The following is a 122043-nucleotide window of genomic DNA, read 5'->3' on the forward strand; positions in this document are numbered from 1 at the left end:
GAATTCCAATTTAGGGCCCAACAGGCAAGGAAATCTTGGGTTTTCTTACTTCCCATCTACATATATTTTAACTTCCAAATTTGGGTTGCCTGCTCATGGAAGAGCAACCACGGCATTTGTCTTGGGTTTGCAGTCACTTGTTCTGGAATAATGTCAAGGACTGAATAACCAAAGTACATGGGCGCATGTTTATTTATATAAGTGCAGATCAGACCACTTAAAAATTAATTTCACAGTTTACATGCAGAGAAGTCTTAAGTCAGAGAGTCTCTGGCTAAAGATTTCAGAAACTTTTGAGCTAAGGTAGCTCCAATTCTCAGCCTTGTTCCACTACCCAGGTAAGTTTGTTGAATATTTTGACACTGACCAGCCTATTGTCAAAAAGAAGACCTTTGATTCACATCAAAATTGAGCCATGTCAAGTCAACTTTTCTTTAGAATAAAGAAAAATTACAATATTGAAACCTGTTAGGTTCTCTTAGAGAAAAGACACTGCTTATATTGGAATAAGGTAGCCATACTAGTAGGACTATAAATCTTAAAGGGAGTATAAATCTTAAATACTATCTTTTAAAATACTAATATTTTTCTCCGGGAATGGATAAATTCTGTGAATTTTCAGAGATCTTCAGAGAAAATAATTTTCAGTAAGTGATGTTTTTACTCCCACTATTATACAGCTTAAAAAATATGGGTTTTTTTCCTCTGGTGATTTCATACCTAATGTCTTCCCACAGTTATCTATCAATGATAAATTCACTAAGAATGAAATAAGAAATGAAAATATATTTATTCTTATTTTGTTTCCTGAATGTGCAGAACATTAGACTAAGTTTGCTTGTTTAAATCTCTGCCTGACAAGCCTTAGAGACAATGGGTCTATTTAAAAGTTGTAAAGGAAACAATTGACGCCAGAGAGTTTCCTGTACTAGAAGAGAGGCTTCTCCCCAGCCACATTCAGCTAAGGGTTTGATCCAATAGTATAGGTTAGCCCTCTTATCTTAAGCTTCCCAGGTAAATTAGAGATAGATTTGGTTACACTGCATTTGGCTGCACTCCCCTGAATTTTTTTTTTTTTCTATTAGTCTGCTCTTCTTGAAGTTGTCAGGGTACATCTCTATGGACTTTTGGTTCATGAGGGTCAGAAAATATGTTCTGGACAAACATATGCCTATATTTTTCCCTGTAAATAATGGCAGTTTCCCAATTCTGACCTCAGGTAGACCGACTACGATACATGTCACGGGGGACTAAGTGTTATTTGTAGTTGTGCAATAGTTTAATCTGAGTAATAATAAAAGCACTCTGTTAAATGACAACTCCTGGGGTTTTTTTGTCCATCTTAAATTGGTAATGTCGTTATGATTTGCTGTCATGGCATGTTGTATAATTTGAACATATCCCTTCAACATATTTTGCATTCATGCTAAGTGTGCCTTCCCTAAAGCACTATTATTTTCTCTTTCCATGCAATGGGATAAATTACATTGAGATGTGGACAATACGTTCAAACCCTAGCTCAAGAAACAGAAAAAAATAAATCCATGTTTCCCACTTAAATGGAAATTTAACACTTCTTAAAGCTTCTTTTATTTTAGAGTTAGATTATTCTTAACACCAGGGGTGATAAAAGACAGAGAATGTCTCACAGGTGGCTGGTTTTCCTCATCACTCAGATACCACATCACAGATTGTCCTGTCCAGACACAGAACAAGCACAGGAATTAGCAGACTTTCCTCATTTCTGTCCCTGTTCACCAATGACATGGAGTGCTGGGACTGGCTTTGAAAAGAAGGTGTTTGAAGTGCTTGTGGGTTTAATGATGCTATGAAGAGACAGGTACCACATGCTGTTGCTTCAGTTCACTCTGCATTTCTCCTTTTAATGGATTCAGCCAAAGTTGTGTGGATCTGATGATGCCTGATTGTAATTGACATAATAAGATGCATTCCCTGAGTAAAGTAGCTGGGCTGTAATGTGATAAGTAAGGATACATGGTACAATTTCTGCTTGGGCTCTTAAAAGTACAGGCTGCCAAGCAAAAAATGAATGAGATACAGTTTCTTTGATTTTTAGGTGGCTCCTGTAGGTTAGGTAGTGTCAAGCCCAAGAGTGGCAACCTCAAACAGCGGAAGTTACTCAAAAGATCACAACATTCTTATGCTCTGACTGCATTTGTACACACTAAATTTGCTTGCAAATGTAGCCTGAAATGCTCCTTGTGTGCAATGCCCTGTAATTTTTAAACATGCTGAGTAAAGATTTTATTTAAAAGCATAAACTAGTGCTTCCACCATAAGGAAGTATTTTACAGAGAAGTCCTTTGAAATTTAAATAAGATAGTCTTCTACTGAACAATCTCCAAAGTTGCAGGGAGGAAAGATCATGTTTTAAATTAAAAAAAAAAAAAGGCAGGAGTCACTATGGACAGTAATACAGAGAAAATAGATTATTAACTACTGCTATATTTAGAGGAAAACCTTCCAGAAGAGCAGGAGTCCGATTCCTTCGGACTATCAGCTCTTCTGGAGGAAGAGTGTGGCACTGGGACTCAAAATTTTACACCAAGTCAGTACTTTTCACCAAGTTTCCTGCATAACCCTGAATATATCCAGCCATGCCTCAGCTTTTCCTTCTTTGACATGTGGATAATTTTACCCTTTCATGTGTTGTGAGATTTAGCAAATCCCATATAGCCACCTGCTTTGAATGCTTCAAGGGGCAGGAGTTACAGATGCCAAAATATTATCAGACATACATAAAAATATATAATTAGGATTATAAAGACAGAATTGAAAATTAAGCAATTCATTAACATTTCACCTCAATTGTTAAGCGTTTCCTTCACAGGGATTAAAGGATGACCTGTCTCTGAGAAACAAGAAACTTTTCCAAGGGTGTGTTTCTATTACAAATTGTTTCCTGTCTCTGCTTGTTCTAAAAGTAATTTATGGCCAGGGGATACCAAAGAAATTTCTCTTTCGGGATAATAACTTTCAGAAAATCTTTTTATGTTTCAAGTTGTGGAAATACATAGTACAAAAGCAGCATGAGGAAGACTGTCCATCACACTGCTCCATCTGCTTCATACTTCAAAAATACTTCCTAGTTAACAAAGCAGTAAAACACTACTAAGAGAAGCAGTGTGATACAATTAAATGGAAGGTGGAAAGCATTGTGCAAAAATATTGATATTAATCAATATAATTTTTTAATCACCAAAGTGTGAAACTTTCACAAGATGGTCACATGAAATTCTCACAGAAGTCAGCTAGAGTGGATGGCCTATGTATTAATGGAGATAAAATTTACCAGGATGAAGGGATGCCACTCACTCTGTGGGAGGAGTTCTCTTCTTCAAAAGTAAGTATCTCCTTCTTTTTAAAAGGCATTTGATTTAAAATCCATGAGAGCAAAACTAATTGATATTGCACAGCAAAAAAAAAAAAAAAAAAAAAAAAGGTAAAATTAACATTAAAGCTTGGTGTTAATAAGCAATTAAGAAAGCAAGGTAAAATCCTGCAAAAATATTTGCAACAAATGCAAAAACACATACTTACTATCACTTATTATTCCAATAAAATTAAAAGCAACTCACTTCAGTGGGTGCAACTGCTTGAAAAGGTTAATTTCTAGGGTGGAATTCAGTCCCTTCAATATGACAAAATAGTTTTTTACCTAGTCAAACCAAACTTATAATTAGATATCCCACCACATAGCTTTTAAAAGCAGAGTTTTTTATAATAACATTAAAGAAGTACATTAAAATAATCGTTATGATTATTACATAGGACACAAGACAGCTTTTTGGTCAAATTAGTTCACAGCTTTTTATGCCAAACATGAATAGAAATGTAAATTACAATGGTTTATAGAGTAAGTGTCACAGTAATTGTCACCTACAGTCAGATGATGGTCACTGTAACTTCAATGTAAAACTGGACTAATTCTACAGATTTCAGTATAATTACTTTGGAATAGTTCTGCTGGAACTCTTGTGTAGAATGATACACTTGAGTGATTTACAGACAGGCAGAAGAGATTTTTATGAGTATGAAAATAAATTCAAGCACCGTGACAGTTAGTACAATATTTCTGTCTCATTAGATATATTTTCTTATTTTCATTTTCTTCTGACTCTCTGATAGCTCCTTTAGTAGTTTATACAGGGATTCTACTTCTTTAATTCTATGTTTCTTCTCTTGCTATGTTCTTTTGGAGTCTATAATCAAACTATTTTTTTTTTTGCTGGTTTTCCAAAGCATTTAATGACTTAAAAGACATGTTTGCATCAGTGTATCTTATTATTATCTCTTCATCCATAGATATATTAACCTTTACCGGAATATTTCATCACCTGTAATGTCAGACATTTGTTTATGTACCTTTGACTGCTACTGGGAAATGCAAGGACCCTGGTATTGCCTCTGTAAAGATGGCACTGAGAACATAAAAAAAAGCATAAAGAAAATACTGAGCACAATTTTCAGGACCCAAGAGTTTGTTACACTGTTGCTACAATCAGTGTCCCTGAGTGAATGCTATCCATGAGATAAACTGGAAAAAAAAATCTTACAGATGTCAACAATCAGTGGTAAAAAAAGTTAGGAAAAACAAATTTGGGTTATGTTAATTTGGTTTGCTAACTTTTACTGGGTTTACTACCTTTTAATGAAAGGCACTGCAATTACTACATTCAGTTCCCATCCCTTTCAGTTTGGTTTAAGATGACCCACCTGAATATGAACATATGTGCTAGTCAAAAATAGCAAAATCATGCATTCCTTAAAGATGAATATGAACAACTTCGTTTCCAGTTATTTCTATCACCTTAGTAAAGTGGGATTTGATCAAGTGGAAAAAATTCTTGTGAGTAGCCTGAGGAATTTCAACAGCTTGGGAAGTGTAATAAAGCAACACACACGCTGTAAATGCTGGAACTACGTGTTGGATTGTTTGCCTGCAGACACCCACCTACTGAAACTTTCCTTGTGCAACTTCCCTTGCATGAAACCAAAACCAAAAATAACACATGACCCCCAAATCACAGAATTCACCACTAGATAAGCAGCATTTCTTGTTGACTTGTGAGTGCTGAAGATCACAGCCAAATATACAGCTGTCATTGGTACAAGCCAGCTCCTTCTCTGAGGGAACTATGAAGCCCTTGCTGTGTTCAGCAGAAGTTGTGCTATCACGTGCACACAGGATGATGCTAAGTTGCATTGCAGCAAGAGGAATGAATTGATTGAAGACAAATATAATGCTTGTAGATGCTGGAGAGCTGCAACAAAAGAATATTCAAAATCCTCAATGCCTGGCCTTTATAATTTGGTCAGCAGAGAGACATCAATTATAGTATTATAGAAATTATAGAAACAGTACAATTTTGGGGAAAAAAAAAATCTTTTTTTTCTCTGTGGCCCCCTGTCCCCCTGGCAACTTGTCTAGACTTTAGTCTGTCCCTCCATACAATCTAGCTACTGTTGATGTGAGAGCCTTTTCTTCCAAACAGGCTGCAGTCTGGGACAGCCTTTGTGTGTTTCTCAGCCTTGGTGACCCTTCATCTCATTTCAAATCTCAAATAAAAACAAGTCCTTTTCTCCTACTCTCCCTATACATTTTAATGTCTCTCTTCCGCTGCTCTGATTTAACTCTTCACTGTAATATTCCTAAACCAAACCTTCATTAAGATAGACGCCAAAGTTAAATGCAGAAAGGACCAGTTTGAACAAGTAGTTTCTGTCCGGGCAAGATTGTTCTCTACTGTATATTTACTACTATTTCAACCAGTCTGGTTTTAAGTATCTAGAGCTAATTAGCTCTCCTGTGAATTAGATTTTCTTGAAGATTATCCTCCAGAGCTGAAAGTTTTGATGTAAGGACTACTTTCCTAGTAAACTTTTTTTTTTTTTTTAAACAGGGTATCAATACTTCCAAATATATCTCAGGCCTCCTTTTTGCTGTACTGTATGATATGGGGCCAACAAGACCACTACAGACTTCACTGGCATTGGCCTAAAAAATTGATTTCTTTGCAGATGGGGACTGGAAATAGTTTCTCCCACTGGCATTGAGCCTCATCAAATGTTTGTAGGCACTGTTTTCCCTATCCCTTGATCGATATTTAGCCAAAAAAAACATAAAATGGCCAGTAGTTCTAAAGGGATCTGTGAGTCAATCTGACAAAGTTCAGATACCACTTGTTCTGTACTTTTTGAAAATAAGGTCCCCATTTGTGCACCAAAACTGGGAAACACCCAAAGTTAATTATCGCTCTTGAAAATCCCAGACAGTCACTGTACTGTCTTAATATTTCCCAGAGATTTAATCTTTGTGGTGGCTATTTCCCTTTGCTGCTTCTTTCTGAGCCACTCATGTAATTTTCTTAGGATCTTTTAGATAATATAAGGACAACACCTAATACAGACAAACAGAAGGTGCTTTGCAGGCAAAGTGTGTGAATTACTGTAAGATGCAACTATGCTGGGCTTTTTTTCTTTTTTTTTATGGTTTTCCTTAGTAAAAAAGTGTGAATTATCAGTCAGTCTCCTTTTAAACTGACCTTTACATACACACTGCAACAGGCCACACAATTTTTGGTTTTCAGTTGCCAACACTCTCGAGCTTAAGGGATGGTTCTGTCAAGTTTATGTACAGGTTTTGTCCTACATGCATCCCAGACCAGGAACTTGGAGGTGCTCTTGAATCTCCCAGTTTAGGCATAGATAGAGACCCAACTTTTTTTTTATTAAGGAAGTTTCAACATGAACTGTAGATAATATTAATTGGCTTTTTTTTTTCCTTAAGCAAAGTTGCACTGCATTAAACATAAGCTGTAAGTAAATGATGCAAGATTTTGATGGTGGATGAATTGGAGGACATTTATTTGCCAGATATTAATTTGCTTCATATGAAATTTTAATGTTTGTAGGTCTGGTTAGCATGGAAACTTTCTCTGAACAGCTAAGGAAAAGTCACACTCAGGAATCTTTAAATGCTGGAACAGCAATCTTTGCAGTAAATGTATTGTGTTCACAACAAATCCAGAAGCACTGGACTGACAAAAACCATTTCGTTTTTCCACAGTGAAGGCATTCCAAGGCATCAGTCTTTGTGCACAACATACTATGTCTTGCTTTTAGTGATGTAAGAAGTTTCTAAAGTTATGGCAATGTTTTCCATGTATTTGCATCCCTGTAAAAGGCACAGTAGATGAAGGTGGTAATTATATTTTTCATTGATCCTAAGCTCCAGGTTTCCTTGTTGAAGATGTTTAATTAAAAATATAATCAAATAGTCTAATGAGATAATTGTTAAGGCATTCACATACTTTTACAAGGCCAAGGAAAATGCTGTCCCAAACAGATGCTCATTAGGAGAATGAAGAACGAGGAACTAAATCTTCTTTTGAGGAAAGTAAATTACAATCAAATTTATAGTCTTTTAAGAGAGGTGATTCTCTGGGGAGGGGACTTCTATATTCAGTGGCATATTCTAGTACAAGTATATAATATTTCCTGGTTGTGCAAGTTGGGTTTTAACACATCCCCAAGTCCTGCTTCACTCATTGTTTCCTTGAAGTAATAATGTACCTTTGCAAAAAAATCATATTCCTACAAAGAATTCTTTATGTGAAGACAGAATATGTAGTGGCATATATTAGGGCCACCATGAATTGAAGTGTGGAAACAGGGTTTTAGGATAAAATCTATTACAGATCATTAACATCTAAAAAAAATCTCTTTCAGTGAGACAGTGACCTGTAGAAAGAGGATGTGCCATAGAATGTATAAATGTACAGGGACCAAAATTAGCTCCTTTTGGAAATGTGGATACCAATATAGTTAGTTCACCTTAAAATGTAAGTAGATAGTTATCAACTTAAAGAACTTGTATTACAAGAAAATTATATTTAAATTACATAACTAACAACCTCTCAGATTACTGTAGCATCTTACTATGTAAATTAGTTTTAACTACTCATCTTTATTTTTGTTATGACTTACACAAGGTCCTTGACACTATTAGTTATGGCAGACTGACTTTTATGCTGAGTCCTCAATACTTTAGTTAATGCAAAGCAATTGGTATTTCACTAGGAAACAGTTACAGTCAAACATTTTTATTTACTCTAAAGCAACTGCTTTCACAATTTCTTATATTGATTTTTTTTTTTTCAAACAGAAATTACTCTTTCAGACTATCATTCTGAAAGCTCATTTTTGCGCAGCCCGAATTTGGGGGCACACCTCTGGTGGCATTACTGCTTTCGACTAGAATTGCTCCTTTGTGACTATTTTCTTTCACAGCCTGTCTCCACAAAGGAGGGAGCAACCACAAAAAACTCCAGAGGAACCCACCGGGGAAGCTCCGACCCCACTGCACAAGTGGGCAGTGGGTTCCTACAGTGGAAAAGAAGCCTTCATAACGAAAAAAAAAAAAAAAAAAGGCAAGCACCCCAACTTTTCACCTCATCAAGTGGACCTTTCCCTCAGCAAAGTTCTGACACTACGAACAATCGGCCGTGTTTGAAAGCTTTGCTATCAAGGCTTTTGCTCAAGTTTGCGAACCAAGGCTTCCAGCTAAAGAGCCAAGGTCTGGGAGCAGCCAGATCACCCCCGAGAAAAAAAAAAAAAAAAAAAAAACAAAAACAAAAAAAAAAAAAACCGAATGCCTTTGGGGCCAAGAACAGGGCTGAAGTTCGCCCCCAGGAGAGCCAGCTCCCGAGTCAATCCTCAAATCGCTGTGGAGCTCGGGCCGACCCTGAGGGCGGGAAGGGGCCGGGGCCGGGGCCGGTCGGGGCGCGGAGGGAGCGGGCGGGGCCGGGCGTGTGTCAGCATCTTCCCGGCCGCCCCGGGGGCGGGAGGGAAAGAAAGAAGAGAGAGAGAGGAGAAGGGAGAGACAGGGAGGGAGGGAGAGAGGGCAGGAAGGCGCGGCGGTCGGGGGTGGTGGGCGGTGCGGCCCGGCCCGGCCCGGCCCGCCTCCCCGCGCTGCTGGCGGCCCCGGCGGCAGCGGCCGGCGGAGCGGAGCGGAGAGGGCAGCGGGAGCGCCGGGCCGGAGGGGCCGGGCGGCCGCGGTGCGTCACCCGCAGGTACCGGGGCACTCGCGGGGCCGGCTGCAGGCCGGCCGTGAGCAGCGGGAGGGAAGGAAGGAGGGAGGGAGGGAATGCGGAGGGAAGGAGGGAGCCGCGGGGCGGGGAGCGCCGCCGCTCCCGCCCTCTCCGTGCTGGGTCTGGCGGCCGGCCGGGAGGAGATGCTGCTCCGCGCTCCCAGCGCGGTCGCTCGGGGCGAAGCTCCGCGCTGCTCGGCTCCATCTCCGCCCTGCGAGCGCGGGCGGCGGCTCTAGAGCGGCGGTAGGTGCGGGGCAGCGATCCCGGCGGCGGCGTCCGCCGAGCGGGGCTTTTCCGGAGGGATGGGGGCTCTCCTGCAGGGATGGCCGCCGGTGGGCGTGTGAGCGCCTGGCTTTTTCTTCCCGGCGGGGTGTGGGAGAGGTGAAGAAAGGCCGCACGCAGTGGTGGGGGATGTTGGAGCTCCCCCCGGGACTTCCATCCCGGGTCCCGCTGGGTCGGGCTGGGCGCTCGGCAGCGGCGGGACACGCCGAGAAGGGCTTGGGTTTGCCTGCGCCAGCCAAACAAAGCAGCCCCCGCAGCCCTCGGACTTGTTAACAGAGAGGAAACTTCTTCCTCATTAACGTTTCTGGAGGAGCAGAAATGAAGGATAAATCTGTTGGCCGGTGATGAGAAATAGCGTAGGTTTCATTGGCTTTTTATCTCCTAGCAATCGACACCTCCGCAGACCGCAGGATAATCTCTCTCATATTCTAGATTGTGTCATTCTCTTTAAATTGCATGTTTAAAACAACAAAGGCAGTGACTTCATAGGGAACCGCCAGGAGCTGTTCTGTACCCCTCCTGTTTACTGGAGAAACATTTGGGAACCGGTTTGGTTTTGTAGGTAGGATCAGAAGTAAATGTAGGACATGGAAACTGTAAGGTTGGTTCGCAGGTAATCTGTGTCTAGCCATCTTATTAAGGTGTGAGTTTTGGAGAAGGGAATATGAAAGTCTTTGCATGTGGAACTAGCTGGGGCAGTAACTGTGATCAGTTCCCGAAACCTTTTCAGGGGAGAGGACATGTTCTGTGAAACTGCAGCGAAAATGGGTCAGAATACACAGATGTTTTCCTGAGGGTTGAACCTCATGTGATAAAGTTGTCATTGAATATATATATTCCGAGGTGTCATGACTCCCAGGTCATTTGTTTGGGCTCAGGTTGGTGAAATGATGACATTTAGTACCCATTCCAGAGCAGGACTGCTGTTGGTGTTCACGTTAAGCATCAGGCCTCTGACTGAATGTCACCCTTGCAAGTCTGTCTTTGGATGGTCAGAAACAGGTTCTAAAGACATTTCAGCAGGAGTTAGAATCAGCCACGATAGAGGTACAAATGAGAAAACAAACAATTTGGGTCTTGTGCAAGAAATGCTGATGAGGAAAGAGTAAATCTAGTCAGAGGATCTTTTGGTAGAGCAGTTACAACAGAGTTTTTTACCACTCCTAGTGCTATCAATTGGACATATCTGTTCAGCTTTCACATGCAGCAGATGTATTTCACTTGGAGTGTCTTTTTTATCTGCCAACAAGCATGTCTTTCCATGAACAGTTCTAGAATTTAAGCAGTAATTTAAGGAGAGAATGACAGCAAGAGAGAGGGGAAAAAAAACAGTGTAACTTTTAAAGATACTTTATTCCTCATTATTAACCTAACGGCCCTGTTTGGTGCATAGAAAGGCACATAATGTATTCCTTTCCATAATGGGGCTTTTTTTCTTTTGCTCTGCATGATAAAAAATTGACCTTCTTTAGATTAGGGTTTTCATATTGACTTTTTTCCTAATCAGAATGTGGTTGGTTGTTGTTTTTTAAGTTGAAGGTGCAGTAAAAGTAAATACTTTTGAATATACCAGATGTAAAAGGAGACAGGCTGTATCACAGGGTGTTGTTCTAACAGCTTAATTTAAAAAAAAAAATAAATTTCTTAATACCAAGACTGTTGTTGAGTGGAATTGAAGGCTGTGAGAACCACAGGCTCAAGGATATTTGAGTGGATGGAAGAGCAAGGAAATATCTGTGTGAAAAGGTCGGCTAGAATGTTAAAGCATGAGTGAGTACACTGCGTGTATTTTCACCAGGATAACAGAGACTGGTGAAAGGATGTGACCCAGTAGTCTATTTACAGGCCTTTGAAAGTAGAAATGGACTGTGTGAATGAGTGGCAAATAACCACTGTGACTGGTCATCATGAGCCTGTGATAACTTGTGAATAGCACTGTAACTTGTGCACTGCATTGTAATTTTCAGTGCCTTGTAGGGAGGTAGTAAAGAAGCCTAGGAAAGGGAGGAGACTGCATTCCTGAGAGTAGGAAGCTACCAGAGTGCAAATGTTACCTGTTCTGGTGGCAGGAAATTGTAGTGTCTTTGCCTTTTTTTTTTTTTTTTTTTTTTTTTTTCCCTTAATGGTGGGACTTTTTCAGCCACATGGTTTGTACAGACTGACTCTCACAGAAAAAGCCTGAAAGTAAAAATGCAGTCTTTTAGCTGTTCACTTTTTAAAGAGCACAGCAGGGCAAATATTTTTATTTTTACGTGTGGAACAGAAATTATTTGGCACATAGCTATTTTTCTCCCAACCAAATGCAGGTATGAACAATAATAATTAGTGGTTGTATGGTACAATAAATCTTCAAAGTGCCTTCAAATCTTAATCAGCAAACCTTAATAGCATGCTATTCCTGCAAGGGAGGTAAGTAATTAGATAAAATGAGACTGGGCAGACTCTTAAATGGAGTTTATTGTTGAAGTGCCTGTCAGTTTCACAAAGCTCTTCTTTATCACTGAGGTCTCTGAATGTTGCCTACTTAAATGGCTTCAAATATTTGTGTGTTGAAATACACAACATTATGGCCCAGAGGGCCTTGTTAATATTGACATTGTCTTGTTCAAAGTTCTTCACAGTGAAGGAGATCTTGCACTCAAGAGCCTCTGTAGTGGCTGTTCCAGGGCACCTGTGAAGACTTATTAACCTGAACAAGAGTAAGGTCAGCTCTTTAAGGGGAATGATTTCCTTCGGAAGAGCTTTCCAATTTAGTTGTGTGACAAGTCTAGAACCTTCAGTGCACTGATGGTAAAATTCAAAGTGATTTTGCCAATAGTTTGTTAAAGCTAGAAATTGCAGTATTAAGTATTGCTGCATTTTTGGAAAGAGTGTTGTTTATCAGCTCAGTGGTCTGTCACTTTTTTTTCCTCTGCTTACAGAAAAAATTAACTGGAATTCTACTGTTTCAAAGTGAGCTAGTCAGTGAGACTAAAAGACTGAAAAGCAAGTCTTGTTGTAGGGTGTCATGGTGCAGAAAATATTTGTAAGCAGTTGCCCCAAGCTGTTGCTTACCATGGGACAATCATGGATGGAAGCAAGGCTGTGCATACCAGGGTAAGTTAATGTTGCATGTCTCCAGTTAACTATTAAAGAAATCTGTGCATCGGTAAAGAAGGGTGGAACTTCTGAAAGCAGTGTTTCCCAGCCCCACCTCCTCCTGAAGTACAGAGAAGGAAGCTGGGATTTACAGATGGGAAGGGCGCAAGACGACTCTTCGGTGCCATTTTTATTTCATCTGGGCTTCTCCTTCTCCTGTGCCACTTAAAATATCTGGTGAGGAACCAGGCATATTCTTTGTGCATCATTATCTATTAAAATGCTTTCATAAAAGGCAATTAATTGAGTAGGTTGCCTTGGGACAACGATAGGGCCTGTGAATTTGAAATCCAATTGGTTAGGATAGAGATCTGCTCCAGTTGTGACACTGTGTAGAAAGAATAACAGACGTGGGAAGGCTTTGTTCTCAGGGTTTCATCTGTCCTTTATCTTTTATGTGTAAATTTAATATACCACAGAAATGTCTGCAAGTCATATGTCCAGAATTAAAGGAGACCTGCTATTGAAACTGCTGATTTTTGATTGCTGGTATTTGTAGGGAATATTGTTGAGTACTATTAAGGATTTGCAGGTGGTAGGGCAATTAATGTCAGATTTGGACAAAGTGCTGTGTTAGCTCCCAGTTCCTGCTCCAAACAACTGGTCATTAAATTAGATGAGATGGGGCACTTGGAAAAGTGAGGAAAGCTTTATCTCCTGTTTTGCAGCTAAAATTAAAGCTCACAGAGAAGAACTGACTGACCTAAAAATGGTGAAAATTTAAGTGTACAAGTTTATAATGGAACACAAGCCTTTTCATGAACTAATCTGATGCTATCAAAAACATCATGCTTTTTCAGTAGACTTTGAGACTTTTAAATTTCTGTATGCTTCTGCTTGTCAGAGGAAGGACATGGTTTTCTGGGGTTCTGTGGTTTCTTTATCCAACACTGACTAAATTTTTTTTGGTGTGTGTTTCTTGGAGGCTGTCTTCCTAAAGAGCATTTGTCTGTATCTGTGGGAGAAATATGGGTGGGAACATTCTATAGAGCTGGCTGAAATTTTTGAAAGTGAATCTGAAAATGGCTTTCATGTGGTACTGACACCTTCTCTGAGTATTTGTGTGTAATGTGGGTACTTGGCTTCAGGCATGTGCAGAGAGGTACATTGATGTATCTCAAGTCTGGTTTATTTAGAAAAGTAGATCTGGAAGTCTTTATGGGTGACTTTTCTTGAGCAATGCTGTTGCAGGTGACTTATATTCGTTCTGTAAGCTTGAAATTGATGCTGAGCTTGTTAGGAAACACTCCTGTTTATTTATTTCTCAAGTAAAAACTTAAGAAGAGGCTTTTTCCTATCAAACTTCCTTGAAAGCCAGTTTTGTTTGTTGAGGGGGAAAAGGCTATTAGAGCATACAAATTCCTAATTTTTTGATGTGCTTTTCATCATAATGACAGCTGGATAAATCAGTGGAAATACCAGGTTATCATGTGTTTCATATCCAGTTTCACAACAGCTGTTAAAGCTCTTTTGGCTACATCTGTATGTGTATATAGGTGAAGCTGATGTTCTCTAGCAGACAGATGTCAGTAATGTTCCAGGCACACTCCAGGATATCCTTGTGTGTTGGAATCTTAGCACTGCTCTGTGCTGTATGAAACTGAGAATATATGCTAGTTCATTGCAGTAGTTATGCCAGTGTTGTTGGAATTGTTGAATATTTTGTTGACTTAAATGCTGTTTCAGAATTGGCATTGAAAGGCACAGAGATTTGTTAATGGAAATAATTTTTTGCTAAAACTGCATGCTTGGAGATGGAAACTTCTCTGAGTCTCATGTCCATTCTATAGTCTGTCTTTGCTTTCATTCATGTAACAGCCAGTGTTCTGCTCATGTAGTGGGCAGGCCCTCAAAACCTGTAAGAGAAAAAACCCAAGGAAATGAGTGCAAAGGTTTTCTAAGTTATTGCTGAGTACAGACAGAACATGTTTTATCTCATAATCTCTAGGGGTATGGACACTCTCGTTTGCAGCTCCTTGTTTGCACAGGAGAATTGGTTCCCAGTTATTAATTTTATGTTTCAGATGAGGATTTTTGCCTTTTTAATATTAATTCCTTCAGCATCTCAATAGCATGTGCATATTGTACTGTGTTTTTTCCAGTATTCTGATAGACATGAATGGCTGCATGGAGGGCATAAAAACCCACACCAATAAACCTGTGACACACGTGGATCCAGGGCTTTCTTAGGGTCACCAGGGAAAGGTAATGGGACTTGACTCATAAAACTGTGTCTGTTTTACCCTGTAGAACATTGCTGTTGAAATATTAACTACAGAATTTCAAACTTGCAAGCAACCTTATTTGATGTTGAATATGTTCCATCTTTGTTGATGGGACTGTTCACTTTTCTTGCTAACCACTTCTATATATTGTTATTTTAAAAGATGAAATGGACTAGAGAGAGAGCTAAATTAAAGTCTGGAACTTCAGCTATTCGAAGTAGTTGTGCTTCCTGGCAAAGTCACGCGTGGTTTAAATGATGATAAATTTGGATTTGGATATAGCCTTAAGCAATAGAGGGGTGAAAAAATGAAGCATGTGGCTATTAATCCGTGTCATACATAGATAGTCTAACTTTTCTACCTAGTTTGCTCATCAGGGTATCAGTGCTGTAAAATATCTTGCTGGTTTTTCTACTCTTACCACAGTTCATCAAGGGTTGGCATTATGTTATTACTCATTTTACCCATTTCTCTCTTCATAGAATGTAGTGTTTCAACAGAGAAAAGTTAAGAGGAGGGAAATGGAGCAGAAATTTTGCCTTTTAGTACATTTACTGTAAAATCAGTAGGTGGAAAAAACCCCTCCTAGTGCTTGGGATTATGACCAGTGGAATAATAGCTTTCTTTCCTCAAGCCAGTGCAAAAACTGTGTTTGCCTTCAATGGATTAACTTGGAAATTTGAATCTCAGGCAAGCAAATAGTTGATACGATGGCTGCTTTTATGCTTTGCTTTCTAATGTCAGTGAGGAACTGCACACGTGCTGCTTCAAGAGACATCTCTGTAGTATGTGTCACTGACTGGACAATTGTGTGGTTAGGTTTATGTGGAGCTATCCTTCCAGCAGCCTAATTAAAGACTGTGTGTAACTTCCTTAAATGGGGTGCTTCAACAGGTGATAAGTACTGGTTTCTCCTTCAGAGGATTTGTTATGGTATGTCTTTCAAGTGTCTTAGCATGTTTTAAATGTTTTTCAGTGATTGAGGTGCATTTTCTGTTTGTTCTTCTGAAGCTAGTTTGCTTTCAACTTCTGTAAGTCTTGAAATTTAACTTCTTCACATTAATTTGACATTTAGGAAATAAGAGATGCCTGTATGCATTCACTATGCAGAGATTCATTTGTTAATAAGCTCCCTGTGCACTTTTTGGTAAAAGATTTTACTTGGGTTAGTTTCTAGGAGAAAAGAGATGGGCTAGCCTTCACAGACTCTGTATTTTAGCATTTTCATGTATCTTCAGTCATCTTTTCTGTTCTTAGACCAGTGCAGTGCCTTGCACCTGAGGGGCTTTCCTCTTAACCATCAGAGACAGACCTTCAGAAACACTTGCACAAACATTCAGCTTGTTAATTAGTGTTAGAAAACTGTACAGAAAGTGGCAGCAAAAAATAACAGCACATCTAATGAATCCACTGAAAAAATTTTTAAAAATGCTGCAGTCGAGGGAAAACTTACATTTTGATTATATTTTTCCATAAAAATAACTGACCTTTACGTTTGGTGTCTGAATTGATACACCCTGAAGAACAATGAGGATCCCCCTACTAACTTCACTGGACATTTGAGTGGGATGAAAATGGAATGCAAATGCTATTGGCATCCTTATTGATACATTACATTGCAGTAGACAGTGCAGTATGTGTCTGTATGTCTGTAAATTAACAGTGTTCTGTGCAAGAATAGTAGTTGTGGGCTGTTAAATGGCTTGTATCTGAAAAAGGAAGAAATTATTTTACAAGGTAGCAAGAATACCTGTACAGCACCTAGAAGGTCTAGCTTGTGAAAACTTTTAGTAAACCATTATTTTTGAGAGGAGCACACAGTCTGGAACAAAACTAATGTGGGGTGAAGAAGTGGGGGGAGAAAGAAAGGGTTGGGCTCATTCAAGATGTGCTGGGACACCTTCAGTTCCCTGTAGTTCGTGTTTATGGGCTTTGCAAGAAAGTCCTTATCTAATGTGCTGGTGGTGGAGGCTTCTGTGAGCTGAGGTTTCTTCCTCATAAAGACTGTGGATGAGTTTTCAGAACATCACAGCTGCAAGTACTTTTGGTGTTCCCAGCTTAGTGGTTATGTTTAAGGTCTTCAGGGGTTAATAATTATCTGATTTCTGTCTTGTGGCTTTTTATTGGTTTGTTTTCTTGGTTTTTTTTTGTAATTTTTTAGAACTATTTAACCTCTTACCCTTTCTTATTTGCAAGGTTGTTCAGACTCTGAAAATCAGAAGTTTGTCTGGTAAGTCTCATTATAGTGATCTATTTAATAAGATTTGCCATAAATAGACACTGTAAGTTTTTGAGGAACCCCAAAACTTTAGACTTTGACTTCCTGAAAGAGGTTTCTTCTGATGCTATAATCTGACAACGCTTAGCAAAACAAGCTAATATTCAAGAACTTTAGATTTTGAACGGCTTCTTTTTTCAGGGTGCCCTGTCATTGAATCCCTTGAATGACCTGAATAAAGAGTTTAAAGATTATCTGCTTATAAAAGATTTGCTAGCTGGCAATGCTGAAAGTTTGTTTCATTAGAAATATAGACTCATTTATTGAGTGGCTTTGCAGTTAGGGTATCACATGTGTGGAGCAGCCAAATCAGCCTGGAGCTTGAAGCACATGGGATAACACGTAGAACAAAATTACTGAAATAGCTGTGTAAAGCTCCTTTATGTCAATTTAAAATGTGTGTGCTCACCGTGATTGGCACAAGACTTGGATCTTTCAGAAGTGCCACGTATTATCCAAATTGTCTTTTTGTAACATTACTCTTGTTTTTAGAGGTTTTCTGATACCATTGTATCATGTTAGTTTGTTTCAATCTGTTGGCAAACGGTTTTGGTGAGAAGAAGTTTTCTGTTTTTCCTTGATCTCTGATCCAGTTCTATCCTTTGTATATTTGAGAAATACGGTGTGTAAAGGAAAAAACTGTAAGCTGAGTTTTTGTCATTTTGTCACAAAATACTAAGGAAAATATCCTAAAATTGTTTTATAATAATTTTGGAATGTTATATTCGTGCATTGCATTAAGAAGAGAAAATATTTAGTATGCTGGAAAATTGATTGCTTTTGTTGGAAGAAACCATTTTCTGTTATTTTCGGTAGCTGCAAACATTTACTGGTGTTTAGTAAAAGTCAGGCAACTTTGAGGTGTGACTGGGTTTTTCAAGACCCGTAGCATGTTCTTTTCTAATGAAATTTGAGAAGTTGCTGTCTTACAGCAAACAAAAGAAAATGCTCTTTGGGAACTGCTTAATTGCAGCTGTGTTACTGGAACAAAATGTCATGTGGAGTGAAAGTGTAAATGTGCTCAGAAGGGGATTAGAGAAGTTAACAGAACAGAGACCGTTAGTGACTATTAGATTTGACTGTGCAGCTTGAGCTCAGGAACTCAGTAAACTGGTGTTGCCAGGAAAGGGGATGGGAGAGCTGGCCTGATCTAGTTTACTACTTCTTGTATGAAAGATTGCTTATAAATTTCTGAACCCACAGAAATGGGAAGCTCTTCCAAACTGAGAACTTCTTTAAACCCTTAAAAAAAAAAAAGCCCAAAAGCTTAATAAGAAAACTTTTGTGATCTGCCTCTGAAGCTTGTGTGTGTCCACATGGGCTTGGCTTGACTTGATGTTCAGAGAAGAACAGCTGTCTGGTTCCAGCTGCAATTCCTTCCTGGTTTTTTCATCCTTTGTGTCATGGAATCTGTATTCCCTTTTGTTAAGATTGCTTAAGGAGGGATTCAATGATGGATGGTCAAGTTATCAGGGGAATTAATTTTCATGCATATGAGTCTAGAGTAAAAAGAGCTATTCAGGAAAAGAGGAGAAACTGATATCTGTGCTGATATCACAGTTTTGGTTGTAGTTCTAGTTGTTGAATAGGAAAGTGAAAATATACTACTAGGTAAAATGGTAAAACATGTAAACTGTCTGTATTTAAAACTGTCATTTTAAATAGCATCACATGAAAAGTACATCAAAAACCAACATGTGGAGACATAAATAATTGGATTCCTTTTACAGATGAGAAGCATACTACTTAAGAAGGGAAGGACATTCTGTATAATAGGCATTCTCTTTGTTTTTGCTTCCCTCAACATCAGATTCTTGTGCTCTGTTGATACAATCATATGTGCTGTGTGTGCTCTTTGGCCTTGCACAGAATAGTTGAAAAACACATTTTTCAATACAAAGCCCTTAGTTTTGTGATATTGTCAGACACTGAAGGAATTTGGATCTTCAACTACTCAGTATTAGTGAGCAGAATAGAATCAGCAAATTGAATTTGATGTGGTATGTGGAAATTTCCCTGGTGCTTGCAGTGTGCAGAATGTAACTTACCATGCTACAGAAAATATTTTTGTGCTTGACATTAACTGAACTCTTTTATATACACATTAATTATCACTGATTCTGTCCCACCCATTGCCTTTGCTTTGAGAATATTAAAGAGCTGAAGATCACAGAATTTAACTTTTCACAGTAATATGAACTGCTAGTTGGGAAGTCTGCTACTGATGCAAAATCTGGTTGTTCTGCTTCCCTTTTCAGTGGTTTTGGAGAAAAGGAAGAGAAACTATTGCCTGTCTAGACTTTAATAGGTTTTATATATATATATATATATATATATATATATATTTACTTTTTATGTAGATAACATTCATTTCAAGGCTTATGATGTATTTTCAGTGATAGGCTATAAATGCCAGTTAAAAAATACTAGCAACAAACAACACAAAGTTTGTACCAAGAAGTAATAGGCATCTAGAAAGAGTGATTGTTTTTTACAATAGTTTTGGAACCTCAAGGTATAAAGTCTTCCAACTCTTTTTCAAAGAACTTGTGGAATTCAGATTTTGTTGTGTGAAAAAAAGCTCTACTGAGTCACCAGCTGGCGCCTGGGTATATAGAGCAACTGTAAATTGTGTGTGACTTGTGGGTCAGGAAAGTTTGGGTTCTCTTCACCTTCCTTTTTTCACACTCCCATCTGCCAATAGGAGAAATTGGGAGGTTTTATTACCTGTTTGTAGACTGATGATGTAAAATCAAGGGTGAAGTCTTACAGCAACTTCTGTGCAAGTAATTATTGTAAAAGATCCCTAGACAATGGGAGAAGTCACTCATCAGCATGGTAGGAAGCAAAATCTAGGTTAATGCCAGCTGTTTTCAGTTAAAATTTTTTCCAAAGCTCAAGATTTTAATCTATACCTTTAAAAATGCAGGCTGTGAATGGTTCTATACATTTATTTCCTCCTGAATAACTGGGTTAATATTCAGCATCTAGGTACGTGGATGAAAAAGGGCCAGTAGTGTAAAACCAAGTGGTAAAGCAATTTGAGGAAAAAGTACTTTTCTTCTGGAATTGATTAATAATGGTCCACTGAATCCCTTAATTTTGCCAACAAGGCTTGTTATCTATAGTGATTTTTTAATTTATTTTTCTAGTGTGAAAGTTTCTAATGTTCCTGACTGCTCCTTTGTCTGTAAGCTGGGTATTTCATCCTTGGCTAAAACAGCCTGTGCGTGCTTTAGTGCAGGCACCACTCTCTGTACTTCTCTCTCAACTCTCTGATGAAGTCTTGGTTCCAGGTTTTGTGCACAGTGAGGAATCTATGCATAACTTCCCACTGTGGACTAAGAAGATAATGTTTTCCTGTCTCTGAGATTTCCATCTGAAGACTGTAAAATTTTGTTCTTCCCCTCCTTTTTTTTTCCCCCTCCTTGCCTCTTTACATTAATACCAGATTGGATATTTCTGTAAGTGGTGAACACTTAATGCTTCTCAATGATTGCTGCTGCTACTTTTTCTCAGCTTAAGTGTGTATGCAACTTGAGGTAAACTAGTACAACTGGTCCAGTTTGATAAACACTCATTCAAATTCAGCATTTTGCAAGCAAAATTTATGGGACGATGTTTTAAAACTATTGGCAAAACATTTGAAAGTTTTGAAATCTATTTCAGACTACTCTCCAAGTGGTGTTTTTTAAGTGTTGCATTTATGAATTTTCTATGTGATGTATCAATGAATAATCTTTAAAGTGTTTAGTTAGCAAAGAAATATAAAATGGGAGTTGAAGAGGTTCAGCCCATGTTTTTTTCACACATTTGTGAAAACTTTTTTGTAAAAGCTGGATTTTCTCCTAGGAGTTAATGCCATTTGTATACTGAAAATGTAACTAATACTTTTTGAATAACATATCCATTTTCTTAACATTTGCAAGAACAAAAATGCAATACTAAATTCAGGACTGGAAGAAAATACGGAGTGTTGTCAACATTCTAGACATACTCAGAAAGGATTAAAGCTGGTATATTGTATGCAGACTAGATTATATAAAACTTGAGCTCTAATGTTTTGAAAGGAGGATTTTTTTTTTTCTAGTGTCAGTTAGGTGTTTCTATTTATTTTAGGTGATTGTAGTTACTGTCTCCTTGGGTCTCCATGCAGTAACAGTTCCAGAGTTAAGCTGTCATACACAGTATCATCAAACTGATTGTGAAGGCGACAAAATTTGATGCATTCTTTAACTGGTCTAACTCCCTTTGGTCCAGTTGTATGAAAAAGAAATTCAAGGGCTGTTATATTATGCTTTATTCTCCTTTCACTTAATCCCTCAATGGGCAGTGGTTCAGAGATTAATGTGACCTTCTGCTTGGTTCTGTTCCAATACAGCAAATATAATTTGTATATAGGCAGTACCTGTGTAAGTCCTCAGTCTGACTAGCTTTCCATTACTATTCATAGGAATGTTCTTCAAAGAAAAGGAAAGAAGGACAATGGTGTGAATCACTTCCCTCTCAGTTTCCAGGCCTGTAGAGGAAAAGTTTCTGCTGGTTTGCCTTTGTTATGCAGCCCAAGGGTGTAATATGGCTTTTTGTCCTTCTAATATGAATTTTTATCATCCAGACAAAGCAAAACTTCCCAGAACTCTGGTTTTTTTTTGGTGATAGCAGGCTTGGTATTATGTCATGGGAGGAGGTGCTGCTGTCTTGTTTTTCCTGGTTTTTTGGCAATGCCATCTTCTGTAGCTTGTTCTGTCCTGTAACCTCTCCAAGTACCAAAACGTTATGGAGTGCAGATAGTGATCAGAGGGAGTTCTTTGTCCATTCTGGTGTGTGAAGCTAAATCAAATCTGTTACATCACTGACTATCTATTTGCCTTTGCTATAGATCAGGCAGCCTGTTTTGTGTGGAAGGTCTGCTGACGAGTTGTAGAAATCACTCTAGCAGCTTTTTCATGCTGCTGTCAAGTGATACTGAAGCTTATGTTCTTTGTGGTGAGGGTCTTTCTTTACACTCCAAATCCCATTCACTTTCTTGGCTCAGAAACCATAAGCTTGGTAAACATTTGAAGCTGGGCAGAAATAACAAGTAGAGGAATCTCTTGAGAAAGAGAAATGCCAAATTTTCCCACCTAACACAAAAAGAACTAATAATCACAGCACCTTTGAGGGCAGTTAAGCCATGGAGAATATCGTGGCTGTAGGACTGAATAAATCATGCGTAACCGCTGAATTTAAGATGAGTCATAAATTGGGTGTGTGTTAGAAACTTGTTCAAGGGGCAGTATAGTCAATTTAACAATTGTTCAGTTGCAAACACATACTGAATCATGCAATATATAATTATATATTTTTTCTGAAGTGTGGGGAGCAGAGTGGCAGGCTGAGGGACTCAAGTTAACTGGTCAGGTTCTGATTAACTTGTATGATTTTGGCACAAAGCCGTATGTGCTGTGTCAACTCATATTTTGAAGGAAGATCATGATTTCCTAACCATAGGCATTCCAAGTCTTCAAGTGGCTATGTCTACTAATTAATCTGGAGCTAAAACCTCGTAATTGCAGGATTTAAACTAGACAGTATAAGCTGCTCAGGAAGGTTTTGGCCTCCATAAAGAGCTGATTTAAAAAGCAAGCTTCCATGACCAAAAATCTTAATGTTTTATGTGGAATCTTTTGAATTGATGGCTGACTCTAGACATGCTGCTAAATAGCTGTCACACAGACCATACCCTTCTCAATGCTTTGTGTATACCATCTAAGAGTTGAGTGGGCAAAAAATAGGTAAATTTTGATGTACACAATCAGTTGCAGGAAATGGATCAGCTATGGATGGTTGGATAAAGAAAATCAGCCTTTAAAATTCAGGGTTTTTTTCAAGTATTTGCAGGATGGTGGGGGGTAATGTGCTTAAAGATCCTGCGAGTAATAGATTTATCAGACAAGTCGAAAAACTTGGAAAATACTGAAATATGAAAACACCTGCAGCAGATAATTTAGAATTTAGGGAAATCCAACAATAAGCCCAAAGGGAATAATATCCTTCATGTAAAGCTTGTCTTCCATTTTCTGGGCAGTTGGTCTGTTTCCCAGCATGGAAGAGTACACAGCATATTTTCTGCTCACTCTCAGATTTCTAAGTGCCCTGCAAATTGGTTATTGGTTGGGAGTGTCTATGCAGGGAATAAGCACAGCTTTAGTCTCAAATTCATTTCTGTATGCTTGAGTATGGAAGGAAGTGAAGAAAGAAGGGATCTTCAGTCTTGAGAGGAGAAATGATCACCTTGTGATGTGGAAACAGTTTGTGGGACAAGCAGGTGTTAGGCAGAAGGAATCTCCACATTTGCACTGTGTGCATTTAACTCAGAGGTCTTGTATCTTCTATATTATGGTTTAGCCAAATACTGTTTGGTTATAATATAATAATACTATACTATATATACACTATAATATATTATTATATATACTATAATATATATACTATATATATTATAATACTGTACACTATACACATGTAGGGCGTGTTGGACCTTATTGGTAGGTCACCTACATTACATTACATATACAGATTCTCAGTTAATGGGGGAAAAACTGAGAGGCATTCTGTTCGAGGACAATTTCCAACAGTCTGCTTTTCAGCTCAGAATCACTTCAGGAAAGGGAAATATCTTTCCTATCACTTGAACAGCAATTAAGTGCTTCCAAGAAATAGCAATCGAATAGGTTATTTTTTTCTCTGGAAGATTAGTTGCTTATGGAGCAAAGGAAGTGCTGTGAGGTCTCTTATGAACATAGGGGTTTTTAAAGATGATGGATACTTTTGAAGTTCTTTATAGGAAATGTTTCTTCCCTGTAAGACTTGCTGGTTCTACACTTGCAATACCCTGTGTGTGTGTGTAGAGTGAAGAGCTGGTTTCTGGACAGATGGAGATCTCTTATTAGAGTTGCAGCCCATCTGCTGGCATCAAATCTGTTTTCCCAAATGCTTACAGAATCTTATGTAAATCTGCCTTGGCCAGAACCTTTAATAGGCTTTGTGAACCCTCTAACAAGGTTTTCAGGTAGTTCATGTTGACTTCTCAAAACAGATCAGTGTTCCTGCCCAATTGTAACTCTCTTTGTCCTTCAGGGCTTTTCTCTTGTCCTTCAGCAGAAACTTTAAAAAAAGTGGAATGTTTGGTCTATATAGAGTATATGCATGTACCCACACATTTTATATAGTTAGTGGGCAACACATGCATATGTGGCAACACGCACACTCTTTCTCAGCATGAGTGGGCACTGTAAAAAGCACATCTTTCCTGAAGGCTGACAGACATAAAGTGCTGAGAGACAGGTATGTAATGGCACTTGCCAGTGCTCCTCATTTCCCTAGGATCAGCTTGCCTTCATTTGAGGCAGCATGGGCAAGTCAAATCCAGCCAGCTGCCTGTTCACATCTCTGCCATTCCCTTGTAGTGTTCGTGTTTCCTGATGAGGCATCTGAGTATTGTCAGTTATGCTTCTTAATTGGAGGTGTATGAAGTTGCTTTATAAGATTAGTCACTGATTCTCCCTGCTTAAGTCTTTGTAAAGGTTTTCACACCTAATAGGGGGATAATACATCACAGACACCTTAAGTGGTATTTTTGTGCATATAAAGAGTATAAATCTTGTGCCTTGTACTGCCATGTCTGAGTATAGAGGCTCTCTGTCTGAGAGCAAATTTACTTTTTTTTTCTTCTGTTACAGAAGAGTGAAGAAAATGCAGTACTCTTGGAATAAAACTTGATATTTGTTTTTGTGCTTGAATTAGCATTTTTTCAACTTACAGGAAAGCAGAGAAAGAATCTCTCATCTTATGCTTTGTTCCTAGAGACATAGATTTTCTTGTGTGTACAGTTCTTGACAGCTGAAATGTAGGCCTCTGTTCCATCTTGTCTGTTTTTCAGACTAGAAATTCAGACTTTCACAATAATAATTAGTCATCACTTTTGTGAATAATAGCTTTACTCCCAGACAGGTGAGTTCACAGATAAGATATCCATGGTGTCATCTATCTGCAGACCTTGTAATATTCTGTTCTTTATGCTGTATCTCCTTTTTTTTTTTTTTTTTTTTTTTTTTTTTTTTTTTTTTTTTTTTTCCCCACAACTCCTGGGTGTCTGTGTTGTTGCCTGTGTTGTAGAGCATGTAGAGCTTAAGGAAATCAAAATTTTCCAGGAGCTGGGAATATTACTTTTCTGAGAATCAAAGACTGAAGACTTGGTGCATAATAGACGCTCCAGATGACCTTTCTGCATCAGTAATGATTTGGACTCATCAACTATTTTCACTAAGTCACAGCCAGAAAAAAAGTATGTGAAGATGTAGTTCTGCTTAGGGCATTAGGTAAGAAAGCCATTGGAGTATTTTTAAGAACTGAGCAGCTGCAGAAGATGCTGGCTGGGTAGTAACTTTTAAATTGGTTGGATTTTTTTAATTTTTTTTTTAAATTTTCATAGCAAAACCCACACAAACATGCAAGTGCAGTTTAGCAGAAATATGGTAAGTGGAGTGATCCATGTGGGAGTTTGTTAGCTCTCAAAGTAAATGTTTGCTTACAGAAAAAAACCCTGGTGTTATAGCAGTGCAGCTTCTTTACCTGTATACACCTGAGGTAAAGCACTGCTGGAGGAATCAGATGCAGGTAGATGTTATTTAAGCTTGATTCTGTTATTTAGCCAGTTTTATCTCCATTACCAAATATTATTTCCTTTCCAGGCAGAACATGAGGTAGCTGTTAGTATGAACTGTCCTCTGAATACCAGGATTTTTTTCTGGTTGAGTACACAAGTCAGCAACTCTCTTCTCATGAGTAAGGTTACTGCTTTCAAATGAAAAACACAAACCTTATTTCTGAATCCAGTGCATTTCTCACAAGTACCGTACATGAGGTCATTTAGAACTATGGAAAAACTGCTTTGATATGCCATAGTGATACATCTTTTATGCTAATTCCTTTTTCCAAAATGTCTGATAGTCAAATATATGATGTTGACAAAGATTGTTTTGCTCAGACCCACCTTTCTCCCATGAAAGGCAGAAGTCTTGAAACCTAAGTGAACCATGCAGTTTACTCACCTTAACAGCCTAAAAAGCCATTTGTGGAAGGATTGGATGTAAATATATAGGATTAAAGTCAGGCTTTGAAATAACATATGGTAGGGTCAGTCTTTATACTTCTTAAGAGTGTGTTGACTTCTACATTATTTACAAATATACTGCAAACCTAGCACTTTTCTTTATGACTAAGGTTAGCGGGTGCTAAAGACTCCTTCTCCCCCCAGTATTGTAGCACATTAACTTTTTATTTTTTATTATCAATACCTATCTGAAGGACTTTCAAGTGCCACATCCAAGAAAACAGAGAACTCTTAGTCACTTGGCTTAATTTTTTGCTGATCCAGTTGTGCTGCCTTAGTGACACTGATTATTGCATTACTGCAAGGGGACAGCCTTACCAAGAAGAGGCATTTTTGAATTTGAAGGAAGGTACCATTCTCTGTTACTGAGACTGAAAGGATTCTGACAGAATCTGAACCCCTTGGTACTGAGAATTGTCTGATGTAGTAAAAGTTATCACTTCATTAGCATGGAGAGGCCGTAAGCTAAGCTTTTAAAAATCTACTCTAATGTAAGTTGATCCATTAGTGGAACTTACTGGTAGAGCCACCGAATTTCTAGTCTGTGGCACTTTATATCTTGGTGTTAAATATTTGAGCATTACTCTTCTCAAACATTGGGAACTGATTATGAATAATATTATAATATTATTATGAAATAAAGTACTGAATGAAAAAGCAGTTACTGTACTAAGTCATTCTCACTGCTTCCTTCACTTGCTCACTAGAGCCCCGGTGTTTTATTTGTAGATAGCTTTAGAATGTCACAGATAGTGGGAAGCAGTACTTACTGACTTGGAATAATGCTTTCCAGTGGCTCCATGATATTTAAACCAGGTGCCGGCTACTATTTCTGCTCCCCTGACAAAAGCTTTCATTCCCTCTTCAGCTGTGCTGAGAGCTGTGGGTGAGTAAGGACAGACTTCAGTCATGACCTTTTCACAGTATGTGAGGAATGCACGGCTCTGGCATGCAACAATGGAATAACTGCTGGACTAAAGCTGGAGGTGCCATTCTTAGTGCCTTTTGTCTGATAGACAGCACATCATCACTCCAGCCTGTACTAAGATGTCTTCTTGCTTCTGGTTATTTCAGGTCATTAGAAGGGTTTAATTTATTATGTGTGAATGAGGGTGTTACTGGCTCATGTGCTGTTTAAAAAGTGTCACTATTGCAAAGCTGCTTTGTAGTCCTGAAATTTCCTTTTTTTTTTTTTTTTTTCCTGAAGCTTGCCTTAATCACTGCTTAGGTCTTCTGCTCCTACTTAGCAATTAAAATGGAAGTTGCAAGTATGAGAAACGCATCAAGGAGACGTGCCCTCTCCGAGGTGGAGCAGATCAACAGCAAAATAAGGGAGTTGCCCAAGAATCTTACACTGACAATTAAAGAAAGAGGGATTCAAGAGTCATGCTACGATTTATGTGGATTAAGCTTACTTTGTAGTGATAATTATATACTCTTCTGAATAAAATTTTAATATCAAATGTGAAACATCAGCTACCCTCATGTATGAAAAAGCATTCTGGAGTTGCCTAGAAAACATGACTTTCATGATCATTATATACAATTTGGACTGGCTTTACTAGTTTGCCTAATACGAAGCTTCAGATAAACAAGTTTATCTGGTTCTGGTGATGTAGACAGAAAAGCAAAGGAGGGAGTCAACACTAACCCTTGCTTGTCTTCCATTGTGTGTTCAGGCCAATGCCAAAAGCTGTTTTATTTCCACCTTCCAGGAAAAAAAAGCAAGCACTTTTTGAGTAAAATAAACACTGCTTGTCCTGGAGGCGTGAGCCAAGTTTCTCAGTATGTCACATTCTTCTTTCTTCCAGATATCGGAATAAAATACTGATTTAAGGCTTTGGGAGGAGAAATGCTAACATCTCATCTGTTCGCCTGTGTATGCTCAAATAAAAGGCCAAGATTTATACTTCTAGGAGTGTTTTCATGTTGTGTTTTCTCACAAATTTGAGCTAGTTTCTGTTCCTTACTTAGGAGGTCTGGGCTCAAGCAGCAGGTTACCAGTTTGAAGAGGAAATGCAGTTTCAAAGAAATTATCGTGGTACAGGTTGAGGATTTGCCCAGGAGCATGAGATTTTTGTTTTGCTGACATTTCATCATGTTTTGCCTGTGGGGGAGAAAGAGAACATGGAAAGAAAACATGTGAGTGGAAGAAGCTAATCTATTATTCCTTAACAGGAGGAGGGGAGAAGTACTTGGGTGGTAATACTAATCTCTGCTGACCTCTAAAATGAAAGAGAAGGAATAAGGTAATAATATTATCAGGCGCAGGTTGAATGAAAAGCACCATGAGAGTGTGGGGTTTTTTCACAAAAATTTTGGTTCATCTGATTTCTGGCAGCTCTTTAAATGCTTTTAAAAAGAAGGGGGAGATGGAATTTAGATCTTGTTGGGATGTGTCCTCCCTCTTTGTATCTATAAGAGAAATGAAAAAAGTGGATGTGACCCAAGGGTTTTTGTTGTCCTTCAAGACAGTAATTGAGAATAATGTGCAGTAATTAACTTGAGAGCGGACTCTAAAAGAAAAAAATTCTTTAAGCACAGTTGACTTGATCAGCTTGTGTACTTGACTTGATTGCATGCTTGGCTTGACTATTTGCAAATAACTATTTTCTGATAGTCTATGCAAATTGGACCTGCAGCTATAGGAAAACCACATTTTATGTGTGGATTTGAAAATAAGGTTTCATAAACTACTGAAGTACAAGCTTTCTAACTTGGCTCCAGGGTTCTGCACTTCAGCCTGGTTTCAGCAACAGTATTATTTGGGATAAACTAATTGGTATATGTAGTCCAGATCTTGTTTGGGGGTTTAAGATGTGGGCCAATGTAAACAAATAGGATAGATGCCAGGATTCTGAAATTACAGGAAATGGTAATAGCTTAAGGTGCTTGGGTTCTGAAATGGGGAGAGACCAGACTTTGAAAACTGTCCAGGTCTAGCCCCAGTTCAGTGTCACTGAGACTTGGGCCTGTCGAGTGCTTTTAGAAAGCACTTCATGCTGAGTGAGTGCTGAATGAAAGTGTCAGTGTTTTATTTTCAGGCAGCTAATCATGGCATAAGAATGGTGAATTTTAAGAGGTTCTCTTGGATAGAATTGCCTTGTTAAATGTACTTCTGCCTCCAGGCATTTGTATCTCCGGAGGAGTGGCCAAGAAGGGGCTCTTGGCTCTTCTGCTAAGAGAAAAGTCTCCTCAGAGCCTGCCACCTTTTGCCTAAGTGTCCTTGTGGAGCAAGGGGACAATACTGCTCATATTCAGGACAGTTAGGGTCAGCTAACAGTGTTTTGTATAGGACAAATAAAATGGGTTTTTTCTCCCTGGAAAGTATTTTGTATGTGTATAGAGCCTTCCTGCTCTCTTCTTTGTTTTAAATTTTGTCAAAGGATAAAAATTAATACCAGAGTATTCTATGTGATTATTGAGAAATTCTAATAGTGTTTGATGTTCTAGATTGTGTTTCTTGCACATCTAAAAACACTTGCAGAGTGTATGCCTAGAGCAGCTGCTTTTCATGTTTCTTGGCATCATGTTCCTATGAAATATCAAGTGTGAGGTAGTGCAGGCATTTCAGTTAGCTGATGTTACAGCACAGCTTTTGACTAAACATTTTTGTTCTGAAGTTAAAACATTGGGGAAAAATGTTGATGCACAAGGTAAGGAAAAAAGCAAGGGATATATTATAAAAACCAAAACACCAAGTTGTCAAGCATCAGTTAAGTTGAAGCAATTTAGCCTTTTAACTTTTAGTCTCTTTCTAGGAACTTTTTGACAAAAATTACTGTATTACAGTCTTTAATAATCACAGTTATAGCAATAACTTCTTGATATTTTGGCTGGCGACAGTTCAGTAAAATTTGGAAAGCATAGGCCTTTAAAATTTTCCAAATTCTTTGTTGCTGTTGGCAACCTTCAATTTCAAATTTAAAATGTGTGAGGAAAAATGGTGGTGGTTGAGGGAAATGAGAATTCTGAGTATTTAACTTCTGCATACATGAGCAGTTAAAAAGTGAGGTGGTGTGAAGACTTTGTAAGTGTATATACAGCTATATACCTTGCAAACAGTCGTGTTGACAGAATTACTCAGTGTGAAGGGCTGCTCCTGTTGTGCTTTCCATCTTACTTGGGACAGAGCAAGTGGAAGGCTGCAAGGGGTTGGTACTGTCTGAGTGTTCCATAGGTGGTGTGCTTTTAACATGTGTTGCTGGGACTTCAAAATGAGACTTTTTAAAGCCAGGAGGTCACTGAGCTTGTTTTCAGGCAAGAGGCAGAGCCCCATCCCACTCACTGGGGAGTTTGTGAGCTGTCTGTCTAGAGGGAGCAGCTGGCAGGTTGTCCTCATGAAGTAAACAGGCTCTTTTCAAAAGTGTCTGAAATATGGGAGAGGCCTCTGGCTTAGGCAACATTTTCCTCTGTGACTGTGCTGCCTGCATGGCTTAGGGCTGAATGGTGCTGAGAAATTGCACTCAGCTTGTTAACACAAATGATTTACACCTGAATTTACTCTCTTGTCCTGGAGGATAAAAGCTGCCTCCATAGGATGCAACTCCCTTCCTGTGAAAATAGTATTCCTGTGTGGTCTGATAGTAAATTCTGCCCCAGAACAAGCAGTCTGTCAGGTTCATCTCTGTGCACCTTCAGTGCTAACTATTTTAATTTGTTCTGCCTTCCTACACTGTGTTGTGCTCTCTGCTGTGCAAATCTCCCTGTTTGGATGTGCTGTGGCTGTGATCTCATGTGAGTTTTGGGTGTACAGGCGTTCCATGCCCTAGCAGTTCCTGTGGAGTTCATACCCCCTGAGACTTGCCTACTCCTATCCCATCTCCACGTGGCCTCATATTAAGATGCCATCATAACTCTGTCCCAAGGAAAGGGGAAGCGAACTCGTCCTTGGAAGGTGCACCTTTCAATGCTCTTTAATCTGTCCATCCTTATTACAAGGAGTAAAAGAAACAGGGCACAGGATTCCAGATCTTGCTTTCCTTAGATAAAGAGGACACAGGGAGAGGACTTGTTGCAAGAAAAATGGCTTGACGTGAACTAAGAGTCCATAGGTAACTTTACCAGTACGTCTAGATTTCTTTGCTGGTCAGCCTGGAACACTAAAAAAACACAGAGACTGCCAAGAGCATGGTTTTGATATGGTATTCTACAAAAACTTTAAATGTTTTTCTCTTAGAAAAATTACTCAATATAGTCCTTACATTGCAGTTTATCATAATATTCTGATATTGCACAGAACCAAATGCTTTTTTATGTATTGAGCATTTAGGCTTCTGTATTGACAAAGGACCACACACTGAGGGCTCCAGATTCTAAGGAAGCAGAGAATTTGGAGGAATTGTGCATTGCAAACGTCAGCATTCCTACAGATACCTTCTTGTGAAAAACACCTGAGACAAACTAACTGGTGGGGGAGAAATAGGTATTAAGGCTGGCATTTCCACTGTCAACTCTGAATCGGTGCCTGGCTGATGACAGGTGGGCTGTACAGGTGGAGAAACCTGGCATTGCCTTTTCCTGCCAACAGCTCCTGCCCACCTTCCCTCAGTCAGTTTCTTGGTGCTGGAGAACCATTTTCTTGGAGGTTCTTTAATCCTCATAACCAGTGTGTTGGTCTGCCCATTGCTGAAACAGACAAGCCCTGCAGCTTAAAGATAATTTTGAGGAAAAAAGTTATGGAGAAAGGTACCAAAAAGTTACTGAAACAGATCTGCTTCAGTGAGAATCCCAATCAAATCCCAGCTTTTGGCATTTTGCATGTGGCTGTGCTTGTAATGACTGGTTTTGTGATGAATTTTGCTTGGGCTTTCAAAGTCAGTTTGAAATAGTTTGCTTTTGTTGTGTTGTGTGTTTGATTTTAATTTGTCAAGCTCCTGCTATCTGTAAAATGCAAGCAGGTCTTGTTGCTTGCACTGCTACAGCTGAGAGCTGGGTGTGTATATTCATACTGCTGCTTACTGTGATCAAGAAATTGTTTGCTGTAGGATTCTTTTACTGTGGATGTAATGTGTTTGGGAGTTTCAGCAGACCCGCTCATGGTCTCTGTTGTGTTGTTAAATAAGGAATTGGCTTATTTCTGCTACAGAACAGTCCACACTATTTAATCACAGCTGAAAGGATGCAGCATTTTGCAGAAAGGGGGAAAGAGGAGTGGCAGAGAAGGATTTGGGGTGGGGGAGAGGGGATTGTTGTTCTTATGCTTGGCATTCTCCTTTAAAATATTTATCACTGAAAGTTTTCATTTGCAGTTCATGTCTTTTTAGTCACTCAGAGAAGATGAGGTCTTTTAATCTGAATAATCCAAATAGCTTGATTCTAGGTTTACCTACTGAAATTTGAGACAGCAACATGAAATCACAGAATTTCCTGGAACAGTGAGACCAGACACTCACTCTTTGCCTATTGTATGTGAATCTCATGCTGACTAGAAGCACAATTTTCTCTGGTTTTCCATCCATTTATTGCAAATCTGTATTGGTCCCTACTTTTCCATGGTTTATTTATTTTTCTCTTTGGGAATTTAGATTTCATCTTTTAAATGTGATCTGAGTCTGCTTTCCCTTCCATTGTCTTTTGATGATGACTTTTGAGCATTAATTGTTGAAAATATATTTGGCTTAGTAAATATGCACAATGATTGAATGCTACAAACTGGCAAGTTGTGAAATAAAGAAAAAATAAGCTGTGCTGAAAAGCAGACAGCAATATGTGATTTTTCAGTATGAGTATGGAATTCGAGGTGCAAAGGCTGGTATTTTAGCAAGTATTGTCGAAACCCAAGTTTTCAGTTAGAAACTGCAGGATATTCAGCCTTTTATGTTGCCATTATACATTCATAAGCCTGGTTATCTGTAATTAAAAACACACGGAAGGCATAAAGCTGCCTAGACAGTTGGGAAAGTAAATAATATAGTCTGTAAGCTTGTCCCTCTTTAAATTTGTTAGGTTAGTATCCACACACCTGAGCCAGGATTGTATGGTGTGATGGAGAAGCTCTGGGTAGGTGATTTAAAGGAAGGGGGAGGAGCTTCCAGCAGTGCCATTGGACCATCTGAAAGTGTTGGTATCAGTTACTGGTCTCCGGACCATAAGCATTGCTTGAGGAACTGTATTTTCCATTTCCAGCAGCAGCTTTGGAGCCTTTAAGACATAACAAACTTACCAGTGATGACTGACAGTACACCTTAGCCTCTTAGTACAGCTCACTGCCTCAAGATTTTATTCTCTGTGCTTTGGAGAGAAGCAGAGAGAGAAGCCACTGCAGCTGCATCCTAGTCAGAAATATGAATTGACATGAGTGCTTAATCTGAAAACATCCCATAGAAAGCTGGAGTAATTAAGCAGACACATGGTTTATTTACTCCTGAGCTTATCAAACAGTTGAAGCTTTGCTTTTCTACAATATTTAGGGATGCATTCTTCAGTTTTCTAATGGTTTTGGACAACAGAATATTATATTGTAGTCTGGTGAAAATGGTTTAGCTCTTTCAAAAAATACTGAAGCATAACCTCGTTTATCTGGAGAAAGAAATCTTTGTTTTCTGGGGATGTAATAAGTAGAGTGCTGCTAACAGTTTTGTTTTTTAACTGCAAGGAGAAGCTGTTCCATAGCTATCAGCTCCATAGCTATTTTGCTTGTGTGCATATTTGCTGGTAGTGCCTCTCATAATATGGTCATGAGATGCTACCAACAACCATGTGAAAGGAGGAAGAGCTTCCTTTCTTAACAACAGCTTCACTGACTTAAACCTGTCAAAATCGTCTTAATAGCTGATTTATTTTAATAAACCTGTAACTACTGATTGATCTGTCATCTTTGTAAACAGAGCAAGCTCTTGCCCATAGCATGTGGATTAATGCCAGCTTGTTGAATTTATGGATGTAGAGCCTACAATATTTATATGAATAATTATTTTCTTAACCTGAGTCTTTTTTGGAGGAGGTGCTCAAAAATGTTTATTGCCATAGGGAACATTTTGTATTATTTATATTTGATGGGCTCTGTTAATGCTGGAAAATTTTTGTGACCGAGGGTTGAACATGGGTTATTACCACTGGAATACTGCATGCATGGAGAAGAAAATATGCTATTTAGCCTCACATCAGTCTGTTTATTTCCCAGGTAACATGCATGTGTCACTAGCAGAGGCTCTGGAGGTTCGGGGGGGACCATTGCAAGAAGAAGAAATATGGGCTATTTTAAATCAAAGTGCAGAGAGCCTTCAAGAGCTATTCAGAAAAGGTAAGCATTTTTTAAGACTCATAAATACAGAAGTGGAAACATCTTGGTTATATTAACATGCCATATAAATAAACTGTCCTTCCTAGGCTCTAAACCCAAACAATACCTTGCTCCTAGGTTGTCTCTGGGTAAATGCCTTTCTGCACCCCAGCCCAAGGGTTGCTTTCAACCATCACTTCATGTTCTGCCAGAAGCTGTGGCACATCCCTTGTGATGGTAACTTAATTATTTTAGACCCATTGATGTGAGAGGGAAACTTAGGAAAAAAGTGATAACCAAGTCTGAGACCATTAGAACACTTTGGTACTGAAGGGGACATAGAAGTGGGTACAGTAATGGCTGCAGTCATGACCAGTGTGCTCCAAAGAGATTTTGTCTCAAAGGTGAAAAACAGAAAACTTCACCAGAGGGCTAGATATGATTCCCCAGAATGTAAGTGGCAGCACCTGCATAGCCACTGAGAGGAATGTGGTGTTGTCTTGTTCTTCAAAGAAGTATTCCTTCTCCCTCCCCCCTCCACCTCAGTAGGCTCCAAGCTCAGCATCTGTGATACTGCTGATAATACACATTTTTGCACTAGGTCTGAATATGGAACTTTTCTCCTTCCTTATGTTTTCCTTTCTTTAAAATCTGCAAATCCTTAAGACCCTTCCCTCCCTTTCTTGCTTTTTTTAAATAGCAATAAATGCTTAACCCACATATTGAACTTCAGTAACATCTTTAATTTGTTCTCAGATAAAGTTTATGTTCCCATGATGCATCCTAGTATCCCAGCACGTTTATGGGGGATCATCCCCTTATATCTAAGCATGCATATGCAAACTTACTCAGTTTCATTGATGAAAAATCAAAGCCTCACATTTTGAAAATAGTCATTGTTTTGCCACATTATTATGCAAGGGGCACATTTTTGTTATTTGTGGCAAAATAATTTGTATTTTTTGTAAGTATTTGATTTAGAATTTTATCGAGATTCAACATTTAGGTTGTTTTGGGCTGGTTTTTTTAAGATTTGGTTTAGACAATCTATTGATACAGACACTGTCTCTGTCTTATGCATTGCACACCCTCTGAGAGTGGTCTCTGTTGGATGCTTCACGGCCTTCAGAGAAGGCAGATGTGGGCAGAAACTGCTATATGGTGCCTGATTTCTGATCACATTTGACTTAGCTTTTAATATGACTTTTATCAACTCCAATAACATATTTTTTTGCCAAGTGAATTATAGTTTTAACATCCCATTCAAATTTATCTTCTCTTTACCAGTGCTCTCACAATCCATGTGTGCTTTCCCTATTAGGAATGCTGAGTTTATTGTTGCAGTTTGACCAACTGACCTGTCCTGCTGCTTCTCATATTGCAAAAAAAAAGGAAAGCTGGCATCTGCTTTCCTCTTTCACTCTTTGTTGTCTCTTGTAGACAGTCAGGAGATTAAGACCTTGACTTAAGAGGAATCTTGAATGATTAGAGGTTTACTCTTGTAAACTTTACAGGGATTGACACATGGAGCTCCATCTTCTAATCCACCTGCAAGATCACAATTGTCTGAGCACATAATAGTGAAACCACTTAAAACTTTATCCTGGGTCTGAATTTTTTTTCTAAAGGGAGTCTCCACTGAAAGTAAGAGCTCACCCTTTCTTGTCTGAGAGTAGTGCAGAAAAGTTATTACAATCTCTTTATGAAGACTGCATGCAAGCATCACCAATGAGAGCACAGTCAGCCCTCCTTCAGAAGAACATGTACTGAAAGATGAGAGCACAAAACAGAAATCTGCCCCAGGACTTCTGATATGTGTTTTTAAGGCAGGGGAATGTTTGCCAGCCAAGACTGGCTAAGGTGGCAGAAGCTTCTGATCTTACTTCCTATCTATGAAGACCAAAACACAAATTCAGATAAAATCAGTGCCAGAGGAATCTGTCTCTTTTTTGGAGATGAAACTGTTTTATTGAGTTGTTTTTCTGCTAGTTCAGCAAACTATTTTCAGTTGCATGCTATTAATTAACCTGGGATATAGCCTTTGGTAAAACACACTTCAAGAGACACTCAAATGAAAGAGCTTTTCTGTGTAACTAAGGTCGATAAAGGTAATCTAATTCCTCCCAGCAAGTTGGATAACCAGACAGTCTTTAATGAAGCTTGTCTTTACTAAGGAACCAATCTAGGAACCTTTTTTGTCATCTTGAATATCAGCTTCTGTGCTGGCTTATGAAGGTGGTGTTGATGTGCAGGAACAGAAAATGTGGAGGTTCCTGTAGGCTTGTCTGACTTAATTTTGTTCTTTATGTGTGGAGGACTTGTAGCAACCTGGGGATACTAAAGAAATCTTGTTTTTCTTGGTCAAATTTCAGGCCCATTCCTTCCATGCTTATGGTGTGGAAGAACTATTTTATGGCAGAGGGTGAGTTTCCAAAATTTTTCTGAACTGACTGATTGCTCCTGGGCAGAGGGAGATAGGATAAGCTTTTAGCTTCTGTGAGATCACAGCATGTTCAGCTTTGACCAGCTCTCAAAAGTGCTCTTCCTCCCTGTACAAAATCCTGAAGTCCCTGAACATGCATGCTCTTCTGTAACAAAATATAAGCTTTGCTGAGTGTTTTGCGCATTGTTTCTTCAAGAACATTAAATTAGGCATATTGTTCAACTGTCTGTGCTCCAGCTGTTTTGAAATGAGGGGGATTAAAAAGGCCTTGGAAATAGCCAGCTCTTAAATTGCCATCTGTTGGCAGCCTTCCCACACCAGCCGAGGAACCACAGACTCTTAAAGGAATTGCCATCCCAAGTAATTGTTTATGTATGTGATCCTGGTAGAGTTTTGGTAGTTTGTTTCAAGTTGGGAATCTTGCTATCACTCTGTCAACTGAGAACCTGTTCTTCAATTAATTTCTTACTTAAGCTAGTTTCTGGAATTTAGAGAAAATGCCCAAAACAAGCTTTTGTTACAGATTTGATGACTTCTTGATATATAAAAGTTGTGCATATCTTTTAGTGAGTCTATCTTCTTATCCATCAAAGCACTGAATAGAAGAAGCACAGGATGAGAATCCATTGCCTTTATGGTTAGTTGCATATTACATCACACCTGATTCAGCAACAGATACAGAAATGTGCATGTTTTTATCCCTCTTTGTATTTACATTTCTAACAGATGTTGAACTCCTTAAAAATCCTTCCCAAATTTATTTCTATCATTATAAAAAATGAAAGCTTAGATTGAAATGCCCAGTTACTAATCAGTAATTTAGAAGATCAGACTCTGGTAGCTGTCTTGTCAGCAGATTATAAACTGTTAAATGAAGCAGAAAGACAATCTAGGACTCAGTTGCAGATCTGACTTCAGTTGGACTGGTGATGTTGAGATTAATCTGGAGATTTGAAAAGGCCGATACCAGACCTGCCCTTCTCTTACATCTGTTTAATTATCTGCAATAACTATTTTGTTGTTGAAAGGGTGTATCAGCTGTTTCAGACGTGCTGTATCTTGCACTCAGAACTCCATGAGGTCAAAGGAACAAGTCTTTGAAGTAATCTCAAATGTGAGTGTATAAGCATAAGGAGAATGCTGTGCTCACTGCTGTTGAGAATTATAAAACAGGCGTCCCTCTAATTTGCTAGGTTTAACTGGAAAAGATTTATCTAAACGTGAAAATGGGAAAGCCTTCATCTGTCACTTAGGCCACTCCTGCTCTAAAGTGTGTGTTGAAAATAATTGGTCCTTAAGCTTGGAGACATGTATCTAAAGGGAGAGGGGTGGGAGAGAAGGGGGACAGCGAGTCTGATATTAAAAAGACAGGTTGAGTAAAGGAGAGTCTTTGCAAGTTCTATGTCTTGCAAATTTTGCATATGGGAAATGATTTATGTAAAGAAAAGTCATATCATCTGAAAGTGGATGTGAAGAGGAAGATTATGGTTTTCAGGGACCTGTAAATCTTGTTGACAGTTAAACTACTGTAGCTGCTTTGCTTGAGTAAGTGTAATGAAAAGAAGGAAGGCAAAGTGTGAAACGTGTTGATGGGGACTAGTGTGAGTCCTAAGTAGTCATAGACCTAGTTGGGATGGAGCAGGAAATGGATTGGTTTGGTTGAAAAGAGGAAAGATGCAATAGGAAGGGATAAACCCCCAAATCCTCATTTCCTGAGCTTATTGGCAGGCAATAAATGATTGCTTTTTCCCTTTGACAGTAACTATTGGGGAATAATTTTTCTTTTTTCACTGTCTGGTGGCATTTGATCTTTTGGTTGCTGAGAAGGAGAGAGATTGGGCTTTTGTAATTTTATTGGGGTTTTAAATTCTTTTAGTTTCTATTCTTCATCCTTTCCTCCACCTCCACCCACCCTACTCACACCAAAGAGGCTCAGTGACTACATGCACTCTTTGCAGAGCTCTGCTGGATGTAGTCAGCAGACAGTGTAGTGTGGTGTTTGATTGTGGGGCAGCTCAGGAACAGAAACTGATCTCAGAAACTAATTGTTCACCCTGTTTCTTGCTCTAGTATCCTCAGGAAAGAGTAAGTTTCAGTTTTCCAAGGGGTTCAGTATCCCATCACTGCTCGCCTATCCGTTTGTGCCGAAGGGAGAGGGAGCAGAGATGCTGCAGTGCTGCTTGTCCTGCACACCAGGCGTGCAGGGACATGCTGCACCAGCCCAAGGAGGAGAGGACCTACAGCAGAAGTGGTCCCATGTGCTGGAATTTTCCTGGCCAGGCTCCAGGTGAGACAGTGGTCTGCCTGCCTCCAGCCTGGCCTGAGCATACAAATTTTCAGGTTCCTTTGTTCTAGGAGAAATCTTACTTGTATCAGTGAGGGCTATGGAGGGAAGCAAAGATGTGTGTTGAAAGTCTTGTGTATATTTTTGGGTTGTTCTGTGCTTTTTAGAGATTTGTGTACTCGGTGCTAATGGCTGTGGCCTAAGAGAGAAGTGGGAGGAAAAGATCCTGAAGGACTGACTTGAATTGTGACTATAGCTTGGGAATTCAAAATACCTGCCATCAATATTGTAAAGTAGCTCCATTTCAAATATTTGTCTGCATGTCTCTTAGAATGTGTTGGTTCTTTTTTATCTTTGGCTATTTGTATGCTGTTAAAGCACATAAAGGATTTTTTTCCTCTCTCATTTGTTTGGCAGATGCTCTGTAGCTGAATATTATTTCAGTTTTTATTGTGTTTAAAGCCAGTTCACTCTCTCACTTTAAGGAAGGCCACGCTATTTATCTCTGTCTTGGCACTGCTTGAAATGCTGTGCTCTCACAAGTGTTTTGTTACCAAGTTGCATAGTTCTGGAGTTAACACAGAAGGCTGGCAGCTCTAGCACAGTTGAAAGCCCATTGGATAGAAAATTGACCAGCAGCCATATCCTGAATTCCAGTGCATTTAGAAAAAGGGGGTTGAAACTTTTTTTTTTCTCTTAATTTTCTTCAGTATTTTCAAGACTGTGTTACACTTAGTGCTCTTGTAAATTATTCTGAAAGCCTAAACAGAAGATGAAAATACTGGAAAATAGTTTCTTTGGTTTTACTGTAGTTTCTGGCTATTTGATGCATTGCATCTTTGCTACTTTTTCATTCATGGTGCAAACATGTTAGTGTTACTAAAAAGTATTTCCTTAGGTATATCTACCTGGTTGGAGTTTTGAGATTAGTTATTTGGGTTTATGATGCATGCCTTAAGGAAGGAACTGGAGAATTAATTGTTTTATCCTTATCCTTCATAACAATAGATTAGATTGCCTGGAGTTGTGATGTAGGCACTGTGATCTGCTCTATTAGTTATGAGCTACTGAAAGAGGAAGCTGAGAAAATGTCAGTAAAAGGAGCCTGGCAACATCAGTCCTTTTGCTAAATTTACTGTTTATCACATTAATTTTACATTGCTTCGGGTCATGAAGATTCTCGTGTGGGGGTGGATCAATGAATGCAGACTCTACACCAGTAGGAGACAAATACTCTAAAGTTTGTTGAAACTAATATTGGGAAGACTTCAGACTAGTTGGGGGGGGCTTAATTGTTTTAAAAACCAAGTTAATTTTTTGTCTTAGTATGTTTCAGAATATGAGGAATTTTTATGTATTTTAAATATTTGTTCTACAAAATGTTAATTTAAGATTAAAGCCTCTACATTTCTTAAGGTTCCTGAGTTGGGACTCATAAGGTGAAATCTTAAAATATTATAAGATGTTGCTTGTTTAGGGTTTTTATATCAGTGGTGAATACACACAGAAGTGGTGCAGAATCTAGCAGTTACCCACAGGATAATTCTTGAAAGTCAAAGGCCAATTAAGGTAGTCTTCCTAGAGATGTTTTTGGAAGCTTTGCTATATAATGTAGTATTTTCTTGCTACATATAATAGGAATGCCCTGTCCATCTTTATGGTGTTTTTTCCTAACATCTGAACTTGCTGCCACAACAGCGAACAGCACTTGTTCCATTTGTTTCAGAGGAAGTGGGGTTACAGAATTGAAGGACTTACTTGGGAGATCCTTTTACACCTGATACCTGCAAGCAGTAATTTAATACATTTCCTAGGAGATTAGAAATATTCTAGATTACAAGATAGTTCAGCAGTCTAGGATCCAGCACTGTAGCAATATCCTGAGCTGGAGAGTAGAAAATGTTAGTGCTGGTGCTAATGGAGAAAATTATTATTATTCTGCTGTTTTTGCTTGCTACATCAAGGGAAAAGGACATATTTGAATGTGTGTTTCCTCAGAATTTTGATGTATTGATATATTGTGTAGCAGAAGACAGAGACATTACCTTTTTGCCTATGAAAAAATAAAAGTTAACTTTTATTTTTACTTAGTAAAACCTCATGCCTCCTTCAGTGAAACTGAGTTGATTCATGTTTGAGGGGTAGAATCAATATTTTGACTTAAGAAAATGGTCTTTTAAAAGTTAATTAGACAGCAGTATTATCAGACATCAAAAACCTAGCTGGCAAATTGTGTATCTTGGTTACTTTTGATTCTGCAATTTCAGTGCTTGTTTTGAAATCTTCAGGTACTTGTAATATTTTGTTTACTTTAGACTAAAAAGGACTTCCGTGCCCCAAAACTGTTCTGTTTTGTCCCCTTCTCTTAGCCACTGTAATGAGTCCTTCCCCACTAACTTTGTCTATCTTCCAAATATTGCTGCTGAATTAGTGCTGTGTTAGGATAGAAACTCCATTCCTATTGTAGAAATTAGCCATAATGACATGTGCACTGCAGAAAGGGAACATTTTATATGCCAGCTGTAACATAAATGAGATTGAGTATTTTAGCAGGCTCTTCCTGAGCTTCCTGGTATGAACAATAGCAAAGAATAGTCATAAAAGATAGGTGTTACTCCCCAGTGTGATTAAAATTGAGGTTGTTGTTGTGGTTATGAAACACCACAGGTGGAAAAGGAAGCATGAATCTATTCCACTAATAGTATGTAGACTGATAATAAACTTAGCATCCAGCAAGGGCATCAAACAACATTGCTTCATTTTCAGGGTGGCTTATGGGTTTTTTTTCTCCCCTTTTGATTACAGCTGATTCTACTGCTCTGGGATTCATTGTTTCTCCATGGTCTCTCCTGTTGCTTCCATCTGGCAGTGTGTCATTTACTGATGAAAATGTGTCCCAACAAGACCTGCGAGCATTCACAGCACCAGAGGTTCTGCAGAACCAGTCTCTGTCATCCCTGTCAGATGTTGAAAAGGTACAGTGCCTCTTCCTTGGCAGAAAGCTCTGGTGTTTTGCTGTTGATCACTTCACAAAATAGCTTTAAACTGTCTTTTTTGTCTCCCCATGGTTTGTGATTAATGTAATTTCTTTTGTGGGGGGGGGGGAGGATTCCTCCTACTTTGTTTTTGCTGCTTAAAATGAAATAGTGATTGTAGTTGTATGCAGTTGTAAGGAAGAGTTTCTACAAGCCCTGGCTACATATATACATACTTGGCACTTGTCAACTTGTCAACTTGTCATACTTGTCAATGGCTGCACACACTTTTTTTTTTTCCACTTTTCCTTTTTAACTCTTTCACAGGGATAAATGTTCAGACAGGTAAGGTTTGTATGTGTGATCTCCTCCAGGTACAGACAAACTTACTCTCTTCTCAGCTGTATTCTTGACAAGAATTTGTTGCAAATGGTAACACTCCCCAGAAAACCATTCCCTTGGCTTAGTCAAAGATATGTAGATATGGGAGTGAAAAGGGAGCTGAGCTATTTCTATCTCCTTGGCTTCCCTGGATCAATAATCTTTAGAGGGAAGCTAGCCACAGCCAGTGTTGTATTCTGGGAATAATTATGATATTTGGCAGTGTTGCTCCAGGAAGAACAGGTCTTACTCCAGAGGAAAGTGGTATTGGCATCAATTGCTGTTGTGTGCACAAGGGCTCTTAAAACGTTTGTTTCTGTGTTGGATATTTTGTTTTAGCTGTTTTTTGTATATAGTCAGTTTTCTTCAGGGCTATATCATCAAATACCTACTGAAAATCCACAGTTACTCCCAAGCCCTTTAGACATCCTTCTTGCCCTGCATATTGTCAAAATTAATGGTATAATAAAATATGTTTAGAGTTTTGTCTATGGCAAAACTATAAACAATTAGAATGCTAGGCTGAAAGTTTTAATAGAGAAGTAAAAATAACACTGACATCAATGAAGACTCAGGTTCAGTTATGTAGGATGCAGCTGCCAAGTCCTGTAGTCATATTGTTGGAATTGTTTATTTTCTTTCAAGAGGGACAACACTTTTGAAGACAGTAACATTACCTCTGGTGCCAACTCTGAAGTGCACAAGACCAGCCTTTAAAACTGGCAGAAAAAAATAGTTCTGAAGTGACAAATTTGTGACCTTTGTCAGAGCTGATTGCATTCTTTGTTCTGTGCCAGTATTCAATATGCTACTTTTGTTCTTTTTGAAATAAATGGGCGTCTGTTACTATGAAAAGCCATGCTGTGATATTTCTTAATCATTAGGAAGGAAACACTCAGAGGGACCTTTGTGTGTGAATGCCAACACAGAGCATATCAATAGGTGATGACCAAATGCTGGCCCTCTGCACATGTGCAGCTCTGATTAATCCTCCAGTGCTGATTAGGGCTCTGTGAATTTCTTTCCTGGTGTCAGCACAACCTTGCTTGCTGGCTGGAAGGTGATCTACTTAGTGGCTTATGTGGAAGAAGAAGCTTCCTGAAACATGGCTTTGTACCAAAACTGGTGTCCTTTTATGACTTTATTAGTTGAATTTAGTAGGGCTGATAAACAGCTTATATGTGCATCCCTCTTTTTATGACTGCTTCTCTTTGCATTCCTATTAAACTCTGTATTAGGTGGTACACTGGTTCTTTGTTGGGAATATGTTGAGTTTGTGTTTCTTAGATCACAGAATCAGATCTTGCTTTGCTGACTGTGGTAAGTTTGGACACATTTAAACTTTTTTTTTCTTCCATCACAACTGGCTGTAGTTCACTGAATTAATTTACTGGAAATTTTTGGTGTTTTCCTTTTTTGATTGTTCTACTAAAAGCTGCTGAAGCCAGAAAAACACCTTGTTTTTAAGGCTTTGTATCAGACAGTCACAGAGTTGCCTTTGTCTTTTCATTTATGATTGTACTTGCTCATACAAATTTAACACTGTATTCAAGGAGAAATAATAATAAAAACAAGACTGTCAATAAATGAATACCCCTGTGATTCCAAGACACAGTCAGTTTGAATCCAAAATATGTCTGAGGTAACTGCAAGCGTGTTGGAAATAGAGTAACCAAACCATTCAAAATTGGAATGGAGATTGATTTGGGAAATTAACTTCATGTTGATTTATATATTGTGGAACATATTTTAAGTATCACAGTACAAAAATTAATTGGAAGTTTTGAATAAATGCTTTTATTTTGGAAGCTGTTTTTAGGTAGATTAGTCGAATAGCAAGTTTTAGTTAAGAGATCTGATTGTGCATCTCGTTTTGGCAAGTTGATGCTCAGAATCGTGGAATGATAGAATACCCTGAATTGAAAGGGATCCTCAAGGATCATCAAGTCCAGCTCAAGATTCCAAAGAGGACAACCCAGAAATGTATCTGACCATTGTCCAAATCTTTCTTGAACACTGACAGACTTATGACTATGACAATGTCTCTAATTAGCGTTAACTAGTTTTATATAGTCTTTTTAATTGCTGTTCTTGCATTACTGGGGGACTGAAAGAGTTGGAAAAGTTCTGTTTTTGTTTGGTTGGGGCTTTTGCTTGATTGTTTGTGTCTTTTGTGTTTTGTTGGCTTTTTCTGAAAAGTTTTTTTTTTTTTTTGCATTCATTATTGCTGTCAAAGCATCTTCACCTTTTTCTGTGTAGCCACCTTTTTCTGGTATATCTTAATAGGTAAAGAAGACTTTGTAGCTTTTCAGTTGAAAGGGTAATGGATAATAAACCAGAGAGAGAGAGTGATTTTCTCAAGTATTTGAAAAATAATGTTTCTGATTGGATGGGGCAGTGGTTTTAACTTAGAACCCTTGATGCATTTTTCTGACTACTGTCCTGATCTGTTCAGATTTTTGTCAATTTATATATCTAGAATTTATTAAGATGTTTTACTTTTAGTTGAAGAGGCTGACTTGTGTGATTACTTTTAACTTATCACTGTCCTTGTAACTGTTGTTCATGGCCTTCAGAATTATTCAATAAATTTGTTGCTTTAAGTAACAAATATTATTAATAACATGGTATAGTGAGCCATCACTAGTGTATATTACTTTTACAGTCCTGAAAAACTGTGCTTTCGTTCTATACTTATCTGTTTTGAGAGTCACCTAGAGAGCCAGCATGTGCTTTTGTTCTTAATTCTGCAGTGTTTAAAGGTTTTATTCCCTGTACTGATGGGTGTGTAACATTGAAGATGTATTAATCGTTCATTATATGTGTAATGGTTAATGTACCTTAAAATATACGTTATAGGTTAAGGTACTGGTTCAAATGTTTATATTCTTTTTTTCATTCCTTCTATTTCTTTTGATCCCAATCTTTGTGATCTCATTAGGATAGCCCCCTGCTTGAGTTGTGCTAAGGTCTGCCTTGCCTTCAGACACAGGTTTTAAGGATCCTTAGATACAACCATGCAGTCTTTAACCCACACTAGGCTGACTGTATGAATTACATGAGTTTCTGGCTTCAGTGTGAGATGAAAGCTTAAAATTGAACAGAGAAGAGGAGGGCACTGGTTAGATGTTGTATGTTTTGTAGTACTAGGATTTGCTTCTCTGAACCTCATGTAATGGAGAGGTAGGATTTGAAAGACAGCTGAGCTTAAATACTAGAAATGTGTTTCTAAGCAAAATGATGTTAAGTTAGTTGCTCTCCTTTAAAAGTTTGCTTTGCATTTCCAGTCTTGTTCAAAGAGTTGACAGATGTCTTGTGTCTTATGGCAGGTCCATATTTATTCTCTTGGTATGGCACTCTTTTGGGGAGCTGACTACGAAGTTCCTCAAAGTCAGGTAAGTTTAGATTTGGTTTTGTTTAATATTGCAACCTCAGAAGTGATGTCATTTGACTGACTCTACATTTGAATTTGCATGGCAGGGTGTCATACTGAGACACTGAGGAGTGAGAATTGAGAATTTTGCAGAATGGTTCAGGTTGGAAAGGACCACGGTGAATCCAACCTCCCTTCCCAAGCACGGTCATCCCAGAGCATAGGGCACAGGATTGTATCCAAATGGTTCAGTGAGGGAGACTCCACAGCTTCTCTGGGCAATTTATTCCAATTACTGCACAGTACAGAAGTTTTCTTTCCCATACTTGGAGCTTTTTCTTGTGAAGTGTGGTGTTGTCTTGCAGGCAGAAGGTGCTGATAACACATTTCTGTTTGTTTCCATGCAGATATATCTGGGCTAGTCTATCCTGTAATGCCACAAGCTGAAAGACAGCATTTTAAGCTGCTGACAAAGGAGAAAGTAATTTGTTTTGGTTTAGGCTTACATAAAAATAAATATTGAAGTAACATGGTTGTTTTTACACATAATAAAGCAACTTGTTCTCCATGCTGACATAGCTTCTGTGAGTCTGGATTTGGCACATATAGATACTTACCTTTCACAATGGCCAAGAAAGGGTATGAATTTGGAGCAGGGAGTAGACTCTTGCTATTGACTTGTCAGTCAATGCAGACACAGTTGCAGGCTGCTTAGAGCTGAATGTTATTGCTCAATGTAGTTATTTTACACACCCAGCAGAGCTCTTAGGCTGTCCTGCTAAAACTGACTGAAGAAAAATGTGATTCATTATCTTCCTCAGTGTTCTTTCCCTGCCCCCAGTTAAACTTTTAGAAGCAAATATCTAGAAGAGTGAAAATAAGATGAAATGCTTCTGAAAAAGCTTTTAATAATGGTCTTGCAGCTGTGGGAGAAGCAATTTGTGGTGCAGATGTAGGTTTGTTCCTACTAGTCAATGTTATATATAAGACTAAGGAAGAAAATTTTGGAAGACTTCAGCATTTTAGCCATTCAGTTCCTAGTATTTTCTTTAACAGAGTGGCAGTTGCAATCTCAGCTGCCTGAATCCAGCTAAGTGAGGTAAAAAATTCAAAGTTTTGCCTGTTTAGGGGTACCTTTTCATAATTCCTACTGTGCCTATTCCAAAATCCCTAAAGTTCTCTTAGATTCTAGGGCTTTTCTCTTTCGTTGCTCTCTTCTCTTGTAGGAGATGAAAGGAGCAATATTCAACAGTAGTACGAGAGTGACTTAAAGTAGGTGGGTGTTGGGAAGAATGTAGGCATGAATTTTAGTTCCTGTATTCTTTGTTTCTTCCTTTGGTGTTAAGAGTATAGCAACAGTTTGTCAGTAATGTAGTGGGAAGGCATGTTTTACCTGCTATTAAAACAGTATTTCCCCAAAGACAACTGTGGTGAGGTATGCCTGGAAGGAATTTGCCTTTTGGAGGCTGTCATGTGGATCCTCTGTCCTGTGGAATTAGTGTTGACAGAAGGACAGTCTTGTGCATGGCATTACTTTTGTGCATTAATTTGTATATGCAGGTTTTCCTTTTTTTTAATGCATTTTCTGTATTTGTCTGCCTCTGTTCATTAATGAGCTGCTTCTCTGCTGGGAGTGTGGCTGAAGATGAGATTCATATCTTATTCACATGCATGATTTTTATGATTAGTTAGAAGTGATAAACAGATAGATGGAGAAATCCTATATTAATTAAATCAGGGTGGTCCAGAGTGCCTTTTTATGGTTCACCTTAAGAGTGCTCACACAGGGAAGATTGAAAGATTGCAATTGTTTGAAGCACTCTGTGATGCAAAAAGCTTGACAGTGTTTGTACTTTGTGGGTAACCACCCACTTTGGGAGAGTTGCAGATCTGAAAGCTCAGGTCCCAAGTGCCTGCGGTCCCTGAGAACAAGTGTTACCACTGACTGCTGCATACCCTGGGGAGGAATATTCCATTACAGTGCGCTGCATTCACTGAATGGGGAGAGCAGAAAGACATCTAGATTTTTATTTTTTTTTTTAGACTGTATGGTTGTTGTCCTGCAGTTATGAAGCTCTGCTTTGTTAACTAGTGGCTTGGTTGTTTTATTCTTTACTTTTTCTGTTGATACTGTTTTGTGATATCATTGGAATTTGGGAATGCTAACACTGCTGCAAAATATTGGTGAGGTGAGCAACTGCAGAAAATGAGCACAGAGGGTTGTACAAAATTATTGTGATGAGGTTTGAATTTTATACTTATGAGTGGAAGAATGTTCAAAATTAAGGATTAAAACTTCCTCTGATCCTTTTCCCTTTTACTTTATTTTCACTTATTCATTAAACATTTGAGAAAGTCATCGGTGTCCTGACCTTGCAGATCAGGCAGCTTGTTTACACCTGGTCATTGTAGAGTAGGACTTGAAACCAGAGGCTGAATGCCTCTCTCCTGTTCTAAAGCCACTATTTTTTTGCCTCCTAGATGGTGACTTTCAAACTGGCTCTCAGACAATGTAGCAATAGCTCTCATGAGCATATGGTTGAGTGTCTTTTGTTTCTGTGTGTCCCCCAAGTTGCTGTTAAAACTGATTCTCTTCTCTCCTGTTCTTGTTTGTCACTAGCCTATCAAGCTTGGAGACCATCTCAACAGCATACTCCTAGGCATGTGTGAAGATGTCATTTATGCCCGTGTGTCTGTACGGACTGTTCTGGATGCCTGCAGTGCCCACATAAGGAACAGCAACTGTGCCCCTTCTTTCTCCTATGTGAAGCAGTTGGTCAGACTGGTTCTGGGAAGTCTGTCTGGGGTAAGTCTGTGTCAGCATTTGAGGAAATAATAGAGGTGAGCAGGAAGAGAGCAGAAGTGCTAATTCAGAGTCACTCTGCAGTCATTCTTCCTCTTGTTTTGGTATGTTGCAATTTTGACAAGGGTGAGTGTTGAAAGGAAGGAACAGCTTCTCTCCCCATGTAGCAGTTTGTGCACTTGGCAGTTCCCTATGAAACATGCATTCATGAGTTTTTGAGGAGGTCATTTCATGAGCTGACTTCATTGAAAGAAAAGGTAGGGAGAAACAGGAGAACAAGGTGGTGAACTGTAGGGCAAGACTTAGACTTGTTGCTACTTGAAATGCTTCGGAAATGATTGGTGTGAGTTTACTTTAATCTGAAGTTATGCTTTACTTTTGGAGAGTTGATTATTAACAGAAAGAAGGACTGTTTAGGCACTGTGCCAATTTTCTTGCACTTCTGCTCAGCTCTTGAATATGAGAATTATGAAGGGTTTTGCTGCCTAATCATGACCAAATTGTTTTTAGAAGTGAAAGAAATTACATAAACTCATCTTGCAAAGTTACTATTCCTAATGGGCAACTTCTCTCTTCACCATTACAGCATAACTTCACAATAATTAAATAATTTTAAGGAAATAAAGGAAGACCATAAATTGTCATAGAATCATAGAATGGTTTGGGTTAAAAGGGATCTTCAAGACAGATCCAACCTCCCTGACATGGTCAGGGATACCTTGTCCAAGACCAGATTGTTCAGAGCTCCACCCAGCTTGGCCTTGAACACTTCCAGGGAAAAGGCATCCACAACTTTTCTGGGATACTTGTGCCAGTGCCTCAACACCCTCACAGCAAATAACTTCTTAATTGCTACTCTAAATCTCCTCTCAGTTTGAAGCCATTTTCCTTTGTCCTGTTGCTACATGCTCTTGTAAATAGTTCCTCTCTGTCTTTCTTGTAGGCTCCCTTCAGGTACCAGAAGGCCACAATTAGGTCACCCCAAGCCTTTTCTTCTCCAGCCTGAACAACCCCAATTCTCTCCGCCTTTCCTCGTAGGAGAGGTGCTCCACCCCTCTAATCAACTTGGGGTCCTTCCTCTGGACTTGTTCCAGCAGGTCCCTGTGAAAATTGGTGTCTAGAGAGACAGCATGAGAGAAATTGCATGAAGAATGTTTTAAAATCTTTAATTTGGTGATGCTTTTTTTTTTTAATAAAAAGGTATTATCTAATTGTTAGATAGTTTATTCATATATCTGGTTTGGAAATGCTTGCAGAAAACAAGAGGTCCCTGCATTTGTCTAATACTTGACAGCAGCTGATTATGCCAGGCCTTCATTAACAGTGCTGAGCCTGAGCTCCACAAAGCACTGTCTAGTCTGTGAGGTATGTCTGTCAGTCCAGTGCTCCTCACTGTAGTGTCTGAAGTCTTGTGTAGTTGCCAAGTGGAACTAGTCTGTGGTTTAGTGAAATAAAAGGCTACAGGGCCTTCATCAGTGGTGCTAATAAAATAAAGATCCAAATTTTAAATCAGGCCACAAGCTATAGAAGCAGCCACTCTGGACTGTGAGTCATTATTCTCCAAGTTGTTGATGGCCATTTCAGCTTAGCAAGTTTTCTGCTCTCCCTCCTCTTGTACTGATCTAGGCCAGCCTGCCAAAGACAGTAACAGTGCTCCCAAATGCTTGTTCTGAAATCCAGTGGAGAGCTGAATCCACCAAGTGTGGGTTCCAGAGTGGGATCTCCCAATCTCCTGTCCATGTCATTAATGTAGGAGTGGGACAAGCAGTTATCCAGTGCTGAAACTTTGCTCATTTCCTCTGCCAGTAACCTTTCTGATTCTGAATGTGTCACTTTGCAAGAAGACAAGAAAAAAACCCAGGTGAATATAGAACCAAGAATTAACACAGCAATGACAGCATAGCTGTGCTGCTGGGCTTCTGTGCTCCTTAGCCAGCCAGCCCTGCTGGTTTTAATGTTCAGTGCTCTATATGTGTGCTGGAATTTTAAGTTAACAAGAAAAGCGTATAAATTTTGTTTTTTCGGAGGCAGAGTACACATTATTATTCCAAGGTTGGCATGCTGGCATGCCTCTGATCTTGATGAACCTTATCAAAGGTCTTATCTCTGTAACTGGTCATTTGATGGTGTCTGAAGCACAGCCTAGAGGTCCCATTTGAATGTTTTCATTTGCCATGTTAATATCCTTTGTCAAGGGCAATATAGCCCCAGGTTGATTTAGTCTATTTAATGTCAACTGTGTTATATTTTAACTGTGAAGTCTGCTTGATTTCTCCTTCCCTCTGCTGTCCAGATTACACTCCCATTCTATGAAAAGATCTCACTAAGAATGTTTTGCTGTAGCAAATAAACTCTTCTCTGAGTGATTGTATATGCAAATGTTTTTCCTAGGGAAGTAGTGATTTAAAAAAAAAAAAAAAAAACAAAAAAAACCGAGATTAAGTGAAAAGTTAGTGGGAGTAGTTAAGCCTGACACATGAAAAGAATGTGCCTGAGGGTCTGAAGAGACTCCTCACAAATGGGTGCATGTGATTTGACATGTGCAGTAAGTCCTGTGAGGGTTCAAGACAGTTCTTCCTGTAATGCAGAAAACTCTTCAGTAGAACCACGCTGTAATCATGGAAGGTGGTTTTTGAGTGTTACTATCCTTTCAGTTTGCTGTAGGGGTAGAATGTGTTTGAGTTACATCCTTGTGAACTTAATTTATTCTTAGTGAAAAAAAGGTAGACCAAATGTGTAGTTAAATAATGCACACACTATTCAAATATGGATAATTCTAGGGGATATTCTCACTGGTTAATCAGTTTTTTGTTAAAAAGTTTGAACTCCCATTCTGCACTTAACAGTTTGACACTAATATTGTACATTTACATAAATGCAATGCTTCTTTCATACTAATACAAGCTCTTCCAACATTTTGACTTGATGTTACTGCCTTTTTTTGCAGATGGATCAGCTGTCTTGTAATAGAGATAGAAAATTGCAGCCAGACAGGAGCCAGGCAATTCGGGAGAGGCTGAGGGGAAAAGGGCTTCCCACAGGTAAGTGCTTCATTGCAGCCCTGGGGAAGACCAAGTTTGGGTAGGTTTTGCAAGCAAAGAAATCAAATAGAGGAGGACTTGCTTACATTCACAGAACTCTGATGGTTCAGTGTCTAGCTAAATGTTTGTGATAGTAACAGGTGGTGATAGTTTCAAGAAAATATTTGTCTTTTTTCAGTTCAGTCCTTATGGTAGAAACAGTTTTTAAAGGTTCTTGGCCAAAAGTTTTGTTTCTGGAGAAAGGAGATTTTCAGCTGAAGGTTGGTCAGCTAGAGGAACAGGAAGCAGTTTTTCCATGTTCCCTCCTTCCTGTGGACTCTGCTCTCTCATCATAGCTCTAATTGCACAAAACATCCTGAATCCCAGGGAGCCCTGGACTCTTTTCCCTGCACACAAAGCTCTTTTTGTTTGTTGTTTTGTTTTTGTTTGTTTTTTTCTTGAAGAGAAGTGTATGTTCCATCACAGTTTTGCTATGCTTTGACAGTGTGGTGTAGATATGGAGGCCGGTAGGGTTATACTTTACTTCAGTGAAGTGAGGAAACTGGAATACCAGCTGGGAGACAGATGGTTGCCATTTCCACTCTGGAGAAAAAAGGATAAAGTGATGTAGGTTGAATGATGATGTTTGCCATGATTTTTTGTTGTTTAGGATCATGGATGCTGTTGATTATTGGCAGCATCAGCTTTGTGCTAGGCTTTTTAGACAAGAGGATATATTCCTCCTAAAGGCTGGTCTCTATTTTTTCTGGAAGAATTGTGGAGCTGAGCAGGAACATTTTTATAAGGCATCAGCTTGGACCAGTCTAAGTCATTGCAACAAAGATATGTTGCTGATGTTCTTGAGTTGCTCCTCTGTTCTTTGGTTTGTGTCAAGCAACAATGCAGTGAAAAGCAGGAACTGAAATAGGAAATAGCCCATGGAGTTGTCAGTGACAATATGAACTGCAGAAATTAGATACAAGTCTGGCAAGGGATTTGTAGTAATTTTAGATGAGGTTAGATTAGGCTACTGTTTGATATAAAACACTTAGGGCAGTGGTTGTCAGCCCTTCCACTACAGCACTATGTGTTCAGGAGCAGTTTCTGGTACAAGCTGTTTCTTCATTTTTGGCACAAATTCTCCGTTCTGACTGCTTTCTCAGGGGCTTTGTTTTCTTACTGGTTCTTTTTTTTTTTTTTTTCCAGAATATTTCTGTAGCAATAGGGAGATCTTTCAGAAATACAGGGTTTCAGACTGGATCAATCTAGTTGACTGGATTCATAAACTGTGTAATGTCTTTGTTTTCTGATTTTTTTTAAAGAGCTTTCTTAAAATAAATTCTTTCTTTGGTTCCTACTAATTTTAAAGTTTGAACCAGAACCTTATTTTTCTGGTTATTAATTTGTTTATTCTTTAACCTTATGCTTCCCAGTCTCCAGTGTTGTCCAATAAACATTTTCTTTACACGCCTTTGTTCTTTTGCCAGTACTACCCTATTCCATATCTTTTTTTCCAAGAACTTTATTTAAGCACAATGCCTTACTACCTCAAATTTTTAATTTCTGTACCCTCTTTCCATCACCTGTTCTGCTTTTTATTCCATAATCATAATTATCTGTGTTTTGGTAATGGCCAAAGTATCTGTAAAGTTTTGGAGACATAGCAGAATTGTCTTTAAAATCTGTTCTCACTGCATAAGCAAATTCTGATTATTCTTTTCTTTTTTTGTTTCCAGTTTTCTATTCTCTAATACAACTAAACAGTCTTTTGCTGTTTTGTTATTAATTTTCTTAGAAAATCTTTAACTTTTCTTAAAATGTTTGTGGTTTGAGGGGTTTTGTTTCTCTGTCCATTTGTTTTCCTATTCACGACTTCATTTAAACTTTTTACCAGATTTTTCTTTCTCCTGAAGTAATTCTTGTCCCCAGTGTCTTCATTATATCTTAACAAAAAACCTTTTGTTTTAGATTCTACTAGATTTTGGAGATTGCTGTAGTAGCTCCAGCCAATATCTTCATGGCTTTCTGGGTCAACACTAGGGTGAATAACATGTAATGTCTGAAACTTTCTCTGAGGACTCTGTTTTGAACTCAGAGGAAGTAGCCTAGATGATCCAATTGCTTTTTTTACTGTATTCTCTAACTTGAAAAAAATGTCATGGGTAGAATGTTTTTTCCTCTTATTCCTGGACACTGAGTCTACTTGACTCAGCTGCTATCAACCAGTACATTTAACAGACTTTCAAGCAACCTTGGTCAAAATTACTTTCTGAAACGAATGTTCTCTTTTTAGGGGACTTCATACAATCTGAAGAGCTCTAATTTAATAGAACTTTTACTCAAATAATATTTGTGAAGTGAGAGAATCTGATAACCCCCAGACCACAAAGTTGGCCGAATAGTCCTCATCCCTGTTCCTGTGAATTTCATTTGAAGTGTGTACACACACATGTAGAGTGTTGCAGATAATGTGTGGCAGCCCAGGGAATAGATGATTGTGCTTCACTCTTCCAGTGTAAACATTGTCTTGTCTGCATAATTTCAAGCCTGGTCTGAAAGGTACAAGTTATTAATGAGATGCTCTTGAATACTTGATGTTTTCTATTCTTTTCACAATGAGCTGTCAATAAGCAAAACTGCTTTAGAGTTACCTTGTAGGGCTTATGATATTTTGATACTATGGTTCTGTCTTCCCCCCATCCCTAGAAGCAGAAAATATTTTTCATGTTTTCTGGTATTTGAGTCTTTATTTTCCTAATTAAACAGAAAGGATAAATTGAAATCGCTCATTCCTTTGTTTTATGTGTTGCTTGACCTGCTTCCACTAAACAGTTTCCAATTTCTCTGTATCACAGTTTTTACCTGTAGAATTCATTCTTCTTTTCCTTAGAAGCTTTACAACCTTCTTAGCTTCTCCAAAACCTTTCCCAATTCTGCTTTTGTTATCAGTCACTTTTCTTAATATGCCTTAATAGCGCTGTCTGCTCTTTATCTTGATCTTAGATACATTTCTTGATCTCTGTTTTGCTGAGAACTCAGAGGATCGTAAAATACAAAACAGAACCCCTCAAATAACCAAACCAGTTCTAGCTGTTTTCAGTTCTGTTTTTACACTGATGCTAAGTACACTGAGTCATGTATTTGGAAGTTAGTGAGGACCCAGTGAAATGGGTGTCTGATATCAATGGGAGACAGCTTGCATTTGACTCGGGGCAATTCAATGCTTGTTATTTCTTTTTCTGCAGTGGTGTGCTGGTTTGCCAGTGCAAATTCAGTCAATAACAGCACAGATCAGCCACCCTGGGGGCACAGCTGTAGATTTCAGGGAAAGTGAGCTATAGAATGTAGGGCTGATTATATTGGTTGATAATCTCATAGTTTGAGGAGCCACAAATAGAAGGCCAGTTGAAGGTTTAAGAAAGATGTTATGGTTAAAAAAAAAATCCAGCAAAATCAAAACAACTCAGGAAGGCACAAAGTCCTTTTCCCCTGATTTGTCACTGTGCTATTCTGCCGCTCTGTATAACTGAAATAAATGCCTCTTAGACTAGTTGCAAATTGGCAAATATTTAGAAGGTCAGTAAGCTACTAAGAGAGGATTATGATTTTGAGTGCATCTTTCTAATGAGTTAGAAGTTCTGTGAGTCATCTTTTACCCTTTTATTTGGTTTAACTGCCTCTGAGAACACGTTTTGGTTCCAGTTTAGCACTGGGATGATTGGAGAGGACAAGATGGCTGCACATAAGGATGTGTATAACCTGACTAGTCACTTCCCTAGTGTATTACAAGTAAAGTAAGCACAGTGAATAGGAATCCTTGCTGGGAAGGACAGAAGACTCGTCTGATGTGCACTGAGGTGAAGTTCTGTTGAGTTGTTGCGAAAATCTTAGAATTCATAATGAATAGAATAGCTGTCATATGGAGAAAAAGATGCAGCATAAGGGGCAGGGCATTTATTGTGATCTTTAGTGTGTTGGAAAGTTACTTGGAGCATGTAACTTAAAATAAATCATGCTGATAAATCCTGCTAAGTCCAGGAATTTAAGAGATGGTTCTGTTAGAGAGATGTGCTTCTAATTGGAGAGTAGCCAACTAATACCTTAGATATTTGCAGTCTTCGAAAAATGCGATGATTTTTCCCTTATTTGAATTTCATTATTATTAGGATCAGTTTTCCACACCATGTTTATCCACAATTAAAATTGCCAGGGCTTTATCGTTTACTTAGGATAAATGTTTTGAAATTTTTCTACCTCACACATTTAAATCTAATATTTTGCTCACCTTATGGAACCAGCTTTGATGTTTTCAGCTATTCATTTCCGTCTTTATGTCTTGAAGATTATTAACACAAAGCTGTTTATTAATTGATTAATTTTCTCCCCAGTTAAATTTATTTTTCGTCTCTTTCGTGACTCACTTTCTGTGGCTATCTTGGTAAATGAGTTTTACAGCAGGCCTGGCTACAGAAGTAATTTATTGTAAATTAATATTACAGAATGTTTGCTTTTAGTCAAGTCATATTCGGAACACAGGGTTTAGGAACTGACTTAGCCAGCAGAAATAAAAGCAGTAAGACTTGTCATGAGTCATCTGAACCAACGAGTTACTTAATTTTTGTACTTAAAAAACACTTTAGACCTTAAAAAGAGTTCTTACATCAAGAATTATATATGAAAGTTACTTAATTGGTTTCATAGAGTTCTTTTGGTATGACAAAAGATTGTTACTAGTAAACTCTTCCAAATATAAAGCAAGAATTAATTCACTGCGTTACTCTTTGCCACAATTTATCCTTGAAAGGATGTGTAGGCTGTTTAATGCTCAGTTTAAATCTCCCCAACTTGTACTTGCCTGGAAACCTGCTTCCCAGCCATCTAATACCTGAAATCCTGCACCTTGTGTTTATTTGCAAAGTTGCAATTTAAGTTGATGATCCACGAACACCAAGGACGGACCTTTGCCAGAGATGTTTCATCTTCTAAAGAGATGCAGCTAACAGATGCCTTGGCTTTCCTGCCGTGAGGATCCCTGGTTTTAACTTGACTTTTACAATATGGTAGACTGTCACAAGTCCAACTTGTATATTATCATATTACAGTTGTATTCTGACCTTTTTCTCTGCCAGAAATGTGCCGCATTAATGAAGGCTTGAAATGAATTTAAAAGATCATTTAGATTCACCTTAACTGCACACAATAGGAAAAATTTGGAAATAGTGGTCAAAATTGGGGGTGGTGATCAATACCCTGTTTAATTAGATTGTATGCACTATGATATAACAAAAATGGTAGGTGTTGCAAACTGAATGAAAAATGCTAAGTGAAGCTGCTCTTAATTTTAACAATATTCTATGTGTCAACAAAAAAACCTTTCAAATAAGTGAAAACATATCCTGTTTGCTTTTGATCTAGGGAAGTTGACTGTGGATTATTTTATTTTGTGATCTGGGTGAAAACACAACTTTTAGTCTATAAAGAAATGGTTTATAGTGATGACCTCCATATGTGAACTGAAGTCGCTTAAACATTATCTTGATAAATCCAAACAGACAGACTTAAATTATCAAAAACTGCAGCATAAACTTATTTCCATTTACTTGAAAATTTGTCATCTGTAAATATACTAAATATACTTATTTTAAAGTTTCCTGTGGCTCCTCAGTTCCACAAAAAAGGAATTGAGTAGGTGGAGAATAACTTTGAGAATTCAGCAAAACCAAATGAAAACCAGATGAAGACTTCTTGTTGAAATAAAAAAAAAAAAAGGACTTTATCCTTTTTCACTCCAAAAGCCATGCCTGTTTTCGTCCACTAAGTGTTTCTGTTTGCATCTAGCAGTACTGGTGATTGGCATTGGTAGAGATCTTTTAAATTTAGGTATAGTTTCTCCAGGTTTAAGAAGCTTCTAGCCTGGCGCTTTTGGAAACACTGCCAGAGCAGTGCTGAGGACAAACTTGGAACTCTGAAGATAAAACAAGTGCAGACACAAAGATCAGTGAGGAAACCAATCCAGAGATGTCAAAAGCTGTCGCTGTGCAGAAAAGCAGCAGTATCACCGTGCTTCTCCTGGGATACACAACTTTTTGCCTACATGGTTGAGAAATGTACCAAAAAAACCCCTGACCCAATAAAGCTGAATGGAAAAGAGCAATAGTTGCCTTTTCTTGCAGAGATGCTGAGGAAGGGAAGAGGTAAAATGTTGCATTTATGAAAGATGAAGTGCTGCTTGGCAAGGCTCACTACCACTGTTCTGAACAAGATGCCTGGTCTTTGGAGCTGTTTGGTGTTTTTTGATAGAGGAGCTGTCAGTCCAAAGCAGAATGCAAATTGTCACAGAGGGTTTATAACTTGGCCGTTACATATAGTGCTGTCAGCAGTTCTTGTGTCCAGTTCAATTCTTCCTTCACAGAGAATGCATTGTTTAGGAGTATTTCCGTCTGAAACTCGGATTTTTTTCTCAACAATTTAGAAAGGAAAAGAGGGGGTGCCATTCCTAGTAGTCAACCCAAAGGCCACATCTGGCTCTGTTGTCCTCTGTTTGGCTTTTAGCCTGGCCCAAAGGGATTGCAAACCCAACTCCTCCATCAGCTACCCACTCATATTTTAGAAACTAACCACATTGTCTGGGGAGAAAGTTTTTTTTCTGTTGCTTTGTTTCTGCACAAAGATGGCGTGGGAGATGTTTTTTAAACTCCTGTATAATAATTTCCTCTCTTGAGACCATCCAATCTGGCAACAATGATGTGTTCTCATGCACATATGAGCAGTCTTTCCCTGCTCCCCTCAGCCCCTCTCTCTTCCTAACCACCCCCCACTTCCATATGTGTACATCTGCATACATCTGCAAGTCAAAATCCATAAAAGAGTAGAAAAAGGTGTTCTGTTTTGTGCAAACAAAAGGAAGGGGCAGGCAGAAAGACTTTAAAGAAGCGCAAGTTGAGTTTAGGCAGCAAAAACAGATACGGTATGTGACAGTACCAGTTGTGTTTGCACTTACTTAAAAAGTATTGGATTAATTGCCTGTATGATCAAGCTGGTATACAAGTAATCACAGACAGACTGGATTTAGTTAGACTACACCTCTTCCTCGGAGGAAAATCAACCAGATTACTGTCAGTGTGAGTAAAAGATGGTCTGTGAATGACACTGATGTAAAAGAGGGTGTAGTTACATTCATAGCTGAAAACAGCAAAGCAAGAAGGAAGCAGATCTATGGTTATTTAGCAAACGTAACAACTGTCAGTTGAAGGTGTGTGTGGAAAACTAGAATTTCATTTTAGCACCACAAGGGAATTTAATAATGAACTCTGGGTGATTAATTGCTATTTTTATTGTATATATTCCCTCACTACATAGTATACATTGGAATCATACAGTTACTGTAATTGCATTTGAATTATTTACAGTAATTATAAATAATTGCACTAATGTAACATCAAGTAGAGGATAAACACCCAAGGGCCATATGAGGAATCAAGAACCCATAGAGTCTTCAGATGAGCAAGGAGGAGAGTTTAGTGCAACAGAGAAGTAACTGGGGAAGGGGAAAGTATTCCTTTTGAAGTTGCTTACATGCTGCAGCATCTTAATTGCTAATGGCTTGTTCTATCACCTTCACTGACAAACAGGGAGGCACTTCTCTGTCCTGTTACACACCTGGGTAACTGAAGCCTGGAGCAGCTCTGTGTGGTCTCAGGTGTGATATAATTAATGTCTTTAGTCAAGCCAAGATACTTGGGATAGGCCTCCAGAGTTTCCATTACAAACACGAACTTTTTGTTTGTTTGTTTGTTTTTTTGGGTTTTGTTTTTTCTTCTTTTAAAAGAAGGTCATAACACGAGTTCTTGCATTATAAAGATGTACAAGTTCCCTTATTGGTTAGATATTTATTCCTTATATGTAAGTTTTTGCTAGTGGTTCTTTCCTTCACTTTTCCACACGTTTCATTATAAAAGCTGATGAGAGGAGTGGGAAGCTGAAGAATAAACCACATATTGACTTAATGAATTTGCACTTGAGCATGCTATTCAGCTGAAAATCCATGTGTTAAAGGAGTAATATTATCCCAGTCTGTTCTGTTTTGGAGGTGTACTGTTTTCTGGAAGCTGGATACATGAGCCTTGTGCTGAAACGAACTTCCTGCAGTCATTTAAGACTCTTGATCCAGCTAGTACTGAGGTAGTGGAGGAAGTCCAGGATTAAAGAAGTGAAAATACCTTAACAGTTGATGATGTTACTTACAGTCTATAATAGTACTTCAAAAAAAGGAAGAAGGAATGAGGACAGATTTACGTTATTAAAATGAGAAATATTGGCTTGGACTGATTGCTGGTTGCCTGATCCAGTTTCCCTACTGGTATCTGCACTTGAGTTACTTCTGTATTGAGAAGTCTTGCCCTTGATCCTTGGCCTCTGCGCTCTGGTGCTAAAAGCAGCATGCAGTTTTGGCTGGGAAAAAGTACAGGTCTGAAAGTTCTCTATTGCTGCTTTTTTTTTTAGTTTGCCCTCTTAAGATACCCAGGCTGTACACTCCTTGTCCCAAAGTCTCTTCTTTACCCTTCTCTGACAATGATTTTTAAACAGCTCATGTTGGCACTGTCATTCAGTTTGGGCAGAGCTTGTTGAAATAATGTAATGTAGAGAGAGATGGGTTTTGCAGAGGTGGGGAGAATTGACAAGGCTGATGAAAAGCAGAAGTGGGAATGGGGAGAGTAATAAAGGACAGACTAAAAACTTCCAAGAGAATTTTGCAGTCTCAAGCCTGAATACTGAGGCCAGCTGTAGGTTCATTTTGGTACTATGTGAAAATCTCATGCTGACTGCTTAAGTTAATATGTATGTGAGTTACATCTGTAGAGTGGAAGAGCAGCGTGGAAGCGGAACACCTCCTGCACTGCTTCCTGACAGGACAGCTCATCTCCTGTCTCACAGTGCAGTTGGCTGGTTGAGTGGCAAAGCTGTAGCCATGAGTACTTTCCTAGTCAGTGCCCATGAGATAATGCTCATGGCCTTCACTTTTACTTGTGAGGGGAGGCCAGTGGATGGCTGGCGTGGAGAATAGAGAGCATCTCTTGTGTGCTGAGGCAAAGGAGCTTGCGTCTTCAGCACCTCTGTGCAAACTGGAAATATCTTCTGGTATATCCAAGTATATTCTGGTATATCCATGCCCACAGGAGCCATAGCTTTGGAGAGGAGGCTGCTGCTTCACCCCAGCATTCTTTTTCACTGACAGGTTGGCTCTTGTCTGCAGTTCTCACCAGCACGCAGCAAGACAGGGCTGTGTCTCTGGGATGCTGTGGTGCGGATACCCACAGTGCTAAAAGTACCTTGTGACTCTTTTCATTGCATGTGATCGTGCAACAAGATCATGCTTCAGGCTGCAGAGGCCTAAATGATCTTTTGAACCAAGAATGTTCTTCTAAGTCATAGCCAATGCTGTACCAAATGATCCTGTGTGCATAGCTGTGGTAGTGTATTGGAATTGCAGCTATCTGTTTCTCTTGGGTGTTTTACTGCTTTGTTTGCCTTTGTTTTGTTCAGTAAGATCCCTGCATGGAAGTACTTTCAGCATTAAAGAAGTGGGTGTTTGGGGTTTTTTTACAGTGTATAGAGGAGGTTGTTGTGTTGGTTTTTTTACAGCCTGAAATTATCTTGGAACTCTCATTACTGAGGAGGATTCTCAGAGCTCCTTTTGATTTGCATTTCTGCTGGCCATCTTAACAAGCAAACTGCAGTGTTTAGTTTTTTATCTCACAAATGCCTGAGTTAAAATCCTGTTCAGAATGTTTGTCCTTGGTGCGTGTACATGAATGTCAAGTATGTGTTTGCAGAGTGGCTATCATCCTGCTGCTTTAGATGGATACTGGGAACTTCATAATGAACACCTATTTTTAAAAGGCTTTTTTGTGTGTGAATATTATATGTAGTTCACCACCCTTAGGATGATGTATAGTCTGAGAATAAGGTAATAATGTAATATTTCCTTGACCACAAAGATAACGATGTTTAGTGTAGTATTGAAGCTGTCTTTGTAAAATATGAAATGAGGCATCAGATCCTTCTGTTAGATTAGTTCATTCTCATTGGCAAAAGTGTTTTTTATTTTCTCGGCTAGAGTATGTGGGGACTGGGTGTGATTTCTTACAAGATACCTTTTAGACAATTCAAACCCTAATATTTTACCATCATGTATTTGCATGGTGGTAGGAATCAAGACTCTTCTTGGTTGCATTGGGTTTGAGTCTTGCTGGTTTTGATTGTTAGGTAAATATCACAGAAATAAATCTAAAATCACAGCTCCTCTTGAAGAAGAATATCAGAGTTGAAAGGTGTTTACACCTTTAAAAGCCATAAGCTTTTCAAGCATTAGTGACTACCTTTCCAAACATCCCTAAAGCATTCTGTGAAAATCTGTTTGGAAGGATAGCACTCTAGATTAAGATCATCAGGAGCCTGCTGTGCTAGTGGAGCAGTTAATTTCAATCAATGCAGGCAGGACTATGCAGCATTCTTTAAGAGTAGTAGCTACAGCATAGTGATTACTTTGAACTCATGACTGCTTGCTTTTGCAGTGAAATCTTCAAGACTGCTCCTTAATGAATGTACATAGGAATATTACTATAAAGAGGGAGCTAGCTCTAAGGAAGGCATCAGTCACATGCCATACTAACTCCACCTGGGTCAACACTTCTTCGTCACCATGATATGATATTCTTCAGAGACTACATACTTCATTGATATAGTTTCACCTCTGGCAATTGCTTTCACTCTGGAAGTAATTTCATGAGAAGGGAGAGGGAGAAGAGAGACTTCCTAAGTATTGGCAAATCCATGTATTAGTGAAACTCAAAGGGTGCAGACTCATACAATCATTTTTACCTTGGAAGCTTTGTTGGTTTTGTTTCAGATTATTCTTTATCAGGGGAGGCTGTAGTCACCAAAATTAGTCATTAGAGGAAGATCCAGGATTTTTGTAATTCCTAAGTACACAGTCATGCTTTTCTTACTGCTGACTCTATTGCAGGGCATCTGTTAATCTGTAGAACAAACCTGGACTTGTTATTAAAACCTGTAGGCGGTGTATTTGGGTGTGAGTGGAATGGCTGATTTCAGATTGATTATTAAGTAGTATTTTTGGTGATAGTCCAGGCTATTTTGAAAGTGAGACTAATGAGAAAACAACTTTCAGCAATTATGTGATAGTTTGGGGGGGGGGGGTGTTAATTTTAATACTGAATTATAATAGGTCTAATTGTTTTTCTTGAGCATTTTAGAAATAAAAGGAATGAAATAGTAATAATGTATGAAGTAGTTGGATTTCTGTCTTTGTTGACTGATGGAGCCCTTGGAGTAGCCTTCTCAATGCTTTGCCTGGCAAAACCAATGCCCAAGCGTGTGTTCATCATACACTTGAAATAATCTGTGTTGCCCTCCTGTGTATTAGGTAGAAAATTACATGTATGAAATGTCTCCTTATTCCAGGAAAAGCATTGGCGGTTGATGCACCCGATGGACACAGAGCTCACTTCTCTCAACAAACCACCCTTAACAAAGGACTTAGCAAATCTATGGGATTCCTGTCCATTAGAGGAACACGAGATGAGGAAGAGTTTTTCCAGGGTATTTCTGCAGAATACAATTCTGGTCAGGAAGATGTTTTCTGTCCTCATAGATATAAAACCAGTGAGCTTGAGAAAAAAGGTCACCTTAACACAGATGTTCCTCCCAAACGGAAAATATGGGCTTCTTCCACAGATTTGCTTTGCACTACTGACAAGGCAGCTGAGAGGGACCCTACTGGAGGCTCTCAGAGGCACAGCCATCAGTGTGAAACATTTACAGTACGGACTTCTACTACTGCCAGAAACAAAGAAGCAAGATATTCTGATGGGAGCATAGCGCTAGATGTCTTCGGACCACAAAAACTGGACCAAACGCGCCACATCCCTGAGACATCAACTTCTGCAGCAATATCAAGTGCATTTGACAGGATAAGAGAGAGACAGAAGAAATTGCAGCTTCTGAGGGAAGCTATGAATGTAGAAGGTTAGTGAAGATTTTTGGTTTTCTGAGTATTCCAGTCATCAAAGATTTCTCCTTATGATAAATTTGAGTTATTTTGTAGCAGCTCTTGAAACAGCTGAGGTATTTGCTTTATCTTTTTTTCATAAAGTGAAGTAATTAGAGCATCTGTTGCCAATGAAGATAAATGTGGTTGTCCAGATTGCTTACTCAAAATAGTTGATCTTTAACCAGTATCAAGCTCAGCAATTGCAATTGGAAAAAAAAAAAAAAGCTGGTAACAGCCAATTGTCAATTAATTTTCCTCGAAGGAAGATTCTCATCTCCAGCTATTAAGAGATGGATTTATGCCCCCAAGGATAGGCAGAATTTCATCTCCAGATCTCTGGTTTTGTGCTGTATAACTCTGGACTTGAGCCCTTAAATATGAAATTTTTTGGCCTCATGTTCAGCTCTTCACTTCAGTGGGAATACTTCACACAAATTCCATCAGTTGATTAAAAAAAAAAAATGCATAGGGGTAAAACAAATCTTCATAATTGTTGTGGGGAAAGTTATAAAATGACCTTGATGCAGAACCCTCTAAGTGGAGCTGCACGTTTTATTTGCTTTGGTTTTGTGGGGTGATTTTCTGGGGCCGTAAGTTTGAGACAGTTGAATAGAAACTGAGAGCAGAGCTGGATCCTGCTTGTGCTGGGCCAGAAAGCATAACTTGGTCATCCAGGGTGTATGGTACAAGAGCTGTACGTACAGAGCTAGCTCAGGCATTTATTCAGGTGCGCTGAAAGACTCATGAATTAACCTGCCTGCTGTGTGACAGAAATAACTGTGAAAACACAGCCTACCTTGGCCTTCTTCTGCCTGAGGTGTAAACACCTTCATATTAGGGAGAGATGATAAAGCCTTTTGTCAAGGTTGAATTTCTGAAAATGCCCACTCATGCCCTTTGTGGCCATCTTGGGAAGTGCTTGTACTGCAGTTGGCACAGGAAGCCAATCCTTTCCTGTGCATTGAGCTTTTTGTTCCAGAAAGGAGGAGTGTTACTGAAACGGCATAGGCAGGTTAAAAAGATGCTGTGATGTCTTTACAGCTGAAGTTCTCTTGTGCTATCAAATCAGCATCTTCCGATGAGGGTTACGATATCATGTGAAGAAATGAACATAGATGAAAGCAGCACTGTGGAGATACCATCGTTTATAGCAGTTTACTATCTGTTATCTACCAGGATGTCTGATGAGGTACAGGGAAGCTTGGTCGGCTTTTGGTTTAAGAGAGTGAAATCAGCAGGGTCCATCTCAAGTATATGAGTCAACTTGGATCCTTGGAGATAGGCAGCTGACAGTTGAGGAGGAGGCCACTCCCAGCATTGTGAAAGCTCAGTAGCCTTGTTGGTCAGGAGTGCAGCTTTGTGCAGGTTTGTGTTGCACAAGAGCAAAACCAAAAGCATGGCCAAACCCATTGATGAGCAATGGCTTTATCATTCTCATTCAAGCATATTGGGAGAGGGCAGAAAACAAAACTTACCCCTGCCTGAGATAGGTCAGATGTGTGAAACTACTCAATTCAAAAGGGGAAGGGGGTGAAAGTGCAGTCAAATTAAACAGGGAGCTGGGCCTTAATAGTCACAGAGGCTGAGTGACAAACATGTACAGGGAAGAGGGAGGATTGAGGCAATTGCCAATGACTCACTGCTCAAACTTCTGAATTACTTGCTAGGGAAAAAGTAAAGACTTTCTCAACAGTTAGCTGGGTTTCAGAGTTTTCTCTTTTCAAGGAAGGTGTGTTTTGCTCTTCAGTGTGGGAGTGTGTGCTTTACTGTTATATTTTAGCCTCTCAATTGTTCTATTTCTTTGCTCAGTTAACTACTTAAAGAAAAACTTTTGGATCAGAAACTAGTTGTGAATATGACTTTTTAATGAGCCAGTTTAAAGGAGTATTCTAGTAAGATGGATGATGAATGCTTTTTCACATAGGAGTTAGTTGCTGTTTGTCTTACAGGGCTTGAGAAGCCTGACTGGAAGTATCTATTCTGCCTGAGTGAGCAGATTCACAAAAATCTTAATTAATAAAGTTGGCTAGTTTGTTAAGACTTTTTTTCCTTTTCCTTTTTTTTGTTCCATATGTTTTACTGTTCTTCATCTTACTTTTTTTTTTACACCAGACATGTCCCTTGAGACCTTTCATAAAAAGTCTATTGCCAGTTTCATCTGTCAAAGAAATGAAAAATACAGTCTTGAGTATTTTGTGCATTACTGTTGTATGTTATTTTTAAGTACTTAGTGGGTAGACAGGTATTTCCTCATCCGACACGATCAAGTGTCAAGGAATTGTGTGTGAAATTACTCTTCTGACCAGTGTAGCTGAGAGGTATGAGTGAAAAATAGAGGAGGAGAAGAACTTACTTCAGAAGTTCATGCAGTTTGGAATGAGGGTTCAGTTCAGTTTGGAGGGGGAGAAATGGGCAAGCAGTCACAGGAGACAGACTTTCTTGTTGGGTAGCAGAGGAGACACAATCTGCCTTCTCTTTGGTAGGTCTGGGGCTATTTTCAGTTCACTTGAGCCAGGGTCTAGGTTACATCTAAGCCTATGTAAATTTGCATTAAGCCTCTGCTTTTGGCTGTATACATTGTTTTTCCATTTTTGAATTGTGAAGTGATATTGGACTCTCTGTGAGTTGAACTTGGCGAGATAAAACTTCCCTCCTCAAACTACAAAGGAATTGAAGTGACATATAGCTTATTTTTCTTTAACTTACTTTGGGTTAAGCTGGAAAACTTTTCTGTTATTCATAAAACCTTAAAGAGCTGACTGTCTTGGAAAAAGAAAATATTCTTGTGCAGAGGCTCTGGTTTGCCAAGCTTTCACTCAGAACAGATTTTTACAATCTAAATTATAAACTCATGAAAAGCAGAGTTTATAGTGGAAAGAATGAGAGGGCTTTAATTACAGCTGTGCTGTAATACTTAGTAGTGAGCTGCTGAGCATCTAAAGTGCACTATAATATGCTGGTAGAACATCTCAGATTTTGCCTCACAAGGCTTCCAAGGACCATGTCCTTGCAACTGCCTTGTTCTTGAACTTGCTGGCTTATGTTAACCTGCTATACAGTTTCAGGGTTGAGGTTGTTTATCTCTTCTATAATGAAGATGATTGCTCATGATTAGGTGCCATTTAGCCAGATGGGGGCAAGGGCAAGAGTCTGCTATAAGGTGTAGCCAATTCTGATCACTAATAAGAGACCCCCAAAGTATGTGTTAATTTTACCAAGAGAGTAAGGTCTTCATCTTTGTTCTTTTGTTCATTCTTGTTTTGTTATGGAGGTTTTGTGACCTTAGAATTTATTAGAGTTATGAAGTTGATAAGTGTTAAACCCAAACATCTTACCTTGTACCCAGAGAACAGGTTTTGGTTTTGTTGTTCTTTTGAAACTTGGAAATTGTTGCCTGGCACCTGCTGATAGTATCCCATTTCTCTTTCTCTAGAGAGAAAATAATATTATTTTACATTTTGCAGGCTTGCATTGCAGCTCAAGAGCATGGAGGTGTTGTGTGTTCCCCCGTGCTCCAGGCTTTTTTGCCTTCTCTCCCATCAAATTGATTGTATCTCCTGACACTTGTGAAGTGTACATACACACTCAAATTTTCCTGTCCTAAGTCTGCCTTGAAATGGCTCAGTAGCAAGGCACAAAGCTGTGGGATGGTAATGGTAGCCTTGTCTGAACCTCTCCTTTTGCTTAGGCAGCTCCTCCCCTCACTCTTTGTTTTGAGAGTATACATAATTCAAAGTGAAAGGGTTTATGTGTTACTTGAGTGAATGAGTGTCCTTTTTATTTTTTTTTTTAAATGCAGTGTTGTTTATGAGGATGTTGTAAGTGAGATGCATGAAGGAGCATAAAGCTTGTCCATGTCCTTGTGGAATACAGGAGGACAAAATCAGTTAGGAGAGTAGTAATACAGCTGGCTGTGGGTTGAAATAGCAGACAGGGCAAAAAAAAGATGGGAGAATACTGCAAAAGTTGATTTTGCTGAAGCTCTGGAGTTCTGAATCCAGTGGTGGGGAAATGGGGGTGGTTTGAGAGTATCCTCAAGCCTTCGTTAAATGTTTTTGCAGTGAATTCCAGACCCACAAGTTGCGTTTATTCCTCTCTCTTTTTACTTTTTTTTTTTTTTTTTTGCAACAGAAAACCCAGATTATTAAATCCTCCGTTTTGTCTGATTATTGCTCTTGCTTGATAAAGTCAGCAGGAAGAGACAATAATATTCTGTAGTTCTAGAGAAGAATCTTTTCCTTCTAAGTTGTCTTCCATGGGTTTCATCTCATGAAACTATTCTCATTGGTACCTTGAAGACTCATTTGGACCCCATTTATAGAATTTCCTTGTTATGACAGCCTGTGTTTAGCTGGGAAGGTTACAGTTTTATCCAGGAAAACTGTAAATACCTGGATTTAAAACCCGGTCTTAGTTTGAAGTTGTATTTTTGTATAAGAGAAAATTTCTGCAGGTAATCTGGTGGTGATTGTTAGCAAATTTATCCCAGCAGATTATACCCCAGAGGTTTGAATTTGGGGACTTCTGTAGAAGAAAAAAGAAACAGTTGCCTTACATACTTAGCACTATGAATTCATTGAAGTGCACATCCTTTTTCTCTTGAATTGTGTGTTCTGAGTTCACTGTGGGCCATTTGAGTCATGGACAATGGCACATCTGTTTGCGTGTGAAAGCAAAGGAAGGGGTAGTTTTTGTGGTGCTGCAGTGTGATTTTAATTAATTGGTGGCAAAATAGAGTCTTATGTGGTTGGTCTGTCCAGTAGAACAATATTCAGAAATAATTTTAATGAATCTGAGAGGTAGGGTAATGGACTGATACTCTTTTGGTTAGAGAACTCCAGCTGTTGATTTTACTGAGACAAGAGATACTGGCTTTTCAAGGAAGAGGATATTTGTGGGATATCTGTAAAATACAAATACTGTGTCGTCAACAACTATTAGTTTGTGCTGAGTTACACAGCTAGTGAACCAGCTCTTACAACTGCATAATTGCACAGCAGAGTGGCATCTGCTTTCTCTCATCTATCAAGCTTTCAGCAGCTCATGCAATCTGATATTGTCAATTTTTAGTCAATACTTTATGTTCTCAGTTGGATAGAACATTTAAATTAAAACAGGAAAACAACTTTTTTAGACAAACTCTTTGTCTGGGCCTGTGTTAGCTTATATAGCTTATCCCAGATGGCTTGATCCAGATCCAGAAAACAAGGGTGTCTTTCTAAATACAGGACTCTTGAGTTCTTACCAGACCTTGGCACTGTTACTGTTAATCTCTCTGTTTTCCTTTCCAGCCTAGCACTAGAAATGTGTGTTCTCTGCAGTTTTCCGAGGCTATATTTTTCTCTGTAGATTAGATCCTGCCAGGCCCTTTGCATCAGATTGGGCTCCCTAGGGGACTTCCCTGGATGGCTTGTGACTCGGACTGCATGTGCAATGCAACTTTTTCATGTGGAGTGTGAGCGGTGGAAATCTTGTAAATTAGAATGAGCCTGCTCCCCTAGAAGTCAGAATGAATTTGTTGCCTTTGTCAGTTGTTGGATGTGAATATTTACCAGGAATTTGAACTGGATCTTGATGTCCTTCCTGTTAAACCTGTACTGACTTGTGTAAGATAGTTCAAGTTTTCTTAGATGGAAAGAGGAAAAGAAAAGGAAAAGCAAATATGACTCTAATATTTCACTCATGGGAAAGGAGTCCCAGTTTCTCCTGAAGGACAGTTAATGTGTTTTAAGTGCTATTATAGTACCACTCTCCTGTAATAGACACCCACCAGTAAACTTCAAAGGGCAAACAGGAGCTCTCTCCCTGTCATGAAACCGTTGGTTTAATTCTGCTGCCTTCTCTGAGCCACCCGAAATAATTCTGTAATGATGTGTATTTGAAAGCCTGTGTATCTGATGTGACTCGTGTTCAGAATAATGAAATTCCAAGCTGAATGTGGTTCTGTGATTTCTGTTGAAGTTGGCAGAGGTGAGGCTCTCTGTAAGTAACTTGTCTGGGCTTGCACATCTCTCCTTGCGTAAATAGTGTGTTTTGTTATTTTGCGCTCTGTGTGGTGCCTGGGAGGTTGTGCTCTGCTGGTTTTGATAGGGAACTTGAAAAAGCACCACTGCAGCCCTAAGCAGTACAATGACAGACCTTCAACTTGTAATGCATCATTACCTTTGCATCATGGAGCTACCACGCTTATTTCACTTATTAGTACAAGTTTTATATATTCATTTTAGTTGCAAACTCTTAAAACATGCTTAAACTCATGGGTTTTTTTCTATTAAGGTATGAAATGGTTCAGAGTGTTCTGGTAAAAGACTGTAGTCTAAACAGTAAAATGCTAAGGAGGGTAACTGATAGTTATTTTTGCTACAATATGCCTGGTGTTTATAGAAGTTAAATCAGTTCTGAAGTCTCTCTTCAGTCACCAAATTTAAAAAAAAAAAAACAAAAAAAACAGAAAACCCCAAGAATCTAAGACAACAAACCAAGGCCATTCGGAATTCCCAGAGAAAATTGTAAATATGCAAGATAAGTTGTTTTATTGTGGTCTTTAGCATTTGTTGTCATTTTTCAGCTCCTTCCCAGCCAGACAGTCTAGAAGCTAGTGATTACTTTTGGAACTTCTGTATGAAAAGCTAAACTTTAATTTGATCCCAGAACTGGGACTTTGTGACCTTTTTAAGTCAATTCTTAATTAGAAGCTTAGCTTGGACATGATCCAAGTGCCTTCTTTGAAGTGAAATCCTAATATGATATGTTAGAATTGAGGAGAACTTGCTGGAGGAGAGGAGAGAACATAAATTATTTGGATGACTATGCGAGCATTATAGATGGAATATTCTCAATATTTACATTTTAATTGAGTAGTTGCAGGTCTGCAGTGCATATTCTGTCTGTGCCCCAGGGAGGAAGGCACTTGTTCAAGAGGGGTGCAGTGCTGGGGGGATGTGTAGGTGGTATACACAGGCATTTGTGTAGGCCAGCAGAGAGCTGGAAGGAAGATGCCCCAGCAGCAAACAGTTCCACATCTGTATGTATTTTCTTTAAACTGACCAAAATGGATAAAAATCTAGAGGATTTACATGGAATTTCAGGATGTAGCTTCTTAATTGCCTTCAAACTTTGCCTGAGAGTCTTCAGTGCAGCTCACCATGGAAAGGTTGTTGAATGCTTCTAGCAGATGAGAATACCTTTACTTGTGTTCTTGGGTTGAGTGGTCTTGATTAGGGAGAAGGATGTGGCAAGAAAGGAGTGTGGTCCTGTCTCCAGCTCTACTTGTGAATAGGTTTGAGCCTTGTTGGGCCTTATGTGGGGGTCTGTGACAACATTGAGATAAACAGTGTGTGGAAATCTTGTTTTTTGGTTCTTGGCTCATGGGCTTCTTGGCCTACAGCATGGCACCAGCTCCTGCTAACAGGATGAGTCAGGAGAAGTCCAACACCCTGCACAGTCCCGTATCACACCACCACCTACAAACACTTGTCTCATGGTTTAACTGAGTATTTCTGTTTTACCATGGGTTTGGTTTTTTCAAAACTTAATGTCTCAAAGAACCAGTATCAAGCCATAATTTGTGTGCAATTTGAGAAGCCCCGGCTGCTGACTAAGTGGAAAAAAACACGTCTGTTTAAAATCTCACGTCATATTTCATTGTTCCCTCTCCATCATCTTGCTTCAAAGTCAGTTCAGCAGACTTGAAAAACCTACAGCTAATAAAACTACTGGAAAACAAGAGGTCTGGTTTTAGTTAAACATTTCAGTACTCTAGCTCCAGTGTCGTGTTTGGATTGATGCCTCACTTAAGGGCTGGGAGTATTTTAAAAACACATCTCCAAAAGCTACCCACTGAATTTGGTTTTTATTTCCCATGGTAGACAAGTAATTGCTAGACTGGAGGCAGATTTCTTTGTTGTAAAATCCACAGTGTTAAAGTAGCCATTGTGAAAGATTGAAGTAACCTCACTGCTCCCACACTGTCCCAGTGGATTCTTTTCATCTTGCTGTAGGTCCATGTTGCTCCTTTCTGAGAGTAGTGTAAAATGTTCTTTGGATTAATTGGGTTTTATCCTGCTAAACTGCAACTGGAGTGGGCTGGTGAGACCTGTTGGTTTCATGAGCTGACTTGCAGCTTTGCTTACCTTTCCCAGTTTTCTTGAAGATTCCCTACACAGCCCAAGTGATCTGGGTAGAAATGGGGGCAATACTGGCTTTTAAAGAGGAAGGTTTCAGAAACATAGTCCAAAGTGAACATGAACTAGTCTTTAGTTCTTGAAGCACTGCATTAGCTTTCTTCTTTTCATGCTTTTTTCTTATTTGGAATTTTTCCTACTTCTGTAGGAAGTCTATATGAGTAGTGTTGTAGACTAACCTGTCATCTGACCTAATAGAAGTTATGCAGCAAGTTTGTTGTTTCCTCAGAATTTTTCACCAGATGTTCTGTTTTCTGGATGTGGAAAGTTGGAACTTCCAATTTCTTGCTTGCAGCCTCCAGAAATATCTGCTCATGTGTTGCCCATTTTGTATTCCTGTATTGCATATTCCTTGTTGTAGTGACTGGCACTTGCTTTCACAGCAGTTACATGTGGTTTTTTTCTATACCACTGCTTTTGTTTCCAAAAAACATTAACTGTAGTCCCACCAGAAACAGCCTTCTGCAAATAAGGACACCTGAGGTTTTTTGTCTCACTTTGACAGTGAAGCATTGGTATTCCCAAGATGTAGAGGCTCTTTTATTGTGTGTGTGTTCTGCTTTTATGCACATTCTCTGGGTGGTTGTTGGATTGTGTTTATGGAAGTTCTGGGAGATTATTGCAAATCATCACAGGGGGTCACAGAAGGACCCCCTTCTGTGGAGTCCTTTGCTCCAATATGTTATTTATGCAATCCCCTGAGAGTAGGAACTGAGACTCACATATTGATTTCTCATCACATCAGTTTAGCTGTTCTGGTTAATTAAATATCCTCTAGGGGCTTGCTAATTGATTGTTAATCATATTTTGTGGATGTCAAAAACGAGCTGAATTATAATTTTCCAGTGCTTGCTTTATCTCTGTGGATATTTTTCTCTTTACGTCGTAAAGGAACCGGGGACAGAGTTCTGATAATTGCTTTTTACATTCAAGAGGTGCACACCAAATGTTTGCACCTGTTTTGTTTTCAGGAGGGTTCTGTTTTTGTCTTGGGTCTCAGAGGGGTTTTTTTTAATACTAGTTTTAACTTGGAAGTGATGTTGAGGGAAGTTCAGAGGAGGTGTGGCTGTACTGGGATTGCCAAGAAGCGTTAGGCTGACCACAGAACCCTCAGGCTATGGGAACAGAATGGGACAGCACAGCATCCCCTGGGTGTTTGCTTTTAGACTCCATAGCCACAGACAGGCATTTTTAAATGTTTTGAAAAACTTTTTTTAAAATTTCAAATGTTTGTGTTTGATTTTTACATTACGACTGTTGCTTTCTACTTCTGATACCTTGATTTAAACTTTCAGAGCCTTTGAGAAGGTACAAATCTTATCACAGCGATGTTTATAGCACTTCAAGTGAAAGTCCATCTGTTATTTCTTCAGAACCAGATTTCAGACAAGGTAAGATCTATGTTTAAAAAACAACCAACCATACTAAAACCCAAAGAAACAAAAGCCTAAAGAAAAAAATTCAAGATGAAAACCAGACTCCAAAAGCCTTTAATAGGAGACTTGATAATTGTCCTGATAGAAAGTTCTAAGATGATGAAATTGCAACATCATGTACATATCAGCATAATGTGCACTCTGTTCAGAAAAGTATTTGACATTTAGCACTCTGGGAGGGAACTTGGTAGGAAAAGCTGGAAATAGTTAACTTTTCACTAGAAGTGTTCTTTTTTAAATAACATGCTGCAAAAAAATGATGGAGTTGTTAGTGCACAGTAACAGTGAATTACAAAAGCTTTATATGGGACATCCATGATTTAATTATATTGGTGGGTTTTACTACGAGGGTTAAGTGGCTTATAATTTACATGCCAAGGAATTCAGTGTAATGGAAAAGTACTACATAGTACAGGCTGTTTAAGATAATTTTAAGTAGTTTCTATTTGATCAATCACTTGAAAAAGCAGGAGATGATACAAAGGATTGATTGCTGATGTGCGGCAGGAAGAATTGTCTTTGCAAAATCATTATAAAAAATGGAGACAAATCATTGTGGTGAAAATTAGGAAAGAAAACAATACTTAGGAAGCTGGAGTGTAACTGCACTATATGTATTCTGTATGCACAGAATTCCAGCCCAGCCTCCACATTACTCCACTGCTCTCTCAACCTTCTTTGTCATTGTCTGTCCTTGTGCTTACTGAGCCAGAAGCCTGAGGAGCAGTAACATTGAGGTTCCTATAATTTCCCTTTGCTTGCTTGCAATTTGGAACAGACTGTTTGTGTTCCAGTCCAAAGTCAACAAGTCCAAAGTCTGTACAGGCAAGGTAGAGCTGTCTTCTGCCTTCTAGTAGTAGTATATCTGGGCTCAGTGAAATGACTGTAAAAAGAACTGTTTCTAAAGCAATGTGGCTTTAGTGTGTTCTGCAGGAGCTCTCCTGCCAGCTCTGTTTGCTGAGGGTACAGTAAGAGAGGGAAGTGAAGTACTGTGCAAAATCAAGCTCGAAGTATAGCATCTCAGGTGCTGCTACAGGAAGATCTCCCACCAAAAACTGTAATTTTACAAAGAGAATCACAGGTTAATATATTGCCAAAAGGAAAAAAATCCTATAAATTATAATGAGGAGTCAGATTCCAGGGATAATGATTAGAAGCTCAGATACTGCTTTCTTAACTCCTTTTTTTTTGTGTACTGGATGCATAGTTAACTAGCTGCTCTCTTTCTGGTCTGGAGTAGTTTTGTATCATGTCTCTGCCATGTGTTTGTCTCAACTCATGGCTGACAAAGATGATGTGTTACCTTGGGAATGGGTATATGGAATTGTGTGGAGTTGTATCGTGATTCCTTTTAGGCCTTCCTTAGTATTCTTCTTCAAAGGACTATCAGCTATTTTTGTTGGGGTAAAACTGTAAGGTAGCTCTGAAAACTGAAATCAACTTCCTAATGTTAATTTGTTTGATACTGCAGAGCCATTGTGCAGAACATGTAAATTTGATTCCTTCTGAGTGATCTCATATGACTGATAAATCCTTGAGTTTTAGATGGGATTACTCTGTGTGCTTTGTTGCCCAGTCACGTATTAATTTGTCTTTTGGTTTCCTAGTGAGAAGAAATGAAGGATTCAAGAGAGATGATGCCAGTGGTGTGTTATCAGGTGCTGATGATATCTCCACATCAAGTCAAGCTAATTCTCAGAGAACAAGGTAAACCGTTTGAAAACAATATGTCTTGGAGTGCTTTTTCTTTATCAAAGAATGTATTCTAAATCTGCAGGTGAAGGTTTTCACTCCTATCCCTGCTTCTGGTTAAGATTTTAAAAAAGGTGTGTAATACTTGAATGAAAATAACATTTCAGAATTCTATATTGCATCCTGAAGTAAAAGCCTCATGATGCACTGCAGTGTAGAGGTTAGTTGGGCATCCACATTCAGTTCCCATGTTTCATGGAGACTGGGTTGAACTCAGGTTACTGTACCTGTCAGAAGGTAGGGGACTAACTACATTCTGCTTGGAAATATTTAAATATTTTTAAATTGTACTTTTTCAAAATAAAGTTTTTGAAATTACTGATATTAATGCAGATTTATTTGGGGTTTTATCATTTAATAAGGAAATGGCGGCATGCTGATTTCCTTGAAATAAGTCAAAAGCCATATATTTAGTTTGGTTATTTTGTCAATCTTAGTTCATGGTTTTGTGTTTGGATTTTTTTCAATGCCCCAGCATTTATTAAGCAGGCCAATTCAGTAACAGTTTATGCTTTGTGGAAATTACTTTGCTGTGCATTATTCAAATATTGCACTGGTGTGAGTTTCATTTTTTCAAATGCCATTCATCAATACAGCTTTAAAAGGTAGGCTCTGCTTCAAACATCACCTTAATACAGCATCTTTTTACTACAGCAGAAGCATATCTTGCCCTACCTAATACATTTTGAGAATAGTTCCATCCTGAAGGTTTGAACATTTTTATTGACATTGACCTTTTGGATTTGAAGATTTCTTCTGGTCTCTGCCAGATACCTAATCACCTTGGAATATTTTATCAAAATGATGCAGATAATTTTTGTAGCAAGGGATAAAAAAATAAAGGCACATCTCTTTCTTCCCTTCTTCCCTCATCATATCACAGCAACAAAGCCTTCTCTTGGCAGCTTTTTGCTTTGTGTGCTGCAGATCAGGAGAAATATTGCTGCTGTGTTCAATATCCTAGGATATTTATATGGTTTTGGCATGTGTTGGAGGGGAATCCTGCTCTATCATACTAAAGAAACATGGAAGTGTGTGGTGATTGTGCCTGTGTTGGGTGATGTGGGACTGCTGGTGAATGTGTCCTCCACGTTTGCTTAAGGCAAAGGGTAATGTTGGTAAAGAGGCCTTAGAGCCATGCTTTGAACATGGAGATGAAAATGAGTGTCTGCTTCTTGCACTATATTGAGTGCCAAAAATGGATCTGGCTAAGGCAGAGTCTCAAATGAATTGCATCTCAGTGCAGGTGAGCACAAGAAGAGTTCCTTGGAGGTCATACAGCTTTTGATTCCCTGGTTTGATGGATTGGTTTCCTTGCTACCTGCACTTTGCCTGAGAAATGCAGAGTAATCTAAAAACCTATATGTTGGTATTTCTGGCAAGGAAGAAGTATTTATGTGCAGCTTAACTGAGTCCACACAGTTTTGTTGTCAGGAGTGTGATATCTGTGTAATGCTGTATGTGTTAGAGGTGTCCATGCAGTCGTGGGAATCCAGCCTGTCTTCACATAATATATGTGCTTTATATATATGTGCTTTTATAGTATATGGCAGACTTCTAAGGGTTACTGGTTTATATTCTATATAACCCCTCGTTGTAAGAGCTGTACATTTTTACTTTGTGCTTCATGCTGACTTAGCACCACACTAAAATGGCAAATTGGATTATTGTCACTGTATGTACAGAAACAATATGTAGCTTTCTTATTTGCCTTTTTTTTTTTTTTTGTGAAAACTGCTAAGTCAACCTTCATTCTGCTTTGCCTTGAACCCAGGAAATTGCCCATTCAGCACCGTAGTTATGCTTCCAAATAAACCAGCAGTAATTTTCAGATGCTGATAGAGACTTTTGTTTCTATTTACAAAGTATTTCAGAAACAGAAAGTAGTATGTGGTATGTAAATGAGTCACATTGTAAATGAGTCTTTCTTGTAAATGAATCAAGCCTATTATGCAAGTGAAAGTGCTGAGGTAAAGCAGTACATAGTTTCTCATGGTTTGTTTCACATTTTATATTGCTCTGTTAAGACTGGTACCTTTCATGGATGTAATTTGTATATGTGTGAAATCTAGAAGGAAAATGTTTTATAAGCACAGCATAGATTTAGCTGTTGTACTTAGCAACAGAATGAATTTTACGTGTATGTAACTATACAGTATTTTTTAGTATTTTTTTTAATCTCCTGTTTCCTTGACCTACACTCTGATACCACTGCACTTGCACAAAAATGTCATGGTAGGGTACCACAGGTAGTTATTTCCTGATTTTTATAATTGTTCACCCATTTTTATAGATGAACAAGTTTGGGTTTTTTTATTAATCTAGCTACCAGACAGCACATATATCCAAGATGAAAAAATAAGGCTGCCAGTTAGTTTTACAAACTTTTTTTTGCAGACTTGCTGAAAAACAGCAGCCGCAAGCAGAATTCAGTCCTGTAGTAATACTTGGATTGTACTCCATTAATAATATGAGCTGAATAGAAAACAGTGTGCTCTCTCTGTCTTACTGCAGCAGCTCCTAAAATATTCCAATGTTAACAAGTGCAAAAGAAATTGTCTCCAAGATGGTAGTTAGTTAAAAGGGGGATTTCTAAGGAAATAACTTAATATTTTTATCCAGGACATTGTATGTTGCTGCTTTAAAACATCCTGTGTTGCAACACACCATGGCTTTTACAACTTCAGAAACCTCAGGTCTCAAAGTAAAATTGGTGATAACAAGTAGTTCCAAGGAGCAGGATCTCAGAGTTTGCATGCTTTTGGCTGGCCGTTTTGTTCCAGGTTTTGGGAAAGTATATGGAACTTAATCCATTACTTAAATTCCATCAGCACTTGGGGGCATATTTCAGTGTCTCTCTTGTATTCAAGAGATACCATCTGTACTTCAGTACATCTTAATTTTGCTGCTCTTGTGACATATGCTTAGACACAGTCTGTTTAATTTATCCACAGATAAAATTGAGTTGTAAATTAAATAGGAGGATTTGAATTTGAGGGAGTTTTCTTTTAAAAGAAGCAGCAAAGCTGCTCGGAGTTATCAGAAGGGGCAGCTTGTGCTGTTTGGGTGGCTGGCCTGATGTTAAATTAGCAGAAGCCATAGATAATTCAGTATTACCCTTCTCATGGTCTGTGACTGTTGTTATCCTTTATGCTTCTTGGAATGCATTCCTTGTGGCAATGCCTTGTGTCTTGTTTCCTCTCTGCTTCTTGTATTCCTTGTTTTTTTCCATTTTTTTTCTTTTGTTTTCTTTTTCTTCCTTTACTATTTCTTCCTTTTTCTCTCTAGGAGCAGCAGCTGACATGGATCTCTTCCTTCTGTTGCCTTTTCCTTCCAGTAGATTTCATTTTCATATCCTTCCTACCTTACCAAAAGACATCCGTCTTTCTCAGTCTATTCCTGACCTTCCCACTGCACTAATCATTAGGGAATGCCTACCTGCTTCCCTTCTTCCAACTTCCTTCTCTGATCCAATACCTGCTAATTTATTGGTAAGTACACCAGGTGAAGAGAGAATTCACTTCCCCCCTTTTTTTTTTTTTTCAAGCGTCAACCTTCCAGGTTTGTGCTCTTCTACCATCTGCAGGTTAATACGCAGCTGTGGGATTCTGGTTTGCAGTCAGACACTGATGAAAATACAGAGTATTTTCAGCCAAGTACTTGTCTGATGAAGCACCACACAAAACACACTTCTGTGATGCTATCTGTTAGGAATGTAACTTAGATTTTTTTTTTCTTTCCCAGTAATAGCACTTGTATATTGAGAACTTCACAAACGAGCTCTCCTGTGCATTTCAACAGTATTTCCTTTTCTGTAGGGGAGATGCATTCCATGTCTGGGAACCTAAAGACTGAATCATGTTGCTCCCCATAAAAACTGGCAGTCTGACCAAGCCAGAGTTAATTTTACTGACCCAGGGTGCTGAAACATGCAGATTTATGTTTGGTGATAGTGCTTATGTACTAAGACAGGAAAATTTTTAAACCCTTAGGTTTTTGAGCTTCCTCCATGGACACCCCACACTCATCCCAATTTTCAGAGAAATTAATACATGTCAATAGAGGTGATAAAACCAACCTAATAATAAAAACTTGTCATTGCTCCTGTTGCACAGAGCTGTATGTTTTTAAAAAGGCTCAAGACATTTTTCTGCAGTGGGTGTTTTCACAGTAGCAAGCTTTTAGATAGAGCCAGCTGCAACATGTCTTTTTCATATGTCTTTGATAATTCACAGATATTTATGTTCAGAAAGTGTTTGTTTTTGTTTTATTTTAGAGCCCATCCTTAGACCTTGATCTGAAGGGTGCTTGTGGGTGTATTTAACTTAGGGTTTTGTCAATATTCCCATATATGTCAATCCTGACAAGTTTCCTCCTGGTGAAAAGCTAAGCATGTGCACATGTTGGCTTTTTCTCATTTCTTTGTCCTTTTAGGTGCATGTTATTCAGTCTTTCATAGAAAAAAAAAAAAACGGGGGAGGGAGAAGGGAAAAAACTGCTGTGAAAGCCCTGTGCAAGGGAAAGGATAATGGGCTTACATGAATGTATTTGTTCCATAACTACTCTGTATCTTCCCTGAAATTCCCTTTGAGGAACTGTAGCACTGTTCTCTTCTTCTATTTAACTCCTCTTATTTTAAGGCTGGTTTTGTATGCTAACCAATGATACTTGAGTATTAAAAGTGTCAGTATTTGTTAGTAATGTTGTAAAAAGATCAAAATAAAATTTGAACTCACACCCACCAGTTTAGCACAGACAAGTGTACTGTCTTGGACAGGTGCATTTTTCTCTTAGTTTATTAACAGATGTGTAACTCATCAGACATATTTTTGAAGTAGGTATATAAATTTAATGTATATTATTAAGGTCTGTATATTACCTTACTGCAAAGGGCATTATGTCACTCAGTGCAGCATTGCTCCATATTTATTTATATTTCTAAACCTGTCTGCAATGATACACAGGCTTCTAAACATTTTCTTTGCTTTCTCATGGTTTTCATTACTCATTTTGGGTGGTATGCTTAACACTCAGTTTAGAATTCAAAAAAATGGGCTTTATTCATGAAAGCCACCTTATTTTCCCCTGTCAGTTTTGTTGAAGAATTTCCTCTGTATAGTTATAGTAACAAGGGGAGAACATTACTTTTTCTTGGTTTAGGATTTCTACAGAAGGCTAAATTGATTTTTGTTTAGTTCGGGGTTTGAAGGTGTTTTTCTGTCAGCATGGGAAGGGGATTGGTAGTTGGTTTTATTTTTCTTGGATTTCTCAGTTGTTCACATTTCCTAACCAGTTGTGTTATTTTTGAAATAAAAAATGTCCTCCCAAACAGGACATTAATTTCTTTCCTTTTGTAAAGAATAAGAATGTTAGGATGTTTGTGATCAATACTTACAGAAAAGAAATTGCAAATACGTTGCTGTGGTTTTTTTTAAATACTGACACATTTTTTGTTTGTTTTTCCCTTTTTTTTTCCTTCAGATTATAAATTTAGACTCTAATTTAGTCATTGGCATGACTGTATATCAGCCAGGCCATTCTTGGGAATTAAAAAAAAATGAACTATTTTCAGCAAAAAAACATTATGGAATCATTGATGTATGATATTTTGAATACTTTAGTGCATAGGATGTTATTGCATAAACACTTTTATGTAAATATTTCAAGCTGTTCTACTTCTCAGGAGAAATCAGGGAATAAATATCAGGTCCATGTGAACAGAAAGTGTTGAAGCAATATTTACTTAGAGAAAGTACACTATTATTTCAGTTTCTTCTTTAATGACTTGTTTTTGAACATGCCTTTTTCACAGCCCCCACATGAACACAGAAATTAAGATATTTGCAAAGCATTCATATTTTTCTTCTTCTTGCACATCCACTAATTATGCACTGATTCACTGGGTTTGTAGTGTTGAGTATTTTTTCAGAGTGCAGCTGAGCCTCTATTTTCATATGAAGAAGTGAGGCAATTCTGCAGGCAGCTGCAGAAACCTGGTGTGTTTGCTTATTTTCTACAGTGGTTCATTTCTGTTCAGAGGTAACCTCCTGGCTGCTGAATAATTGTGTTCAGTGTCGGATTTGATGATGGGTGTTTGTCCTTGGTGTTTCCACTTGGGGATGTGCTTAAAGCAGCAGAATGTCTTAGGCATACCTGCTAATCTGTCATCCCCTCTGACTGTCCTACAGGCAGCACGAAGCACCATTTGAAGGCAAACTAATAAGTCAAGAAGTGATGCTGAAGCGCCAGGAAGAAGAAATGATGCAACTGCAAGCTAGGATGGCTCTGAGGCAGTCCCGGCCTAACCTCTACCCAGGGGATGCAATTAGATCCTCAATGCTTGACATCACCAGAGACCCACTGAGGGAAATAGCCCTGGAAACAGCCATGACACAAAGAAAACTGAGGGTAATGCCCTGAACTCAGGTGAACTCTTGTTTTCATAGAAACAGAGCTGTGTCTTGACTGAAACTCTTGTATGTGGGATTCATAAACCAGGTCCTGTAATAAACAGTCATCAGCAGATCAAATACCAGGTGTGTGCTGCTGGCCTACTTTCACAGGGTAAAACTTCTGAGATTTTGTGGCATTAGTGGCTACAGAGCCTGAAGTGGCATCAAGCGATGCTAAAACAGACAGCAAGGCTCAACAATTGCATCAATTAAACAGTATAGTATCCTGACAAAGCTGAGGCATAGGTTTTCTCATCTATTCTGTGGTGTTTTCAGCCACTTCATTTGCATTTCTCTTTGTGGAATATGGATGTGCCCCACCAGCATCAGAGGTTATTAAATGAACAAGTTGAGAAGGTAAAGAGAGAGAGGATTCCTTTGGCTCATAAGTTCTCTCGAATCCCTGTACAAATCCCCCTTGCTTTCCCAACTGTCTTGGTATGTGAATGAAATACAGAATTATATACAAAGAGGGAGACAGAGGTATATAGGTAAACAGTGTCTGATGTGTAGAATAGATGATAGTTTGATGCCCTCTGCTGCTACTTTCCATGAACTGGATATTTTTAATTTTTTTTTTTTTTTAAGTAAGGATGGGAAAACTTGAAACAATACTCAGGAACTTGCTGACCTAATACAGGGTAATAATTCCTGTATCTGTCTCCAGTCTGTCACATTAACATGAGTTAGTTCATGTAGGCTTTAACTAACCAGGTTGGTTCCCCTCTCTGTCCCCCAACCCTTAAGAGTTTTTGTGAAGATGTTCTGCATATAGTACAGAGTAGGTAGCAGGCGACTGCCAAATTTTAGCCTTTGGGCCCTCTTTTGCATTTGCAGGGCAGGAGTTAACTGTGCCCCGGCCTGTTGTTCTGGCAACAGTGTTCATTCATACTCTTCTGTAATTTGCAGAATTTCTTTGGCCCAGAGTTTGTGAAAATGACAATTGAGCCATTCATCTCCTTGGATTTACCGAAGTCTATCTTGGTAAGAAAGGGGCTGTTCAGCCATCTGTGGGCAGGGGAAGTATGTTAAACCAACAAATGTGTTTTTATCACAAGTGTGAATATTGAGAGATTTCATTTCACAAAATGCAGACTAAGAAAGGCAAGAGTGATGACACCAGGAGAAAAATAAATGTGATGCTTCTGAGTGGGCAGAAGCTGGAGTTGACCTGTGATACCAAAACAATATGTAAAGATGTCTTTGATATGGTTGTTGCCCATATTGGCTTGGTGGAGCATCACTTCTTTGGATTGGCTACTTTAAGAGGTAAGAATAACTGCTAAAATATTTCTTGCCCTTATTCAGTATTCCCTTTAAGAGATATTGTGCTTATTAAGTCATTGGTAGTCAGTGGAGAACTTCACTGTTCAATGCCCAACTTCAGAGTTATAAATCTGGTCTTTATCCTCCGTCTGGTGCAAATATTTGGTTTTCATGCTTTTACCCTTCTGTTTAATGTTTATGGCAGACAATGAATTTTTCTTTGTGGATCCTGACATAAAGCTAAGCAAAGTAGCTCCAGAAGGATGGAAAGAAGAACCAAAGAAGAAGAACAAGCCTCCTGTCAACTTCATTCTGTTTTTTCGCATAAAATTTTTTGTGGATGATATCAGTCTCATACAGTGAGTGTATGAAATTTTTTATAGCCCCTTAAACCCTAAATTTATGGACAGAATTTGAGTATTAATCAGTACTGGAGTACCAAAGGTGGTGTGGGTTTTTTCATGGTTTGTTTTATATTCCTGTTCTAGGCACACACTGACCTGTCACCAGTATTACCTGCAGTTGCGGAAGGACATCCTAGAAGACAGGATGCACTGTGATGATGAGACAGCCTTGTTATTAGCATCCCTAGCTCTCCAAGCTGAGTATGGAGATTACCAGGCAGAGGTACATCATCAATTTCACCTTTGATCTTGTTGAGCTGTGATCTTGCTGCTTCATTAAAGACTGGACTGTGATCTGCCACACGTGCTCTGCGGCTCTGGTCCACACTGGAAGCTCAGTTGATATGCTCTTGGCAGGTTTTGCTGTGAGCAGGTGTTCCTAATGTCTAACACAGTTAGTTGTGGAATTCAGTGCAAATTCTGGGTGTAAAAACAGCTTTTTCTTTTAGAGGGAGTCAGTCTTGAATATGGAGAAACTGATATGAAATTAATCTGTGGGTCAAGATGGAGATTGTGATTCCCTCCCCTTACGCAGAATCTTCTGATCCTCTGAGTTATAATATACAGTTGTTTGTAAAAATGAATGTTTGTACTTCAGTTGTGCCCATAGGGCAGTATATGGAGGTGCCATCACAAAAGTGTTTTGTGTTGCAGGTGCACGGCTTGTCCTATTTCAGACTAGAACACTATGTCCCAGCAAGAGTGATGGAGAAGCTGGATCTGTCCTACATCAAGGAAGAGCTGCCAAAACTGCACAGCACTTACGTGGGTGCCTCTGAAAAAGAGACAGAGTTAGAATTTCTGAAGGTAAGTGGGCAGCATTTGGCTTCCTTCATCTGTGGCTTAAGAATTCCCTTGTTGGAATATGACTGCATGGACTTCAAGTGAAAGCACAGTAAAACAACTCAGGCTCTGAATAACACTGAAAGGAAGAAACCTGAAAAGATTTTGTCCAAAAGACACATCATAACAAGGCAAAAGAAATCGTAACAGATGGGAAGTTCTCTCACTTTTTTCCAATCAGTAGTCTTAGCTCAAACTAGCTAAAAGCAACTGCTGATCCTGTGTTTGCTCTAAAGGAAGCTGTGTTTATGAGGCAGCACACCCTGTATTTCCCATGTCTTTTGTGCTTTCTGTAGAGGGGAAAAAAGACCATAATTACAAAATAAATTGTTGCAGCTAATGCTGTGTGTGATGCTTGATATGAAACAGGCCAGAAGCATTGCCAAGGAGAATTTTTAGTGCGGGTTCTATGTAAGATGATAGGAAAGCCATTATCCACAGATATATTTGGATTATTCTGAAAGGTCCCCTTGAGAAATCTAATTATAGTGTTTACTTGTGGGTTAATAATCAGGTTCTCCCTTGATCAAAATGAACTTAGGTAGCAAAGAATTGCTGTTGAAACACCAAATAACCATTACACTGTAATGTTCCACAGCCACACTACAGTTCCACCATCTCTGAGTACGTGATCAAAGAGGCACTCAGCTGACTTTGTCTATTCCAAGTCTGTTGCTTGTTTTACAGAAGCGTTCTTGTAACTTAGCCACAGAGAGCAAAGTAGGGGACATGATCCTAGCTAAGAGCTAGCCTGGCTAGGGGTGTGGTGGGGAGAGCAGTTAGATTCCCTTGTTTGATTCGTTCCATCAGTCCCTTACACCAGTACTGGAGAGTCAAGAGGGGTGAATAACTGGGAGTGCAGAGTGAAACTGCATGTGATACCTTAATATGATCACAGAATTGCAGTGTTAATTTAATTCTGCTTTTAGAAAATATGTGAAGAACAAGTGCATGTGTCTAGTTACAGTTCCTTGCTAACAACTGCTTTGTGCAAGTTTGATTTACTCACATGTGTTCTTTGTTTGTGCTTTCACTGTTTGATTTAAATAAACATTGGGTTCATTTATTGTAGTCTGGCAGATCAAGAGGTACTGCCAAGTCTTAAAACCCTCATATGTGAGGGTTAAAAAACCCTGATATGTGTCTGTCATAATAGCTGTAAACTATAAGTAAGTGGAATCACCAGACAGTGAGGATTATTTTTGCTAAAATCCATATATGTATATGCACACATGAAAACATTTATAGAGAGATATATAATATTCATATAGTGGTATGAAAACTTGTAGTGACCTTAATTTCATACTCACAGAAGTTTCATTGCATTGATCTGTGCAGTTGTGTCAGAGGCTCACAGAATATGGGGTTCACCTTCATCACGTGCTGCCTGAGAAGAGATCCCAAACAGGAATCCTTCTAGGAGTGTGCTGCAAAGGAGTCGTCATTTTTGAAGTTCACAATGGTGCCCGTACACCTGTACTGCGTTTCCCATGGAGAGAGACAAAGAAAATATCCTTTAGTGTAAGTTGGTCTCTTTTCCCTCTGTGTCTACACATCTGTATTTATGTCTCCAGGTACTGTGAGTTTTCTGTTGGTTCTTATTGCAAATTAAGCTGCTGTTTTACAGCACAGTCTGACTGTGCTTTGTGTGATTGCTGTATTATGGGATAAAAATGGGAGTTTTCATGTTTTAAAAGTTTTAATTTTTTCCTCAGCTTGTGTGGACAAGCATAGGAAAGAAACACCAGACTGAGAATCCTGCGTTAGAGGACTGGGCTCGGTATAATTAATTAGGAGATACACCTATGTTGCTTTTAAGTTATATTTCCAAGAGTAGTTAAGTTAAATGATAAAAGATAACAGGCTGGCACTTGATCTGGACAGCACCAGTCAAGTTGAGTGAGTACACCATAATCTGGTGATCATGTGTTGGTTTTTAATGAGGCATTGAGCTTCAAATGCTTACCTTTATATAGGTATTGGAAAGAGCACTTATAATTCTGTCTGATAACTTATTGAAAAGCTACAGACTATTTCATCTGTGAGGTGGTTTTAACTAGAAAGGATAAAATGAAGTTTAAAAATTACTAAAAAGATAAATTCAAAACCTAGAACATTAATTGAGAGATTTGGTAATTGGATCAGCATTTAGTTATTTTTCTCTTAAATGGCAGCATCCCTTGTGGCTTCCTCAGGGGCCTTTGAAAACCCTATCCTGCAAAATGTAATAGTTCTGGTTGTCATTACTCAGCACTAACAGTAACAGAGACGGATTAAATAATAATAAAGCACCTTCTCATCTAGCTCAGGAGTAGCTTTAAAGAGCTGCTTTATGAATCTCACATTACCTTTGACTCCTATTTTAATAGAAATCTCTCCCATCAGTACATTTTGCTTCAGGAAAGTCTGAATGCTGTAACTGTGCACAAATACAGAATCCTTTGCTGGCTAAAAGAAATAATTTGTCTTCGACTTTTTTTCTTTCTCCATTGTGTAGAAGAAGAAAATTACTTTGCAGAACACATCAGATGGCATCAAGCATGCCTTTCAGACTGACAATAGTAAGACATGCCAGTACCTTTTGCATCTCTGCTCTTCTCAGCATAAGTTCCAGCTACAGATGAGAACCAGGCAGAGCAACCAAGACACTCAGGACATTGGTAAGGACTGTGATGCTGATAGTTTTTATTAGCAATCTGTATGTATTTTTGTAAATAGAAAAACTGAAATGTAACTTCAGTAGTTCTGCTGAGTGCTATGTATCTGTAGATCTACATGTGGAGGGTTTCTACTATGAAGAGACTCTACTAGCTAAGCTTTAGATTTTGCTTAAGGGTTGGGAAAGGAGTTGGGAGAACAAGAAAAGCTGACACACAGCAGCTCCTCTAAACTACAAGGAATCTAAGAACAGGTCACTAATAGTACTTCCCTCTTTGATTAAAGGCTTTTGCCTTTTCTTTCAGAAATCTTGAAGGTATTTCAATAACGGGACTTTTACCTTTTGCCTAATGTGGAAGGGATTGGTTTGATAATGTGGAATTGATGGTGTGATCATGGAAGTGCAATAAAATAGGGAGCATTCCATGATGCTCCATCTCTAAACTGTGGGTAGAGCTGTCTTTATTCCACTTAAGGTTGGGTAGAATAATCTTAACAGGTTGGGACCTGGTAAAGGACAACATAGATACTAATCTGTTTCCTTCATAATTCCTATTTCCTTCATAATTTGTGTGAATAATAGAAAATGTAAGGACATTATTTTAATATAGAAAATATTAATTGGACAATGTAGTCGTTGAAAAAAAAGCCCATCTGTACTAATTCCTTCTCTGTGTGGAGCAGAGCTCACTTGGCTGGCTGGCCTTCAGTGGGGTCTGGACGTGCTGTTTTGGTCAGTCTGCCTGCGCACGCTTTCTTTGTTCCCTGTTATCTGTCTGCATTCCAGCTGCTGTTAATCCAGACTTCCACTAGTGTAGCTGGGATGAAGTTTGACCCCATTGCTGTGAATACTGTGATCTCTAATTATAAAAAAGAGAAGGGGTAAGAGTGGGAGAAGGCATGTGGCAACTCTCCAGCCTTTTTTCTATTCTGTTGGACTGAGCCAACTTCAGGCAAATAGATAAGACCAAGTGACTTAAAGACTTTGTACCATTCTCTGATTTAGAGTTTGCTTATCCTGAATTGCAGAGAAAAGCAATACAGGGAAGGCTTTCTTGGCTAGGCAAACTTGGTTGCTCTTAACTGGTGGAGTATGTGTTCTGCTGTGGGAGTCTGGAAGACAATAGTTTGCTTCTGTGCAATGCTGATCACTTGGAAATCAGGGACCCAGATTTCACCACTTACTTGTAACCAGAAGCAAACAAATCAGCATTATGGTTAACTCCAGCACACTGATTATTCAAAGTAAAAACAATAAAAACAAAAAATTGCTGTTGTCATAACTTCAGTAAATCTAAATCAAACTTTTAATGTGTCAGTAAAAATTGGTAGTTGGAAGCACTCAGCAAAATAGTACGGAAAAGGACATATATAGCAGTAAAGACAAGGGCATTCTGGATTCCAGAAAGGGCATATGAGAAAAGAAAAAAAAAAAAAAAGAAAGAAAAATTAAATGAGGATTAAGTCAACCTTACAGATCATGAGTTTTGAGCACATGAGAATTTTCAGTTATGGGATTGACAGAAGGTTTGAAAAGCCTAATGCCTGTATGATATAATTAATGATGGGAAAGTATCCATCTGAAATCCATAGAAATTCTGTTTGGTGTTCTCAGAGGGTAAATACATGTCAAGAGAAGAGATCTCAGCATATTTTATTAGAGTACTCTTCCCCATGGTGGGATCACAGAAAGTACAGGTGTCACTGATGCCTTCTGCCAGTCAGGAAATTGGGATTTGTGGATTTCTGGTCTGATTGGACAAAATCATTCTTCTGTTGCTTATGTAGTCTGATGGCTGTGGCCAGAAGAGGTGTTGGGTGTGGATAAGGTAGTGGTAGTTGTCTACTAATTCACCTGATGGAAGGACAGAAAAACATACCTCCAACTAAAACAACTAAATCTTCATCTATGTGTCTGTTACAGAGGCAGTTTGAGTTACTGTGGCAGTTAATGCCTGCCTGAGGTATTGGAGGCAGTAAAGTCTTTTGGAGTGGCAGGACTGAGGCTGCACTTGTCAAATACACTCTTTTCTAAATGCCACAGTATTTACCTTTAAGCCTGTTGGGTGCAGTGTACCAAAAAGTAGAATTTTCCCTTTGAGTTATAGTGCAGCTTCCTAAAGCAGCTTGTTTCCTTCATGCGTGTAGGGTTAAAAAAACCCACTGGTTAACCTTAAATCAGAAATATATATGCAGTTGAGGATTGCTTTTCCTGAGACTTCCCTGTGAACTGTTAAGTTTATGAGGGGTTCAGGTGGCCTGATTTCCTTTAAAGCCTCTAACCAGCCAACCAGTTGCCTCAGCTTAACAAGTTCCTGTGTGAGAACCAAACCACAGGAACTTACCTGCTGGCCTTAGGAGGCAGTTAGGGTAATAGAAAGGAGCCCTACTCAGCTTTGCTCTGAATTAAGAGGGGTTTAGGCTAAGATTATCATGAGTTTGCTTTCAGCTAAGAACATTCACCCAGACAGTTCCCACAACTCAGCTGACAGTAATTACAGTCCAAGACCTGTTTCTCCATGCTGCTTAAGGAAATCCTTGCTAATGAGTCAAAAAGTCTGGTAAACTCCAGTCAGCACTTTCTGTTTTGTGCTAGGATGTTTGTGACAGGGGAGGTCCTTAAGGGTGCCTGAGTGGACTGGTGCTCTGTAAATGGGCAGAGATGCTGCCAAGCCCTCATGGCCTTGCAGCTGTACTGTAAATATGGACAGGCTTATACAAAGAAAACAAAGGGATGGATGGATGGATGGATGGATGGATGGATGGATGGATGGATGGATGGATGGATGGATGGATGGATGTTTGGTAGCATTTGATAGTGTGGAGATAGGGGACCCCTATTTGTTCAAATCCTGGAAAAGGCTTTTATGAGCAGATTAAAGGAAGTGTAGTCTTCCAGGTCACTTGGCTTAAGGATATTATTTGTTTTGTAGAAGATGATGTGCCTATGTATAAAGGCACATCAACCTGACAGGGAATATGAGTCTTCATGCTAATAAGAAGATAAATATTCTGTGGTTTTGGACTTTGGGTTACTGTAGTGTCATGAGCTCCAAACTTTGCTTCCTGAGCAAACTATGTGGTGGGTGTTTATATATCTCTGATGATGGTATATACTGCTAAGCATCTTGAGAAAATATATTTTGTGTTAGTTGGTTGTTTAAAAAGCATGCTTTACACAAGGTGGTCACTCTAGCTCTACTGGATAACTTCAGTTGTTTGGGTTTTGTTGGTTTGCTTTTTTTTTTAATTTCCACAGAAAGGGCTTCATTTAGGAGCCTGAACCTTCACGCAGACTCTGTCAAAGGCTTCAACATGGGCCGAGCCATCAGCACTGGCAGCCTGGCTAGCAGCACTCTGAACAGACTCGCTGTTCGACCCCTGTCTGTCCAAGCAGAGATCCTGAAGAGACTGTCCTGCTCTGAGCTCTCGCTCTTCCAGCCACTTCCTGGCTCTGCAAGGGACAAGAACGAGAAGAGCCCATGGGAGGAAAGACCCAGAGTAATGAGCAAGTCATTTCACGATCTGAGTCAGAGTCACGTGTCTGTTTACCCCCCAAAGAAAAATGTTATTACTGCTTTGGACTCTTCCCCCAAAAAAATAGAAGATATAATGGGAAGGGTCTTTCAGCAAATGCCAAAATTTGATACTGGATCAGCAACGGGAGCACTAAAACTGAGCAAGTAAGAGTCTCTCTGACCACCCTGCAGTATCTTTGTGTACAGTCAATGTACATTTTGCATCAGTTTTGATTTATTATTCATGCCATTATTTTATTACATTGATCCTTCCCTCTCCCAACTTCCTCTTCCCTCTGTCTGGTTCCCCTTCTCTCCTTCTCCCCTTTAAGTTCAAAATCTCATGCAGGTTTAAGTAGAAGCCCTGAAAGAAAGAAAAATGAATCAGACTCATCATCCATTGAAGATACCGGTCAAGCCTATGTTGTAGGTCAGCATGCAAAAAATAATATTACTGTGTTTACTAACTAACCTCTAAAATGCTTTGGGGGTAATGCTTTGATATATTTATTAACTGATGATAATATTCTGATTTGAAAGGGGAGCAGAATATCACATGTTCAAGCAATCCGGGCCATTATTGCAGTAAATCCAAAAACAATCTTCCTTTGGTCAGCACCAGTCTGTGCGCAGGGGTGTAAAGTAGAAGCTGTAGCAGAAAGCAGCTTCCAGGTTGTCACTTCAGGGTGCCATTTGGTTGTATGGATCTTTTAATAATTTGCTAGTCTTCACAATCTGTTTGTGAAGGCTGAACTTTTTTAGTGTTTTCTGTGGAAAGGATGTAGGGAGTGTTTTTTTGGCAAGTGACTGTTCAGCATCAGCTGTGTATTGGCCACTGCCTCTGAGTAGTAACTCCACACTTTGAGGTTTTTTCCTTTTGTTTTTGTTTTTTTTGTTGTTTTTTTTTTTTTGTTTTGGTTTTTTTTGTTCAGATACAATAAAATTTAGTTAAATTTTTTTGCAGTACACTGGGTGTTTCACAAAAACACTTCTGTAGTGAGGTAAGCCAGATGCACTTACTCCATTTTCTTGGCAAGGATTGGAATGCACACAAGTAGTCTTACTATTAACTAAAAGGGAGAATTCACATTAAAAACAAAAACATTCAGAGCAGCTAAATAGACTTAAACTAACGCTGGATTATTAAACATGAATTTTTAATATCTGCATGTTACCAGTTTGTGGTTCTAGAAGGTTCCCTGTTATAACAGCAGAAACTACAATGGCTGAAATATTTGCAGCCTTAGCTACTGGTTGTCTTTATTGTAGTTACAGGACATCAGAAAAAGTGGAAGATGGTTAAGTTTCTGGGGGAATAAAAAGCAAACAAAGCAGAGTGTGATATCCCACATCTGCCCCCCAGTGCACTTGAAACCAGAACTGACTTGGGAATGATGGATTTTCAGTACTGAGAGCATCAATGCTGAAGAGTGAGATGAGGCATGCAGGTTCTGTGGTGACTGCTTGCAGCCATTTACCCCTGTGCCTTTAGTTTTATGATTAATATGATCATGTGCTTACCCTGCTTCTGGGCAGCAGTTCTGGTGAGGGTCTTAGCTACGTGTCAGAAAGTGCTGCTGAATCACACTGCCTGTGCTGAGGGACATAGGTTCTTTGCATGGTGAAACACATCAGATGAAACTTTGGGGTTTTTAGCTTGAATTATCAATGAAGCTTGAATTATCTTCCCTCATTTACTTTCACATATTGGTACGTTAATTATTTTACCTTCTTTAAAGTAGAGCCATATTTGCTTGGCTGTGATAATTTCAAAGAAAATATGATTCTATATGCAAATGATTTTCACTAGAAGTAGTTCAAACTGCTTGTTACTGCAGCAGCTTATTTGTTCCTTTACAGAATCTTACAAGAGTCCTGTTGTGTTGGTTTATTAGATTCAGTATATTCAATATCCAATACTGTTAGAGAATTTAGTCTTTGACTTTATTGCTTAAGATCCATTACTTTTATCTGAAGTTAACCATGGTCACAAAGGCCAAACCTCTGTCCTTCCTTTAATTCATTGCCTTTGCATGAATGACCATCTGTCTGAACCTTAAACTACGACAAGAGTACATGAGTAATTTGGATTTGCTAATACATAGCTAGTTTTATGTTTATTCATTTTTAAATAAGTAGTTTGATAATGTGAACGAGCTCATGTGAACTGTGTCAAGTCTGAAATAATTCTTGGTAGCTTCTGTATTTAAAAACATAATAATAATAGTGTCTAATACTTCCATGCATGTCACAGGTGTTAGCATGAATACTTCAGAAAATCTTCTGTCATCAGCAGCATTAAAAGAGAGTGGTAAGTTGATAAGTAGTTAATTCAGTCAGTGTGTCACTTGCAAATGCTTCACTGTTCCATCTGTCCTGTCTCTTTGGTATTAAGTGCCTCTGCCTGTTAGCTAGATAGAGCCTTTTCATAAATGCAACTCCTAGTATTTATTTTGGATTACCTCTTGGGGGAGGTTTAGACATCTGTGTGTATTATTTTTCAAATATGAGTAGTTTCTGTTTCGTTTGGGATTTGAAGGGTGCTCTTACCTACCAGATCATGCTCTTGAAAGCTTACTTCCCTTAGTTAGGAGGTTACTGGTTCTGTGTTTTCCTTCACTCTTTAGGCTTGGTGTGGTTTTGTGGGAGAAAAAACTCATTTCTGTGTGTTGTGCAGTCTGCTGCACTCCCCTGCATCACTTGTTCCCTCCTTGTACCAGTGTGAGGAGCTCATTAGGTTTCTGCAGCTATGGATTGCCTCTTCCACTTAGAGTAAAAGTATCCCAGGCACTCCTGGACCAAATGAGTGTCTTCTCTAGGAAACAAGTCCATGAGTTCAGACTTGCAAGCATGTTGGTGTTTCCTAAATTTTCAGGAGACTGGGCTTATTTGTTTGTATTTTGTTTTGTATGCTTGTTGGGGTGGGGTTTTTTTGTTGGTGTTTGTTTGCGGTTTCTTTTTTCTTCACCAAATTATCCTACTTGGGTCTCTTAAATGCCTGGGTCTACTCCAGCCTGATGGGAAGCCTCAGGAGTCAGAGTTCTATTGTGAGGATGCTCAGATTTTAGAAGAGGTGGAATCAGCAGCCCATGGAGCTGCAAATGAGGAAATAAATTTAAGCAAGAAAAGTTTTACTGGATGTTTCTGGGTTTTGTTGTTTTTTTAATGAAGAGACACCATTAAGAGACCTCATTGAGTAACCTTTCAGTAGTTTCATATAATGACCCTCAGTTTCAATTTCACCAATGTGTTTGCATTCTCCCTAGCTATGAGCAGAGCACATAAACAGAAATTTAAATATTTTCCCGAACTGAGACTAATGAAGTTGAAGATTCTAGGATTCAGTTATGTTGTCCCTCCACAAGACTGTGCTAGCTGCTTTTCTTAGGAGGAGTAAAAGATTTTTAAGTGCTGAAGATGGAAGTGCGTTAGAAGGTTTGGGGTTTTTTTTCTGTCTTTGGCCATGGCTTAGAAGATGAAAGTTGGACCCAGTAGATCAAAACAGCTTTTCAAGTTATCAGAAAAGTAATATTTTTTAATGGAAAAGAACTTTAAAGTAAACCTGAAGGGAAGTGTCTGATCACAAAATGTTGGCTTTACAGCCGACTCTCTTCAAACAACACAGAACAGAGTTGCCACACCAGAGAGAGAGATCACTTTGGTGAACTTGAAAAAGGATGAAAAGTTTGGCTTAGGTAAGTGGCTTTAAAATCACTGTTGACGTGTATTACTAGAAGCCAAAAACAAAATGAAGTTTTCTGGTCTGTATTTAAGCATTTATTGTAGAACTGAGTAAAGCTGTGTAGGCAGTAGCTGGATTTTGGAGGCATTTTCAATGCACTTTCTGTGATGTTAAACAAGTCTTTTTCAGTTTTTTCATATTGTTCATGTACGATAATATTTATATTGTGAACTAGTCATCGTAGAAGTTGGCCTTGAAAGTTTCTCTTTGTGCTCAGTATAGAATTTTTCTCTGTGGAACCTCACAGCTTTGAACTGTTAGAAATGCTTTAAATGAATGCTCTTTAAAAAAAAAAAAAAAAACAACAAAAACCAACCAACCAAAAAAAAAAAAAAAAAAACAAACTTAAATAAATAAATAAACCAATGTAAAAGCATTATGTGCTAATTGTGGAATGTTCTCCTCACTCCTGTAATATCAGATGGAACACTGATTTGATGTTTAAGGAGCCTGGGAAATGAGATATTTGCATTAAATTCCTTCCTCTACCACAGAGTTTTTTTCATAAACCCACATAATTTTTCCCTGTATGAGTAATGAAAAATTGGGTTTCAGTGTTGGGCTGTAGGAAGCTTCTAAAGTGTCCTTAAGGACATTGTTCTGTCATTCAAAATGAGACTGTTGTGTAAATTTGAGAAGGCAAAAAAACCTACAAGACAATAATACTTAGTGTTTACAGTGCACAGTAATGTACAAGTTGAGCAAAACGGAAAAAAAAATTCAAAGAAATGTACTATTTCTCCTCTTTCTTCCCCATGCAATTTATGGTACTTTGCTGTTTTAGCTAGAATAGAGAAGACCTGATATCTTCTACTTCTATTTTTTCCTCTGAAACATTCGTCCCAGATTTATGTGGTAGAATGAACAGAAATTGATTAGAAGCCTCAAAATAAAACAGGGAGATTGAAAACTCAGATCTTAAGACCAGGGTCAAACCTCTATGTGAAACATCGAACAAGGGAGAAAACCAGAAATTTTTATGTGATAGAAAACAAATTTTATCTGCTCAGCAAATGTACATTTCATGTCACCTGTTTGTGTGTTTCTCTTGCCAGAGTTTCTTCTGTGCTCCTTGCTCGAGTGTCCTGGACTGACAGACTGACAAAGTCTAAATCAGTTGCTTAAAACAAGAGTATACAACAAAGCTTAATCAAAAAGCTTTCCTCTTTGGTTCCATGTAGATTTAAATTTGAAGTGTCTGGGTTTTTTACTTTACATATATTAGAATGACTAAGTTTTTGTTTGTTCTAAAATATGGACTTGTGTTAAGTTACACAGTGATCACTGACATTTTTGTCTGCTTTGGAACTTTTTTTTGTAGGCTTTCAAATAGTTGGTGGAGAAAAGACAGGGAAACTTGATCTGGGAATTTTTATTCATTCAGTTATTCCTGGAGGGCCAGCTGATTTGGAAGGAACTCTAAAACCAGGTGAATAGCATAAAATTCCATCTGGGGCTCTGGCTATCACAGTTCTTTACAATGGCAACCTTCAGTTACCTTCTAAATAACTTCTGAAAACTAGTGGTAATTCTTTGTTAAACTGTACAAAAACAGCAATCATACAAATCAATGTAAAAATGATAAAGCTTGAAGTAGCAGAAAATTGAAGTTACATATAAAGATAAGGACTTTATTTTCCATTGTCTCTCTTGCAGATGCATTTTAATTTAAAGCTTTCAAAACTCAGTGTCCCTACTTTAATTTTTTTAAAAGTGAAATGGAACCATATGCTATAACTGTAACTGTAGTGCAGGAGGAGGAAAAAATATACTTTTGTTTCCTTCTCATTTTACTTCATGTCTTGAACTGAACTGCATATTGTTCATTTAACTTCTGATTTCTGTGCTTTTTTTTTTTACTTTTTTATTTATTTTTTTTAACAGCAAAAGAGAAGGTAGAAATCATAACATGTAGAGATTTGGGAGGGTTTAAAAGAGGAAATATAACCAGTTTTTGTGGCCGGTTTTGGGATCTGTCTTTTTTAATGATGAGAGTTCCCTATTCCAGCATTACTTGAAGTTTAGTAATTTTTAATCCGTGAATTGTGTACAGTGACACGTTGTCACTGGTGGGTAGAAATGTGGGTGTTAGACTGTATCTGAACAGCCCCTTTTGTGCAGGACACCGCCTCATATCCATAAACAGCACGAGTTTGGAAGGCGTCAGCCACCAGGCAGCGTTGGAGATCCTGGAGAATGCTCCTGAGGATGTGACACTTGTCATCTCCCAGCCCAAGGACAAGCTGTCCAAAGGTAGGGATCTGCAGTCTCTGCTCTGAGCAGCCCCAGCTGGCTTGGCCCTGGAATTGTGTTCAGAGACAGAATGAAGAGTTGTTAGGGTAACCTTTGGTGAGGGTGCAGCGTGAGAAGAGAGCTTCCTGCAGAATATCCAGGCAGGCAAAACCTTCCTGGGTTGTAAGCTGAGAAAAGGGTGTCGTGCTGCAGATAAGGTGTTGCCGGCTGCTGGTGACTGTCTTGTCTCCTGGTTTTCAGCATCGTCTAGCACTGCTCATATCAGCAATGGAGCCAGGGGTTACTTGAGGAGGCCCTCTTCAGTGCAGGACAACGAGGCAGAGTCCTCTTCGGAGGAGCACAGCCGGTGCCGCGGTCACCAGAGGCCAGTTTCAGGGAGCCTGTCTGGATTGTCGGCAGGCAAGCGGGATGGCAGCGTGAGCTCCCAGGATTCCAGGACCGAGAGCGCCAGCCTGTCCCAGAGCCAGCCAGCCGGCTTCTTTGGCAAGCGTTCGAGCGGGAGAGCCCAGCAGGATGCTCAGCATTACAGCGAGTGCCAGCCTGGGGGCTCCAGAGTGATGGAGAAGAGAAGATCCTCACTGGACAGTACCCGAGCAAAACATAAAAGGCCCGGGGTAGCGGAGCCTGTGGAATATTCTGACCGAGGGGATTCTGACATGGATGAAGCAACTTACTCTGGCAGTCAGGAGCAGCAGCCAGCTAAAAAGGCATAGTAGATTTCATATGAATATTTCCCATCAGTGTGATAGTGGTATTGAAATAGCTGTCTCTGGGAGTCAGGATGTGAGGGAAGAGCAGCCTGGCTAGCCTGCAGCTAGTGCTAGTAGCTGATTTTTGATAACGTGGTGATTTTGTTCAAAATAAATGGAGAAAATCGCTTCTGTAACTTTGAACAACTTTCCAGCTTTCCAATGTCACAAGATGTGCCTTACTAGAGGCAGATTGTGCTTTGGGATGAACCTATAGTGCACTTGCTGAGGCTGTAGGAAACAGCCTTTCAATTCTGTGTGTTTGTCCAATATGGTCATAGTCTAGTGTCCATCCCCAGAGGTAAGTTTATTCACTTGACAGAAAAATGAACTTTTTTCCTAGAGGAAAATAGGGGTGTTACATCGAGTGGGTAGCAGCAGAACTCCTTGTCTTCTGGGACTGATCTAATCCTTGAAAAGCTGCTGTTGTGCATTAAAATTCAGCAGTGAGTCATGCTCTTGAGCAGACACAGCTTGCTGCTTCACCTTTCCAAAAGGACACAGTCATCACAAGTACTACAAATTTATTTCCAGCTTGCAGTGTTCAGCTGACAGAGGTTATTCAATTAAATTGTGGCAGCTCCTGCTAATTAATCCAACAGACTCTAGGCTACTGAAATGCTGAAGTACTGCTGTTTCAGTGTTCTGTGGCCCGCTCACTTGGGCAGTAAAGACTTGGCTGCTAAAGGCCAAGCATATTTCTGTGCTAAACCTGTTCAGCGGCAGGAATGGAAGAGTTGAAGCAGTGAGCCTTGAGTCTTACTAATTTGGACTTTGCCAGGTGGACTCCTTCTGGCTGTGTCCGACTCAAAAGCCCAGCCCTTAGGGTCTTAGTTGTAAACATGTGTTCTAAAGGCAAATAATTTTCTCTTTTTGTTTTGTTTGTTTCTTTTTCTTTCTCTCTCTTTTTTTTTTTTTTTTTTGTAAATAAAGGATTCTTCCTCATCGAATACAGCAAACAAAGTGAATTCTAAAAAGGTTTCTGCAACGCTTCTTAAACCTGGAGATATCTTTGAGGTTGAACTAGCAAAAAAAGATAACGGCTTGGGAATAAGTGTCACGGTACTGTTTGACAAGGTTTTTAGATGTTTTCTCTTTTTCTCTACTCCCAGCAACCCATTAAATTGCTAAATTACAAGGAAGCAAAATATTTTCTGGAATCACTTTAATGATACAAATTTATTGATGTATGATTAATCTTGCCAAAGCTGAAAAGTAATACTGGTAATTTATATTAATTTTCCTGTCATCTGCCCTTTAAGTAATTCTTGTTTTTTATTTTATGATGGAGCCCCAAAGCCCTAATAGACTCTTATCACAGATGCTGCTTTGTGAGTACAAAAGGCAAGATGGTCTTTGTCCCTTGCTACCTAATCTTGTGGCAAATTTGCAAGGAAGAGAAACACTCCCAGACTTCCACCCTTCCAGCAGGCAGTGGAAGTGGTAGTGTTATTTAATTGTCTGTGCACGTTTCAATCACATTCACCATGTTCAGTGTTCTCCCTCTGCTGGAGAAAAGGCAGAAAGCAAGAAACTACTTAAACCCAAATGAGACTGGCTGTCAGTGCTTTCTTGCAATATGAGGGAAGAATATAATTTTTAGGACTGATTATCTTCAGGCTGTAAGATTTTGAAGGTAGTTTTATGTTTAGGGCCTGTCATACTGCAGAGTGGCACTTCAGGGAAGAAGATAATAATTTACAACTGATATGCACACATTTTCCACTGCGTCTGTTCTGGTACTAAAAAATACATTTTAATGTATTTTAATATTCGACTATTTTTGGTGGTGGAATTATTTACAGGCCTAGCACTGTTACCATGTATAGGGCTACGACTGTAAGATGAGCAGAAGAAAATTCTGTTATTTTGGCATCCCAGTCTATTCAAAGTCATGTTCCATTGCTTGAGACAGTTGGAGGAACAGAGGTAGAGCAGGAGTTGGTTCTGAGCAGCACCAGACCTGCTGGCTTTGTAGAGATGTTAGAAGATGCCAGCCAATGCAGAGGTTCCCCTTAAGGGGTGACCAGGTGGTGTCTTCACTACCCTTTGCTTTTCCAGCTTCCATTCTGCCCTTGCATTGTTTTGCTGTACAGTGGTGATGAGGAGAGGTGCACAGTTACCTGTGGGTTAAGTTTTCACCTGTAATACTGGGTGCTTTGGGAGTGAACATTAACACACTGTTGGTCTTCCTCTTCCCTCCAAGTCTGTGGAACACAGTGAGCCAGAACCACATAATGGTTTAGGATGGAAGGGACATTTAAAGATCATCTAGTCCTACCTCCACTGCAATCAGCAGAAAGGCCAAGGCCCTTCAAAAACAATGTCAGTTCATCTTGAGCAGCTTAGACCTTCAAACTTGTCTGAGCCGAGAGAAGGCAGCACTCCTTAATTTCCTGTTACATCAGAGAAGTTGTATTGGAGTAGGACACTGCATGGTTGTGCATCTCCTGCTTTGGCATGCTGTGCTCTTGCACATGTCTGAGCTTTGGTGTGCATGCAAGCATGTAAAGTCCAACAAAATGCAGACATGTTTCTGCTGAAGGACATTTATCTGTGTTTTGTGCATTTGCATTGTGATGCGTTGCATTTTTACAGCCTTCCCACCCCAACTTCATTTGTAGCAAATTGCATGACTGCACTGAACATGCTTGATGTGACATTTTGGTTTTGATAGTTTCTCTGGTTTTTCTACGTGCCAGTAGCCCAAATGCTTCCTAAGAACAGTTTTCCTTGTGTGATACTGTGTTTAATTACTAAGTATTCTAACTGCAAAAAAGACTAACAGTCCTATTTTTGCTTTCTGTTTAGGGTGGTATAAATACTAGCATAAGGCATGGTGGCATTTATGTGAAAGCAATTATTCCCAAGGGAGCAGCTGAAGCAGATGGCAGAATAGAAAAAGGTAGGATTTCCATTCTTTCAGTGGGACTCCTATGTGAAAAAAGGGGGGAGGGCTGTCTGTGGGGGACTTGACAATATCCTGTGGCCTGGAAACCAGCACTCAGTCTGCCTCCTGTCCTTGTACCTTTTTCACTGGGAAGAAGAGCTGTTTTTCCAAGCTGTTGCAGTTGTAATTTTAAATATTGCTTTGATAGCTAATTCTGCAGATGAAGATTAAAAAAACTAATGTCGAACAGCTGCAGAAACAGCAATGCTGAGGCTGTGGAGAGCAAAAATAGGAGGTAGCCTGTGGGATTTTTGTTCTCTAAAGCAGCCTATGTTAATGGAGAATGCTTCTCTGTTCCAGGCACAGGGAGAGAAGGCTGTGTGTTATTTGTGGCCTTCTTCCTTGGCACGCCTGGCAACTCAGTACACAAAAGGCTGTAATTGTTATGGCTCTTCTTGTTAGTAAGCCAAGCCACATTCTTCACTAAAGTGAGCATTCCCACTGTGGACTAAGATTTGTTTTAAATAAAGAGTCTGAGCTTTCTGGTAGGCTGTCAGTCTGATGGTTAACACTAGTTTTGACATGGGATTATCCCACAGAATCATTAGATTGGAAAAGACCTTTGATTTGAACCATACGGTTTATTTGCAAAGTTCTCTTCTTGACTCAGAACATGGAGGGGAGAGAGAATTTCCTTAAATAACCGTCCTTGTTAGATCAGACTTGAAGGTTTCTGTGCATCATAGATGTTTTATAAGTGATGCTCTGCCTACTTTTTCTTAAATTATTAATTTAGGTGACCGCGTGCTCTCTGTCAATGGGATTAGTTTGGAAGGAGCTACCCATAAACAAGCTGTTGAAACTCTGAGAAACACGGGTCAGGTGAGTGGCTGCTGTCTGTGGTAAACCAGTTCTCTTATGAGTGAAAAGAGGTAAAGGAACCTCAAGGTGAAAAGGTAAAGGAATTCTCCCCAGTGTTGATGTGGTTGCTTTAGGTTTGCTTTCTTAGACTCCTTGGCTTCCTGGCATGCCTGAAAATAGACAGTGAATGTGCACATTCAGAACTGCTGAGGGCTACTATTTGTGTTCATTTTATAAAATGTTTTAAATTTAATTCCCTGTACAAATGTGCAAGTGACGCTGTCTTTGACACCTCTTAACAGCCTCACAACCTTTTAAGAAGAAAACACTTTCTTACTCTATTGGCAAGTATCTTGGAAGTCCATTTGTGTGTTTTGGAGGTGGCCATTTAACAGCCCTTAAAAAATAAGGAATAATTGGAGGATATATATGGGGAGGGGAGTGGCTATAACACCTGCTACTGTAAAAGTTTGGGCCCTGAGAAATTAGAAGGAAAGACATACTCTAGACTGTGCTATCTCTGTGACTGTTGCCAGTTAACTGGAGAATGTTTCCTCTCTTTAGGTGGTGCACCTGCTGTTGGAAAAAGGTCAGCTTTCAGGGGCCAAGGCTCATGCTCCAGTGACACCACAGTGCACACTCCCAAATCAGGCGGGGCAGTGTGAGCCACAAGAGAAGCCAGCAACAAGCTCTTCAAATGCCAAAGATTACAGCTTTGTCACTGCAGGTCAGGTCACACAGAACAATTGTCTTAACTGTCAAAGCATCCCATAGTTTGATGGTATTTTCTTCCCTTCTTAGGTTGGGAATGGAGTGGGTAAGAATCTATACAAAGCCCTTGCACATAATGCAGTCTCCTTCTTCTTGTACTATCGTGTTTCTTTTTAAGAATTCACATCATGGTTACTTTATTTAACTACTATTAACTTTACTATCTCACTGTTTCATGTTGTTTCCCAATTTCACCAACCTTAGATGCCAAGGCTGTAGCAAGGTTGGAGTAAAGGGGGTGTTGCTGTATCTGGTGCTGCTATGGGATGCCAATGGGAATTTAGATATTTATATATAAATGAGTGCTTCTGTGGGTCCTGCAGTTCCTGTCTCAGAAGAGAGAAGACATCAAGAGCTAGATGAGAAGGATTACTTCCCCTGACTAGAGGTTGACATAATTCAGCCTCTCTTGCTGGTGACTTGTTCAAGTGAAGGGAAGCCTACCCAGATGGCAGAACCCCTGCAGATACCATTGGGTGTTCTTGCATGGAGTCTGTCCTGTCTGCCTGCCAGGAGCTCCAGTTGCTGCTCTCACTAGTGCCTGATCAGTGGCTGGAAAGGTTGTGTCACTCTGTGCTTTAAAAGGTTCCTTAATAGACTTCCTAAGGAATAATCCTTTGGAGACACTCTGCCTTTCTGCATATTGATGTTGTCAGGCCAAGCAAGCAGACTGAGAAGTGGTGATCAGCTTTTTGTTCTCTTTAGCCTGAAGGGATCTTTTGGGTAACACTTCTGTTCAACTCAGTGAAAGAACCCTGTGAGGGAGAGATTGCACATTGTCATGTCTGGAATAAGAGCACCACACACTCCTTCCATGGCCATGTGTTATAGAGAGTAATAAGTTAATGTTCCTTTTACAGAGAACACATTTGAGGTAAGACTCTTGAAGAACAGCTCAGGCCTCGGGTTCAGTTTCTGCCGTGAAGATAACCTGACCCCAGAGCAGCTGGGATCAACTATTGTGAGGGTGAAGAAGCTTTTCCCTGGGCAGCCAGCTGCAGAGAGTGGGCAAATAGAGATTGGGGACGTCATTTTGAAAGTGAACGGGGCATCACTGAAGGGTTTGTCCCAGCAGGTTTGTACCTATAATAGTGAAACTCATCCTGTGGTAGTCCTGCAAGGCTGCATCTGACAATTAATCCCTCTGTGGCCATAGGAAGTCATCTCTGCTTTGAGGGGAACATCTCCAGAGGTCTCTCTTCTCCTTTGCCGGCCACCATCTGGAATACTACCGGACATCGATCCTTCGTTGCTGGTAAGGTGTCTGGCATGTGGTTTTTTTAGACATTATTTACTATTTAAGGTTCATTTATTCAGTCTGTTGGGTGGGTGAGTTAGTTAAATGTAAGATGTAGATGGAATAATGGGGAGAGTGCTCACAGAAATGTGGTTCTTGCAATGATTCCCTTAGGAGTGCGCTGTTGTGTGTGAATGTTAAAGGAGTATATGGCTTCGGAAGCCTTTTTTCCTCCATTTTGTGACCTAAGACATGAGAAATAATTCATAATACTTAATACAGTGTTTCTGGGGCAGATGTTTTTGCAGCCCAATGCTTTGAATTTGATATCAGATAGAAATTGGATATTTCTGTGAAGGATATTCTGCAAAACACCGATTTGGTGTTGATGTATGTAAAAACAAGGAAAAGGTGGTCATGTTTACCTCCTGGAAATTAGAGGGGTTCCAAAGAATATTTTCAAAATGCTCTAGTAAATAAATTGAAAGAACAGAAGGCCACCTCTGTGGATATTTGAAGGTTAACTTTAGAATACTTGAAGAAGCGGAAACTAAAAGCCTTTCAGCAAAAGAGAGTGTCGAGGATGAATTGCCTGAAAATTAAGCTTTCCATAGTGCAGGAAAGTGTGAAACTAATGGAGACAGGTCTTCAATTTAAGTTCCCCTGGGAATTCATCACAGCACTAAGCCTGCCAGAGTTCAAGAAGTGTTTGGACAAAGCTTTTATGCACAAGGTGTGGTTCCTGAGGCTGTCCTGTGCCGGGCCAGGAATTGGATTTGGATGATCCTTGTGGTTCTCTTCCATCTCAGGATACTCTGGTTCTGTGATTCTGAGTTACTTTAACATTATTTTCAAGCAATAAAATTGTTCAAGTCTGGTGAGAGAAGTTTAAACGTACTAATACAAATTTAAGTGAAGTTAGGATTGGAGTGAGAGATAAGCAACTGAGCAAACTAATAATACAAATTACTACTCCTGCAACAGACCTGTTTGTAATGTGGAATAACAGGAACTTTAATAGAACTTTATGGAACTTTAACAGGAACTTTAATAAAACAGCGCATTTATTAAAAGAAGAGGAAAATCAAAATTTTTCTTCACAATATCACAGATTGATGTGTTCATGTACATAAGAATCTGGCCATGAAAGCATAAATGAAGCTTTTAAATTTTTTCTGTCTGCTGGCTGACATAATTCTTGGGATTATGTGACAATTGGCAAAATTGTTATTCACTCTCTTGGTAGTTAATGACTTGGTTAACAGTCACCATTTGGCATAAATTGTCTTAGTTTTTATAGTCTCCTATTGTTGCTTTTTTGGTTGACAGCTTCTCATTTTCCCTCCTCTGTGAGACTGGTTTGACTTCAGTAGCTCTGTGAGCCTCCACTTCTGGTTGGAAGGGGTTTCTTGGTAGCTGCATAGAAGGCTGCTGGGCATAGTTTAAAAGCATCTGTCAGTAGGCTTTCTGAAGCTAAAGTATTTTTGTTTTCCTTAGATGAATTTAAAGGTTTTTAGCAGCATAAGTTTCAGAGTTTTGCGCTTTGTCTTGGCCAAGTTACATTTAACTTTTTGAAACTGCTATGTTTCCACAGTTCAGTCAGTAGCCACTGACTGCTTGTTTTTGGTAATTTTATGCAGTCTTTGAAACTTTCTTTTGTCATCAGAACTGGGTTATGATGAATTAAATGCTTTTGCTCTTTTAGACCCCCATCCATTCGCCCCAACAAGTTTTTCCAGAGGTCAGCAGAGAAGTTTCTGGTCCATCAAATGGAGAGCAAGGTGACAGCTCAGATGAAAATGAAACTACTGATCTGAGCAAGAAAAGGCTAAAATCTCCCTCAAGAAGAGACAGCTACAGTGACAGCAGCAGAAGTGGTGATGAGGAGGTGATGGAGTCAGCAGCACAGGAGGGCCTTGGCTGGAGTTCTGGGCTGTACCACAGCTCAGGTGAAGCTGAGGCACGGGCACAGAGTCAGTATGAGGCACACCCTGGTCAGGTGGACGCTATTCGCACCGTCCTGTATCCTGAGCAAGAGGCTCCTGGCAAGACAGAGCTTGATGACAGGTATGCTGCTGATAATGATGCTCATCATCCTGCAGAAATGTTTATAAGAGAAGTTTATGGGACCTATTCATAGAAACACTTCTTTTGGTTTGCTTTTTAGGCATGCATAAAGTCAGCATTGGTTCATATATTGAATTATGGATGACAGCCACTTGTACTTACTCCCGTTTTTTCTTTTTTTTCTGCTTTATCTCAGTAGTGATGTGCCTTTGGATTTGCCAGTGATCCCAACCTGTAGAACTGTACCTGATGTTACCACGTCCATGTTAATAAATGACTGTTATGCTACTCCTGTCTCTGAGCTGACTTCACACCTGGGAGAAATAGATTCATTACTCACCCAGCTGGAAAAAAATGCTGAAGAATATGAGCCAGTAATATGCTATTTCTGTCTTTCAGGAGCATAAATGTCATGCTGTGGTTGTTTTAGCCATGATTTTGAGAGTGGATAGAAATTAGGCACATGAATTTACAAGTGGGATAGTTGTAGGTTATACTTGCACTAATCTGGGTGTGTGCCTTGTAAATGGCACGTAGATTGCCATTTGTAATTGATTAATGCAGCTGCTCATACCAATGTCTGCAGGTGTTTTCTGTGTGGGCTCTTGAAGAGCTGATACATTTCCCTCTGTATCTGGAGGCATCCATGTGTACACAGGTGGATGTGTATATGTCCATTTCATGGTTTATTTCATCCTGGAAACCTTGGTATTAAATACTTACCTACCTCTCAACCACATATTCAGAGGGAGCTTAAATGAGAGATGTCTTGCTTCTGCTCTTTTAGGGGGTGGTTGAGAGGTCAGAGAATAAATTGAGGCATCAAGGGCATCAGGAGACCCTGTTCTTTGGTGTAATTTTAATTATGAATCCCAAAAATTTCCTGTTCTCCTGCAAGATGGAGTCTATTTTTGAGGCTGTTCTGAGAAAGCTTCTTGACACCACAGAAATGTCTTGTGCATCAGAAGGGACTTCCATATCCTCACATAAATCTATTCAAAATTGAAAAAAATTGAAATTGAATCTTGATATGTCCTAGTTGTGAGGGTGTTCCAGGTTATAAAGCTGTTCTAGCCAATAGTCCATTTTGACAAGAAACTGTATTTTTCTTATCCCTTCTTCAGAAGTTTTTCTATGTCCTTCTTGGTGCACTGTGATTTTTTTATGCAAATGAGTCAGATCCATGTCTTTCAAATCAAAATTAATGCAAATTAAAATGGGCAAAACACGTGCATGTGTTGAGTTTCAAGATAAGCTCTATGGTATTGTGTCTCACTCTAGGAAATACGTTCACTTACTTTGCTCTGAATAATTATGGATGTGTTGAGATATTTTAAAATACAGAGCTTTTCTTATATGTGACAGCTAGATAAGGGTAAAATAGGGTGAGAGTTTTGATGTGTGCCTTCAAAATATTGTTTAATTCATAAACCTCTGGCCCCATGTTATTTCTATGCAAAATTTTATTTGGTTTGGTATGAGCTCATTAGAGATGCTTATTAGAAGTAGCTAAGCTGAGCCTGATGACAAATATATCTTGTTCCAGGCTTGTGTCCCAGTTAAATCAGTAGGTAAATCAGTTGTCTGCTTCCAGCTGTCTTAAATTCAGTAAAATGTTCATATTTCTTCTGACTGCTTGTGTTGTAAAGTGTATTTTTGTCTTCCTAGGAAGTGGAGCTCCAAGTTACTCTGACAAAGTCAGAAAAGGGCAGTCTGGGTTTTACAGTGACCAAAGGGAACGATAGTGTTGGCTGCTACATCCATGACATTGTTCAGGATCCTGCCAAAAGCGACGGGAGACTACGGCCTGGAGACCGGCTCATAAAAGTGAGAGAATTAATGTTTTCATATACAGGGGCTGCAGGGAAAGGACAACTTGGAGTCCAACAAAAAGAAGTGAACCATGTTGTAGGCCAAGTCAAATGTGGTTAAAGGACAAAAGGACACACCTTATGAGAGGGATGATTCAATAGCAGTTGAGAACAGCAACAAATGCTTCCTCAGTAATGCTGTCTTACTTGAGACCTGACGAGGACACCTGTGTTGTTTTCATTGTTGCAGGTTAATGACATCGATGTCACTAACATGAGCCATACTGATGCAGTCAGCTTTCTCCGAGCTGCCCCAAGGACTGTCAGATTAGTGCTAGGGCGTGTTCTGGAGTTACCAAAGATGCCACTGTTGCCGCATTTGCTGCCTGACATTACACTCATGTGCCATAAGGAGGAGCTAGGTAACATGGAATTAATCTGCGTTTTGCCCTAAAGAAAAATCTTCCCCTTCAATTACAAAGAATCGTTTTTTATTGTTTTCCCCTTCTTTCCCTGCAAAGGTTTGTTGTTATCTGGAGGCCATGACAGCCTTTATCAAGTCGTGTATATTAGTGACATTCTCCCAAAATCAGTTGCTGCCAGAGAGGAGAGTCTCCATGTACTAGATATTATCCATTACATTAATGGAGTAAGCACACAAGGAATGACTCTGAAAGAAGCCAAAAGAATGCTGGAAACCTGCCTTCCAACAGTGGTGCTCAAAGCAACCAGGTGTGTTCTGGAAGCAAGTGCTTCCCTGTACTTTTTGTTTTTCTTTGCATGATTGTGTGAGTGTATGTATGAGTATATGAGTAAACAAGTTCCTGGTATGACAGGAAATGGACCACATGTTACTGACGACTGACTCCACAGAAAGGGTCTGTAAATTCACAGCCTTTTGTTCTGCAGTGCAGCACAAGGGTGTGTGGTACTTGCTGTGCTTTGTGCTTCTTGGGAATACAAGGCTGTGTCCAGCTATGAACTCCAAGTGTTCAAATAGACCCCATGCAATTCAGTGGCAATTAAGTCAGAGACCTGCTGTGGCACTTGGACATTCACAGGTCTGTGAGGATGGATGGGATTCATCCAAGGATATGGAAGGAGCTAGCAGGAGAGGTCACCAAGCTGCTCTCCATCACCTCTCCTCAGTCCTGGCTCACTGGGGAGGTCCCAGGTGACTGCAGTTTGACCAGTGTGATACCCATCTGCAGGAAGGGCTGGAAGGAGGATCCAGGGAACTATAGGCCTGTCAGCCTGACCTGAGTGCTAGGGAAGGTTATGGAACAGATCACCTCGAGTGACCATGCAGCATGTACAGGACAAGGGGATCAGGCCCAGCCAGAAGGGGATCAGGAAAGGCAGGTCCTGTCTGTCCCACCTGATCTACTTTCATGACTGGGCTCCCCATCTGGTGGATAAGGGAAAGGCTATGGGTGTGTCTGCCGGATTTAGTAAAGGCTTTGATACTGTCTCCCACAGCATTCTCCTGGAGAAGCTGGCAGCCCATGGCTTGGAGAGATGTTCTTCACTGGGTTAAAAACTGGCTGGAGTGAGAGTGTGATGGTGGATGGTGCTAATGGGGTTTCCCCTAGGCTCAGTCCAGCTGCATTACTTTACTGATGGTTTGGAAGAGGGGATTGGATGTGTTGTCACCCAGTTTGCAAATGACACCAAGTTGGTTTGGAATGATTAGCAGTTTTACTGGTAGTACTGTTTACTTTAATATCTGATTATTACCATAATTTATTCTTTTTAAATAAATATTCCTGTAAATACCTCTTTTCACAGAGATGGTCATGCAGTGTTCCCAAAATCCAAAAGCCCTGAGAACTCAAGTCCATGGCCAGTGAAAGCTAATGGTAAGATTTGTGGGCTTACTCACAGCAAGTGAAATGCACCTGTTTATAAAAATAAAGGGACTGAAACGGGCCGTAAGATACTATCCTAGTCCAGCTTATTGTGACCAGCTCCAACAGGAGTTTGCTTGATCTTTCCTCTAAAAGCTTAATGAAAAGAGATTCAGGAATAGTGTCTTTATGATGTAATTCCTTGTGTAGTTTAGAAATTCTCTCTAACATAGAGCGGAAGGGTTCCTTTGAAGAAGGACCCAGATATCAGGTAATATTTAATTATTTTTTTTAAAAGTAGTCAATGACAGGTGTTTGTGGGGTTGTATCTTGCACATTTTGAGGAAAAGGGAAGCAACACTGTTCTCAATGGTACATGTTTCCACTGTAAGTTGTTAAACTATTTATTAACATTTCTCTTTGCTTTGGGTTGGTTACTTGTATTAGCATTCATGCTTTCATTAAACAAAACATGCAAAAAGCCATTATATGAAGTGTAATCATTCAGATAGAAGTTTGGCAATCAAAGAAGTTTGGCACAGAAACCAGGCAGAAATGCTACTCATGTCGTAGCATAGAATTAAATACCTTGCTTTTTTATAACAATAATTGATGGGGGCTAATTTAATTTCAGAGAAAAAATTGTTTTTTTCCCCATTTTTTTTAGGTTGCTCCTGTGGTGATCCCTGTGATAAAACAGAAAAGTCAACTGATGCTTATGGGCCCAAGGTAAATGCTCCTCTCTTGTGCCTGTTACCATTAACCAGAGAAAATAATCTACTTCAAACACTTTTAAAACTAAATAAATGAATGAAACAATCTGTTGATCAAAGTATACAAACCCACTGTTATCAATTGACACGGATAAGCAGTGGTCATAATAAATAGGCAAGTTTTTTTTAATTGATCTGCTCTTTCTTTGGCACTGCTTTGTCGAAAGACAAATTGGCTTATAAAGAAGGAGGCAAGGCTATCATCCAGAGCATCCATTCCACCCACAGTTTCTGCAGATGCTTTCACATAGCAGTGGGGAGCAAAGAGACACAGACCCCCTTCATGCAGCCAAAGGAGATCTCTTTTTTGTAAAAATCACTCCCCTTTTCTACTTTCAACTTTCACTGGACGTAACCAAAACTTAACAAACAAGGGCACCCACTGACTGCTCTGCTGTAGCTGCTGTCCATGCATCCCATCACCCAATCAGCTTCCCATTCATCTGCTCTCCATGCATTCACTCAACTGCCTCTCATCCCTCAACTGGTCTCCAACCATCCAGCCTGCACCTGTGCCTTCCCACAGGGCTTTCTGGTAAAGATAAGCCTTAACAACTTCAACAATTATAACTCCACATCCCACACTTTCATATTATGTTTGCTAAGTGGTTTTCTTTCTTTTTTTCCCCTTAGTTTTTCCTTAGGAATGCTGTGTTGTGGGACCAAAAGTACTGAAGCTTGCATACATTTTATAGGGGTTATAATAATGTTAAATACTACTATGTGTGTTTTTTCCTTAGTTGCTTTAATTTTTTTGTATTTGTTCTTGTCATGTGAAACTTCCCACCTATCACCCAGGTATCTCAGATTATATGAATAGAGGTTTTTATTTGTTGCTGAGGAGAGATGAAAACATTTTAGTGGTTGTTTGCTGCTTCAACACGCTGCCAGGCTTTTTAAGAGTTGATTTGTACTGTTCTTTGCTTTCTCAGGTCAATGGCAATGGCATCCTAGGACCTTCTCAGGGAAATACAGAAAACAATATCCATCACATAAAAACACTAATGAACCTCTCAGGAGCAGAAGATGCACCTTCCCTTGGATTTACCAATCAAATGTCAGATTTTCCTGAACACATCGACAAATCAGGTAGGAGGTGAGATGGGGACTGCATTATTATGTCTTTATTGTACCAATGCAAGAGAATCATGGCATGGTTGAATATGCTGAAATAAGTAAATGTTAGGCAGGCAGTCACTTTTAGAAGATAATTTTCAAGTCTTGTGCTTTGCTTTGTAGGAGTTAGTTAATTTTGAAAGATTAATAGAAATTGGATTTTGTTAGAGAGCAATAAAGGAAGGCCATGGTAACAGCTAGAAATAATGCCATGTGTCTGCCCCTTTAAATTAGTTCTCCCAAGCCATTCTGTACTGGGAAAACTTATCATTTTGCACTATTTGTCTTCAGGAACAGAGGTTCCAGATGATGAGTATTATGATGAGGATGACCACAATGAAGTTGTCCAGTATCTGTTGGATGTTGTAGATGAGGAAGCCCAGAATCTCTTAAATCAGAATAATGCAACTTCAGGGGCTCAGAGTCTTCTACATCTCAAGAAGGCTGCATCAGAAAATCACCTGACAGGTAACACGAGCCATTAAAAAAGAACATCACTGACAGCAAAACACTTTGAAACAAGGTGCCAAGTAAGCAGTTGATTTGTCAACAGGGAGAGTTGTTTGAAATTGATGTCTGAACTGGAAGTTTCCCAAGCTGAACACAGACAAATAGTTGCTGATTACCATAAATTTGAGATGCAGTGTAATAAGAGAGGTTATGGTTTGAAAAATCTGAATATTGCTTTAAGTAATCTGGGAAAATTACTCCTATTCTAGAGATGACTCTCGAGCGAAATTCTTATTATTTAGGTACCTGGTCCTGCAGCTGCAGTCATGTTGGCATGCTGAAGCATTTCATTGATTTCAGATTGCACAACTTGGAAATGTGTTGAGATCTCTCAAAACCAAACTATTTACCAACCTGCTTTGTCTCTTTTAGAAAGACTGGCTTTTTTTCATTGCCCCCTTCTGACTGTACACCTTTCTTTTCCTTCATTCCATCTCCTCAGTTTTACTTGTTATAAACTCAGATGTCGTGAGGAGTAGTATTTGTAGTTCCTTTGTGGTGTCACACTATGTATGCATGCTCCAAAAATTCAAGCAAGATGATTGCTACTTCTGTAGAGATTCCTTCTAAAACTCAAGATACACCTTCCAAAATTATAATTGTTTCAGATCATGACTTCAAGGTCACTGGGTTATTGTCACTGGTCATTGCATTCCAAGTCAGGGATCGCTGACATTCTGGCTGTGCTAGGATCTCAGCTGAAGAATATCATTGGAGCTCTAGTACTTCCAGTTTCTTGTAGGCTGTCCTTTGCAACTGAAGATGAATTGAATCCATAGGATATGGCAGCAGGGTGCTTCCATAGCAGACAGATACAAGTCAGAGTTTATCTGGCATGTCTTTGTATTAACTAAATGTATTAACATTTCATTACTACAAAGAGTGAGTAGAATGCTGGTTTGGAGCTACTGCTGGTCTAAATCTAACTGAATTGCAGAAAAACCACTGGCATGGGGAATGTGATAACTTAGTAGCTGCAGCCTGTCCCCCAGTTATTCTGTGACACAGATACTTTGTGCAAACAACCTCACATATCATGGCAGCTGTTCCAGTTATAAAGTAAAGAAACTTAGTCTGGTTATCCTATACAGTAAGAGCTCTTTTCCAACGTGCTGGTAGCAAAGGGCCTTAAAAAGTGTTTCTTGGTTACTCTGGCACCTGTATTCCCTGTCTAGTGCCAGGCAGGTAGAACAGGATTCACATCTGTGAGAGGGTAGCTCCTGGGCAATTTCTGGTGTGTTTATGCTGTATCCCCTGATTTTCCTGTTCAGTAGAGATGAATGGAAGGGTGCCAGAAGATAAGTCTGAGGACACAGACTGCGATGGATCATCTTTACCTGAAGATTTTTCAGAGGTAGGATGGCAAGAAGCTGGCAGATGCTCTTTTTTTTTCTTTCCTCATTGGGATAGAACTGGTGGAAATAACATTACATGTCCTTTGAATAAGAACATCACTGTAGGTAGTCATTTTAAATGGTATATAAACATTTATTTTTAAATGGCATATGATTATCATAAATTACCTATATAAGAGAACAAAGCATATAGTTATTTTACACATCATATGAAATCCATCACTATTTTTTCAAAAAGGGTGGTAATAAACTACCTTGTTTCAGCTATTTAATCTAAAAGATTTGAGTGATTCCTGCCAAAGAAGGGAAGCAGTCACAGTGAAAATGAGTGCTGTGTAGACTTTACTGTCCAGAATGTGGGTTTGAAATTTCTTCTCCTGCTGCTTTTTGCTAGGTTAAGTTCATTAGTTTGAATAACTTCTGTATGTGGTTTACTCTGTTATTGTGTGTCCTGTTTTACATCAGTCACTGGATGCCTGGGTTTTGTCTCTTGTTTCAGATCAGCAGAACTCTGTCTCTCCAGCACATCCTGGCTCTTGCAGCTTTCTGTCCAGTTAGTAGAGCTGAAAATCAAATCAGGAATCTGGCTCTGTGTCAATGTGCTCTAGGGAGAGCCACAAGTAAAATTGTCCCAGTGTGGCAGTGGAAAAGCAAGTTGACCTAAAAAGTCTGAATGATTTTGTAGAGTTTTTCTTAAAAGAAGGATGGAAATGCCTTCCTCTGTGCTGAGTCCTCCTGGTCTGCTGAGGAAGGTGTGACTAGGAGTGTGTGTCACTTAGAGGTAGTGCTCTGTTATATTACATATCCACAGTATTGGAGCTGTGGCTTGACAGTACTGAGGCAGAAGTTTGCACTATCAAGCTTACCTCATAAAGGATTTCTAAGTATTAAAAACAAAAAAAGCCAACTGGGAAAGCTTAGGTAACTCTACTGCTGCTGTGAATCAGGAGTGGTTTTAATATAGCTTTTTGGCCTTGTTACAGTAGAGTATCTTTTCAAGTGCTCAGTGTTCTCATCCTCTGTTATTTTGGGTTAATGAGATGTCTAAAAGAGGAAAGTCCTCCATTATGTGCTGCTTTGAACTTGGCACCCTTCAGAAATAGTCCCTGTAATTGTTACTTGTTTCAAATTTGCAGTAAGTGAATGTTGCAACTATGTCTTTTAACATGTTTTGAAATACTACTTCTTCTAGCCAACACATGTAAATGGTTGTGAAGACTATTGTGAAGTAAAAGCAGTGCCAGAAAGGTAAGATTTCTTTTCTAGTGTTGCTTGAAAGCAAACCTGTGAAATCTGGAAGTCTGAAGTATAGTATGTTGGAATGAGAGAAAAACAACACCACCACCAAAAAACAAAACAAAACAAAAAAAAAAAAAACAACAAAAAAAAAACCACCCTCAAAACCAAATAAAATATCTATGCAATGTCTTGTTGAATTGTTCTCTTGGTCTGTTCCTTACTTAAAAAGTTGTAATTTGCCTGAATACTAATCAGCTTTATGTGGTTTACAATGTCCTACTTTTATTTGTTCCTTTTGATACGTGGTTGTAGCAAGTAACTGGACTGTCTCCAAATAATATAATTTGCACTGTGCTAACAACTTGGTACCTGGATGTGAAGAAAACATTCAAACAGTGCTGTCTTCAGTTCAAATCTATACAAGCTTCATTAGTGTTTCATCTTCTACTTTTAGACCACTGTAACTCAAGTGTAGAATTCCTCTGTTCCATCAGCTCCCATTTGGATGCCTGGGGATTACTATTTTTTCCATGGAGCATGATGCATATGCCTGACCAAGTTGCTAGCTAGATGTCCCTTTGAGCCACTTTGAACTTTAGATATTCCCAAGGTTGTTTTTCTTAGTGAAATAATTTTAGTCTAAGTGAAATTTCAGTGAAAATGTCTATTGTTTTATGTTATTAGGCTTGTGGGAAATTTGGGGTTGAGACTTGGCACAATCAGTGACATTATGAATTAAAATACTTAATGCATTCATCAGTATCTTCAACAAAGCTAGAAAACTTGCAGTTGAAAATAGATACTCAAGTGTAGTGAATTGTATGAGTGGTACAAATCTGCTATTCGCTGCTATTTAATTGCTTAAGTCTTTGAAAATAATTGCTGTGGTACTTATTACTAGATTTGTATATTCCTGGCTCTTTTTCCACTGTTACTTTTTTCAGATCCCCTTTGGGGATGTAAAAAAAAAAAGCAGGGAGGGGGTGGCAAAAAAGTTAGGATTTTGAGATCAGTCGTAGGGGTCCAGTCCCGAAATAATTGCAGCTATAAATTGCTTTCTGGTGTTATTGGCTTTTTTTAAACTAGGTTGCAAATGTCTTGGTTCTAGGTGTTCTTTCTTACTTCCATACCTTGTCCTCTTACAGATCCCCTCCACAGCCTTCCTTGAGCCAGGCAGATGAGGAGGAAATCACGTGGGGAAGCGATGAACTGCCAATTGAATCAGTCAGTCAGGAACGTGTAAATAAAGGCAAGGACATTTAACATCATTGGGGAAAAACTTCAGGATCACATTGAGTAGACAGAAGTGGATTTTGAAATGTCCTGGATATGTTTTGAGGGTGTCATGACAGGTGCAAGGGGGGATTCTAACAGCTCAGCATTGCACTGGGGAGGATCTCTACGTTTTTGTGTGATAAGTGTATTAGAGTTAATAGGAACAAGTATTGGCAATGTTGTGTCTGTAGTTGTAGAAGAGCTGGGACCAGCTGAGATGCTTCCTTCCTCAGTATATGTCTCACAAAAGCTGTAACAATAAATATATGTTTGACTGTGATTAGATTGATATATCATGTGCTTCACATACCAGCTACCCCATGCTCAGTTAGGCACTACTTTCATCTTGACTGTCATTCTTCCAGGGCTGCTCAGTGTGCCAGACTGCAACTCTGCGCAGTTTGACAGAACTTAGTCTTCACTTTTTTTGAGCTACCATTAGAAATGTCAGTTCCTGAGGTTCATGTCCTTTGCATTCATTAAAAGAACAAATGATAAACCATGTAACGCTTCAGACTAAGTCAGTAGATTTAGGATACTTCTAATTGCAACACTGGAGAGATTCTTGGTTTATGAATTTTGTTGTGCTTCAGCGAAGCACTGAAGGCCTGATGGGAGGCAAGCTGTATTGGAAAAAAAATGCCCTTCTGAGTATAATTCTAAGATGTGCTATGTACATGTTGAGTATTAGTGCTGAAAACAAGTCACAGGCTGTAATGAGGGGAGTTCAGAATTCATCCCTCTGTGTGTCCATCCATTTTTGTAGGTTACTGTGTGAAGAACTTATATTATCGATGTACTTGAAGTTTGTTTCAATGTATTTATAATACTCCCTTTAGTTACTGGATTCATCAGAGCTGTTTTTGTGTCCTTACTGGTTTTGCTAGTTAATTTGGTCTTGCCTGTCAAACTGAGAGGAGAGCTGTGTGCTCTCTCTGCCATTTGCAAGAGAAAACAGGTAGTGCAGTGGTGGACAGCAACATACAAATCCAATTGTGAGCTACAGTTCATGTTTCCCTGGTTTTAGCTATTTATTTATATCTTCTGCCAGATTTCCCCCTAGTGACAGATGAAGAGATCTCTGCACTCCCTGCTGTGAATGTACTCCCTGGAGGCAAATATACAGGAGCCAAATTGAAGTCAGCGATTAGGATGTTGCGTGGATTGCTGGAACAGGGAGTCCCTTCTAAAGAGATTGAAGTGAGTAACGATTTGTCCTTTAAAGTCCTTTTTCCCAGTATGAGACAAAATTAGAATGGCTGGATCACTGCCTTCAGTACCATAGCTCTTTAACTGGAAGCTCAAAAGAAACACCAAAGACTTTGCTTTCTTCTCCCACAAGCTGCTGAGAGATGAGATCAGTTTGAATTCAGTTCATAAGTGCTTTTACATCATTCTTGCTTCTGGTAAATTACCAAGTGGATATGATGTAAACAGGCATAGACAAAAGCTGTGAAATCCAGCAGCTGAATGTGAAACCAGTCTTTTCAAAGTCTTAAGTCAGCCATGTTACGTGATCTCTTTTTTGAGAGAATGCAATGGAATATTTACTGATAGTATGTAGGGTTTGGTTTGGGGTTCATTTCATTTTCTTGGGTGTGTAAAATATTCCTTCCCGTGACTGCATTATTTTGCATATCCACATTAGGATTTGATTTTTAATTATTCTGTTTGTTAATGACTTGATAACATAACCACTCTTATTACCAATCAGTGCTTTCCTAATGCACAGGTAATTGCTTCTTTACAGAACCTTCAGGAGTTAAAACCTCTGGATCAGTGTTTGATTGGACAAGCAAAGGAGAACAGGAGAAAGAACAGATATAAAAACATACTTCCTTGTAAGTCCCAACTCATTTGAAATTCACAGTTGATGTTCTGTCACCATCTGTATGGTCAGATGGATGAGATCAGAGGTGAGATGGTTTGATTCCTAATCCTAGTAAGGATGAAAATAAAGCAAGCATTTATAAAGCAATTTAAGAATAGTGAACAACATACTACTGTACTGTGGTAGGTAGGGATGGCTGTTCACAGACTTTTCAGTTGTTTCAGCAGATCCCGTGTCTTAAGTGATGTATACATGTGGAACCAGACAAGGCTTTTTCAGTTTCACCCATGCAGAATTGGGAGAACAGACGTGTACTATTGTCAGTACATTTCCTGCCATAAAATTCTGCTTGTTAGGTGTTGAGAAGGAAGAACTGACAGAGGTTAGTTCTACGTGAGAAAAACTCAACCTCTGTTTTTCAGAGTTGCTGCAGTTCAAATCACATATCCAACCTGTGTACTGATTTCTATTTCTCCTGCAGATATACTTCCCTTTTTTTGAAAGTACTGATTAGTGCCCTAAATTAAGTATTTGAGTGATTTATTTATTTTAAAGCAAGCTGTGAAAGCATCTGTGTAGATAAGTGCTGTGTGAGTGTGTGCAGCTCAATACCTGTATTGTGTGAAGGTCTGATGATGTGCACACCTAACTTGAGGTCTCTTTGTTGTGTGGGGATGACAGATGACACCACCAGAGTCCCTCTCGGGGTTGAAGGTGGATACATCAATGCCAGCTTCATTCGCATGCCCGTGGGGAGTGAGGAGTTCATTTACATTGCATGCCAAGGACCTCTTCCTACTACTGTAGCAGATTTCTGGCAAATGGTTTGGGAGCAAAACTGTACTGTGATTGCCATGATGACTCAGGAGGTCGAGGGAGAAAAGATAAAGTGTCAGCGTTACTGGCCAGATGTGCTCAATAAAACCACCATGATCAATGACAGACTACGCCTTGCTCTTGTGAGACTTCAGCAGCTCAAGGGCTTCATCATCAGAGTGCTGGAGCTCCAAGAGATTCAGGTGAGTGAATCTAATTCTGCATGCTTAGAGTTTTTTCTGAGTGTTGCCATATTTATCCTTACACTTCTGGCTTGTCTGCTTTCAGTTGGATTGTCTACATCAAGAGGCAGCCCAGGGCTTCTCCTCTTTTCGCAGTGATCATTACTGGGCAGCCGTTTCCTCGCTGCAGCTTGTGCTGCTCTGTGACCTTTATAGGAGAGCATTTGGGCCAGGCTGTGATTTCATTACACTAATGAGACTCTAAATTGTGGCTCCCATTTGCCACAGAAACATATGTAGGAATATGAAATTCACTAATAATTCAGCCTGGCTGGTTGACTCTTTTGTGTGATCAGCTCAGTCTGCACAGTGAACTTACACTTTTAAATTACTTACTAGTTATTTCCAGTTTAGCTCTTGTTGTATTGAATTACAGAGTACCTTCACTGGGCAAATCCCTCTGTTCTGAGACTTATCTTTGGGAACTCAATTTTTGTCTTTTTATTCCTGCCATCTGTCAAATGGTGGTGCTGTTTTTGAACCTCAGACAGGTGAAGTGCGGCACATTTCCCACCTGAACTTCATTGCCTGGCCTGACCACGACACCCCCTCCCAGCCAGATGATCTGCTCACCTTCATCTCCTACATGCGGCACATCCACAAGTCAGGACCCATCATCACCCACTGCAGTGCAGGCATTGGGAGGTCAGGCACCCTCATCTGTATAGATGTGGTCCTGGGGCTGATCAGCAGAGACCTCGATGTGAGTATCCCAGGGGATGGTGCTTCTGACCTGCAGGAAATGTGTTCCACTGAATCCATGCAATCTTTTAAAGAGTGTGCCATGCTGTTGGGACTAGTATGTTTCTTTGCTGGTGATCCCGGGTGGGGAGAGCTCTAATATCCAGCGGCTCTTGGGTTAGCTCAGGGAGCCTCAGCAGCCAGGTGCACTTGAAGTATGTTTCAAGGACGTGTTCTACCATAGTGGACTTCTGGCACGTGGCATGGGAAAAATGGTGTTGCCAGGATGGCACTGGCAATTGGTAGAAGGGGTGTGAATTTTAACTTTTCCAGCATAACCGCAGATATGATTCCTAGGGTCATCCACAGGAGGGTGCTAGCTTCCTTATGTTTGTCCTTCAGTGGCCTGGGGTAGCAAATCTTCTTGTGAATTTCTAGAGAGGGTGAACTCTGTCGTGCTTAGCTCAGTGGAGCTTCTAAGCACCCTCCGAATATCTAGGACTTTACAGACCTGGGGAAATAAAAGGTATTTTGTTAGCTTGGACCAAGGGACTTTTTTCTGATTGCTTAGCTCCCAGTAAGAGTAAGCAAGAGGGGCTGTGTACAGAAAGGAAGCAAGAGAAGGGGGAAGCATCTGATGTAGGGCCACATCCAGATTGCCCAGAGACAGCACATGCTTCTTACCTAGCAGACAAACATAGACTATAGTGAATTATTTGTTTCACTACTAATGTTCCTAATTCTGTTCTCTGGTTTGATGCTGTTTGTTTGTTCTGCGTGTCTGTAATTTTTGAATGTTTAACTTGCTGTTTGTTTGGTAGTTCGACATCTCGGACCTGGTGCGCACGATGCGTCTGCAGAGACACGGAATGGTTCAGACAGAGGTGAGTCTGGATTCCCCAGCCATTCACTGAACCATCTGAAGTGCCAGAGAACTTCATGATGCACAGCACCAGTCGTCTTTGTGCACTGTATTGTGACATTTGTGTCACAAGAATTAAATCAGATGAGTAGCAGGATGTATTTAACACTTATAAACACAGGCCATTTTTAACATAATGTATTGATTTGTGTTTTAAGAAAACCTGAGTTTTCATCTTCAAAAGGATGTGTTTATAGAAGAGGTCAGCTAAGCTTTTGTGGTTTAAAGTTGCATTATAAACTGAAGAGAAGGCCTAACTGTAGCTGCTGTGAAACACTGATCCTGTCAGAGGTGTCTTGAGATCTCCTTTGGGAAGATACTCAGTCCAGAGGTTCAGTCTTTTAGGAATAATGGATCTAGAGCTAATTAACTTCAGAGATGGTCATCACAAGGTCTTGTTAAAATCTGCACTTTTTGATTGAATGAGGAGGAATTGTGAAGTCATGGTTAAAAAAAACCCCTGTAATCAAACCAGTGAACTATCAGCCCCATCCCTACCTCACACCCCAAAACATATATCAGCCCCCACACCTCTATCACTGAGATTAGGGTAAGAAGTTCCTTTCTCCTCTGAGTTCTGTATTACTTGGCATTGATGCAAGTCCTTGAAATTCACTTGCTGCCTTCATTTCTACTTACATAAAGTGCCTAGTCTCCTTTAGATGGTTTTGGTGTGAAAGAAGGACAAATGTCCCATATGAAATATATCTTTAGTGACAGAGGAGTGTCTGTATTTGCTTTGAGTTGAGGTTGCATATTTTTCCACTGTGGCCTTTTTGTTTGTTTGGATTTTTTGTCCTTTGGGGTCTTTTGTTTTCTTTGGGATGTGGTGGTGGTGGTTTTATTATTTAGTAGTATAATTAGTATTGAAAGTGCTGTGCAACTGTGAAGTGCCAGTGAGAGCACTTAGGTGGTGCAGGCTTTTTTCACAAGTTCTGTAATTTCCTTTTCTTTACAGGATCAGTACATTTTCTGCTATCAAGTTGTCCTTTATGTCCTGAACCGTCTCCAGCACGAAGAACAACACAGAGACAAATAAAATACTGAAGCAGAAGTGCATTTAAAATAAGGAAACAAGGAGGTTGAGAGGCTCTGGAGCATTTTATTTGTCCTGCCAATGGTTTTCTAATCCCTTCCTTCACTTGCTGTCCAGTGTCTTTCCTATAAAGTCTCTCCATCATTCCAAATAAGGTATATAGATCTAAGGGAAGGGAGTAGCTCATACAATACCACTATTGTCTTCAGCCCCATGGATGCACATGTGAGATTTTTTTGTATAACAATATTTAATAAGGCTGCATTTTTTTTGCAGCTTCCTTAATATGTCATAAAATACAGAACTAAAAGTATTTTAATTTAAAAAGAAAGATAAAGAAGAAGAAAAAAAGTAATCCTATACTACTTCCTGCAATTCTGCAACTGTTTTGGGGTATTTGTTTCTTACAGGGTGGGGAAGTGGGAGGGATGAGGCAGTATTTTTATCCTGGCAAACTTTATTACAAAGATATTTTACTAGTCTCTTTTGAAAGCTTGTTCATGGCACACAGTTGTTGCCCTTCTACTACAATTGCAGCTATTTTATAGAGGGTATCTTGAAATCAGCATTTAAGCTTTGAGATGCCTGTTAGCATAAGGATAGTAGTGAATGTTAACTGTATCACAGTTAATAATGTTTACTTCATAGAATTTCATGTATATATTTATATACTTTTACACAAAAAAGCTGAATTATTGGGTGTCTAACCTTATAATTGATTAGGCATCTTGACTCTGTAAATAAAAATATACCTAATGTACACTGATCACAGTGGGTCTGGGTATTTTTGTCTTCTTGTGACTGATTTTTCTTGGCCAGCTATGGCATAATTCCTTGTGGTTGCTGCCTTTACCGTATAGAGGCTGTGCACATTTTAAGTTTTCAGTGTCCTTCTGTTCTTCAGTATCTATTTGAAAAATCTGGGAGAACTGTGGGCTCCTTTCTGGAGAGTTTCCCCACTATGGTGAAAAGAAAGGTTCATTTTCCCTTCCTCCTTGTTTTTCAGCTCACCTGGGCATTGAGACCTTTTCACTTTTTTGGGAGGTGTGTTTGCACTGCTACAGCAGTGTTCTGACAACCATGTAAGCTACTCTGCCTAGGCAGCCAGGCTTGAGATTGGAGGGAGGGTATCAGATTCTAAGTAGCTCAGTGGTTTAGTGATACTGTAAACAGTCGAAACTGTTCTGACAGAAAATTTTAATTTTAAGCTCTGTGGGAGCCTTGGATGGTGAATAAATGCCATCAGCTGACACATTAGCCTCAAGTGGTCACTCCAAGGCTTGGGCAATATTCCTGTCCCAGTAATCCTTGCCAGAACTGAAGCTTTTGTGTTGTCAGGAAGGGTGTAAGGGTGCTAATTTAACAGCATTCTGCACTGAAGTCGTGGGAGTAAGTTCAGAGGCTGGTTATTATTCAAGGTTTTGACTCTTGAAAATAGTAGCCCAAAGTGTTCCAGTGTACCAAAACTGTGGCAATCACTGCCTTGCAATAACATGACTTTAAAAAGAAGAGCCTTTTTCACTTGTCAGTAATACTGTGTATTTTATTCCCTCCAGCATAACAGCAAAATTGTGGGTTTTTCACAGCAGCATAGTTTGAGGATGGAAAATTAATTCTGTGTAGATAGAAGCAGAGGCAAATTGATTAGCCATATACATATATATATATATATATATATATACTGCCAGTGGGCAGTATACCCATATGAAGGAGCTATAAATTGAAGACAGAAGATTTTCAG

General features: G+C 39.2%; 1 protein-coding gene across 1 annotated transcript; it reads left to right on the top strand.

The window, feature by feature from the left end:
• Positions 1-34320: 34320 nt before the first annotated feature.
• Positions 34321-120305, top strand: PTPN13 (protein tyrosine phosphatase non-receptor type 13). The gene is made up of 48 exons (XM_062493658.1): positions 34321-34435; positions 38944-38952; positions 41947-42116; positions 45827-45892; positions 48491-48676; positions 51621-51714; positions 63178-63741; positions 73245-73340; positions 74993-75092; positions 81326-81545; positions 82499-82573; positions 82684-82858; positions 83061-83214; positions 83344-83482; positions 83914-84066; positions 85441-85623; positions 86600-86762; positions 90020-90443; positions 90611-90708; positions 92533-92586; positions 93881-93973; positions 95342-95449; positions 96142-96273; positions 96514-96980; positions 97956-98084; positions 99834-99927; positions 100709-100794; positions 101338-101500; positions 102405-102619; positions 102701-102799; positions 104487-104848; positions 105045-105222; positions 106517-106675; positions 106910-107081; positions 107181-107391; positions 108448-108518; positions 109174-109235; positions 110212-110368; positions 110687-110818; positions 112180-112259; positions 113453-113508; positions 114645-114748; positions 115826-115974; positions 116525-116615; positions 117287-117624; positions 118151-118366; positions 119166-119228; positions 120225-120305. Exons 1-48 carry the CDS (start codon positions 34321-34323, stop codon positions 120303-120305), a joined length of 7506 nt encoding a protein of 2501 aa, XP_062349642.1.
• Positions 120306-122043: the final 1738 nt, after the last annotated feature.

This window comes from Cinclus cinclus, chromosome 5, assembly GCF_963662255.1.
Source record: "Cinclus cinclus chromosome 5, bCinCin1.1, whole genome shotgun sequence".
NCBI lineage: Eukaryota > Metazoa > Chordata > Aves > Passeriformes > Cinclidae > Cinclus > Cinclus cinclus.

Excerpts from the sequence above, each read along its gene's own strand:
- PTPN13 (XM_062493658.1), top strand. The coding sequence starts at position 34,321 with ATGCATGTGTCACTAGCAGAGGCTCTGGAGGTTCGGGGGGGACCATTG. Across the intron at positions 42,117-45,826 it reads CCCTGTCAGATGTTGAAAAG|GTCCATATTTATTCTCTTGG; the intron begins GTACAGTGCCTC and ends GTCTTATGGCAG. Across the intron at positions 85,624-86,599 it reads CAAAGAAAATATCCTTTAGT|AAGAAGAAAATTACTTTGCA; the intron begins GTAAGTTGGTCT and ends TCCATTGTGTAG.